Source organism: Malania oleifera, chromosome 11 (assembly GCF_029873635.1).
Source record: "Malania oleifera isolate guangnan ecotype guangnan chromosome 11, ASM2987363v1, whole genome shotgun sequence".
Lineage (NCBI taxonomy): Eukaryota > Viridiplantae > Streptophyta > Magnoliopsida > Santalales > Ximeniaceae > Malania > Malania oleifera.
The window spans coordinates 35967712-36111890 of record NC_080427.1 but is presented as its reverse complement, the minus strand read 5'-3'; the positions used below and the strand labels follow the sequence as shown (position 1 = coordinate 36111890).

The 144179-nt window shown below is 37.7% G+C and overlaps 1 protein-coding gene and 1 pseudogene across 2 annotated transcripts; one reads left to right on the top strand and one right to left on the bottom strand.

The window, feature by feature from the left end:
• Positions 1-27988: 27988 nt before the first annotated feature.
• Positions 27989-108528, top strand: LOC131167324 (thioredoxin reductase NTRC). Of its 2 annotated transcripts, XM_058126092.1 has the most exons (11): positions 28001-28297; positions 62852-63059; positions 63186-63291; positions 81101-81366; positions 88135-88414; positions 89557-89664; positions 93799-93885; positions 94019-94123; positions 107384-107514; positions 107871-107972; positions 108140-108528. In XM_058126092.1, exons 1-10 carry the CDS (start codon positions 28027-28029, stop codon positions 107929-107931), a joined length of 1623 nt encoding a protein of 540 aa, XP_057982075.1. In that variant the 5' UTR covers positions 28001-28026; the 3' UTR covers positions 107932-107972; positions 108140-108528. The 2 variants fall into 2 exon arrangements, with proteins under 2 accessions (XP_057982074.1, XP_057982075.1); XM_058126091.1 differs by lacking the exon at positions 108140-108528 and having other exon boundaries at positions 27989-28297; positions 107871-108123.
• A 514-nt stretch (positions 108529-109042) lies between these two features.
• On the bottom strand, positions 109043-110582 carry LOC131167472 (ABC transporter G family member 15-like; annotated as a pseudogene).
• Between the last annotated feature and the right edge of the window lie 33597 nt (positions 110583-144179).

Below are 144179 nucleotides of genomic sequence, written 5' to 3'. Positions count from 1 at the left end.
ACATCTAATGATTGCGTAACACACCCCAAGGACACAAACGAGTGTGTGGCACCAGAATCAAAAAGTGCAATAACTTTAAATGAAATTAAATAAATCATACATATCACCACGTCACCAGCTGTCTCAGCATCACTCGGCATCAAAGCAAAAACCCTAGCTGGGGCCATATTCCTCTGCTGGCCTTCACGTGGCGCCTGGTGGCCTCCTCGAGCAAGTCTAGGAGTAGGAACAGGACCAATCTGAGCCTTAGCAATCCCTCATCACATGCCCTAACTCCCCACATCGATAGCAAACACCTCGCCCGGCACGACACTCCCTCAGGTGTCTCTTCCCACAAGTTGGACAAACTAGAGGTGGTTGTACACCCCGAAAACCGCGATTCCCGATCTCCTGCCTCCGGTCTCTATAGTAGTCACCTCTCTTCCACGAACCACGTCCAATCCCCTGCTGGGAACCAGAAGGTATAGATCTCTTCTTCTGTCTCTGCTCCTCAACCTCCAACCGCTCTCCAATCTCTGCTATAGTGACCCTATCAACTAGCTCGGTAAAATCCTGCAACTTCAGAATCGACACTTGCTTATATATTTCTCTCCTCAGGCCTCTTTCAAACTGTCGTACCTTATTTACCTCATTTTAGTTTAAAAAAATGACCAGTGCACTAAATAGATAAACACATGTATGAAAACATTCTTATTTTACACTCACACACACAATTAGCCGAGGATAGGGAACATTACCCGCCCATACAAGTAGCTTCCCTCCGCTCTAGTACCATTACTGCTACCAAGGCACTCACCTTTCTCAGTAAGCCCTCGAAATTATCTTATTAATTAACCGTATTCACATAAATTAATAGATATGCATATAAGACACTTCTTGTGACAAACATGCCATTTACATCCCCATGGCACGGGTTGTGTGGCCCGAATGCTAAACTAAGCCTGGGTGATTAGCCCAAATAAAGTCAAAAACAACATCCTCTGCAAACACATCTGCAAGCATCTAAAGCAAAGTTGCAGGCCCGACGCCCTTACTTCAACCTCACGCAGGCAGTCGGCTGGACCCCCTACACTTTTATCCAGACAGTGTGGGTGCACGTGGTCTAACTAGTAACGATACCGCGCTCACAATACACTAGTCCTCAGGGTTCCTAAAGCATATTAGGCAATTTAGATAATAGAAATCACCATTTAAAATATTAATTCATATATATTTCATGTTATTCCAAACACCTGGCCCCCGGCCACAAAATATAACCCAGTATATAGCCATCAATTAAAACTCGGCCCTCGGCCATCAAATAATAATCCTGGCCCTTGACCAATCAAAAAACACCCAACCATTAGCCGTTAATTCAAACACCTGCATTTCATAAACATTTCCAATATTTTCACAAGCATTTTCAGTATTTCTCAACAATTCCAGTATTTCTTAAACAATTCAGTATTTCAAAATCTCAAATTCAGATATACAATAATCCATACAAGTTAAGTCATCTACCGCACAATTTTTCACATTTTAACATATCCACATAAATAAACAAACTTTTCACCGTTCATTTTATTCAAAAATACCATACCATATATTTTAGGTTTGTAAAATCCATTTCGAACGGTTGGTTTTCAAAATAGCCTTTAAATTCGCAAATGAATAAACAAATAATTAAATAAATAAACAAATATTTATATTTACATAAACATAATAATTTAATTGATTCAAATTTCATAAAATTACTGACTTAACTTAATCCCCTTACCTGATTCTTGAAAAAACCCGCTAACACCCCGGTCTACGCCCCAGGTGTTCAAAAACCCCTAAACCCTGAAATTCAAATTTCACCATATTATTCGTCATAATTCTTAGAGTAATTTTTCCTAAAATTTCCCTAAGTTTTGAATACCCTAAATAGCCTAATAAAAACCTAAATTATCAAACTTACCCCCAATTTAGGATTGGTACCTCGAAACTCCAACTTGAAAACTCGTTCCGGTTAGATTGCAAAAAATCTACCCACGAGTCTCCTGAAAATTTTCATTTGTTAATGGGGCTTATTGTTTAAGAGATATTAAGGCAAGTTTGAGATTTGACCTTATCCTAGGAGATATGCTTACGCTGCTCCCACGACATATCCGCTCAAGTAGAAATGTCGGTGGTGATGAGAAGAGCCCAACGGTATTTTTGGATTTTTGATCGGCCGAATAACGAAGATGAGATAGAGGAGAGTGGGAGAGAAGAGACGAGGGAGACGTTGAGACTGCGTAGACTGAGAAAGAAGAAGAAGAAGAAGAAGAAGAAGAAGAAGAAATAAAAAAAAAATTTATGTTTCCTGATCCTTCAGGAAACCTTAACTGATATATATATATATATATATATATATATATATATTATTTAATTAATAATATTAATTAATTAATTAATATTTTATTATTATTATTTTAAATTTTAAATTTTAATTCTAATTTAAATATATATTTTTTAATTAATTTAATTTTTTTTTTTAGGATTACTACATTCTCCTCTCCTTACAAAAATTTCATCATCAAAATTTATTAACTATTACCAATCACATTCTTAACTCACCACCCCTGTCTACAAAAGAGTCGGTAGCCACCCACATAGCGACCCTGTCCCACGTTTATTAACTACCCTCACTTATGGCGGAGGAATACTGTGGTTACAATGTTGCCTTTGGGAAATTACAATAACTATAACAAATTTTTCCAAAGACTATCCATAATTAAAACTATACAAAACTAGCCACACAACCTACTCTAATTCCTCTTTATACAACCACACCCTCACCCGTCTGGCACTAGTCCTCGTTGAACAGCTGCGGGTACTTTTGGCGTATCTCCGTTTCCAACTCCCAAGAAGCCTCATCAACTGCATGATTTTGCCACAATGCCTTCACTAACGGTAGATCTTTAGTACACAGTTCCTATGTTTTCCGATCCAAAATCTGAACCAGTACTTCCTCGCATGCCAGAGTATCCTCGATCTCCAAAAATTCATAACTGATCACATGCGAGGGGTCTGGAATGTACCTCCTCAACATGGACACGTGAAACACATCGTGTATCCTGGACATCGCTGGGGGTAGTGCTATCATGTACGCCGCCGAACCAATCCTCTTTAGAATCTCGAACGGTCCAATGTTTCTAGGGTTCAGCTTGCCCTTCTTTCCATACCTCATCACTTTCTTCATCGGAGCAATCCTCAAGAATATCATATCCCCTATTTCGAATTCTAGCTCCCGTCGGGGAGTATCCACATAACTCTTCTGCCGACTCTGGGCTACTTTAATCCTTTCCCTGATAAGTTCAACCTTTGAAAAGGTCTGCTAAACAAGTTCTGGTCCCAAAATCTGCCGCTCGCCTACTTCGTCCCAGTACAATGGAGATCTGCACCGGCGACCATACAAAACCTCATATGGTGTCATTCCAATGTTGGTCTAGTGATTATTATTGTATGCAAACTCAACCAATGGCAGATATTAGATCTAACTGCCCCCAAAATCTAACACACATGCCTGTAACATATCCTCGAGAATCTGAATGGTTCGTTTGGATTGTCCATCCGTCTAAGGGTGAAATGCAGTATTGAAAGTGAGTAGAGAACCCAACGCTCCCTGCAAACTCTTCTAGAAACAGGAAGTGAACCGCGGATCCCGATCTGAAACGATGGACACGGGCACTCCATGTATTCTAACTATCTCCTGAATATAAAGTTCTGCCAACTTATCCATGGAATAACTGGTTCTAACCGGAATGAAATGGGTAGTCTTCATCAATCTATCAACCATTACCCATATGACATTCTTCCCATGCAACGCTGAAGGCAATCCCGATACAAATTCCATCAAGATATGCTCCCACTTCCACGTAGGGATGTTCAGTGGTTGAAGTGGTCCCGCTGGCCTCTGGTGTTCTGCCTTCACATGCTGACACGTCAAGCACTAACCCATAAATTTAGCAATTTCCCTCTTCATATTACTCCACCAGAATGTTTCACACAAGTCTCTATACATCTTCGTATTACCTGGGTGAACAGTATAGAGAGAGCAGTGAGCTTCCCCTAAAATCGTCCTCTTTATCTCTGCATCATCTGGCACACATAATTGAGTGTGAAATCTAAGAGCACCATCCTCAACAACATTAAAGTCTATGTGCCACTCATCCTGTATCTTCTCTACAATCTCCATCAACTCTACATATTTTAACTGAGTTGTTCTAATTCTCTCCCGTAAAGTCGATTGAACCACCAGACTAGAAATGAACGCCTGACGTACCCCCAGATTTCCAGCTCAATTCATCGACTACCATGTTCGCTTTTCCTGGGTGATAGCTAATAGTGCAGTCGTAATCCTTTATCAACTCGAGCCATCTACGCTGCCTCATATTCAACTCTTTCTGGGTGAAGAAATACTTGAGACTCTTATGGTTAGTAAAGATCTCGTACCTTACACCATAAAGGTAGTGTCGCCAGATCTTCAACGCAAACACAACTGCTGTCAGCTCCCAAGTCGTGTGTAGGATAATTCTTTTTGGACTCTTTCAACTGACGAGACGCATACGCAATAACTTTCCCCTACTGCATTAGAACACAACCAAGTCCCTTTTGTGATGCGTCACTGTAAATTACAAATCCACCTTCACTTGATGGAAGGGCCAACACTGGGGCAGTGACTAGACGTTGCTTCAATTCCTAGAAGCTCTGCTCATATTCGTCGATCCAGTCAAACTTCACATTCTTCCTCGTGAGTCGTGTCAAAGACCCTAATAATCTTGAGAACCCCTCGACAAATCGGCAGTAGTATCCGGTAAGACCTATAAAACTTCTGACTTCATGCACATTCTTCAGCCTTGCCCAATCAACTACAGCCTCTACTTTGCTCGGATCTTCAATCCCTTCCTTGGATACCACATGACCCAGAAATGCAACTTGCTATAGTCAGAATTCACATTTCTTAAGTTTAGCTAATAACTTCTTTTCCCTAAGCACCTGAAGTACTAGTCTCAAATGAGCTTCATGCTCCTCAGGGCTCCTCAAATAGACCAAAATATCATCTATGAACATAATAACAAACTGGTCTAAGGACTCGTAGAATACCCTGTTCATCATATCTATAAATGCTGTTAGAGCATTCGTCAACTCGAACAACATAACCAAGAACTTATAAAGGCTGAACCGAGTCCAAAAAGTAGTCTTCGATACATCATTTGATCTAACCTTCACCTGATGATATTTTGATCACAGATCGATTTTAGAGAAAATCTACATACCATGAAGTTGATCAAACAGGCCGTCAATTCGGGGTAATGGATACTTGTTCTTCACTGTTACTTTATTAATTTCCTAGTAGTCGATGCACATCCTCATCGACCCATCCTTCTTCTTCACAAACAACACCGGTGCACCCCAGGGCGATACACTTGGTCTAATAAACCCCCCTATCCAGAAACTCCTGTAGTTGCTCCTTTAACTCCTTTAATTCAATTGGAGTCATTCTATATAGGGCTTTGGAGATTGGTGTTGTCCCTAAAATCAGATCAATTGCAAATTTCACCTCACAATCAGGAGGCAACTCTAGTAAATCCTTTGGAAAAACATCAGAGAACTCCCTTATCACTGGGATATTTTCCAACTTGAGTTCCTCCTTCGGCACTTCCTTTACCATTGTAAGGTAACCCTGGCATCCCCCCAAAAGTAACCTCTTTTCTTGGATAGCCGAAAGGATCCATGGTACCGAACGCACACATGACCCAAAAAATACAAACTCCTGCTCCCCAGGAGGTCTGAATACCACCTCCTTCCTGCAACAGTCAATGCTCGCGTAGCTAGACGCTAGCCAACCCATGTCCAGAATAATGTCAAAACTATGCATATCAAGGACTATCAAACTAGCAGGAAGTACTCTTCCTTGAATCTCAACTGCATAATCCTTGATCACCTTACTACGTACTAGCACTAACCCTGTCGATGTGCCCACTACTAACTCAGTCTCTAATAGTTGAGCCTCTAACCCACATAATTTAACAAATCCCTGAGACACAAACAAGTGCGTTGCACCTGAATCAAATAATACAACAACACTATCTGACAAAATGTAAATAGGATGTACCCCAACTTAGAAATTTCACCCTTAACATAATTAATACAAATATGGAATAATGGAATTGATATAATATATAGGTTCTAATTTAATAATACCTATTCCAATTCTATTACAAAACCATTAAGTTAAAAAAAAAAATCTCCATCCCAAAAATAACTTCACACATATACCCACACATCCTAATATTCCAACATAAATTTCCTGACTTCAAGTCCTTCAACCTAAAAACGAAATCATCAATGGAATTACTATGATTTTCTAAAACTTGAGACTGATTTAGAAAATTACAGAAGTCCGTTAATAGATTTCTACCTCCAAGCTTCCAGAAAAAAACCCATCATAACCTATTCACTCCTATCCCTATCTTATCTCAACCTATACTCTAGTAATTATCAATCCTCAAAGTCTACAGAACCTAACAAACCTAGGCTCTAATACCACCTGTAACGACCCCGACCCACCACATGGGCCCGAAGTGCTACTTTAGTGACATCAGTGTACCTGATACCTTATTCATCAAATATAAAACACACGCACGCAGCGAAAATAAAATATAAAATCCTCAAATTATATTACCAGAGTTCTAACTGTTAGAATTGGTGTATTCCCAAGAGGGGGGGTGAATTGGAATTTAAAATTTATCGCCTAGGTTAAACCAAATAAACAGCAGTATGTACACAACCTAGAGTCAATCTATGCAATTTCCAAATGCGTAGATAAATATAATGAGGAAATTAAGTCATACGCATCATTCACCCATAACATATATGTGCGGTAAATATAAAGTGCGGAAATGTAAGTGAACACACGATATGTTATCGGGGTTCGGCCAACTGTGCCTACGTCCCCGCCTCAAGCTCTCAAGCTAGAGGATTCCACTAATAGCTCACTTAAGGGTGGAGCGACACCGTTTACAACCAGGTCAAATTATCACAGGGCTGACCTCAACCTTAACCAGGTCAATTAGCGGGGCTGACCTCAACCTACACGCCTTAACAAGACGACGCACCTAGCTTTCCTAACCGGGTCTAAGCCAATCCGGGACTATTCCAGGGCTAGTCTCCCTCTTCAGGCACGTGCCTAGAAATACAATAGTATTTAAAATACAATCAAATGGTACAATGAATAAGCTTTCAAGTCAAGCAGATGTGTACCCAGATAGGCCAATATCACATACACCACAATATGATATAATATGTAAGCTCAATGTGGTCTAAGATGTCAACTCTCAAATAGATTTACTATCGTTGTAATGAGTGCGTGAGAGTGCAAACGTAAATGATCTTTGTATCATAGGATATTCAATCTAAGTGCTCAAACAAAGATATTATCCAAACTTCATATATTTCAATCAACAAGTTTTCTCAATATATATATATATATATGAAGCTCTAGCAATGTATAAGTTTGGTTTGCAAAAAGATATTCAATCTTTGTATTCAGCAAAGGATATATGAGTTAACGAGTATTGCAACAAAGATTTTATCACATAAGCAAATATCCCATCAAATATTTTCAAGATAAAAACACAGTAGATATTTGAGAATGTTTTTGCAACCAAAATACAAATACAAACTTCTTAAGACATTGCAATGAATATGCAATACTCAGAAGTTCTATATAAGTCTTCTTAGGAGAGACTTATTAATAAAGTCCCCTAAGAATACTTAAGGTTTAGCTCTCAAAAAATAAGTCAAACAATCCAAAGATAGGAGAGCAAACCAATCAATACGAACACTCAAAAATCAACTTACAAACGATGTAGGCAATATGGGAAGGTAAGATTGAGTGTGTGGAGCTTGGAAATTAGTATTATAGGGTTTTGATATTTCAAGGAATTTTCCCTAATCAAAGTGGCTAATCGCCCTTAATCTTTGCAAATGAACACATATATATAGGCAAGGGAGAAAATATGACCGTTGGGGACCTATTGGGTATTATTAGAAAAGTTTAATGATGTTTAAAGCATTTTAACCTTGTTTAAAAAATATTAACTACGGTAAAAAATCAGGGCAACCCGAGAGGTCCAGTCGACCAGAAAGGTTTCGGTCGACCAGGACACAAATGGTTCGGTCGACCAGGGGATTTTTTGAACTGAAGGATCGGTCAACCATATATATATATATGTGTCAAGGGCAGTTTTTCTAGGTTCGGTCCACCAGGGGAAAAATGAACTAAATGGTATGTCGACCGGGATAGGCGATTTTTCCAAACTCCGAGGTTCAGTCGACCAGGCCGTTTTGAACTGGCTGGTTCGGTTGACCAGACCGCTGGGAATTCTCCCGAGGACCCTCCGGTCGACCAGGTAGTTGGAGTACAAAAGTGGTCGGTCGACCGGGAGGTCAAAATGTTGACTCCCAGGTGGTTCGGTCGACCAGGGTCAAATGAACTATAGGGGCTCGGTCGACCAGGGCCTTGGTCAACAGTTGACCCGGACCGGTTTCGGTTGACCAGGCCAAAATGAACTGGCTTGGCTAGTTGACCGAAAGTGCATCATGTATGCATTTCGGTCCTATTTTGAAACAAACAAGCCCTATTCAAGTGCCTAACAATCATATGTGTGCATGTGTGTGTCCTAAGGTCACTTGAGTCCAATTTTGAATACACTGAAAAAGTTCGGTGTCGGGAAGGTCGACCGAAGGGTACACCCTAAGGTCATTCTAAGGTCATTTCTTATTTACGGTTTGTTTAAGCTTACGTATTAACAAGCAGGTGATGTGTGTGTGAGCTTATTACAAACCAGACCCCTAATTACTATTACAGACCCTTTACATCAAAGAAATACAACAATTAAATTATAACTAAGGTCTTCATTTTCGTCCAAGGGTCTCCGAGTGCCATCATATGATACCGCCAAGATAAACCTGCACATCAACTCAGCAGATATTACATGAGTATTTGTCATAATCAAAACAGGGATATGACCTATAAGGTCAACACTAACTATCTTTATACACGAATATATCTATTTCCACATAATTACATCCCATAAAACTAAACAAATATAAAATCTCTATCTACACACTACCTACATAAAATTTACCTCACTAGCACGGCTCCTCTAGCCTGCTACTAGCCCGGCTCCCGTAGCCTACTAGACTCGATCTCTAAGATTCCCTGAAAAGACAGTTTGTAAAGTAGGGGTGAGGCACAACTCAGTAAGGAAAAGACTAAGTTAATGTCAGTGTGTGGTCAGCATGTATTTAGTGTACAGAAAATAACCAGTTCACAAAAATGATAAATACATTTATGAAAACATTCTTATTTTTACACTCACACACACAATTAGCCGAGGATAAGGAACATTACCCGCCCATACAATTAACTTCCCTCTGCTCTAGTAGCATTACTGCTATTAGGGCACTCACCTTTCTTAGTAAGCCCTCGAAATTATCTTATTAATTAACTGTATTCACATAAATTAACAGATATGCATATAAGACACTTCCTATGACAAACACGCCATTTATATCCCTGTGGCACGAGTTGTGCGGCCCGAAGGCTGGACTAAGCCTGAGTGATCAACCAAAACAAATTCAAAAAAACATCCTCTGCAAACACATCTGTAGGCATCCACATCAAAGTTGCAGGTCCGACACCCTTACTTCAACCTCACGCAGGCAGTCGGCAGGACCCCCTACACTTCTATCCAGACAGTGTGGGTGCACATGGTCTAACTAGCAACGGTACCGTGCTCACAATACATTGGTCCCCAGGGTTCCTAAAGCATATCATGCAATTTAGATAATAGAAATCACCATTTAAAATATTAATTCATATATATTTCATGTTATTCCAAACACCTGGCCCCCGACCACAAAATATAACCCGGCATATAGCCATCAATTAAAACTCGGCCCTCGGCCATCAAATAATAATCCTGACCCTTGGCCAATCAAATAACACCCAGCCATTAGCTGTTAATTCAAAAATCTGCATTTCATAAACAATTCCAATATTTTTACAAGCATTTCCAATATTTCTCAACAATTCCAGTATTTCTCAAACAATTCAGTATTTCAAAATCTCAAATCCAGATATACAATAATCCATACAAGTTAAGTCATCCGCCACACAATTTTCCATATTTTAACATATCCATATAAATAAACAAACTTTTTACCGTTCATTTTATTTAAAAATACCATACCATATATTTTAGGTTTGTAAAATCCATTTCGAACGGTTGGTTTTCAAAATAGCCTTTAAATTCCCAAATGAATAAATAAAGAAATAAATATTTATATTTACATAAACATAACAATTTAATTGATTCAAATTTCATAAAATTACTGACTTAACTTAATCCCCTTACCTGATTCCTGAAAAAACCCGCTAACACCCCAGCCTAAGCTCTAGGTGTTCAAAAACCCCTAAACCCTGAAATTCAAATTTTACCATATTATTCGTCATAATTCCTAGAGTAACTTTCCCTAAAATTTTCCTAAGTTTTGAATACCCTAAATAGCCTAATAAAAGTCTAAATTATCAAACTTACCCCCGATTTAGGATTGGTACCCTGAAACTCTAATTTGAAAACTCATTCTGGCTAGATTGTATAGAATCTCCCCACGAGTCTCCTGAAAATTTCCGTTCGTTAATGGGGCTTATAGTTTAAGAGAAATTGAGGTAAGTTTGAGATTTGGCTTTACCTCAGGAGATATACCTACGTCGCTCCCACGATAGATCCACTCAAGTAGAAATGTCGGTGGCGACGAGTAGAGCCCAATGGTATTTTTGGATTTTCGATCAGTCAAATAATGGAGACGAGATAGAGGAGAGTGGGAGAGAAGAGACGAGGGAGACGTTGAGACTGCGTAGACTGAGAAAGAAGAAGAAGAAGAAATAAAAAAAAAATTTGTTTCTTGATCCTTCAAGAAACCTTAACTGATATATATATATTATATTATATTATATTATATTATTATATTATTTAATTAATAATAATTAATTAATTAATATATTTTTTAAAATTTTAAATTTAAATTTAAATTTAATTTTAATTTATATATATTTTAATTAATTTTAATTTTAATTTTTACTTTTTTTTTTAGGATTACTATAACCCGGATTTATTCTAAAATTGACTTGCGATCGGGTTACCATCAGGTGAAGGTTAGAGTAGAAGATATATCGAAGACTGCATTTTGTAACAGATATGGGCTTTACGAGTTCTTAGTGATGCCGTTTGGGTTGACTAACGCACCTACAATATTTATGGACTTAATGAATTGAGTGTTCCATCAATATTTGGACCAATTCATGGTTGCATTCATTGATGATATACTGGTCTATTCGAGGAGTTTTGAGGAGCATGAGCATCATTTGAGGCTGGTGTTGCAGATATTAAGGGAAAGAAAATTGTATGCAAAATTCAAGAAGTGTGAGTTTTGGTTAAGGCAGGTTACCTTTCTCGACTATGTGATCTCTGAAGTGGAAGTGTCAGTTGATCTGAGTAAAATAGAAGCAGTACTGAATTGGGAAAGGCCGAGAAGTGTTCAAGAAGTCAGAGGTTTTCTGGGATTGGCAGGCTATTACCGACACTTCGTGGATGGCTTCTCCAGGTTGTCTAGTCCGTTAACGTGACTTACGAGGAAAAATGTAAAGTTTGATTGGACCGATGACTATGAGCAGAGTTTTTAGGAGTTAAAGAGCGGTGGTTAGTTTCAACTCCTGTACTAGCTATTCCTTCAGGGGAGGACGAGTTTGTGATATACAATGATGCGTCCCTGAAGGGACTTGGGTGCGTATTGATGCGATACGGTAGAGTCATTGCGTATGCTTCTAGACAACTTAAAGAATATGAGAAGAATTATCCAGTCCATGATTTAGAATTAGCCGCAGTGGTGTACGCTCTCAAAATCTGGAGGCATTACCTATATGGTGGAAAGTGCGAGATTTTAACGGATCACAAGAGCCTGAAATATTTCTTCACCCAGAAAGAGCTAAATATGAGACAAAAAAGGTGGTTAAAGCTGATTAAAGATTATGATTACACAATTAGTTACCACCTAGGGAAGGAAAATATAGTAGCAAATGCTCTGAGTAGGAAATTAGTGGGACCCGTACTGACAGCTATGGAGATTCAGCACTCAATTCTTGTGGATTTGGAGTTGCTTAGTATAAAGTTAATACAGAAGAGTCCTCAGGCAGTCATTGCCAGTCTAGTGGTTCAGCCTGCGTTATACGAGAGGATTAAAGCAGCCCAGAGTGATGATGTAGAGTTGACAGAGGTAATGGCTAGGGTGCGAGATGGTCTGGGTAAGGAATTCAGCATATCAGATGACAGTGCTTTGTGATTTCGTACTAGGTTATGTGTTCCTGCAGATGCTGAGATCAAGAGAATTATATTGGAGGAGGCTCACAGATCACTGTACACGATTCATCCTGGCAATACTAAAATGTATCGAGATCTGCGAGAGTATTTCTGGTGGAGTGGAATGAAGAGGGAGATAGCCGAGTTTGTTTAGTAATGCTTGACATGCCAGCAGGTTAAAGTTAAGCACCAGAGACCAGCAGGGTAGTTGCAGCCATTGTTCATTCTAGAGTGGAAATGGGATCACGTTTCAATGGATTTACAAGATTACCACCAATACGACAGGGGTTGAATGCGATTTGGGTGGTTGTTGATCGTTTGATGAAGATCGCTCATTTCATTCCAATTAAAGTCAGTTATTCCATGGATAGATTGGTAGAAATATATATTCAGCAGATAGTTTGCATCCATGGTGTTCCAGTATCCATAGTCTCGGACCTAGATCCTCGATTTACTTCACAATTCTGAAAAAGTTTTTAGGAGACTATGGGTACACAGTTAGCACTTAGCACTGCTTTCCATCCCTAGACAAATGGTCAGACCGAGAGGACAATCCAAACTTTAAAAGATATGCTTCGTGCTTGCGTGCTAGATTTTGGGGGTAGCTGGACTCAATTTTTACCACTAGTTGAATTTGCCTATAATAACAACTACCAAGCTAGTATCGACATGGCTCCATACGAGGCACTGTATGACAAGAAATGTCGTTCTCCTCTCTTCTGGGATGAGGTAGGCAAGAGGAGTTTTAGGTCCAGAGATTATATAGCAGGCGTGTGATAAGGACTGACTAATTAAAGAAAGAATCAGCACCACGCAAAGTCGGCAGAAAAGTTATGCAGACACTCATCGCCGAAAACTAGAATTTGATATGGAAGATCGAGTATTTTTCAAAATAGCTCCTTTGAAAGGAGTTATGAGATTTGGGAAGAAGAGCAAGTTGAGCCCTAGGTATATTGACCCTTTTGAGATATTAGAAAGAATAGGGTCAATAGCCTATAGGCTTGCTTTGCTGCCATCTTTGGTTAGAATTCATGACATGTTTTATATAGCTATGTTAAGGAAATACGTCCCAAACCCGTCCCACATAATCAGCTATGCAGAGATAGATCTTAAAGAATCTTTAGCTTATGAAGAAATTCCAATTCAAATCTTAGATAATAAGACTCATAAATTGCTCACGAAAGAAATTCAGTTAGTAAAAGTTTTGTGGAAAAATCATGATATAGAGGAAGCTTCTTGGGAGCTCAAGGAGCAGATCAGACAGAGATACCCGCAGTTGTTCCAAGAGGTTTAGAGGTAATCAGGTAAAGTATAATAGTTAGATAGTGTTTCTTTTGCAGGTACATGTATGGATTTTAGATAATGGATAGTTTTTAGTTTTATATGTGTAATCTCCCAGAACATAGAATGTAACCACGGTATTCCTCCACCATAAGCGAGGGTAAGTAATAAAATAAGTAGACCCTTTACCTTTACAAGATGGTAGAGTGTATAATGGTGTTCAATCTAGATAGTAAATTTCAATGATGAAATTTTATAAGGAGGGGAGAATGTAATAACCAAAGGAATTTTTCAACATCTCGTCGATGAACACAGAAGATTTGTCGACAAGGATATAAGAGGAGCTCGTCGACAAGGACAAGTTTCGTCGATGAGAAAATACCAAGAGAGGTTTTTGGGGCTGTCTAAAAATCATTAACGAGGGAGAAAGTTCGTCGAAAAAATTCCTTAAAGACACGTCGACGAGATGACGTGTCTTTTCGACGAATTCGGATCTATAAATAGTGGAAACCCGAATTTTTCACGCGAAATTTGTGCAGGAAACTCTCTATTTCTCTCTCTACGCCCCTCTCCCCTTTTCTCTTTGATTTCGACCCCATTTCTTGTCAAATCAAAAATCCGAGGCCACCACGATGCTCCTGGTGAAGTTCTCTGCAAAACTGCTGGAACTGATCGTTGGTGGAATTGGTTTAGAATTCATCCCAAAATCAGGGTATGGTGTTTTATTTAGAATATGCTTTCCCTGCAGCTATAGGAAATGTTATATGTAAGAAAATACTGATGTTTTGTTCTGGGAGATGTCTTTTTCAGGGTGTTGAGTGGAGAACCCTGCGGGTGTAAGCCTAGAGTTCAATGAAGGCTTTTCAAAAATTAGGTAAGGGAAATATGCTATGCTAGGTAATTCTAGTAAGTTTTAAGCACAAATTATACGCTTTTACCAGATTATTATTTACAGCAGAAATTTTATGTATATATATATATATATATATATATATGCATGTATACTAGTTATTATACAGAATATGAGTTTTTAAAGTATGTGTGGCCTGAGTAGATATTATCTGATATGGATTTTTTATACAATTTTTCAGTATATCAAGTTATGCAGATATAGTTAGATATTTATAGATTTTATACAGACAAAATACGTATACATATACAGTTTTATTCAAATGATTACACAGACACACACACACACACACACACACACATATATATATATATATATATATATATATAGCAGTATACAAGTGTTTATTTAGATCAATATATATACTGAGTATATAGAAAGCTATGTTTTCCTAAATGCCATAACACTCAGATTATATAGATAGATTATACAGACAGATTATACAATTATTAGCATCAAGATGCTACAGATATTACAATATTTACAGTACAAATTAATAGTGTTATGGTTATTTTGGAAACATGATGAAAATAGTAAAAGAGTATATATGTATATATATATATATATAGTATCAGATCCCTGTGAAAAGATTATAGACAGATGCAAATACAGATATAGATACAAAATATAGAGCACGGTACCGTTGCTAATACAAATAAAGTGCAACCATATATCTCAGATAGTGTGTCGGTACCATCAACTGTGCTCGGAGAGTATGCAGCTCCCTAGTTTGCTGGGTTGAGGGGGCCAATTTGACGAGGTAGCAGTCAGTCCCGCGCCTATGAGAGTATGCAATTTGGTCGGGCTGAGGTAGTATGGAGTATAGTGACTTTCCTAGAGGGCCGACCAGGTTAAGTCCCGCCTACAGGCTGCACAACCCTATCATAAGGGGTCAAATCATGACATACAGAGTTTCAGGAATAAAAGCACATCTATGTATATGTATACAATATTACTGTATTGATAAATATAGTATGATACTAGCAGTATGAAAAGTAGAAAAAATTCAAATGATACAATTATGTTTTAAACTGCGAAAAATGTAAGATATGCTTTACAGACTTATCATTTTATTACGACTTAAATGTTATTTAAAGTATATGTATATAACTTAGTAGCCACACACTAGTAATAGCATATTTCCACTTACTGAGCGTCAACTCACCCTATTATTCGAACATTTTTCAGGTGAGCCAGTTAGGCGAGCAGATCATGCTCGCGGATAGAGATTTCTTGATTACTCTGGTTATAGGGTGAGTTTGTGACAGAGTTTTGTATTTTTGGGTTAGATGATACTAGAAGGAAATGTTTTATGGCTATAGTCTGTATGTACTGAATTTTGGTATTGTATAGTATATGTGGTTGTATGACTTATGTTTCTGCTGCATAGGTATGATTATATATATATATATATATATATATATATATATATATAAATGGTGAGAATTTTGAGGACGTTACATCAAATAACTGAGTCTGAGGAAACACGTATAAATAATACACAATATAGCTTATACCTATATTGCTTAACATAAACTATTTTTTTGAATATTCTATTCATAATACTTCTAATATTCATAGGTACGTCTACGGTTTCTGTATATATGGATCCATATATAATAACTGAGAAAATTCCCTAGATGGATAACTGAAAGTCATGATTTAACCCCTTATGACAGGGTTGTGCGGCCCGCAGACCGGACCTATCACTGGTTGGCCAACTAGGATAAGTCAACTGAACTCTGAAAGTCAAATTGGCCTCCTCAACCCTAGCTGACGGGGAGCATGTCCACAACATAGGCACGATCAACTGCTGAAAATTCACATACTATCTGAATTATGTGGTTGCATTCTGAACTGAAAATAGCTACGATACCGTGGTCTATTGGCTAATACTGATTGAATAGTTCATCAGGGTATGATACTATATAATACTAATATTTATAATTATCTTATTAGTTTGCCATGATTTTAGAATAACCATAACACTGTAAAATTGATCTGAATAATCTAAATATTTGAATAACTGATTGAATAACTAAATATCTGTATATCTGAATATCTATCTAATTATCTGAATATTCGAGTGTTATGGTTCTGAAATCATGGTATTCTAAAAATATTATAAATCATGTTTCTAAATATTCTGAAAAATGTCTATCTGTATGTAAACTAGAAATTCATAATTTTGCAAAACATGTACGTTTCATGATACTCTGGAAATTGTATAAATTTTGTAGTGAATAATCACAAATTGATGCCACACGCTAATTAAAAACACATATAATAAAATATGTATAAATCTATTTTCTTACATATTCAAAATCACACCCTGTACTCATATTCAAATATTATAACTGATACTGATAAAAATTCCTAATTTTGCTAGCATAGCATATTTCCATTACCTAACTAGCTGGGAGGCTTGCCTCTCACTTATCCTCATGCTCACGACGTATTGTTCCCTAAATCTTGAAATAATACATATTTCCAATAAATCAACTATAATTCCCCGAACCTACATACTCGTAATTTACTGAATTATAATTTACCTAGGCTCCTAGAAATATTCTCTGGGTCCTCACCCCATGCATGTAGGGTCTCAAAAACACCCTTACCCTGAAAACATTATACCCTAATTTTACTCCACAAAACACTAGTATGTTCTTATATAATACAAAATTTAGGCTCAAATAAACTTGGTAACACTAACAATACCCAAATAATCTACTTACCCTGATTTTGGGATGGTTCCCAAACTTCTTAAATCAATATTTTACTCCAACTATGTTGTAAAGAATCTTCCCAAGATCACCGTGGTAGCTTCTGATCGTCGAACCGAGGAGAGATGGAGCCGAAAACTTAGAAAGTGAGAGGAACCATGTAAAGAGAGAGAAATTGATAAAAAAATGAAATTCCTCGCTGAAAATCTGTTTTGGGGCTTTATATAGAGTGTTGTCCACGTAACCTCATCGATGAGCCACGATACCTCATCGATGAGTCCATGAAGGAGATTTGTCGATGAGCACTTAATCCTCATCGACGAGTTTCAAACCCCCAAAACAGGTCTCTCGGTAAATTCTTGTCGATGAGTCACGTGTCTCCGTCGACGAGCCCAAGAGCCCTGCTCATCGACGAGCACTTCTACACTCATCGACGAGACCCTACTGAACCCCTTTTTAAAAAAATTCATTTTCTCTCATTTATTTTATTATTTAATTACTATAATTCTTCAGGTCTCTACATCCAGGGTCTGAAACTCGTCGATGAGGGTTAAGTGCTCGTCGACGAACCTCCTTCATAGACTTGTCGACAAGGTGACGTGGCTCGTCGAGGAGGCCACGTGGACAAGCATTCTATATAATGCCAAAAATCATTTTCCTACGAGAGAATCACATGCAAAGATCTTTCTTTCTCTAGAATTCGTCCTCCTCCTCTTCTCTCTTCAATTTTTGTCCCGTTCTTCGCTGGTTTGACGATCAGAAGCTACTACTCCTAGAAAGTTTCTCTTCAAATCTGTTGGAGTAGTTTATTGGTTTGGCCAACTTGGGCACCATCCCAAATTCAGGGTAAGTAGAATATTTGGGTATTTTTAGTATTAGCAAACTTATCTGAGTTGAAATTTTGTATTCTATGAGAACATTCTGGAGTTTTATGAAATAAAATTAGGGTGTGATGTTTGCAGGGTTAGGGTGTTTTTGGGGCCTTGCAAGCATGGGCTGAGGACCCCAGAGAATATTTCCAGAAGCTCAGGCAAATTATAGTTCGGTAAATTATGAGTATGTAGGTTTGGGGAAATATACTTGATTTATTAGAAATATGTATTATTCTAAGATTTAGGGAATAGTACACCGTGAGCGTGAGGATGAGTTGGGCGAGCTTCCCAACTAGTTAGGTAAGGGAAATATGCTATGCTAGAAAATTTAGGAATTTTTATCAATATCGATTATAATATTTGAATATGGGTACAGGGTGTGATTTGAATATGTCAGAATATAGATTTATACAGATTTTAATCATGAGCTTTTATTTAGTTGTGTGGCATGAGTTAGATCGAATTAATACAGTATTCATACAGTCTCTAGATATCATGATTTACAGTGTCTTAGTAGAAAATATTGTTATACAGAATATATATGTATTTCAGAATATCATGATGTATGGCATTTATACATGTATAAATATCTACATATAGAAAGATATTTTCAAATTTTGCAGAGTCATAATTTATGAAATATATTCAGAAAAATATATAATACAACATTTTCAGTATACCATGATTTACAAATTTCAGAACCATAACATTTCAGATATTCAGTATTTAAATCTTCAGATATTCTGCAGATATACGGTTATTTAGATTATACAGCATATTCAGTTCAGTTATTTCATGTTATGGTTATTTCAGTTATATCAGAATCATGGTAAAACGATTGTCGCGACGTCCTAGCGCGCGTGTGCCCCAGGCGGCGAAATTAAAAATTAATTTTAAAAATTTTCAAGGAAAAACATGGAATGTCGGAGTCGCCACTAACCTTTTAGTATGGTTAGAACACATGATTACTACCCCGTTAGGGGTAGAATGGGCCTACGTTACCAGAGCTGAGGTCGGAAGTTCGGTTACGCAAGGGGAAGGTACGAGCACCCCCTACGCGCCTGTTCTTACGAACGGTACCTAATTAATTTAAAATTATCCCTAAGTTAATTTAAAAAATCTTTAAGTTACTCCTTTTATGAGTTTATAAATACACATGAAAAATAAATAAATAAATGTAATATATACATATATATTCCCTCAGAGCTTAAGGTACATGAAGCCCGAAAGCTCATACCCTAGCATTAAAATCATAGGGATAAAAATCGAAAATAAATAATAACATAAAATAAATATTGATATCGTAACACATGATACAAAATATAACTATACCCGAAAAACAAAAAAATACTAAGAATATTTAACATTAGTAATAAAAAAATAACTATAATAGTAACAATTATAAAAACAAATCACTATAATAGTAACCCTATACTAATAATATCGTGTCAATAATACAACGCTATGTAAAAATATCACAATGATACTACTTAAATAATTACAGTATATTGATTATACACTAGTAATAATAATACATGATCATAATAATACTCCCTCAGTATATATATATATATATATGGACATATGTATGTATGATTATAATAAATAACTGGTATGCTAATATACGTATGATAATAATAATATACATATGTATAAGTATATAATAATTATAGCAATCATTATATTAGTAATAAGAGGCCTACCTAAACACCGCAATACCTGCCTTAATCTTAACATGCAATTGATAATAACATACACAATATGGAAATAATTAATGAAGGAAACAAACCTAATTTAGAATTAAAATATGGAAAATAATAACAGAGTAAGTAAATAATAAAAATGGAAATAAGTTACTTCTACAATGTGCATGGTCACCAAAGTTAATATACAACCCTGAATATACAAATATTACATATAAAATGAGTGCAATAATAACCAAAATCCTAAATAGTGTAAAGAAACCTAGACATGCATAAAAACCTAAATAGTGATATGATGACAATAAAAACCTTACTTTGATAATACATTATAGACACAATTTAAATTTGAATATCTAATTATAAAACAAATACTATAACAATAAAAGAAAAAACCCTAAATACGAATATACTATTTATTAAATAAATATATGACAACGAAAACTTTAACAATAATATTCAATTAACCATAATACTACTTATTTAACATATATACAATTCAAAATTTAAAAATTGAAACTAGCTCTAACAAATAAAAAGGAAACCTACAAAAATAAGAGAAAACCAATTAGTATTTACAGTAATTATTACAAAAAATCTAAACAAATATCACAGCAATAAAATGAAACCTAAAACACAATATTTAAAATTTTAACGTATATACAATAAAAAGTATAGCTATGAACATTAACTACGTACTACGGCAAATAATATATTAATATAAGTACCTATACAATGAAGTCTTAAGCTTTAAATATTAAAACAAATCAAAATAAGAAAAGAAACAGAAAAATAAATAAGTAAACAAATAGCTAAATAAATAAACAAAAGGAAAATAAAATAAAATAAAATACACGTGCACGTGTGTGCTGTGTATGTATGTGTGTGTGGGTGTGTAGATATACAACAAAGGGACTTACAGAGGGGTTTATACAAAATTTGGAAACCTAGCTCCTCTCCTTTTCTTTTTTTTGATTTTTTTTATTTTATTTTTATTTTTATTTTTATTGTTTTTTCTTTATACCGTAATAAAATATATGGGAATAATGATAATACTAATATGGTAATAATAATAATATATTGAAAATAATGATAATACTAATAAAGATGGAAATAGTAAAAATAATTATAGTGAAGAAATAATAAGAATGATAAAAATAATGAAAATAGTAATAATAAAGTAACAATAATAAAATAATAATAATAACAATAATGATAATGAAAACACTAAAAATAATAATAATAATAATAATAATAATAATAATAATAATAATAATGGTGGTAATAATAAGAATAATAATGAAAATGATAATAGTAAAATAGTAATAATAATAATTATATTTTCAGTTAAAGATAATAATAATAATACTAATAATAATAATAATAATAATAATAATAATAAATACTAAAAATAATAGTGATAATAAAATAATAATAAAAATAAGAATAGATCTCTTGTTCTATCTAGTTAGGGCAAAAATAGGGTGTCTACAACGGTAATATAGAAATATCAGTTACCTATATACAGTATCAGACCTTGATGGACCAGTTCAGTTTCAGTGCACGATACCGTAACTATTTTTAGTTCACAGTGCAACCACATAACTCAGATAATATGTGGATTTTCAGTGGTCGATCGTGCCTATGTTGTGGACATGCTCCCCGTCAGTTAAGGTTGAGGAGGCCAATCTGACTTTTGAAGTTCAGTTGACTTATCCTGGTCAGCTAGAGAGTGATAGGACCCATTTGCGGATCGCACAACCCTGTCATGAGGGGTTAAATCATGACATATAATCATCCAGGGAAGTTTTCAGAGTTATGTATGTATTATAGCATTCACAGAAAACATAAATTATTTAATATAGATAGAATTATGATTGAATAGATAACTTGAAAAATAATGTTTTTTTAAATGACATAGATGTGGATTATTATATAGATACTTTTGACATGATATAATATTTACAATTTTAATTAAAAGTTAGGTTTTATGTACAAACTCATATGCCACATACTGTTAATAACATGTTTCTCCTTACTGAGAGATGTCTCACCCCAGCATTATAAATATTTTAGGTAACACCTTGCTGACAAAGGTACCGTGCTATCTACCCAATTCCAATCCATAATGAGTCTTATTTCCACTTTTCAATATTCACATTTTAGTATTCACATCATAATGTTCACATTTCAGTATGTTGGTATATTTCATCACATCAAAATATTCTCATCATTTTTTGTATCATTTTCATCATTTCAGTACACATTTCATCTAATATCAGTATAAAACTCAATTCAATATTTCTGTATAAAACATTTTTGTACCAACATATCTTTCTATCACATATATCATTCTTTCAATGAAAACACATATAACATATTTCATCATTTCCCAATAAAAATATATCTATGTTTCACATTTCATCAATTCTATATAAACCTTGTATCATCATACTTATATATATGCAAATATTACTAGGTTTTCATTCCCTCATATTTGTATAAAATATTTCGATATAATCATATCATAATCTCATTTCTCAGTACAATTCACATATTTCAATTTCAATCACATTCCTAGTATTAAACAATCATTTCATAATTACTCATGCCACATAATTTTTCACATGATATTCATAATATAATAACCACCGTGAACATATCATATTTTCATTTTCATATATTTACTCAACTAGTAATTTTCAAAAAATATTTGTTTTAATTTATTTTCCTCACCTTTCTTATTGAGAGGCCTGCTAAATCCCAAATCCTTCGTCTGTGGCGTTCGAAACTCAAAACCCTGAAATTCACATTTTCCCTAAATTTATCAACTCAAACTCTAGAATATTTCTCATTTAGCATTTCCTAAGCATCATATACTCCAAATTAACAATTAAATCCTAAAATACCTTACTTATCCTGATTTTGGAGTGGTGCCCTGAAACCCCAACTCAACGATCTGCTCCGATTAATTTGTAGAGAATCACCCCACGAACATTGTGGTAGCTTCTGATCGTCAAAACGAGTTTAAATGGAGCGAGAATCGAAGAGAGAAGAAAGAGAACTTCGTATGGTTAAGAGAGAGAGAGAGAGAGAGAGAAGGAATTTGATTTTTGTTTAACAAATGAAGCTCGTGGATGCCCTTTAAAATTAGCATTGCAGCCAAAACCGTCAACGGTTTTGTGCACCCCTCACAAAACCATCGATGATTTAGGTCTTTAACCCGCACTTTTTTACCGTTTTACCTGTAACTAGCCCACTATAAATATAAAGCCATCGACGGTTTTCTACGTCCCTCACCAAACCGTCAATGGTTTGGTCTTCACTAGACCTAATTTCCTCATTTTCCTTATTTTTCTTATTATTTAAATTTCCTAGATTTCTGCAATTAAAATGTTGGGAAAATATCTATTCATAACTTGTGATTTATTATGGTTCGCTTGGATTCATTAATATCTTTTTCAAATTTCTTTTTGACCATATGAATTCTAGACTTGTCAAATCATTGAGATGTTTGTTAGAAAATCTTTTTTTGTACCTCCAAAGATATTGTACCAAGAAAATAAGTAAAGTCATTAGTTTACTTGGTCAATTCATGAGACGTGGAGCTCCTATTGGAACTAATTCTTCTAACCATTCATTGGTTGAACTAAGATATCCTATATAAAAAATGACCCATGGAGCTTCAAATCAATTGTTTAGCCTTAGCGTTTGATAAATGGAGACCTGCCTCCCTATGAGAAACCATGTTCATCAATTTGGCTTTTGTTGGGTCACTAGGCATCCTATTGTTAATGCTCTGTTGGTTCATCCTACTCGTGAGGGTGTAGAATTCAAATCTTGAATTTGATTTTGTGTGAAATTGGGTAAAATTTAACATCATTTTGTATTGGAGTTTCTGGAAACCATCGAGAACTTCAAATTCTTGAGACTTGGAAAAAGAATCGACTTACCATCTCTCTTAAGAAACCTAAGGATTGCCTTGTGAAGGAGAGAAAACGATGCTCAATATACACCAAGGCAGAGTAAGGTCGGGCCTTCGAGTATTATAGTCACCTGAGCTGCTTTTGATAAGTTCATTCCGAACGCCACTCAAATACAAGTTTTCCCTTTCTTTTCAAGCATGAGTTAAAATCAAGAAAGACAAAAAAAAAAAAAAAAAAGTGACAAATAATCGAACATATAACAATTTTTGAAACATTAATGGTCTGTTTGGAGCTTGAAAAATATTGGAGAAAGGAAAGGAAAATAAGAAGGATTTTTTTTTTTCATGTTTAGTTATCAAGGAAAGGAAGAAAGAAAATAAAAAATTTATTAAATCAATTTACAAAATTTTAATTTTACACATCCTTAACATTTGGTTTTTTTTTTTTTTTTTATAAGTTTTAATCATATTAGAATAATTTTTTATTTTAAATGGTTTTTGATATAAAGAGAAAATATAGTGGAAAATGAATTTCTTTTTTATCTTTCTTTCCTTTCCTTTTCTCAAACAAAATACTTAATCCAAACTAGTCATAAATAAAATGATATTTTTAGCATATATGCCAAAAAATCAATACCCATTTCATTATTTTGTTTAACTCATACTTGCATTTTTTAATTTCAGCGGGTGCAGAGGTGACAGGGGATGGCTTTTGGCATCCCGGGTAGACTAAAGTATGCGCACCGTGGTCTTTGAGTTAATGTTAAATTAACGGAGTTTGGCTTGCAAAAATTACAAGATCAGTAATTAAAGTTTTTAATTTCTATATTGTAAGCTTTAGGTTTGAATTTATTGAAGGGTGAAAACTTAAGAATGTGAGACCGTTTTTATTAAAGTAAAAAATGCATGTTTTCAATTAGTTGCCTACAAAAATAAAAGGTTTGATTTTTCCTCTTCTTTCCTTTCTATTTTACACTTTAATTTTCTTAACAACCAAATGAATAAACCAAATGTAAGATGCAAAGAGTAGGAAGAAAAAGAAGGATGCTGCCATAGTTGGCTGGCCATGGTTATCTAATGGGAAGGCAACTCTAGGTTCTATGAATGTGGAAGGAGGATACTAGGGGTTCAAATAAATAGAGAGAAAAAGAAGTTAGGTATATTCGACAACTATGCGGAGAATTCGAATGGATAGAAGTTGAAATGAAAGGTTAGAATTAAGAAGGAATAATTAGAAAATATTTATGATTGAAATCAATGCAAAATAGATATTGAAATCAAGATAATAATCATGATCATAACCTAAAAAACTAAATCAAATATATTCACTAAAATAATTCATAATAAAATTTAGGAATATAAAACCGTAAAAAAAGTACAGCGCACAAAAGCAAAAGATCAACAAGAAGTGGTAAGAATATGGGTTTTGATACGGAAAAAAAAAAAAAGCATTTTATTTTGAATAATGAATATGAAGGGTAAGATTAGAATAAGAATAACCTTTGTTCTATGAAACTTTCATAATATTTTTTGTGGAGACAGTATTAGTACAATGCTTGCTGGGCTGGTGTTGGGTTGGCCCATCTTTGATCCATAAATTGGTCGTGGGCTTGGCCCGAGCTTCTCAAGAATGAGTAAACATGGATCCAAATTTTGGCAGAACTGTGGGCTTTTCAAAATGGACCAGGACTTGGGCCATAGAAATTGGATCCTGGTTCTTTCTATTAGAAACTGGACAGTATTAAACGATCATATGTCAACTACTCATTCATCAACATCATGCACAAATTAACAGTGAGAGATTGATAAGCATCGTAACTATGTATATCCTTCCTACAAATTCCACCAAAATGGAGGATGTGACACCATAATGGCCATGCACATGCTTAAATTTTGAATTTAGGTTTAGACAAATTTAGATAAATTTGAATACAATTTTATATTACATCTTATTTAAATTCAATACAAATCCAAATTTAAGATCTCTCTAAATGTACGATTAAGAATTTCAATTTTACGGTTGAGTTATTGTCTCAGTTAGGTCGTTTAGATGAGAAATCGAGTGTTGAAAAGGGCCTTAGCTATAATTTGTAGGTTACTTCCCAAAAAACTACGATGGATTCTACTTTGAATATGTAGGTAACTAAATCCATGCATACAAAATTTTAACCATATTAAATTAAAAAGTTTAACATTTTCTAATCCAATGAACGAAATAATCAGGGACAATATGATCTCAAAATTTTAGTTGTTATATTATATTGTTAAATAATAGTATTACTATCTTTTTCATTGATTTATATTTTTCTATTGTAGTAATTTATTACTTTAAACATAATATTAATCTTTAATAATTAATATTAGATTATGGAGCCTTCTTTAATGAAATTCTTCTTTTAATATAAAAAAATATAATATTGTCAAACCATTAATATTTAACTTTCCAAAATATTAAGTGTTGTTTATTCTGAGAAATGAGATTTCCATAAAAAATTACATATATAAGAGGATATGGATTTATACATTGTGAGAATTTTTTACTTTTGGAGACCGAATGATTACTACCATATTAAACTATTTCTCTGAAATAAATATAGATTGTAATGTGATATAATTGATATCACATTAATTTTCAGGAGTTTGAAAGATGTTGTGGATCAAATTAATTGTTGGGTTAAGTTTCCCTCTAAGTGATGATGGTCCAAACTTGCAGAGATCCATTTGGGAAAATAGGGTTAATAACTCTATCATTTATTGCTGCAAAGAGATGTGAACAATAAGAAAAATTAAAAAAGAAAAGAAGAGAGAGCTGTCACCTTATAAAGAGAGAAAGGAAAGAGAGTTTTCTAGAATTTTTTGTCCAACCTTGATTAGCTGCTCCAATCAACGAGTATTTGTGGTCCGATTGGGTTGAAATTTTACAGAGATGTTTATGGCACATGAATCTTCATTGTAACGGTGGAGATTGGATTGTAGCCTTTATTTTTGTGATATTTTTCTTTAATTCTTGTAAAAAGTTGATTTAAGTTCAGGAATTATATTTCTTGAAGATAGTTATTGATTGTATGTCTCTAGTTGAGGTTAGTTAGAGAAGACTCATGTATTCCCATAATTGTTGATAGTAAAATTATTTGAGTGGACTACGGTCCCATGATTTTTTCTTTCTCACACCGTTAAAATTTTCTAAGTAAAAATCATGTGTCTTGTACTTGTAGTATTTGGATATATATTTTCTGCATATATATATATATATATATATATATATATATATATTACTCTATTTTATAGTTTTTTGTAAATTTAAACAAAGAGAGAGTTTGAGTATTGTTGTTTCTCCCAACATTAATGTCCCCAAACATTGTATTTAGTTGTATTTGAAATTTCATACAATGAATTATGACTCTTTTGAAACTATACATATGACTTAAATTAGTTTAATTAAATTTAATACATGTGATATGACAAGGCTTTGCAAGCCTATCTTAGGTAACAAATTTAATTTCAAGCACAAACAAAAGATTACAAATATCGTATTTGAAATTTTACACAACATATTAATGACTTTTTTAGAAGGACATTTACGATTAGAGACAACATTACATTCCACTATCAATTATTGTAAAATAAATATAAATTAATTTTTGTATAGCATTCGTAACTATTAATTACAATCGAAACATCACAATTATTGCTAACAACTGTTATTTTTATAATTTTATATTTGTCAATAATTGTGGAAATAATAAATTTATCCTTTCTTATAAAAACGACTGCACTCTACAATTTTCTAAGTAATGTAAATTTATCTGTCAATATATTGAATAATTTGAATATTCATTGTTACAAAGCATTATTGACTCAAAATAAATTAAAAAACACTTCATTTGATTTTGAATAAGCATTTAACAAAAAAGGAAATATGTGTTATTGGTGATCTCAATGCTTTTAGTAAGGATAGAGTCGTCAAATGAATGGGCAATGTATAGTTGATCCAAATATTGTTCTCTTATTGAAAAAAAAAGAAAAGAGAATAAAGAAAGAAATTGTAAGGGCGCGAGTTGCTCGTTTATCTGTACTCGCGCGAGTACATACAAACCTTCTAAACTTTCCCCCGCGCGCGTACTAAACTCCAGCAAAAACAACACAAACAGAAGAGCTCAGCATATTTGTATGGTCCGAAACAAATGCCAGCGAAGGGGATAGTACTCGGACCGAAACTCGGAATCGGACTCGGACTCGGACTCGGACCTGGAGCTGTGACTCAGCGAGCAGCCATGGCTACTCTCTCCAACGCCCTTCCACCTCCCCAGAGCCTCGTCTTCCTGCGAAGCGGGTCGACTCGCCGGCGCGCCCTTCGCGCCAACTCGGCCGCTCGAACTCACTCCTCCCTCCTCACTTCCTCTGCTCTTACTCTCAGAGCCTCAGCTTCCACAGAGGACCTCCCAACCTCCTCAGGTAAAATGTTTATTTGCTTCTCTTTCTCTTCCTTTCATTTACTTTGCTTGTTTTCTTTATGGGTAATTTTGGTTGAATATTAAATCAGCAGAGATACGGTTGGCCGTTTAATCTCTGTGGGCTAATGGGCAATCTTGAAATCAATGAAGATACTGAGACATGGGACTAGCTTGTTTTGAAGTTTGAGCTTATAATGTGTTTTGGAGGGAAGAAAAAGTGGGAAAATGCAAAAGTGTTGGTGGAAAGAAAGTGCATTTTTTACTACTCATGCTGGGGGAAAAGTGAGGCAGATATCAATGGTGAAACATTGCGGAGGCCCAAAACTCAATTCATTCAATTTTTGTCTATTAGGACAGAGGCAAGGAGTGGGAGTGGAGTGGGATAAGTGATCTAATTTTTTTTGAGTAACCTTTTTCTTGATGTCCTCCTCTCCTCTTTCTCTCCTCTTCCCATTTACGAGGGATCTGGTGCTGGAATGTTATGGGTTTTATTTAAATTCCTCTTGTTTTTTCATCGTACTACACAAGAGAAAGACATCCTTTTTCGTTTTTAATAGCAAAAGAAGAAATTGGATTGATAGATTAAGAATACACAAAAAGGAGAACAAGACATCTCCCTATGGAAAACCTGGAACAAAGCAGAATGAAAATTCCAAAAACAGCAAAAGAAAGAACAAGAAAACAAAAAGAAAAAAGAAAAAAGAAAAAAGAAAAAAGAAAAAAAGAAAACCACATCTCCTGTAATCAAGCCATTAGATAATGCCCATCAACATCCAAAAAGCCGAATCCTTTGAAATGCCTATAACCAACACAATGATTGTTGAATAAATTAATAGCAGTAAATGTGTTTTATTTTTTGCCTAGTTTGTAGGAGTTAGTTAGCATGATGTTAGTGGTGCCTAGAAGTTGTTTAGCATGATGTTAGTGGTGTCTAAGAGTTGTTTAGCATGATGTTAGTAGTGCCTAAGAGTTGTTTAGCATGATGTTAATGGTGCCTATTTTTGTGCTTGTAACTGTTTGTTTTTAACCTATATAATGGCCGTTTCCTTATCAATGAAATAGTAGAATTTTTGAAAGAAGAAACGATTTGAAATAAATATTTCTTCTATATTTTTGTTCTTACGTACAAACCAATATATAATACAATTACCTATTCTAAACAAGGAAACAATTTCCTAGTGAATAATATCAAATCCCCTATAATTACCCACTTTCCTAATTTGTATTTTATTTACAAAGATATTCGGGGTTGACATTTTAACACTACCCCTCAAGTTGGATCATAAATATTAATCATCTCCAATTTGCTAATAAGATCATCAAAACTCTGTCGTCCCAAGCCTTTAGTGAGGATATCTGCAGTTTGTTCCTTGGTTGGTACATAAGTCATACATATAATTCCTTCTTCAATTTTTTCTTTGATGAAGTGTCTGTCTACCTCCACATGTTTAGTCTTGTCATGTTGGATTGGATTAAGAGAGATGCTAATAGCTGCCTTATTGTCACTGTAGAGTTTGATAGGAAGGTTCACCGGTACCTGTAATTCCTCCAATAGTTTTCGTAACCACAATCCTTCACAAATCCCTTGAGCGACTGCCCTGAATTCAGCTTCAGCACTACTACGAGCCACCACATTTTGTTTTTTGCTTCTCCAAGTCACAAGATTTCCCCAGACGAATGTACAATATCCTGTGGTGGACCTTCTATCTTCCACTGATCCTGCCCAATCTGAATCTGTAAAGATCTCTACTTCCTTGCTTTCACATTTCTTAAAGAAGAGTCCTCTTCCTGGGGATCCCTTGAGATATCTAAGGATCTTGTATACAGTATCGTAGTGAACTTCCTTTGGTGAATGCATGCGTTGATTTACTACACTAACTGCAAATGCAATATCTGGTCTAGCATGTGATAGTTAGATCAGTTTGCCAACCAATCTCTGATACCTCTCCTTTTCTACTGGTTTTCCACAATCTTCAACCCTCTTTACTGTTTCTATCGGGGTTTCGCTGGGTTTGCACCCTAGCATGCCAGTTTCAACTAGGAGGTCAGTAACATACTTTCGCTGAGAAACACTAATCCCCTTTTTTGTTCTTGCCACTTCCATGCCCACAAAATACCGCATCTGTCCCAAGTCTTTAACTTCAAATTCAGTAGCCAGAACCTTCTTCAATCTCTCCATTTCTATAGTATCATCAGCAGTAAGGATTATATCATCAACATACACTATTAGAATTGTTTTCTTACCTCCTTCAGACTATTGGAAGAATAGTGTATGGTCTGATTGCCCTTGTCGATACCCTTGATTCTTTAGTACCTTTGCGAATCTGTCGAACCACGCTCTCGGAGATTGTTTGAGGCCATATAACGATTTCTTTAGTTTACACACTTTGTTTTCTTCACCTGTTCTACTGAATCCTGGTGGTATAGTCATGTAAACTTCCTCTTCTAATTCTCCATTTAAGAAAGCATTTTTAATATCAAGTTGTTGTAGTGGCCAATCTAAATTGGCTGCCAGGGACAAGAGAACCCGAACTGTATTTAAGTTTGCCACTGGTGCAAATGTCTCAGTATAGTCAATGCCGTAGGTCTGTGTAAAGCTTTTTGCAACAAGTTTGACTTTATATCTTTCAACTGTTCCGTCAGATTTACATTTCACTGTGAAAACCCATTTACAACCTATTGGCTTCTTCCCTTTCGGTAGATCTATCAACTTCCAAGTTCCATTTTTTTCTAGGGCTTGCATTTCTTCCAAGACTGCCTCTCTCCATTCTGGTATTTCTAGAGCTTCCTGAATGTTTTTTGGTACTTTCATCTTGTCAAGATTAGAGACAAATGCACGATGTCCTGTAGACAAGCTTTTATAAGACATGTATTTCGACCAAGGATATTGAGTACATGACCTGGTTTGTTTTCTGATTGCAATACGTAGATTGATATCATCAGGTGCAGAATTATCAGAGGAAGACTCAATTACCAGATCAGGATAAGTCAAGAGCTCATGATTATTCGGAGCCATCACCGGTTCCAACGTTCTTGGTGCCTCAGGTATGAGATTCTCCCTCTCCTTTGTTTTTGGCTTTCTTGAGTAAACCAGAATGTCTGCGTTGTTTTGTTCTCCTGCATCTCCCCCTGAGGGTAAGTGTTCAGTTGTGTTTGGCAAGTCGGGAAGTAATGTAATGGAAGACTCAATAGATGGGTCAGGGAATGAAGTAACTGAGGTAACCGCAAATTCAGTAGTAAAAGGATCAAAGAACCGATCTTCACTCCTCCATTTCTCCCCCTGAAGAGAGGGCTTTGAGAAATAAGGAGTGGTTTCAAAAAAGGTGACATCAAGACTAACGAACAGTCATTTGGAGGCCGGATCATAGCATTTGTAGCCTTTTTGGGTAGGTGAATAACCTATGAAGACACATTTAATGGCACGAGGATCCAATTTATTGCGATGATGTGTATGGACATGAACAAAAGCAGTACAGCCAAAAATTTTCAGTGGGAGATTGGAAGGGAGTCGAGAGGTAGGAAAGTTTTCCTGAAATTTCTGAAGAGGAGTGACAAATGAGAGTGCTCGACTTGACATTTGATTAATGAGATATGTGGCTGTTAAGATGGCATCGCCTCAAAAATAATGTTTCATGTGGGTAGTAAACATTAAAGTCCGGGCTACTTCAGGTATATGTCTATTTTTTCGTTTAGCAACCCCATTTTGTTGAGGGGTATCCACACAAGAACTTTGATGAACAATCCCATGATCTTGAAGATAAGTTCCCAGGATGGTATTGAAATATTCCGTACCATTATCAGTATGTAGGATTTGAATATGAGTCTGAAACTGTGTATGAATCATGGTATGAAAGTTGATAAAAATGGAATGGACTTTAGTTTTGTCTTTCAGTAAGTAGACCCAGCAAAGATGAGTATGGTCATCGATAAAGGTCACAAACCATTTTGTATTGGTGCGATTTAGGGAATGTGAGGGACCCCATACATCATTGTGAAACATAGCAAATGGGCGAGATGGTTTGTATATGGATGATGGAAAAGAAGTACGACGATGTTTAGCAAGCTCACACACTTCACATTGAAACTCAGAAGCGATTTTATTTGAATAAAGAGAAGGAAACAAACGTTTTAAATATTGAAAGTTGGGATGACCCATCCGTGAATGCCATAACAAAAGTTCACTATTTCTAGAAGTAGATGCAGAATCACAAATTGCAGTATTACATAGTTTACTCAAACTTGCCTCCTCAAAGTAGTAGAGTCCCTCATACGCTTTAGCAGTGCCAATCGTCTTCCCCGATGATAGGTCCTGAAAAACACAATGGGAGGAAACAAATTTAGCGGAACAATTCAAATTTTTTGTTAACTGACTGATAGATAACAGATAGCACGATAACTTGGGGACATGTAAGACTGATTGTAAAGTTAAGGAATCAGATATGCGAATACTTCCTTTTCCAGCAACTGGTGAGAGAGATCCATCTGCAATTTTTACCTTCAAATTCCCGGCATATGGGGAGTAGGATGAAAAATATTGATATGACCCAGTCGTATGATTGGATGCACCCGAATCAATTATCCAAGGGCATTTGTAACAAGATGTGGTTTTTAAAGCTGACAGATGATTACCTCGATGAGCCAGAGAACCAGAGGAAGACTGACCGATGTTTGCATTGATGAAAACATCTTATATAACTGATCCAACTGTTCAGGACTGAAGACACTGCCGGACGGGTTATCATTGTTCTCTCCTTGTGATCTTTCAGTTGATCCGCCAGTGCTGGCCTGGTACCCACGATTTTTGTGGTATTGTCTCGGTTTCCAGTCTGCCGGTTTTCCATGAATCTCCCAGCAGGTATTTTTTGAATGACCTGTTTTTCGACAATGTTCACACCATATTTTTCCTCTTTGTGGTCGTTGGCTAGGTCCCCTTGGGCTTTTTAATGCAAGAGCTGAGGTGTCCGGCCTAGCGTGTAGCCCATCTAATTTTTGGGCGGATCCATGTACAACCGGGTCCAGCCCAGCGGATTCATTTTGGGGCCGCAACATTACCCGTCTCCTGTTCTCCTCCCTCCTGACCTTTGCGAAGACTTCTCGGTTTGAAGGGAGAGGTCGTCGGCCAAGGATCCGTCCCCTCACGTCGTCGAGCTCTTGATTTAGGCCGGCAAGAAACTCGAAGACCCTCTCGTTTTTGAGCCTCCTTCGGTATTGCGTGCTATTGCCGGAGCACTCCCACTCTTCGTCGATGCTCAGATCGAGCTCCTGCCAGAGATGACTCATCTCCATGAAATACTCGGTAACCCCTCTCTTGCCTTGCCTCAGTTGCCATAATCGGGTCTTGATGTCGAAGATTTGGGAGTAACTTTTGCCATTGGAGTACGTCTCACGTACGGCTTCCCAGACCTCCTTTGTTGTCGGCAAAAACAAATAAATTTTTCCGATTGATGGTTGCATCAAATTGACGAGCCAAGCTGTGACCATGGAATTTTCGGACCTCCATCTTTGCAAGGCTACAGCGTCGGAAGGATCTGGTTTCCTTCGCTCACCGGTAAGGTAACCAAGCTTTCCTTTTCCCTCAATCACCAGTTTCATGGACTGAGCCCATTCACGGAAATTTTTTCCGTTTAGTTTTTCCAATGAGAGTGGAAAGACTGTGTTATCATTCGTACTCCCATCGGACGTGACCTCTGAATCGCCGGTGATGTTCGCAGAGGAGGTAGAGTCTCTGCGGTCAGCCATTGTTTAGTTGGGTTTAAGAAACCCTAGCTCTGATACCATGAAAGAAGAAACGATTGGAAATAAATATTTCTTCTATATTTTTGTTCTTACGTATAAACCAATATATAATACAATTACCTATCCTAAACAAGGAAACAATTTCCTATTGAATAATATCAAATCCCCTATAATTACCCACTTTCCTAATTTGTATTTTATTTACAAAGATATTCGGGGTTGACATTTTAACAATTTTCAATCCAACTTTGTTTCCCTTTGTTTTTAAATTTATCGTTTTCTTCTTTTATTTTACATCAGTGGTATCAGAGCCAAGTTAGAGTTCCACAATGGCTTCTGAAACTTTTGTGCAGCCAGCCATTCTACACTTTGATGGTCACTATGACCATTGGAGCATGCTTATAGAAAATTTTTTGAGGTCCAAAGAATATTGGACAGTTGTTGTTTCTGGAGTAGCTGAACCAGCAGCAGGTGTTGTGCTGACAGATGCATAGAAGGTGGAGCTTGCAGGGCAGAAGTTGAAGGATCTCAAAGTAAAGAATTATTTCTTCCAGGCAATTGATCGTTCCATCGTGGAAACCATTCTTTGTAAAGAAACTTACAAGAAGATCTGGGACTCTATGAAGAAGAAGTATGAGGGGACAACAAAGGCAAAGAGGGCACAACTGCAAGCACTTCGAGGCGATTTCGAAACTTTACACATGAAGTCTGGAGAATCGGTGACAGATTACTTCTCTAGGATGATGGCAATTGCAAATAAGATGAGAATCCATGGCGACCAAATGACAAATGTCACTATCATTGAGAAGATTCTTTGTTCGTGACAACAAAATTCAACTTTGTTGTTTGTTCGATTGAGGAATCTAAAGACACTGACAGCATGTCCATTGATGAATTGTAGAGTTCTTTGTTGGTTCATGAGCAGAAAATGAATCGGCAAGAGAAGGAGGAGCAAGCGTTACAAGCCTTGGCATCAAAAGGAGGAGGTCATGGACGAGGAAGAGGCAGAGGTGGCAATGATGGTAGACACTCAAATTAGAAATCTGAAGATTCTGATTCTCAAGGGAGAGGAAAAGGCCATGACAACAACAACAATCATTCAACGCCTTCCAAGTCAAAGTCAGGAGACAAATCAAGAGTTGAATGCTACAGGTGTCACAAGTTTGGCCACTACAAGTCAGAGTGCCATACTAATCTAAGGAGAGATGGTGGAAAGCAGTCCAATTTTGCTCAGAAGGAAGAAGAAGTGTCTTTGTTGATGGCTTGTCAGGTGAAGGAGGAAACCCACAAGAAATTCTTGTGGTACTTAGACATTGATTGCAGCAACCATATGAGTGGAGAGAAGTCTGTATTCTCTGAATTTGATGAAGCTTTTCTTGATGTTGTGAAGTTCGGTGATGGCTCTACAGTCTCTGTTATGGGAAAGGGAAAGGTAGCAATTCAGACCGACAAAAATTCTATTCAAACTATTTCTAACGTTCTCTTTGTTTCAGATTTGAGAACAAACTTACTTAGTGTTGGTCAGCTACAAGAAAAGGGATATGGAATCTCTATCTAAAAACAAAGGTGTAGTCCCAAGAGGGGGGTGAATTGGGTTATTAAAATTCCTTATAAAACTTTTTATGAATCCTTTAACTTAATTTTAATTCTTTCAACGAATTCTTGATTTCTTGTTGATTTAGCAATCACACAATAAAAGTTTAATTCTTTTTATACAATCCACAACCACACAAAATAAAAACTCAATCAATTAAATCCACAAAATATTTAATCAAGATATACTATGCAATTCTTTTATCTTTTCCAAGAACTCAAGATGGTTAGTTTGTTTGCAGCCCTACGTATATGAATTTGTAAATCCTGTAGAGAATGTAATTTGTTTCTCAATTTGATATTCAACAAAACATATACACTCTTCCCAAAATTCAAAATTCAAATAAACTCTTAGTTAATTTATCTTTGGTTGTTAGCCAATCAACGTACTCCCTTTGAGGTTTCCGCAAAGTATTAATCAACTAATGTACTCCCTTTCGGTTTCCGCAATCCCAAATCAAAATTAAACTTCAAGTTTACTTAATTTCCAAATTTACGTAGTATATATGATTTAGGAATTTAAAACATCCACGTAGTTAATATATGTGCTAAAAATAAAGAGCAAAGGAAAGAGAGAGTGAGACCACGGTTTTTACGAGGTTTGGCTTATCCCCAGCCTACGTCCTCGCCTTTGGCAAACCACCAAAGGATTCCACTAAATCAGTTCTTTTGCCGGGTGGAACAACACCGTTACAACCACTCCTTCAGTAGGCTAGAGCCCGCCTCTCCAAGTGATATTCCCTTAGTCGGTCACTCCTTTAATTAGGCTAGAGCAGCACCTCTCTAAGCAATCCCCCCACGCTTAGCCAATGATCCAATAATCCTGAAATCGTCACAATCTACAAGAAACGCAACAAATAGATGTGTACAAAGAGTGCTCTCAAATAGAGCTGATTAGTACAATTGAAAAACTAATATACTTCAATTCAAAAATATCAAAGGAATGAAGCAAGAAGCTTAATATAAATATCCCCGATTTCTTTCTCTTGAATGTAACCAATAATTCTGTTTGTAAGCTTTAGAGAAGATGTGAAAAGCTCAGAGATTTCTCAAGAAATTCGCAGCAAGTCAGAGCTTAGAGCAGATAGCAAGATATCCTTGAGTGAGAGAACTTTTGAAAGATTGTTCATTGCTTTTTATTCTTTGTGAAGATCGTAAAACCATGTATTTATAGACTTGAAATCCTTCTTAAACGTGCTCCCCAAGTTTACTTGGAGTGCCCCCCAAGTTTCCAAAAAGAATAGGGCTCAAGTAAGTTAATTTTTGAAATCGGGAACTTTAAAAAATCTGCCTGTTGCTGAACTTCGGTTGCCTGAAGTGAAACTTCAGTCACCTGAAGTCCCTTCAGTAGCTTGAAGATATAGGGTCAGGCGCCTGAAGACATATTGCCTGTTTTAAATTTATTTAGAAAAACTTTGGTCGCCCGAGGTTTACACCTCGGTCGCTTGAAGTTACCTTTTTCTGATTTTTCATTTCTTTTTCAAAGTATTTGGCTTCCTTGCTTTCTTGCTTTTGAAAAATATTTTCTGAGGTTTTAAAATAAAGTCTTGAACACAAAACACATTAAACATTTTCCTTCATTTAATACCATCAAAACAAGAGGTGAAAGCCTTGTTAGGTTAACAATCTCCCCCTTTTTGATGATGACAAATAAGGAGCAAAAATTGAGAAAAACTTTTAGAACGCTCCCCCTTACAGTAAGCATAGTATTAAACAGATTCAAGTAATGTTTTTATAAAGGAGTCCAAAACTCAACAAGATATTTGCAAATCCTTATAACATATTATAATATTGTATATTTATCAAGGCATTTGCATAGTTCATATATTGCATAGAGTCAACATTCAAGTAATGTTTCATATTCAACATTCAACATTTTCCATCTCTCTAAACCATAGACATTTTTGCTCTCTAAACCATCTCTCCCCCTTTGACATCATCCAAAAAGGGATACAAAATTGTAATACAAAGAGCAAAGAAACATATAGATATGCATCAAAGTAGAAGAGTCATAAATAGTACAAACCAAAACATATCACTAAAATGTGACCTACACCAATACAATGCATCACAAAAATAATAAAGAGATGTGTTTAAGTTTACATCTTAAAAGCTAAGAAACTTAATCATCATGGCCTTCATCGTCAGCATCATCAGAGGCATCATTTGCATCATCTTCTTCCACTTCTTCTTCATCTTCATTCTTAGTTTCTTCGGTACCATCATCTTTAGTTTCTTCCTCCTTGTCATCTCCTTCCTTATCTCCTTCATTTTCCTCCTTATCTTCTTCTAAGGAGTCATTACTACGAGGTATGGAGCTGGTGTCCATAGCATCACCATGAGAAGAACTTGCTCGTGCCTGTTCAATTCGTGTGAGACGTTAGTCTAAGGAAGAGTAATTTGCCTGAAGAGACTGAAGATCATTACGCGTGTCATGAGTGAAGGATTGCAACTCAGAATAGAAAGACATGAACCAAGAAGGGGCTTCAGATGCAGTTGTTTGTGGCTGAGCCTGAGGTGGAGGAGGTGGTACAGCAGCTGCCCTTCGTTGACTACCTCTTTTGGAACACCAATTCTGATCCCGTTTTTCATACCCCATTTGTTTGAGGGCAGTAGAGGTAAAAAGTTCATACCTAGTCCTTTTAATGAACAAGTCTGTTGGTGAAGCAACACTTAGTTTTGCAAAAATAAGACTGAGAACTCCATCGTAAGGAAGAGTGATTCGAGATGCATCAAGCTTAGCCTACATTCATTTTATAATAAGGCTGGCTAAGTCAAGTTTCTTCTCCTTTAACAAACACCACATTACGAAACAATCGGCATATGAAATATGGTCATAGGATCCGGCTTGTGGTAAGATGTTATTGGTGATTATCTTTTGAAGAATTTGAGCTTTCAAGCTGAGTTATTTATATGGTGGAGGATGCCCAAAGTAAGTCGGCTAATGCTCCATGACTAATGGCAAAAATTCTTCCGGTGTAAAGTCTTGTTGGAGTATCCATGATTGTCCTAATGTAGGGCATTCAAAGTTTCTGGGAGTGATATTTAGGATGGGTGCTAAGGTTTGAGGCATAAGAACTATTTTCTTACCCTTTGCATCAGTTGATAAGGAGTTCTCCCCCTAGGTCATAATTGCATAGAATATTTTTATCAAGTTTGGAAAGATCCCTTTGGCTTGATACTCAATGAAATTCTTCCATCCGATGTTTTTAAACAAGGGTAGAATTTTAGGAAATTCGGTATTGAAGAACTGAATATCAAGTACTTTACCAAATATTGGTTCACTGGTGAGGAGTCAAGTCCTATAAAGATGCTTGGATTGAGACGATACTAGCCATTGCTCGATATTGGGATCATCTCTACCAGAGGACGAACCACGGTTTGCTGTCTGCTTGGTTCGAGGCATAGTGAGGATTTGGGGAGTGAACAAATATCGACTAGCAAACTATAGATTTCGTGGGGAAGATGAGTAATCGTGCAAAGGAGCTAGGATTTGTAGGTTTTGGAGCAAGGGATTGAGAGAAAAATGGTGAGGGAACTTCGGGTGATTGATGTACCAGAGTTCAGGAACCTAACGTTTTAGAAGAAATAGGGTTTTGCACTATAAATATAAAGGGGATCCGCGACTTCAGGCGCCTAAAGATTTAGTTCGGTTGCTTGAAGAATTTTTGGAATGAATTTTAGTAGGCAGAGGCACTTCGGTCGCCTGAGGGTTAGACTTCAGTAGCCTAAAGTACCTTTAGGAGCCTGAACTTGCAGTTCGGTTGACCAAAGTATCTAATTTTCTCAAGTCTCTTTGTCTTCTTAATTTGAATCCTTCCTAACTTGTTTCCCTACTGTGTAAAAGTCCAAGTTCTCTTTTTAGCATTGCCTTATGTAACTTTCTTTGTTCTCTAAAGGAGAATGGCTTAATATCTTTGACATCCTTGGTTAGGCATTTCATCTAGGTACCCATACTTTCTTGGGTCCGGATGGTTTGTTAAGACTTGATTTTTCTTTTATTCTCCATACTTGTTTAGTTCTTACATTTTTCCTCTTTAATGGACATTCGAACTTAATGTGTACTTTTTTCTTACATAGATAGCATATGGTGTGCATGTAAGCACTTGAAGAGCTGCTGGCATATTCTTTGGAGGCTCTTGTAAAGTACCCCATATAGAGGTTCTTCTTCCTTGTATTTTCAACTCCATTGAATCCTATGCCTTCTTTATTTAAGGTCATTCTTTGTGATCCTATCATTTTCTCAAGATTTTCTTTTCCTTTGTGAAATTGTAAATGATCTTTTCTTTATCTTCCATTTGACATTTGAGATCATCTCTCTCAATATCATTCTTGCTATCAATATTCTCTTGTGATTTCTCTAATTCTTGAGACATTTTTCTGATTTTATCCTCTAATTTAGAAATACATTCGTCTTTCTCATTTTCCATAGAAGTTTGGAATTTTAGATCTTCTATTTCTTTCATCATCTTTTCATTTTTGCATTCTAATTTCTTAATTTTCATATCTTTTTCCTTGTCAACAAGATTTTTAGCTTCTAACTCTTTTATCACAACTTCATTCTTATTTTCTATTTTCTTGATTTTTGAATCTTTTCACTTGTAGCAATCTTAATTGATTCTAGCTCTTTTATCACTCCATCATTCTTGTTTTTCAATGATGTGTATTGTTTATTTACTTTGACTAACATCTTATGTACTTTGAATAAATCATTTTGAAGTTCTTCATAAGATGACATGTTTTCATCATTGGATTCATTAGATGAATCACTACTATAACCATTAACCGATTTGGATGAGGAGCTTCCCTCATCGTCCCAAGCCTTAAAGCAATTATAAGCAACCTCTTGGTCACTTGATTCACATTCCGAACTACTTGTACTCAAATTATCCCAAGTAGTGGCTTTCATTGCCTTTTTATTTTTCTTTTAGGAATCCTTATTAAGTGGTGGACATTCTGGTTTTATATGTCCAGCTTTGTTGCAATTATAACATGTAGAAATTTTATTTCTTGATTTCTTTGTATTGGTTTCTTCTTTATCAGATTTGGAGTTTTGGATTCTTCTTTTGAATTTATTCTTCCTTCTTAGTATCTTTGCAAGTTTCTTAGATATGAAGATTAGTTCATCTTCATCCATCTCTTCTTCACTACTAGAGTTCTCTTTTGAAGCTTTGAAGGTTATAGATTCTTGGGCTTTAGTTTTTCCACTTCTTTCATTCATTGCCATTTCATATGTGAGGAGAGAACCTATAAGTTCATCTAAGGAGGTATTTTTCAAATTTCTTCCTTCGATTATTGCAGTAGTTTTTGGTTCCCATATAGGTGGCAGTCCTCTAAGTATTTTTCGGATCATTTCATAGGTGGTGTATGTTTTTCCTAATGCATTTAGGGAGTTTATTATGTGGTTGAACCTAGTGTACATACTAGTGATGGATTCATCCGGGTTCATCCTAAAAGCTTCATATTCACTAGTTAGCATGTCAATCCTATTGTCTCTAACATTGACCGTTCCTTCATAGGTTACCTCTAACTTATCCCATATTTTTTTTGCTGTTTTGTAGGCCATGACTCTATTGAATTCATTAATATATAGAGCACAATACAAAGCATTGATTGCACTTGAATTAATTTGCAGCATTTTGTAATCTATTTCAGTCATGTCCTTTTTCTCCTTAGGGACTTGTTTTCCATCTACTAGTTTGAAGGGAATTAGGTTACCATCCGTGACAACCTCCCAAGCTTTCCAATTCATAGTTTGAAGATAAATTCTCATCCTTTGTTTCCAAAATGTATAATTTAAACCACAAAGATTGGTGGTCGGGTTGAGGATTGACCCTCTCCGAAGGGAGCTACGCCTAAGTGTGCCATTTAGATCTTTGTATAACTACTAATTAAGATTTGCTATAACCCCGCTCTGATACCAATTGAAAACAAATGTGTAGTCCCAAAAAGAGTGGTGAATTGGGTTATTAAAATTCCTTATAAAATTCTTTATGAATTCTTTAACTTAATTTAATTCTTTCTACAAATTCTTGATTTCTTGTTGATTTAGCAATCACACAATAAAAGTTTAATTCTTTTTATACAATCCACAACCACACAAAATAAAAACTCAATCAATCAAATCCACAAAATATTTAATCAAGATATACTATGCAATTCTTTTATCTTTTCCAAGAACTCAAGATGGTTAGTTTGTTTGCAGCCCTGCGTATATGAATTTGTAAGTCCTGTAGAGAATGTAATTTGTTTCTCAATTTGATATTCAACAAAACATCCAAACTCTTCCCAAAATTCAAAATTCAAATAAACTCTTAGTTAATTTATCTTTGGGTGTTAACCAATCAACGTACTCCCTTTGGGATTTCCGCAAAGTATTAATCAACTAACGTACTCTCTTTCGGTTTCCGCAATCTCAAATCAAAATTAAACTTCAAGTTTACTTAATTTCCAAATTTACGTAGTATATATGATTTAGGAATTTAAAACATCCACGTAGTTAATATATGTGCTGAAAATAAAGAGCAAAGGAAAGAGAGAGTGAGACCACGGTTTTTACGAGGTTTGGCTTATCCCCAGCCTACGTCCTCGCCTTTGGCAAACCACCAAAGGATTCCACTAAATCACTTCTTTTGCCGGGTGGAACAACATCGTTACAACCACTCCTTCAGTAGGCTAGAGCCTGCCTCTCCAAGTGATATTCCCTTAGTCGGTCACTCCTTTAATTAGGCTAGAGCAGCACCTCTCTAAGCAATCCCCCCACGCTTAGCCAATGATCCAATAATCCTGAAATCGTCACAATCTACAAGAAACGCAACAAATAGATGTGTACAAAGAGTGCTCTCAAATAGAGCTGATTAGTACAATTGAAAAACTAATATACTTCAATTCAAAAATATCAAAGGAATGAAGCAAGAAGCTTAATATAAATATCCCCGATTTCTTTCTCTTGAATATAACCAATAATTCTGTTTGTAAGCTTTAGAGAAGATGTGAAAAGCTTAGAGATTTCTCAAGAAATTCGCAGCAAGTCAGAGCTTAGAGCAGATAGCAAGATATCTTTGAGTGAGAGAACTTTTGAAAGATTGTTCATTGCTTTTTATTCTTTGTGAAGATCGTAAAACCATGTATTTATAGACTTGAAATCCTTCTTAAACGTGCTCCCCAAGTTTACTTGGAGTGTCCCCCAAGTTTCCAAAAAGAATAGGGCTCAAGTAAGTTAATTTTTGAAATCAGGAACTTTAAAAAATCTGCCTGTTGCTGAACTTCGGTTGCCTGAAGTGAAACTTCAGTCACCTGAAGTCCCTTCAGTAGCTTGAAGATATAGGGTCAGGCGCCTGAAGACATATTGCCTGTTTTAAATTTATTTAGAAAAACTTTGGTCGCCCGAGGTTTACACCTCGGTCGCTTGAAGTTACCTTTTTCTGATTTTTCATTTCTTTTTCAAAGTATTTGGCTTCCTTGCTTTCTTGCTTTTGAAAAATATTTTCCGGGGTTTTAAAATGAAGTCTTAAGAGTCCATATCAATCCCCTAATGAGCTTCTTTTCATTTACAATGACATTTTTACCTTTGTACTTACATGAAGATTTCCTAAAAATATAAAAACTTCTTGTTATTTGAAAACTTCATTGTTGTCTTTGAGCTTTGAGTTCATTCTATATTTAGCTGTCTTTGAGCTTCCCTTTTTGATCACTTCATGACACATCATATACCTTTGAGCTGTTGGTGATCTTTTGATAGTTCCTTCGAAGCTTTGTTGGTTTTGGCTTTTTGAGTTTCCTGAAACATCATTCCTTGAACACACAACACATTAAACCTTTTTCTTCATTTGTTACCATCAAAACAAAAGGTGAAAGCCTTGATAGGCTAACACTTATCAAAAGTGGAGTCTGCAAAATTGAAGATGAGAAGTTGGGCTTGATTGCTAAAGTCAACTTGACAGTCAATCGAATGTTTCCATTGTATCTCCATGACACCGCTCACTCATGTCTTTCTGCAAGATTGGGAGAGAAGGAATGGCTATGGCATTTTCGCTATGGGCCTCTTACCTTTGGTGGGTTGAAGACTTTACAGCAGAAGAATATGGTGATAGGTCTTCCTTAAATTACAGCGCCTTTTGAAGTTTGTGAAGAATGCATTGTTAGCAAACAATACTGTAATCAATTCCCACAAGGGAAATCATAGAGGGCGAAGGCTGCACTGGAGCTTGTTCATTCCGACATTTGCGGGCCAATAACTCCATGCTCTAATGGAGGTAAGAGATATATACTTACTTTCATTGATGATTTTAGTCGTAAAAGTTGGGTTTATTTTTTGCAAGAGAAGTCTGAAGCCTTTCTAGCCTTTAAAAGCTATAAAGTGCTGGTTGAGAAAGAAGCTGCCAGTCCCATAAAAATTCTCCGCATAGATCGTGGTGGAGAATATAACTCACATGAATTTGCAAGTTTTTGTGAGACTAATGGAATCAAGAGGCAGCTTATAGCAGCTTATACGCCCCAACAAAATGGCGTTTGTGAAAGGAAGAATTGTACTATTCTAAATATGGTGCGAAGTCTTTTAATAAGGAGGTTAACTGGAGCATTCATGTTTTGAATAGAAGTCCCACACTCGCTGTTCAAAATAAGACACTAGAGGACGCATGGAGCGGACAGAAACCAGCTGTTGATCATTTCAGAATTTTTGGGTGTGTTGCATATGCCCATATTCCAGATTAGAAGAGGAAGAAGCTAGATGACAAGGGAGAAAAATGTATTTTTCTTGGTGTTAGTGATCAGTCAAAAGCTTATAAGCTTTACAATCCTAACACTAAGAAAATACTTATGAGTCGAGACATTGTTTTTGATGAAGATCAAATTTGGGAATGGAGCAAAAATGTAGTTGGAGAGCCAATTCCAACTAGTTTTGATGGAGAAGATGGCGATGAAGCAAACCAGCCGCAGCAACACCTTGCTCCAACAACAGATGCATTTGAGAATCCTTAAAATGAAACTCCTGCTGCCTTTGAAATCACTCCAACAACATTGGAAGTAGCAGCTGAATCGCGTTCTCATTGTGTTCGAAGGAGGCCAGCATGGATGTCAGATTATGAGGTAATCGGAGTTGATCAATCTGAAGACCAAATCACTCATTTTTGCTCTATTTTTAGATTGTGATCCTACCGTGTTTGAAAGTGCTGTCAAAGAATCAAAATGGCAGAAGGCTATGGATACTGAAATTGCAACCATAGAAAAGAATGACACTTGGGAGTTATCTGATCTTCCAGAAGGGCACAAAACAATTGGCGTGAAGTGGGTTTACAAGACAAAGCTGAAGGAGAATGGTGAAGTAGACAAGTACAAGACATGCTTGGGTTGGGAATAAAGAACAAATTCCCGAAACTTGTGAGAAACAAAATAGAGAAAAATAACGCCAAAAAAAAAAAAAAAACAATCACACGCACAAGACAATATTTACGTGGTTCGGCAATTTTGCCTACGTCCACGGAGTTGCAGGGATTTCAATATTATCAGGAAGAAAACACAGAGAGTGTGGCGATACAATGCTCTACCTCTCGCTCTCTCGCAGGTACAACCACCCGAACCGAAATCACCCGAAAGCAATCCTTTTCTATATGTTGCGCTTAGGGTTCCGTTCCGAATGGGCTCCAAAATTTTCCTGGGGGGAACCCCCACGAGTACAACTTCGCTCCATGGACTAAGCCTTAGGATAGAAATTTCTAATTAAATAGAGGTCGGGTCATCATCCAAATTAAAACACAACTAGGCTCCACAAAAGCCCAATATCTTGGTGGCCAAGGGCTATAAGCAAGAGTGCGGTGTTGATTATAAAGAAGTCTTTGCTCCAGTTGCAAGGCATGACACAATCAGATTGGTGATTGCATTAGCAGCTTAAAACCCATGGCCTATCTTTCAGCTGGACGTGAAATCGGCGTTCCTCTATGGAGATTTGAAGGAACTAGTATTTATCAATCAACCTCCTAGTTATGTGAAATCTAGAAATAAGCATAAAGTGTATAGGCTAAAGAAGGCTCTATATGGATTAAAACAAGCCCCATGGGCTTGGTATAATCGTATAGAAACTTATTTTTTGAAGGAAGGATTTCAAAAATGTCCTTATGAACATATACTTTTCATAAAAGTTGAGGATGGAGGGATAATGCTCATTGTTTGCTTATATGTAGATGATCTAATCTATACTGGAAGTAATACAACCATGTTTGGAAGCTTTAAGAAATCCATGATGGCTGAATTTGAAATGTCTAATCTTGGCATGATGCATTACTTTCTTGGCATAGAAGTGTTGCAGTCTTCTACCGGCATTCTTATTTCTCAAAAGAAATATGTGGGAGAAATCTTGGACATGTTTCAGATGAAGGATTGTAATCTTGGGAATACACCATCCAAGTTTGGTTTGAAGCTAAACAAAGATGATGGAGGGAAGAAGGTTAACAATATTCTTTACAACCAGATTGTGGGGAGCTTAATGTATTTGACTGCAACAAAGCTTGATATAATGCATGCTGTAAGTGTCATTAGTAGATACATGGAGTGTCCAACAGATATTCATCTTTTGGCTGCAAAAAAGAATTCTTGGGTACTTGCAAGGTACGAAGGAGTTTGGGCTGTTCTTTAACAAGGGAGAAAAGTCATATTTGTTTGGCTTCACAGATAGTGATTATGCAGGAAATTCTGATGATCGTAAAAGCACATCTGGGTATGTTTTCATGTTGGGAATAGAGCTGTTTCATGGTCATCAAAGAAGCAGCTAATCGTCACATTGTCAACCACTGAAGCTGAATTTGTTGTAGCAACAACTCGTGCTTGTCAAGCTATTTGGTTGAAGAAGATTCTTGAAGAGCTGTAGTTCAAAGAAGATAGGCCTACTCTCATTTACTGTGACAACAATTCAGCAATAAAACTCTCAAAGAATCCTGTTCTACATGGTCGAAGCAAGCATATAGATGTGAAGTATCATTTCTTGAGAAATCTCTCAAATGATGGAGTTATTAATCTAGTTTACTGCAGAAGTGAAGACCAGATTGCTGATATTCTAACAAAGCCTCTCAAATTTCTAGCATTTCAGAAGCTCAAGGAGTTACTTGATGTTTGTAGTTCAAAGGACTTTATCTGAGGGATGACACTTTAAAGTTTAAGTCTTATTAAGCTGATGTTAACATCAGTTTCAGGGAGGGTTTGTTGAATAAATTAATAGCAGCAAATGTGTTTTATTTTCTGCCTAGTTTGTAGGAGTTAGTTAGCATGATGTTAGTGGTGCCTAGAAGTTATTTAGCATGATGTTAGTGGTGCCTAAGAGTTGTTTAGCATGATGTTAATGGTAGCATGATGTTAGTGGTGCCTATTTTTGTGCTTGTGACCGTTTGTTTTTAGCCTATGTAATGGCCATTTCCTTATCAATGACGCAGTAGAGTTTTCAATCCAACTTTGTTTCCCTTTGTTTTTAAATTTATTGTTTTCTTCTTCCATTTTACATCAATGATGCCATGTGAGTGAATCTTTTTTCCCAAACCAGCAGATAGTTAAACTTCCCTGAAAATATACTTGCATTGCGCTCCAACCATAACCCCCGCAGCACTGCAAAAAAAGCCACATTTCCTAAGGCAGCCTAGCCCTTTGAAATAGCCAAAATGTCTTCCACTGATTATGGACAAACCAGAGTTACGTAGAACACGGAATGTTCCAGTTTATGGCAAAGGAACAGGAACAGGAATGGGATTGTGATATGACACATGCTCTAAAATGTAGAGCGTTAGAGGTATATATATATATTGGTGAACATATGTAATGACACTTGTATATTCTAGAAAGCATGTTTATGTGTTTCAAGATGTAAAGAGATTTTCTTTTGTGAAATAGATAAATAATGAATTAGGATGGAATTATAATGTGATAATTCTCCACTATAATTGATAATAATAATTTGTTATGTGAAAAATATTTAATTAAAACTTAGGATCATTAGATTGAGTGTTTTGGAATGAAAGCGTACCATGTTTTGGATCATTTGAACCAATTCGTTGTTTGCTAGGCTGTTGGCGTTTTCTAGTAACTATGGGACAAACCTTGTTTTCTCCTAAAACACCGAGTAACTTGTTCCACACTCTCCAAGCAAAAATCACAATGCGAAAAGAGATGAGATGCTGTTTTTGAATTATTATAGCAAAGCACATGGACACCTTGAGAAAGTGCCTTCAAGTCTCTTAATCTGCAATAAGTTAGTGGTGTTGATTCTATTAAGCACAACCAACCAAATAAAAGCCTTAATTTTTGTGGGGACTCTGGCCTTCCAAATAATTGAATAAAGAGGAAGAGAAGAATTAGAATGGGTCAATAACTCACAAAATGATTTACATGAATACACCCTTGAAGCATTCAAGACCAAGAAAGGGAATCCATTCAAAAAGAAATATGACAATTATTTAAAACAATCAACAAGAAGGACAACTCATCCAACTCCTTATCATTAAGAGATCTCCTAAAATGAAAATCTCAAGAAGCCAAAGTGATATGAACCAACAAGCTCTGATTGCACAAGATGATCTGCACATGCCAAGCGGACCCATCACAAGAGCTAGAGCCAAGAAGGTCAAGGAGGCTACGCAAGGACTAATTGAGAAGTTGCTTGAGCAAGAGCCAATGAGGGCCATGGACACTAAAGAAAAGGACTTTCTTGAAGAGCCTAAGATGATAAATTGTCTAAAGATGTGTGAAGTTGGAACCTTAAGCCAATAGGGGTTGTTTGGTGAATTTTTATTGTTTTAATTAAATTATGGGCTAAATAATGGGCCAATTGTGTCAATTAAGCATGACATGTGACTTGCACATGTTTCATTAAATGACATGACATGCTTAAGGTTATGTGGGACTATTTTATTGGCCAAATTGATGTCATAGCCTATTTTTATTGGCCGGGCTGATGTCATGGGTTTCTTTTATTTTCTGTAAGTAGCCAATTCTCTGTTGTATTAAAAAAATTAATATTTTGGCTGAATACAATTCCAAGTGAGGATTATTTCTCTTCAAGTTCTTCATTGAACTTTCACCGAACTTATCAAAGGTGCTACCTTTGTTGTGTTCATCCATTAATTTGATATTCTTGGTTTGTGCTTCACGTCAAGCAATAGGTCAAGGATCCACTACCATGTCGAATCTTATTTTGGGTTTGGGGTTTTTATAAATATGATTTGGGGTCTCCGGACGTTCATTCTTGGGGTTCCGCATAATTTGGTATCAGAGCCTTGGTTCAAATTAGGGACTTACCTTGAAAAAGCAGGGTCACCTTGCGTCCTTGAACCAATAACTGTCTTTCGGCTAACCTAACCTCCTCCGTCCCTCGGGACCAACAAGGGGTAGCACAGGAATATTCACCTGTTGTCCATCGACTACGCCTTTCGGCCTGATCTTAGGCCCTGACTTACCCTCTGTGGATGAACCTTGCGGAGGAACCCTTAGGTTTTCGGGGCATTGGATTCTCACCAATGTTCTATCTATCTTATTTTTCTTGTTTTCTTTTGAAAATTCTTTTATCTTATAATCATTTATCCTTATTTCATATTCTTCTATCATTCAATCTACCTATCTTGTTTTCTTGTTTCCGAAATTTTCCATCTCCTCTCTAATATCATCCATCATCAAGATTGAATCTTTTGTGGCTGGAAATTGCAAGAAACACAGCAAGGCTGATTAGAGCACGAAAAAAATAAAAAAAAGAGCCATTTTGTGCATTCGAAAAAAAAAAAAAAAGGAAAGAAAGAGAAAAGGCAGTATTTTGCATTCAAAAAGAAAAAAAAGAGGAGGCAGCAGCTTGAAGGTTTTTGCAATTTGTGGCTGCACTTAATTTGGATTCTCCTTTGGCTTTATCTTAGTCCATTCTAAAATCTATTCGATTTATTATTCTAATTTGTGTTTGAATATATCCTTGGTCGAGTTGGTTATTTTGTTCTATTGGATTTCTTCTTATTTCGTTTGCGTCATTATTATTTTCTTGACTTCTTTTTGTCTTTCCTTCGTTGTTTTGTGGCCTGATTTAGTTTTATTGTTATTTTCATTGATATCTTGTTTCTAATTTATTGATTCAATTGTTGCGTTTGGTTGAACTATTGGTTTGTTTGGGATTAGTTCATTAAAGAACTAAAAGAGAAATCCTAAGTGGTGAGAGGCACGAGTGTGTGAGCGTATCAGAGGGAAAAAGCAAAAAAAATAAAAATAAAAAATTGTGTCAAAACACGAGCGTTGAGTGTCATTGTTTGAGGGTAAACACGTAAGGGAGTGAGTGAGGAGTTTTTTCTATCTAAAATCCTTTTTGCAGGTTTCAAATCATGAGTAGAAAGACGGTTGGCGCTGATACTTCGAGCAAGGGTAGCAAGAATGAGAACCCTCCACAAGACTCATTCTTCACCTTGCAAGCCATTCAACAGTAGTTTGAAAGACTCAATACTGTTTTTGAGGAGTTCAGAGATAGATTAGATAGACAAGACGTTGCAATTGATGGACTGAGAAGAGAGCAATCCAATGAAAGGCGGAGAAGGCCGCATACTCCTCCCATTGCTGAATTTGAACATGATATAAGTAGCAATGAAGCAAGTGATGATGAATATGACGGTATGGGCAGATTTGCTTATTGAGGTGCTAGGCAAGAGCGACAACCTCGATGGGAGCCAAGGGGTCGAGATAACATCGATAGAAACATCGGAAGCATCAAAATGAAGATCCCTCCTTTTCAAGGGAAAAATAACCCGGATGTATACCTTGAATGGGAGAGGAAGGTTGAGCTCATTTTTGAGTGTCATAACTACTCCGAAGAAAAGAAAGTGAAATTGGCAGCTGTGGAGTTCACTGACTATGCATTGGTATGGTGAGATCAAATTCTTCTTAGTAGGCGTAGAAACATGGAAAGGCCTATTGAGACGTGGGTTGAAATGAAGGCGGTGATGAGAAAGCGATTTGTACCAAATCACTATTATCGAGACTTACACAAACGTCTTCAAAGCCTTACCCAAGGTACCAAAAATGTGGAAGACTACCACAAGGAGATGGAGATGGCTATGATTCGGGAAAATATTGAGGAAGATAGAGAAGCTACAATGACATGATTCTTATGTGGGTTGAGTCGGAAAATTGCTAACATAGTGGAGCTGCAGCACTATGTGGAGTTAGAGGACATGGCATATGGCAATGAAAGTGGAGAGGCAACTCAAACACAAGGGTGGAAACAAGCATGCTACAACAACTTCGGCTTCCCATTCCACATGGAAATCGAATTGGGGGAAATCAAAAGAAGAAATGGTTGTTTCCAAATCCAAGGAAGAGAAGGAGAAAGGCAAAGACAAAATGAGCAGCCATGAAAAAGGTACAACTTCTTCTCAACCTAATAGGTACAGAAATACCAAGTGTTTTAGGTGTTTGGGGACTGACCATATTGCATCACAATGCCCAAATAAAAGAGCAATGATTATGAGAGATGATGGTACTATTAAGACCGATGTTGAAGAGAGTGATCATGAGTCCATGCCTTCACTAGAAAAGTCTAGTGATGTTGAGTATGCTGTCCATGGCGAGGCATTAGTAACTAGGAGAGCTTTAAACATGCATGTGGTAAAAGATGAAAATGAGGAGCAACGTGAGAATATATTTCAAACTCGATGTTACATCCGTGATAAGGTGTATAGCATGATCATCGATGGAGGGAGTTGTACTAACGTAGCTAGTACCACATTAGTAGAGAAGTTGGGGTTGCAATGCATAAAACATCCTAGGCCTTACAAACTTCAATGGTTGAATGAGTGTGGGGAGGTTAGGGTGAATAAGCAAGTGCTGATTGTATTTTCAATTGGAAAATATTCTGATGAGATTCTATGTGATGTGGTCCCTATGCATGCTAGTCACATCTTATTGTGCAGGCCGTGGCAATATGATCGACGTGTCACTCATGATGGGTTCAAGAATAGGTATTCCTTTATAAAAGATGGGAGGAGTGTGACCCTTGTACCATTGACTCCTAAGTAAGTGTATGAAGATCAAGTGAGATTGAAAAGAGCAAATGATGAGAAAAACAAAAGAGAGGCTGAGAATAAAACAAAAGGAGAGGCAGAGAGCATTGAAAAAAAAGAGAGGAGAGAAAATGAGGGCAAGAGAGGAGTGAAAATTAGAAAAAAAGAGTGGTAAAAAAGAGGGAAAAATAGCGAGAGAGGAAAAAATGAGTTTTTATGCAAAAGAAAAAGAGTGTAAGAAAGCTTTTTATGCACAAAGACCTCTAGTTTTACTCATGTACATGGAGGCATATTTGAGCACTAACGAACTCACCTCTTCCTTGCCTAGTGCTGTTGTTTCTTTGCTGCAGGAATACGAGGATGTCTTTCCTGTAGACGTGTCCAATGGTTTGCCACCGATTAGAGGAATTGAGCATTAGATTGACTTATCCCCGGGGCTACGATTCCCAGCAGTTCGGCCTATAGGAGCAGCCCCGAGGAGACTAAAGAACTTCAAAGACAAGTTGAGGAGCTGATAGCCAAAGGGCATGTGAGGGAGAGCATGAGTCCGTGTGCGGGACTCGTGCTGTTGGTACTGAAGAAAGATGAATCATGGAGGATGTGTGTGGACTCTAGAACCATTAATAAAATCACTGTAAAGTATCGCCATCCTATCCCTAGTCTAGATGACGTGTTAGATGAACTGCATCACTCTTGCATCTTTTCTAAAATTGATTTAAAAAGTGGCTACCATCAAATAAGAATGAAACCGGATGATGAATGGACAACTGCATTTAAGACAAAGTACGGTTTGTATGAGTAGATGGTTATGCCATTTGGTCTCACCAATGCACCTAGTACTTTCATGTGCTTGATGAATCATGTGTTGCGTGCATTTATAGGTAGATTTGTTGTTGTCTACTTTGACGACATCCTAGTGTACAGTAAGAATCTTGATGATCACTTGGATCATTTGAAAAGTGTACTGGATGTTCTTAGAAAAGAAAAATTGTTTGCTAACCTAAAGAAATGTAATTTTTACATGAAAAAAGTTTTTTTCTTGGGTTATATGGTGAGTGCTAAGGGCGTAGAAGTGGATGAGGAAAAGGTGAAAACAATAAAAGATTGGCCAACACCTAAATCTGTAACTGATGTACGTAGTTTTCATGTGTTGGCTAGTTTTAGAGCTGGTTTGTGAGAGATTTTAGCACCATTGTTGCACCTTTTTTCTGAAGTGATAAAAAAAAATGTAGGGTTTAAATGGGGTAATGCACAAGGACATGCCTTTTAAAACGCTTAAGATAGGTTATGTTCAGCTCAATTGTTGCTTTTACCTGATTTCACTAAAACTTTTGAGATTGAATGTGATGCCTCCGGGATTGGTATGGGAGCTGTTTTGATGCAGGATAAGCGTCCCATTGCATATTTTAGTGAAAAGCTCAATGGGGCAGCATTGAACTACTCCACGTATGATAAAGAACTGTATGCCTTGGTGAGGGCATTGAAGACGTGGCAACACTACTTGTGGTCTAAAGAATTCGTGATCCACTCTGATCATGAATCATTAAAGCATTTGAAGGGGCAAGGTAAGCTAAATCGTTGCCATGCCAAATGGGTAGAGTTCATCGAAACCTTTTTATATGTCATTCAGTACAAGCGGGGGAAAGAGAATGTCGTGGCTGATGCGCTTTCTCGCAGGTATGCCTTAATTACTACACTTAGCACTAAGCTATTGGGTTTTGAGTACATAAAGGATTTATATGCTAAAGATTTTGATTTTGCTAATGTGTATGAGGCATGTGATAAATTTGTGTTTCATAAATTCTGTTAGCATGATGGATATTTGTTTAGGGAGAATAGACTTTGTGTGCCTAACTGCTCCTTAAGAGAATTGCTTGTGCGAGAGTCACATAGCGTTGGCTTGATGGGACATTTTGGGGTACAAAGGACTTTAGATATTCTGCATGAACACTTCTTTTGGCCATATATGTGTAGAGATGTAGAGAGAGTTGTTCTGGATGCATTTCATGTAAACAAGCTAAGTCTAAGGTCATACCTCATGGCCTTTATACTCCTTTCCTTGTACCTAGTGAACCTTGGGTAGACATTTCAATGGATTTCATATTAGGTTTGCCTAGGTCCAAAGGGGGTATGGACTCTATATTTGTGGTGGTTGATAGATTTTCTAAAATGGCACATTTTATTCCTTGCCATAAAACTGATGATGCCACAAATATAGCCAATTTATTCTTTAGGGACATTGTGCGATTGCATGGCATTCCTAGGACAATTGTGAGTGATAGGGATGTTAAATTCCTTAGCTACTTTTGGAAGGTTTTGTGGGGAAAGTTAGGAACTAAGCTATTGTTTGCTACTACTTGTCATCCTCAAACCAATGGTCAAATCGAAGTAGTTAATTGGACTTTAGCTACCTTATTGCGTGCGGTCATTCAAAGGAATTTAAAATCATGGGAAGAATGCAAACCACTTGTTGAGTTTGCTTATAATAGAACTGTGCATGCTTCTACTAATTTTTCTTCATTTGAAATTGTTTTTGGTTTTAATCCTTTCTCCATTGGATTTGATGCCGCTACCTGTGAATGAGATAGCTAGCTTAGACGGACGACACAAGGCTGACTTGGTGAAGAGGATCCATGAACAAGCACGACAGCACATCGAAAAGAATAACCGACAATATTCATCTCAAGCCAATAAGGGGCGCAAGTTCGTTACTTTTGAACCGGGAGATTAGGTATGGGTGCATATGAGAAAAGAGAGGTTTCCTACTAAAAGGAAAACAAAACTACACCTGAGGAGTGATGAACCTTTTCAAGTGCTAGAAAAGATCAATGACAATGCATACAAGTTGGATCTACCGGGTGAGTATAAGGTCAATGCAACTTTCAACGTTTCTGATTTATCCCCTTTTGATGTAGGTGATGATTTGAGGATGAATCCTTTTGAGGAGAGGGGGAATGATATGAACCAACAAGCTCCGATTGCACAGGATGATCTGCACATGCCAAGCAGACCCATCACAAGAGCTAGAGCCAAGAAGGTTAAGGAGGCTACGCAAAGACTAATTGAGAAGTTGCTTGAGCAAGAGTCAATGAGGGCCATGGACACTAAAGAAAGGGACTTTCTTGAAGAGCTGAGGATGATAAATTGTCTAAAGACGTGTAAAGCTGGAACCTTAAGCCAATAGGGGCTGTTTGGGAAATTTTTATTGTTTTAATTAAAGTATGGGCTAAATAGTGAGCCAATTGTGTCAATTAAGCATGACATGTGACTTGCACATGTCTCATTAAATGACATGGCACGTGGCATGTGACTTGCACATGTTTCATTAAATGACATGACATGCTTAAGGTTATGTGGGGCTATTTTATTGGCCAGATTGATGTCATAGCCTATTTTTATTGGTCGGGCTGATGTCATGGGTTTCTTTTATTTTCTATAAGTAGCCAACTCTTCGTTGTATTGAAAAAAGGAATATGTTGGCTGAATACAATTCCAAGTGAGGATTATTTCTCTTCAAGGTCTTTATTGAACTTTCACTGAACTTATCAAAGGTGCTACCTTTGTTGCGTTCATCCATTAATTTGATATTCTTGGTTTGTGCTTCACGTCAAGTAATAGGTCAAGGATCCACTACCATGTCGAATCTTATTTTGGGTTTGAAGTTTTGATAAATATGATTTGGGGTCTCCGAACGTTCATTCTTGGGGTTCCGCATCACAAAGGACATCCAAATCAACATCAAAATAAGAATAATGCTATTTTGACTTGAGTTCAAATGGAAGAGACGAGGAAAAGAGGTGGACAAAACAACATTCCCCAACCAAAGAACATCTAAAACTAAAATTGGCATCCCACCTATTCTCATTCAACCCAAATTTGCGTCGAATGATTCTATGCCAAAGGGAAGAATCCTATAGGGGAAACACCAAAGCTATTTAGCTAAGAGAGCAATGTTATTAGACACCAAATCTCCAAGATCCAACCCTCCCTTCAATTTTGATCTACACACAACATCCCAACTCACCAAATGATCCCTATGAACCCCAACTCTAGACCACAAAACATTCATCATAATTTTATCAATCTTACTAGCAATCCCATAGGAATCTTAAAAATTGACAAGTAATATAGTGGGATACCAAACAGACAAGCCTAAATAAAAGTGATTCTACCTCCAAGAGAGAAAATAGCCCCCTTCCAACCATCTAGACACTTTGCCACCCTTTCCAATACCAGATTCCAAAAATTTGCAGATTTGAGATTTCCTGCCAAAGGACCCCAAGGTTTGTAAAAAGCCAATCCAACAAACATCCACATTAGAGGATCACACCCCAGAATGCTCAATTGGCACCTTCATAGTAGATAAACCACTTTTCCCATGTTAATCTTAAGCACATACACCCTCTTAGAGAAAACCTAAAATAATCCTAAAAGGACTATGGTTATCTACAAGAAAATGGTGTCATTTGCAAACTAAAGGTGTGAGACCACCACACTTTCCTTCCCCACAACTAGACCTTTTACCAAACCCCTATCCCTACCCTACCAACCATCCTACTCAAAACATGAGCCACTAAGACAAACAAAATGAGGAAAGTGGGTCACCTTGTCTAATACCCCTCGAAGCACTAAACCAAGACTTAGGTTTACCATTTACTATGACCAAAAAAACACATTAGACATATAGCTTCTCATCCTCAGATGTTGTCTCTCACCAAACCCCTTCTCACAAAGATTTTATCCAAGAAACTCCATCTAACTTTATTAAAATCTTTCTCGAAGTCTAGTTTAAAAATGAAACCCTTCTTCTTTCTCCTTTGAATATCCTCTACCACCTCATTGGCCACCATACGACATCCACTATTTGTCTACCCCCACAATTGCACTTTGAGCCCTAGATATGGTCCTATCAAGCACCGCACTCGACTTTTTAGATAATACTTTTGTGAATAATCTTGTATACACTAGAAGCTTAGACTAATAGGTATGAAATTTGTAATCTTGATAGATCTACTCTTCTTCGAAACCAAAGTAATGAATCGGAGTTAATACTCTTGCTCAAAATCCCATTCCCATAGAATTCATTGAAGACTTTGAACAAATCTCCCTTAATCACATCCGGAAAATCTTGAAAAAAATGCAATATTAAAGCCATCCAGTCTCGGAGTCTTATCCCTCTCCATCCCAAATACAACACCCTCACTTCCTCCTCAAAAGATCTCTATAAATGGGATTCCATTTTAATCCTTCAATCATCAGTCTATAGGCATCCTCCATAGAATACATGTTAGAATAGAAGTTAGTAATCTCAGAGGCAATCTAGCTTGGATTACAAATAATCTTTCCCCTTCATCCAATTCCCTAATCAATTTTTTTCTTGTTTTCCCATTCGCTAGCCTATGGAAGAAACTAGAATTGCAATCACCTTCTTGAACCCATTTAAACTTAGGGGCCCTTTGGCTAAATTAATCATTAGGCACTGAACATTAAATTAGCCTTTGAATTTTGCATTCCAATTTAGAGGTTCATTGAACCCCTTAACTTTGAGAAGCATAACTTGTTTGGTGAACATTTGAACATATCATTCTTTTAAAAGGTTATAAATTATAAAATTCTAAGAACACAAATAAAATTAGAATTTTGGAGTCCAAGGAGTCTCTCTCTCTCTCTCTGGCTCACTCTGTCTCCCTCTCTCTCTCTCTCTCTCTCTCTCTCTCTCCCTCTCTCCTCTCTCTCTCTCTCTCTCTCTCTCTCAAGTTCCATGTTCCCACCTATAAGATCACTAGAAGTTTTAGAATCTTCAAGATTTCCAAGCTAATATTATTCCCAATTAGATCCTTTATAGATTGATACTTGGTGGGAATGTGGAGATTATAAATGTTGGGCTGTACATTGAGGTTGGTCTAACAAAGGTGTGATCCGCCATCAATGATTTTTGGGCGGTGTTCACCCACGCCAATTGGAGGGAGTAGCCATTCCCGATGGCCTCACCCTTTAGTGTTGCTACTTTTGCTCCATTTGCCGAAAGAACCAAGAATAGCGGAAAGAAGGGACAATAAAAAAAAAAAAATCGGCAAGGTTAGAGTTGCCGTGCACAAGAATGTAGGGGATTTGCAGAGAAAGCTATGAGGTTGTGTAGGCTCTTGCGTGAAGAGGAGAAAAGAGGGGAGTATTTGGGGGTTTTTGCATGCAATTGGACTTTTTGAAGGATGAATGTGTCAAAAAGAGTAGCCTTGAATCTGTCAAAAGAAATGGTCTATGATCAATAAATTGACAGAAAAGGATTCATATAGCCGAACCCACCTAGTGGGACTTAAGGCTTGGTTTTGTTGTTATTGTTGTTATGTTTCAAAAAGAGGGCATAAATTTGTTGCTGACCAAATCAGCAACGAGAAAGTTGTAATTTGGCCAAAACACATTTGTCATCCAGAAGTACCCATTCAGAGCCGATTCACTTAATATTAGACCATTAAGAGCGTAGCCTCTATTTAGAGGTTATTGAGTGCAAATAAACACCCCCTTAGTCTTTTAACTCTAGCTTCTCACTTCCTTAAAAATCATCTCTTCCAACTCACTCTTCAAAGAGACTCCTTTCCCCTCTTCACTATTCGAGAGATTAACATCCTCTTCTCTCCTATCCAACAATCCAACTCACCTAAAATGCTGATATTTCTAATCCTAATATCACCAAAAACCTCGCATTCCTTTCTTTCAAATTCTCCTTTAGTCACTTCAATTTCCTCATTAATCTAAACCCTTCCCACTTCTCTCCACTTCCTCTCCCCAAAAGCTCTTTTAGCATAATAGGAAAATTATCAAAGAAGTAGGCATAGGAAGAACAATTTGGGAGATATTAGAAATTCATCCTCCCGCTCTCTGCATATCAAAAACCTATCATGCCTATTAGTGACTACCCTAGCCCCTCCTATAGACCAAGTAAAAGGTTGCATTTCCCTACAGGAGATCTCTCAAACTGCACTCCCTAGTAGGTGAGTCAAAATGCTGCATGCTAGTTATTACTTTCTCACCCCCATTTTCTCCCCCCTAAAGCAAACTGTGTTAAGTCACCACCCACAATCCACTGAGGGGAACAAAAACTAAAAGCATATTAAAGCGCATCCAAAAAAGAACTCCTAAGAGTTGGTTTAGAAGGACCATACACAGTGGTAGATGTCATATTCTCGTCTTTATAAATTCTATAAATTCTTCACCTATTAATGAATTCTCTTCTTTTGCTATCCAAAGAAAAAAAAAAAAAAAAAAAGGAAAAAGAAAAAGAAAGAAGGACCATGCATAGAAGAGATCCACCACTGACCCCTCCCTTTCACTTCAACCAAAACAGAAAGGGAAATAACCCCACCAAACTATCCACTTTGGGAAAAATATTCTAATAAACCTCGAGAGACGAGAGAGTAAGAACCTATTACAATCGTCCCAAATGCTCCTAACAAACTCCCCCCTCCCCCTTAGCTCCAACTTTGCTTCCTGAATGAGAACGATATTAAGAAAGTGCCTTGGCAAAGCCTCTATGGTCAAGCTCCTTTTCCTTATAGCCCCTATACCTCTCACATTCCAACTAATAGTCTTCAAAACTTAACATGTTTTTATCACCTTTACCACTCTCATAATTAATAGGAGAAGCTAGATCTTTTAGTTCTTTTTGAACTTTTTTATTTTTCCTCTCATATGTTCTAGCCTTCTAGGACTTAAACCCACCCTCACCTCATTACCTTCAAGGTCTACTAATATCAAACCCAAGTCATTTGGGAGTTTTCACTGGACTTTATAGTCTCTCTCACCTCCCCCAAGCTAAACCCAGAGGCACCTCCCCTAGAGTAACCCTCTCTTTGGCATAGAATATAAGAAGAAAGAATAGATTGAACTAGAAAGGAAGAATACCTTTCTAGATTTTGAGGAACTTGGATCCTCCATTAGATCATATGTCTTCTCATTACTATCCTCCCAACAGAAGAAGGAATCGCCATGATGCCCTCTTGGTTGTTAATATGCTGAGGGTCAGGTGACAAAGACCCCTTACCAATTAAAGCCTTCATCTGGTCAGAGCTGTGATTGAGATCATCTTTACCTGCTTGTGCAGTTTCAGAGCTCAAATGTTGACAATCTTTCTCAAGCTTCTGTGCATTTTTTAAGAGCACCACATTCTGCCCCATTAACTCCTCACCCTTAGTTCTGGAATCCTTGTACGCTGCTGCAGCAAGCCATCCTCTCCGTCAAAGTCAAATATGGCTCTCAACTGATCGACCAACCGGCCCTTCTCAGAATACTGCAGGCTACTTAGATCATCTTCCAATTCGAAGGATGAATTGATGAATTGTCCTCTAACACCCCATCTGCCATACCCCTATATTTCTTCCTAAAATCAGAGTGTAAAGGAGAGAAAGGTTTATTAATGGGGAAATTGTTTTCCTCTGCTCTGTTGAAAAGAAGCTCTGTAGTGGAGTTTGGTTCTTCCTTCCTCTTCAGCAGTTCTGACTCCCATTCATCAGCTCCCTCTACATTCTGAAGGAAACCAGTCTGAATCCCCTTAATACCTCACCACCAGCACAGCCAAACCATCTTGATTGAAGAGGCCTTTCGCTGCTGTTTAGGGTGCGAATTCCAGACCCAGTAGATTATTTCCAGAAGGGCTTAGTGTTTCCTCCTGGAGTGGGCTGGACTTTTGACCTTTCAATACCTATTCACAGACTATCCTTCTCAGCACATTCTGAGAAGACCCATTTCTATCCAGTCCAAATAATTGTATCCTACTGGCCCATTATCAAGTTTAAATTTTGAAACCTCCCTGCCAGCAAGATGTGAAGGATCTGCACCTGAAAAAGGAAGCATATTCTTGTAACCTACTGGTAAACCTCCTAGATGCCGGGAATTTTCTGATGGTGTTGGTGAATGATCGCCCCTCTGAAAGCCTACAGAAGTCTCTCCCTTGCCCACTTTCACCTCAAACCAGTAGATGTAAGAAGCTCTACACGCTGCACACCTAGATTAGAGTTTTTTGTCAACACCTACTTCATATTCTATAAAAAGATCCAGTATCGCCGTGAGGAAACACCTCCAATATGCCCTCTGGCTGCCTTTCAGAATCCATAAATCTTTCTTGTTTGACCTCGGAAAGCCTTCTCTATACACAGGTATCTACTCCTCCCATTCGAATACAAGCTCATGTCAACACTCCTCCTTTGAAGTTTAGACACACCATTACCTAGCTCATTGAATTCTCGGCTTCTGTGTCCCACCGACTGCAAAACCCACAAGAATTCCTTGTTCTTTGGAAGGATATAATAGACAAACCTCCCTACAAATTTTGAGATGTGATACGCAAAAGAATTAATAGGACGATCCACGTTGAAGACCTTGCGATCAACCCTAAGTGTGGATTGCATCCCCATCTTGTTCCCATTGAATTGTAGCCGAAAGTTTTGGATTGAGGGAAGCTGATAACAGAACTTTGTTAGTAATCTCCAAATACATGCCCATGGTCGCGATGAAGAGACTAAAGAGAGGAGCAGTCCAAGAGGACCATTGGAAGGAGTAGTTGATTCTATTTTGGCATTGGAGCACTGTTCAGGTAGCGTTGGAGCAGCTCGATTGCATGTGGAAAGAAACAAAGAATGAATTAACACTCATTAGTGGGAGCATGATAATTTTTTTAATCAACTGGCAATAAATGCGGGCAATAAGACTAGAATTCAGGACAACCTGGCCACCTTGGCTCCAATACCATGTTAAATTATCACTTGACCTACAAGCTTTAGCTCTTAGGTTGTGGGCCAATAATGTATATAATCCTTAAAATAAATTTTATTACAAAAATACATAACACTCCAGCCTTGCACCTCATCATCACCATTTAATAATTACTTGGAGAACATGCTCTTCACCATTTAGCTATCCATTATATGAGATAGATTGAGAAGCATGTTGCCCAAGGAATTTTTAAATGGTGATGTTGAGGAGCATTTTTGGAGTGTTACATAACTATGGTTTTATAACCTGGACCAGTGACAACCAGTAAGGTCAGTTTTATGTTTTTATTAAACAAACTAACAGATGTAAAAAATGAAGAAGCATTTAAATATATTATATATTTTACTTATATAAGACAAGGTTGGCTCCTTGTTTAGATGCTCCTTCATCTCCCCTAGACCAGAGTTCAAACTCTCGCCCCTTTATATTTTGCATGCTATACTCATTTATTAACAGTCCCCTAACCAGGCCAACTTGCTTGACCCATTGGGTTTGACCGGTCCAGGTTGAGTCGCACTGAGTTGGCCGAGTTGATCCCGGTTCAACTCAAATCCGGTTTTGAGCTTCTACTGGTTTTGGTTGAACCCGGGTTTGACCAGCCAGTTTGGTTTGAGTTTGCAAACTGTGTTCAATCGGCTGGTATGGTCTGGTTTGCAGAGCATGTACATAACTGTAGGATATGTGCTATCCATGATGAATGACATGGCCACGAAGTGAAGTGAGCCCAACATAAACAGGGATGTGAGATGATCAAGTAAGGAAAAAATTATATTCATCATAATTGACTTTGGGTTGGGTGAGAAAATTTTAACTCAGATGATTTGGCATATTTTGGAATGACTTTATAGGTTATGGGACCTAACGGCCAAGCTCAAGTTGTTGGGTTAGAGCTTTGTGGAGCTGAATTAAGTTCTGTAGAAGGATGTCATATTTATGAAGTTTCCTGGTTGGACTTGAGCTATCACTTATTATTTGAAGTGTAATCTCTTGTAATGTCTTTAAGCTCATTTGCAAAAATTGTTGCTAACTTGCTATAATATTTGGAGTTAAGCACTACCACATACTAATTCATGGTCTGTTTTTATTATTTTATAGAACTACTGATTTTAACTATTAATGCACTTAATTTAGTTACTATATATTAGGATACTACTTTTCATTTTGTCAAAATCTGATATTGTATAGCCATATATTGTTGGCTTAATTTATCCTTTCAAGCTTCTTTTTGCCATGAAACAGATGGTATACTTGTTTTATTTAAAGGTTTTCCTTCTCGCTTTTTTTATTTTTATTTTTTCCGCCTCCCTAATGCAATAAATCATGTATGGAAGAAAAATTTTGCTTCTTTTGAGTTTAGGCATAGTGCAGAAAAGGGATGTTTTTGTTTGTGCTAACTACTCCAGCTTATGGAATTTGGCAATGTAAAAATAATTAACTTATATTCTTTCTTGCAGCTAAAGGAATTGAGAATGTGGTGATAATAGGTTCAGGTCCTGCTGGATACACAGCAGCAATTTATGCAGCTCGTGCCAATTTGAAGCCTGTAGTTTTTGAGGGGTATCAGGTAGGCGGTGTTCCAGGTGGACAGTTGATGACAACTACTGAAGTGGAGAACTTTCCGGGCTTTCCAGATGGAATAACTGGTCCAGATTTGATGGATCGGTAATAAAAAATGGAAATGAATTTCTTATGATCATGCCTTGTTCTTTTGTTTTCAGTTATAGAGGGTGACTGGCACTTCGAAAAAATTTTTTTTGGGTGAAATATTGACATGGTTTTGTTGACCAGGATGCGGAAGCAAGCAGAGCGATGGGGTGCAGAATTATTCCAAGAAGATGTGGAAATTATTGATGTGAAGAATAGCCCTTTTACTGTGCAAAGTAGTGAACGCAAGGTGATATGTTATCTTATGGCATGTTGATTCTATTTTGATTGTTCGCATAAGCTTTATTTATTATGGAAGTATTTGATCATTTTAAGCATGTTTACATTGACTTGAAAGGGGTTCATTGAATTTGAAGAAACAAATCTTCATTATTTATAACTACAGTATGGGACTATTACACATGGGACCTTATCATCGAAGCTTCATGAGGGTTATGGTGCTATTTATTGTAATTTTGGTTTGAATTTGTGCATAAGGCTTAGGCCCTGGACTCCTTAACTTAATACTCAAGGAGACACCTCAAGGTGCAGTCTTAAAGGCATGCCAATCATAAGTTCATAACTGATGTTTTCACGCATGTAACAGCCATGCTGCAGCTTGCCATCTCTAGTAGTAGCGTTTCTTGTGCCATTCATTCTTAGAAGCATGCTTTCTTGACAACATTGGTGTCATGCGGTGCTATAGCTATGCTGTGGTCTTCCACCTTTATCCTCCATCAGCAAGACTAGCATACGGATGAGATGAACGCCTATTAAACTCTGCTTTTGATGCCCTATTTTTGTCCAATGCACATCCTATGTCCCGTATGATAATTTCCCAATTTATAGCTTTATTCTGTTATAAAAGCTTTATCTTTTGTGCACTAGTATGACATTGAGTTTTTGAATCAAGTTAGGGAGTAAAACATGCTTGGTAACTTTGTGCTCGGTTGGATACTCAGTTGAATAGCTCGAGAGATTGTGATATGCGATTTCACCACTCTGGGGTTTTCTGAAATCATCATTGTCTTCACGTTATCTTTGGCTTATGCAGGTCACCAGTAGATATTGTGGTTCAATGTTTTGAACATTACAACCAAAACTATGCACTTTAGCATGTAGTGTAAGTTCAAGTTCTCGCAAATTGTGCCATGTAATTTGTGGGTTGGGCTTCTAATTGCATATCTAAGATTGGTAGGCATGATCAAAAGTGTCAAGTTAGTCCATTGGTTCTAACATAGTTAACCATGTGCTTGTAGCATTGTTCAAGGTCCATCTTATGTATTAGTGTGCATCAATTCTTTAAGTTACTTCCTAGTGATTTTTAAAAAAAAAAAAAGATGGAAAAAGAATCTATCATTTGGAAAGCATAATTGATACCTGTTTGCTTCACGAGCAAGGTTGTTAGAATTGGGATTTTAAGTGGGATTTTTGGAGGGGTCTGCTGGATTGAATTGTAGAATCGGATCAAGAATTGTAAGATTCTACTTTCAATGTAAAATAAATATTGAGAATTATATATGTGGAACTTTATGACTAGTCTTAAGACTAAAAACTTGGTTAGTAACTTGGTAAGTATTAGAAGTTAAAAATACAATAAAAAGTTCAAATAATAAAAAGAAGAAGAGCAAGAAAAGGAGAAGAAGGAGAAAAACAGTGCTCACAATTTTGTCTTTTCAAGAAGCAAAAAATGTGTTTCAAAGCATACCTCTGCAGCTCTGCTGCTGATCAAACAAGAACTCTGTGTTGAAGAGGACTGATGTTTTCTTGTCAAACACCAAAGAAGGAAGAGGACTGAGGACTGAGTTTTTGTTGAACCCCAGGAACTCTGGTTGTTGAATGCGAAAGAACTGTTGATCAAACAGTAAGACTGCTAGCTGCTGCTGATGAAACACCAGTAACCAGATGGAGCGCTCTCTGGTTGTCGAACATTAGAGAAATTCAGGTGCAGAGTTGCTGAATTTCAATGAGGAGTAAAGGACTGAGGTGTCGAACTCCAGGGAAATCAGGTGCAGATTCTGCTGAATCTGTTCACTGATGGGAGGCTGGGAGCCATTTTGCCCCAGTTTTAGAAGATTTTAGACCAAACATAAACCTTTTGGGACCTTTGGGTGAATAAAAACATGTATTGGGCCACATAATTGAAGCCCAAAAAGGAAAAAAAAATCCCAATCCAGGTAGCGGAGTAGGATCTGCACGGTTCTATGATTCCAATTCTACTGATTCTTTTACAATTCTACCACGATTCTACTTGATTCCGATATTTGTTGTGACTTGGATCGTTTGGGTGAATCTGGATCATAGAATCATGTGATCCTATGATCCAGATTGTGATTTTAATTACCATGTTCATGAGTCAATAACATGTAGGTAGCTCTTTCATGATAAGTCATTATGATGTTTGGGATCCTATTTGCCTTGCATCAAAGTTGGGTTTTTGATATTTTGTTACTTTAGTTGATGACTGGTCAACAATGCCTTGGCTTTATTCTAATGAAATATCATTTTGAGTTGTTAAATATCCTATGTGCCTTTTGTTATGAAATAAAGACTTAATTGGATTTATGTGTTAAGATGCTTCATAGTGAATTTATATTCATCGGTCATCTTGCGTCCACACTAACAAACAAACATAATTATACCTTTAAATTGATCTCAGTGAATTTTTGATCAACATATCTTGTGTCCACACTCCATAACAAACTTGAGTGGCAGAGAGGAAAGGTACTCTTACCTTTAAAGTCACTTATACCTTACTATATCATATGAATGTCCCATTGGTTTCTTTAGACACCAACTTATACCTAAGTTGCAAGTCTACAAATGATAGCGACTCAAGGGAGGAGACCCTCCTCAAGCTCCCGCTTTTATGCCTTTGGTTTCCTTGTCTGATTTTGGTCTTCCTATTGCTTTTTGGAAAGGTAAACTCACATGTACCCGTTATCTGATCGCTAATTTTATTTGCTATGACTTCTTGTTACCTTGTATTTCTATATTTTTAGTACTCTATTGACTCTCTTACTAAATTTGTATCTGAAGCCTTATTCCATTTCGAGGTGAGGACAGCAATGGTAGAGATGCGTACAATATGGGATAAAAACACTTGGAACTTGTACCTCTGAATATATTTGTGGTTGGCTGTCGCTGGGTGTACTTGTGAAGGTCAACCTTAATGGTTTTAGTTATCTAAAGTCCAAATCTTGTTGCCAAAGGATATAAGTTACCTGGGTTTTATTTTGATCTCTGTAGCCACCACTTTTCATTGGCCTTTGCATGAATTAGATGTGAAGAATGCTTTCCTACAGGGTTATGTTCAAGAGGGAGTCTTTTTGGAGCAATCACGTGGGTTTGTTAATTAGGGGGAGTCAGCATTGGTGTCTAAAGAAATTCTCATTTGGTCTAAAGCAATTTCTCAAGGCATGGTTTGGCTGGTTGAATGCGTCAGTGCTTGAGTTTGGAAAACTGTTGTTGTATTTCTGTTGGTAGGATTTTGTTGAATGTGTTTGTGGATGATATTGTGATCATCGATGATATGATCTGGCTAAAGGTTTTTTTTACACATAAATTTTCAAACTAAATATTTGGGCCGTTGAAATTCTTCTTGGGCACACAGAAGTATTCAGATCTCATACAGGACCATTTTGTCATGTAGGAAGTATGTTCTAAATCATTTAGAATAGATTAGGTTATTGGAATTCAAACCCATTGATACACCTATGGATCCTAACAGAAAATTATTGCTAGCTGTCTGTGATTGTTTGGCTGATCCTTGATGATTTTGGAGACTTGTTGGGAAGTCAATGACCTCATAGTTGCTCACCTGGACCCATCTTTCAAAAAGAGTGTTAGAGCCAGTTTTTGATTCTCCCTAAGCAAGTCACTGGGTTATTATCAATTGTATCTTGTAATGCTGCAAAGGTGTACTCTTATGAGGTCTCTTGTATCATGATGAGGTTTAGGGTTGTAGATATGTAGATTGGGTTGGGTTGCCCCTGTACAGATGATTGGGTACCACCGGTTTGTCAGTAGTAACTTAGTATCATAGAAGAGTGAGAAACAAATTATTATGGCCCGATCAAGTGCTGAGTCAGAATATAAGGGCCATGTGAACTATTTTGGTTGAAGAACATGTTGGAAGAATTTGATTTTTTGTAATCTCAGTTTGTGGAGTTGATGTGTGAAAATCAAGCTAATATTCATATTGCCTCCAAGCTAGTCTTCCATGAGCGGACGAAACACAATAAGTTTGATTGTCACTTTGTTCAGGATAAACTTGCGCACATGGTCTTAAATTTTATCTAAATTTCCATTGAAATTTCTGCTTTCCACCACCCTTGACATTGAACTTGTAGTCAATATTTTGGCTTGAAGAATTTCTGCTGAAATTTCCACAAATCATCTGAAACTTATCAAAATCTTGAAATTTCAATCAGATTTGTTAAAATTTTAACTATAAAATAAAATTTCCTTAAAAGTTAAAATTTGAGATTCAAAACACAAATTGAAATTTCTCTCGTAATTAATCCGATTTTTTTTTAATTGAAACTAAGGATTCTTGCAATATGGATATGAATGATAGCTTTCATATTTTTGAATTTGCATAAAAAATTAAAGTTATACATTAGCTACTACATTTTATTTGGTCATTATATCTAACTATTGGTACTTGTATATGTCAGGGGTTATTTAGTCATTTAGCATTATTATTATCATCATTATTATTATATGCTAGAGTTATGCTAATAAGTGAGAGTTATTAAGGGTATTATGGTCATTGGTATTGTACTTGACATATATTATAAATAAAGGGGGAATACCTATCATTGAGGTAAGGTCTTCCATTTTACCCAATTATTCAACATGGTATTTATTCAACATGGTATCAGAGCAAGATCCGACCTAAACCTAATTGCATAACCACCACTAAATCAAATCCTAAATATTGTAATACCACGCAACCTCCTGCAATATAAGGGTCATCAGCATCACCAAAGTCCAGGAACAGCTTCAATAGTTGCTGGAAAATACTGCAGTCACCGGAAAAATCCAGGATGCTGCTGCGTTCTTCAACACTTCAAGAAATTCCTCATATTTTGCAAAACTAACCACATAGCAAGCCACAGAACCTGCTGATCTTCCAGCCCTCAAAATCTCATAGCCAGAGGATCCCCCATGTGCCCCCAAACGCTGGCAGAAATCCGGCAGTGCCGACCCCCACTCACCGGCACGTGAGACTTTTTTTGAGCTGCCATTTGCTCTGATTTCCTCCCTCTAATGTATTGAGTCCTTCCTCACACCATAATGTCAAGTTGTTTGTCTTTTTTCGTCCAAAGGTATCACCTTTTTTAGTTGTTCATGTGTGGCATTCTGGAAATGTTTGCTTGCTAATGCCTGAAGCTGTTGTTCAGTAATTATAGAGTTCATTGAGGCCTGAAACAGTGATATTGCTGAGTTCTTGATTCGTTTTTAATCTTGTTAATTGTGTGTTTGTGGTTTACTCTGGTTGTTGAATGTTGTGTGTTGGTATGGTGTCCATGAATTCCAGGAGAATGTTGTTTGCTGTGTACTTCAAATGTTCTATTGTATAGAGGCTGTTTGGTACTTGAAGTAGGACGGTTCTAAGTAGCCCTAGTCCTACGGTTGACCCTCTTTGTAGCACACACACAATATCACAATCTATGATAAGAATTGAATTAACCAAGCATAAACATCACAAACATATTCTAATGACCACAAGTTGAGATTTTGAAAACATATATGATTTGGTTCAAAGCCCTTAGTTGACCATTTCATTCAAGTAATCAAGTTCACTTTAAAAATATTATATTAGAAGTCTTAGATCACAAGTCGTAGTGTACAAATCAAATATCCCTAAGCATAGTACTATCAAGCATGTTCATGTAGAAAATCTAGGAAGATTCAAAGAGAATGAACAAGGATATTCAATCAAGGCTTTAGGTAGAGTTTCAAGGCTTACAAGGTACTTTTAGGGGCTGTTTTAGATGGTCACAAACTAGGAATTGAAACGAGCTTACCAAAAGGTTCGGAATGTCAAACACCAAAACACATGAGTACTTGATCACACCATGAACAAGCTGATGATGACGTTGATGTTGTCGTGGTCTCTCACCACCCAATCTTCGGGGAGACGGAACGTAGCCTCACACTATCTCACAAGGAGAGGAACAAAATTCACAAGTTCAAGCAAAAGTTTCTTTTTTTAATTGATAATGCAAGATGCCTTTTACAATACAAGTGATGGCATATTTATAGCCTTATATGCACATGACTTGCACATGGCTTCTTAAAATATTAAAGAAAATACAAAAGTAAAATAAAACATTTAAAACATAGGTAATGAGGTTCCTAGGAAATAGTTTGTCATAGGAAATAGGTGCTTAGGAACTAGAATAATTATGATAGTGGAGTCTAGGAAAAAATGAAATAAATGCTTCTTGAAAACCCAAGAGTCTTTGACTTGCAAGCTGTCATCCTCTATCTAAGCTAGCTTCTAAGAGAAGTTTCAATTGCTGCAAATAAAGTTCACATTAATAGTGGAATTCGGGTGGCTGTCCACATGTCACAATATCCACGAAAGATACTCGAGGTGCATGTTGATCCCCATCAGTACTGCAGCTGCATGTTGGTTTTTTGGGGATGTGTTTAAGTCTCTTGGAGCGGGGGCAGCATTTATACATTGATTTTGTAGGGTTGTGGCAATGCTATGTTCAGTTGTTTAAGTCTCTTGGAGCAGTGGCAGCATTTATACATTGATTTTGTAGGGTTGTGGCAGTGCTATGTCCAGTTTTGGTGACTCGTTCGTGGTTGAATCAACAGTTGACTCATTTATGTTTGGTTCGGTTAGCTTGACAATTCACTTGTGGTTGTTTTGGTTGGTCTAGAAGTTCACTTTTGGAATCCCAAGAGCATTTTGTTCGCTGTGTATTTCTGAGTTGCTGCTGTATCGAGGTTGTGTGTGTGTTGGGATGGCATCCTCAATTCCCAAAAGTTTGTTTCCATCGTTAGGCATTTGTACAGGTGAACAACTTACTATAACTATCTTAGAGGAAGAGTATTCAAGGTTCCTACAGTATCAAAACATCCCAACAAGCATCTCATCACATTGCATCTTTTGCTCAGAAGGGTAATCCTACAGTTTGTATGTCTTTTGGTATCTCTCCCACTAGTCCGTGGATTATCGACTCTTGTTGCTACTAACCATCTGACAGGTGTAACCAACTTCTTTTCTACCCTTCAATAGTCTAAAAATCGACCTCAAGTTACCATTGTTGATGGGTCCACGACTACAGTGAAAGGGATAGGAATGGTAAATCCTACTCCCTTAATCTCTCTTTCTTTTATTTTATACACTCCTAAGTCCCTATTCAATATTATGTCAATTAGTAAGCTTACAAAGGCACTAAATTGCTTTGTAACATACTGTTTTGTTTTGTGATTATTTAGGATTTGAGGACGAGAAGACAATTGGTATCAGATGTGAGGCTCGTGGACTCTACTACTTTGAGTTTTTGTCTTCTCCCATTGCCTGCACAACTATTGCTACACTGCTTCAAGTCCATTGTCTCTTTGGCCATCCGTCCTTGGACAAATTAAAATAGCTAATTCCTACCTTGAGTTTTGTGTTTAGTCTTGAGTGCAAATCTTGTCAGTTGGCAAAGCATCATCATGTTCCCTTTGCTTACCGGTTCAACAAATGACCATATAGTCTTTTTAAGATCCTCCTTCTGATGTTTGGGGTCTGAGTCGGGTCACATCGAAAATGGGGCTTCCATACTTTGTTACATTTGTCGATGGCTGCCCTAGGATAACTTGGTTGTATTTAATGAAAGATTGTTCTGAGTTGTTTAATATCTTTTGTGCCTTCTGCTCTCAAAAAAAGATTCAGTTTGCTATGCCAGTCAAAATACTTAGTAGTGATAATGCTAAGGAGTACGTCAGTACCCAATTCAGTACCCGCATGACTAATTCTAGTATGATCCATCAATCTTATTGTGCCCGCACTCAACAACAAAATGGAGTTGCAGAATGGAAAAACAGATATGTTCTCGAAGTCACTTGTACCCTATTGTATCAAATGAATGTCCCTAAAGTGTTTTGGAGTGATGTCGTGCTCACTTCTTGCTCTATCGTTAATAAAATGCCATTTTTTTCCTTGGTGGTAAAATCCCATATTCAGTTATCTTCCCTAAGACTCCTATGTTCTCCCTTCCTCCTCGTATATTTAGTTGTATGTCTTTTGTCCATCAGTTAACTCCAGGAAAAGTTGGATCCTCGTGCTATCAAATGCATTTTTCTAGGGTATTCTTGGACTCAAAGGGATATCGATGTTATATCCCTACTTTACATCGATTCTTTTTCTTTGCTGATGTCATCTTTTTTGAATCTGCGCCACACTATTCTGATTCCTAGAGTACTGTTGACCTTAATAAGTCCCTTCCCCTACCTTGTATTCTAGATCCTAACCTAATATCTATGCCCAATACTCCAACATCTTCATCCAATTTGAGTCCTTCTTGTTGCTTGGATCAACCCAATTTGAAGGTATGCACACAGCGACTCAAGGGAGGAGAGCTTCCTCTAGCTTCCATTTCGACGCCTTTAGTTCCCTTGTCAGATGATCCTATTTCCCAATATGTTGATCCGCCCATTGTTGTTCGAAAAGGTAAACATAGTTGTACCCTACGTCCAATCTCAAATTTTGTTTGTTATGATTTATTGTGACCCTTATATTACTGTTTTGTCAGTACTTTGTGTTCTATTGGTGTACCATAATCTATTTCTGAAGCCTTGTCCCATTTTGGGTGGAGGAATGGAATGACAGAAGAGATGCGTGTTCTATAGAATAATGATACTTGGGACTTAGTACGTCTTCCTCCTGATAAATTTGTGGTTGGTTGTCGTTGGCTTGGACTACGCAAACATGTTCTCACTTGTAGCCAAACTCGCCTTAGTATGTTTGTTCGTATCCTTAACCACCACCTATTATTGGCCTTTACACCAATTAGACGTGAAGAATGTTTTCCTACATGGTGATCTTCAGGAGGAGGTTTATATGGAGTAACCACCTGGGTTTGTTGTTGGGGGAGTCAGGCTTAGTGTGTTGGCTTACGAAGTCACTATATGGTTTAAAACAGTCTCCATGGGCATGGTTTGGCCGCTTCAGTATTATAGCACTCGAGTTTGGCATTTAATGATGTGCAGTAGATCATTCTATATTTTGTTTATCGCTGCACTCCATTCAGAAGGATTCTGCTTATAGGGTATGTAGATGATATTGTGATTATTGGTGATGATGATCAAGGTATTCAAAGACTAAAACATTTATTGCAGACAAAGTTTTAGACAAAGGATTTGGGACCATTGAAGTACTTTGGTATAGAAGCTTAGAGATCTTGAACAGAAACTGTTTTGTCTCAGAGGAAGTAGTTCTTGATCTTTTAGATGAGACAAGCTGTTGGGATCCAAACCTGTTGATGCACCTATGGATCTCAATAATAAGTCACTGCCAGTCTGTCAGATATGGGTGATTTATTGCCTAATCTAGGACGGGACTGACTTGTTGGAAAGTTGAATTATCTAACAGTAACTCGACCAGATATATCCTTCGTAACTAGTGTTGTGAGTTAGTTTCTCGATTCCTTGAGAACAAGTCATTGGGATGCAGTAATTCGCATTTTTAGATATCTCAAAGGTGCACCGGGGAGATGTCTTTTATATCAGGATTGGGGCAACACTCATATTCAAGGATATACAAATGCAGATTGGGCTGGGTCGCCTTCCTATTGAAGATCCACAATTGGCTACTGTGTCTTTGTCGGTGGTAATTTGGTGTCTTGGAAAAGTAAGAAACAATCTGTGGTGGCTAGGTCAAGTGCTCAATCAAAGCATAGGGCTATGGTGCACACTACATATAAATGTATTTGGTTAAAGAATATGTTGAAAGAACTAGATTTCCACATTCTTAGCCTATGGAGTTAGTGTGTGATAATCGAGCTGCTATTCATATTGCCTCCAACCCAGTCTTCCATGAGTGGACAAAGCACATTGAAGTTGATTGCCACTTTATTTGGGAGAAACTTGTACAAAAGCTCATTACGACCACTTATGTGGAGTCTGAGTTTTAGTTTTCTTATTTATTCACTAAAGCCTTGGGAAAGGGGAGGTGCTCGTGTGAAATTCATTTGTAGCAAGTTAGGAGCATATGATATATATGCTCTAGCTTAAGGTGGGGTGTTAGTGGTTATTTAGTCATTTAGCATTATTATTATGTGTTAGTTATGTTAATAAGTGTGAGTTAGTAAGGGTATTATGTTCACTTGTATTGTACTTGAAATATACTATAAATAGAGGGAGAGACCTATCATTAAGTTAAGGTCTTCCATTTTACCCAATTATTCAACAATATAATAAATGATATTTAACTAATACATGAATTTCATTTACTTTAGTTGAGCATGATTAATATGATTATTGTATTAAATGTATTGCACCTATAAGCCAAATACGTGTCATTATTTTAATTTATTTATAATATTTTAGTTCAAATCTTGCATTATTATGTTTGTTGTCCCAATTTTTGTTTAACGTCGAAATCAAAATTGACATTGATATTGATATTTCCATTGAAATTTCTATAATTTTATTGACTCGATATTTCGCTCGAAATTGAAATTTAAGACCTTGAGTTGTCATAAGCTCATTACAACCTCTCATATGAAGTTTGAATATCAACTTGCTGATTGGTTTACTAAAGCTGTGGGCAGACTTGGCAAAGTAGATAAAAATCTATTAATTCAAACCAAATTCGACCCACTTAAACTGATTCATAACAAATCGACATTAAATGAATTGGATATGGTTTAAAAAAGTTTATCCACCCCTAAACAGGTCGGTTGGTGGATATTGGGTTTTATTTGATGGATATCCACCAACCCATTAACAACTAATGCCCAAACTTATAGATAATTCCATATGCCTATGTTTAGCAGACCAAACTAGCATAAGCCCAATTGGATAAGACCCAATCTTACACTCTCAACTCTCTTACTGCTGTTTGCGCCTCTGGATTTGCCCTATGCTACCATGCAAACTCAAGCCCAAATGCTTAATTCTTGAGATAAAAAAAAAAACCCTAAATTCTTGATTTGAAAAATAAAAATAAAAAATCATAATTTTGTGATTGGTTATTAAATGTTTAACAATATTCCATAGTTACGAGGTAATATAGGTCTCTACTTTTGTGATTGGTTATTAAATGTCTTATAATTTACCAAATCATAATTTTAAAAATAACTTTAGTCATTATATTACAAAATAAATTGTTCATTCGATGTCAAAAAAATTATATTTGGGATGGGGATGATGGATTATCTGATCTGAATTGCCATAAATCCACCACTTAATTGAATGTATATGGATTGTAATTTCCTCACACTATCTGTTTCTACCACGGATTATCTAACTTGACTCTCTTTGCTAGGTCTAGCTATGGGGTGTTAGGATTAAATCCTTCTGTAACAAGCTAGAGTATATGATATCTATTTCTAGCTTTTCTAGTTTGAGGGGAAGTGTTACTTGTTACTAGTTGCTAGTTATTGAGTATCAGTTATCTATGGTCATTGCGATGTTTGTGCCTTATATTATAAAGGGTAACAGACACTGACCTCCCCTAAGGTTTGGCAAACAGACGCTAACTTCCCCTAAGGTTTCAAGAATTTCAAAGACCTCCCATAAAATTTGCCAAGAAGACAAAAACCTTCCCTTGTATTTCATAGAAAGACAAGTCTTTTGAGGGGAGGTTTGTGGGGTTTTTGAAACCTTAGGGTAGGTCCCCGTATTTTGCCAAACCTTAGAAAGGTGAGTGTCTTTTGCCCTATTATAAATAGACGGGGAGACCTATGTTGTGATTAGGTTTTCCACTAAACTAAACATTCTGCAAAATATTGGAAGACTAGTGATTCAAATCCTTTTATAGTGAAATAAAATTTCACTTGGGTAAGTTCATTCATGTTTTAAGATATGATAATGCTCTTGAATATGAACACCATGATTTATCTTTGTTTTGTTTTGAGTGGGGTATACCTCATGGACAGGGTCTTAAATTTCACTCTTGACTAAAATTTGGAGGCTTCAAAAGCTAAAAAATTTTGATGGAAATTTATATATATGTCAATTTCAATTTCAAATTAAAAAAATGATGGAAATATGCAGTGAAGCATGGAATTCTTTTATGAAACTTCAGTGAATCTGTTATAATAATGCAAGATTTAGAACTAAAACATCAAGGACAGGTGTGTGGTGTATAAGGTGCAATAATTGTAATATAATAATGATATTAAACATATTCAAATAACATAAATGCAATTCACAAATCAGTTAACTATTATTTATTATGCATATACATGCATTTTTTAGATGTAAATGGTCAAATAAAATGTTGTAGCTAATATCTATGTTAATTTTTCATATATTATCAAAAGTTTGAAGGGAAGATTAGCTTGTTATCCCAAGAGTAACTTTTATCCGTTGAGCGACGACTCTTCCACTTGGCACCGTTGGATCACTAAGGCCAACTTTCATCCTTGCTCGACGGGTGGGTCTTGCAGTCAAGCTCCCTTCTACCTTTGCACTTGAGGGCCAATCTCCGTCCAGCCTGAGGAAACCTTTGTACGCTTCCGTTACCTTTTGGGAGGCTTATGCCCTATAAAAACTGTTTACCTGAGACTGTCCCTTGGCTCGTCGGCCCTTAGCTATTCATATTGTTCTTGTAAGAATCTTTATTATCAATAAGAAAATACGATTAATTAAGAGAGAAATTTCTATTTGGGTTTTGACTATAATAGAAATTTCCATTTTCTTCTACCCTTGAAATTGAAATGGTAGTCAGTAGGTTTTACAAATTTCAGTCAAAATTTCTATGAATCACCCAAAATTTATTGAAAGCTCAAAATTTCAGCAAAATATGTTGAAATTTATGACCATGCTCATCAAACATTATGTTCACATCCTCCATAGCAAAACATTGTGGTTGAGAGAAACAATGGGCATATCCTAGATATTGCCCGTACAACAAAGATACACATAGCTCTCCTTGAATGTTTTTATGTGTTGATGCTGCCCTTCTTCCATGTTACCTTGTTAACCACCTGCTTTATGCTGTTTTATATGGCACTAGACCTCACTAGTTCCCTTGTGCACATTTAGGTTTCTTCAGGGTTACATCTATCATCGTGAGCTACCAAGAATGCATTTTTGGGATATTCTTGTGCTTAAAAGGGGCAAAACACTAAGATCCTGCAACCACTAAGTACAGTCCGTGCAGATGTCATTTTTGTTGAAAACACACCATACTATTGTTTAGATGGATCAGCAGTTGAGTAATCATAATTTCTCCATGACTTTCAATTGCTACAGATAAAGGACAAAACATATTGAAGTAGAGTGATACAACAACAACAACAAAACCAAACCTTAGTCCCACTAAGTGGGGTCGGCTATATGAATCCTTTTCTGCCAATTTATGCGATCATGGACCATTTCTTTTGATAGATTCAAGGATATTAAATCTTTACTTACTATCTCCTCTCAAGTTATTTTAGGTCTACCCCTACCTCTTCTACTGCCCCCTACAGTAACTATATCACTCTTCCTCATAGGTGCACTATAAGGCCTACGTTGCAAGTGTCCATACCATCCAAGTCACCCCTCCCTTATTTTATCTTCTATAGGAGCTACACCTAACTTACCACGAATATATTCATTCCTTAATTTATATTTCAATGTTATACCACTCATCCATCTAAGCATTCTCATCTCGACAACTTTTACTTTTTGGATATTAAGTTTCTTCGTCGCCCAACATTCCGATCCATATAGCATAGCTAGTTTTATAGCTGTCCTATAAAACTTCCTTTTCAATTTTAAAGGTATTCTACGATTACATAGGACACTTGAAGCACTTCTCCATTTTACCCAACTTGCTTTAATTCTATGCATTACATCATCTTCAATATCTCCTTGAGCTTGCATAATAGATCCAAGGTATTGAAATCTACAAGTGCTATTTATTTTTTCATCATCAAGTTTAACTTTGTTTCCAATATTCCTCCTATCATTACTAAAATTACATTTCATATATTCTATTTTATTTCTACTTATCTTAAAGCCTCTAGATTCCAAAGTTTTTCTCCATAATTCTAACTCAGCCTCTACTCCGTCCCTAGTTTCGTTAATTAATACAATATCATCTGCAAACAACACACACCATAGAACCTACTTTTGAAGTAGAGTGATGTTGTGAAAAATGTCTCTCAAACAATGCACAATAGAATATTTATATTGTATAAAGGATCAAACATACACTTGCAACAATCTAAATGATGAAAAACAAAATACTTCCACAACCATCGCAATATAAAGAAAACAAAGATAAGAGCAACGACACTAGGAATTACGTGGTTCGGCAAAACCTACATCCACGAGAGCAATTTGTAAGAGTTTCACTATGAAGATCAAAGATACACAATACAATGGATTACAATGATCTTCTCTCCTTCTCTTACCCTCTCATTACACACAATATGCCCAGAATGACATATTTAACAACCCCTCGGAGGCTTCCCTCCAAATACCTAACCATTCCAACGTTCCAATTCAAAATTTGAAATTTTTCTCACAATCGTCGACCTGGTTGAGACTCTCAGGAATTCATGTCTGAGATTTTAGGGGACGGGTTAATCTGGTTGAGCTCCTGGTCGAGACTCTTAGGAATTCATGTCTGAGATTTTTATCTGCTCTCACTTGTCGATGAAAGAGATACTCGTCGACGAGTGCCTCCTGCACATCACACCCATATGTTTTTCTTCTTTTGTTTATGAATCCCACCAAGTATAAGAGCCACACAAACACAACAAGTGAGATTTCCCTGGACCCTGCATACACAGGAGCTTTGTGAGCCGGGCTGCCAAGTCGGAAGAGAAGATAGTTGATGTCTTTACGAAATCTTTTGGCATTTTTTCACGCATTGGGAGCAAGCTATGCATAGGAAACATATATTCCAGCTCGAAGGGGAGGTGTTAGGAGGTTATGTGTTTTGTTAATCAACTATTAATTAATAAAAGCAAGGGGTGGGGTTAAGTCAAGTTGTTATTCAAAAGGACATTTTTGTAAATTGTTAATGGTTATTTAGTCTTTTAGCAATTAGCACTACATGATAATGATACTTGGGATTTGGTATCTCTTCCTCCAGATAAGTTTGTGGTTAGTTGTCGCTGGGTGTACAATGTGAAGTCAATCCTCATGGTTCTGTGGCTTGTCTAAAGGCCCGCCTTATTGCTAAGGGGTATGCTCAAGTGTATGGTTTGGATTATTCAGACACATTCTCCTCGGTTGCTAAACTTGCCTCATTTCGTTTGTCTTTTCTTTAGCCACCACTTGTCGTTGGTCTCTACATCAGTTAGATGTGAAGAATGCTTTCCTACATGGTGATCTTCATGAGGAGGTATATATGGAGCAACCCCTTGGGTTTGTTGCTTAGGGGGAGTAAGGCTTAGTATGTCGGCTCTAGAAGTCATTGTGTGGATTAAAACAATCTCAGAGAGCATGGTTTGGCTGTTTTAGTGTTGTAGTACTTAAGTTTGGCCTTCTTCAGTGTGCAATAGATCACTCTGTATTTTATTGTCATACTTCATCGGGCAATTTTTTTCTTATTGTATTTTTTTATATGTGGATGACATTGTGATCATTGGTGATGATGATTGTGGCATCCAAGACCTAACGCTTTTTCTACATAGTAAGTTTCAAACCAAAGACTTAGGACCATTGAAGTACTTCTTGGTATAGAAGTATCAAGATCTTGTACGGGAACTATCTTGTCACAGAGGAAGTATGTTCTTGATCTTTTAGATGAGACGGGACTGTTAGGATCCAAACCTGTTGATACACCCATGAATCCCAATAGTAAGTTAATGCCAAGTGTGGGTGATTTGTTGCCTAACCCAAGCCGGTAACTAGAGACTTGTTGGAAAGTTGAATTATCTCACAGTCACTTGATCAAATATATCCTTCGCAATAAGTGTTGTGAGTCAGTTTCTCGATTCCTCGAGAAAAAGTCACTGGGATGCAGTAATTCACATTTTGAGATATCTCAAAGGTGTACTAGGGAGAGGTCACTTATATCAGGATCGGGGCACACTTATATTTAGGGATATACAGTTGCAGACTGGGCCAGATCACCTTTCGTTCGAAGATACACAAGGTATTGTATCTTTTTCGGTGGTAATTTGTGTCTTGGAAAAGTAAGAAACAAATTGTGGTTGCCAGGTCGAGTGCTAATTCAGAGTATAGGGCTATGACGCGCACTACATGTGAATTTGTTTGGCTGAAGAACATGTTGAAAGAACGAGGTTTTCCACATTCTCATCCTATGGAGTTGGTGTGTGATAATTGAGCTGCTATTCATATTGCCTCCAACCCTGTCTTCCATGAGCGGACAAAGCACATTGAAGTCGATTGCCACTTTATTCGAGAGAAACTTGTATAGAAGCTCATTAAAACCATCATGTGAAGTTTGAGTTTCAGCTTGCTGATTCGTTCAACTAAAGCCTTGGGAGGTGCTTGTGTGAAATTCATTTGTAACAAGCTAGGAGCATATGATATATATGATCCAACTTTGTGGGGGGGGGGGGGGGGGTTGGGGTTATTAATGGTTATTTAGTCTTTTAGCATTATTATTATGTGTTAGAGTTTTCTTAGTAATAAGTGTGAGTTTGTAAGGGTGTTATGGTATTTCCTATTGTACTTACATATATTGTAAATAGAGGGAGAGACCTATCATTGAGTTTAGGTCATCCATTTTGCCCAACTACTCAACATAAATGTAATAAGTATTTTCATATTGTTAAATTACCACTTCACCTAAAAGTTTATGCTGGTTGGTTGTGGGTCAACAATGTATATCAAGCCTTAACACCCCCCTGCACATGCAGCCCAAATGCACATGGAGAGATAGACGAATAATTAACAACACCCATTACAGGGAATAACATAACTCTTAACAAACAGTAAATGCTAGCAACAAGACTAGAACCCAGGAGCTCCTGACAACCATTGCTTTGATACTATGTTGAATTACCACTTTACTTAAAAGCTTAAGCTGTTAGTTTGTGGGCCAACAATGTATATCAAGCCTCGGCAAATATTATGAAAGCATTAGCTCTCCGTGAAGAGTATGCTGACCTTTTACCTTCTCTGTTCATTAACTTAGTTCCCTTCTCTTTTCCTTCTTCTTTCTACCCAAACTAATGCATGAATTACAAAAGCACATTTGTGTCTCTAGCATAGGTGCTTGAGCTAAGCTGTTATGGTGGAAGTCTTGTTATGGATTTAGATTCATGTTTTCCCTGGGTTTGATAATACCATTAAATGCTTGCTTCTACAGCAGAAAAACCCAAACTGATAAAAAAAAACAAATAAAAAAGTCACTCAAAAAGGAAATTTTACAAACTATAATAATTCTGTCGATTTTCCTTAAAAACAAATGTGAACCTGGAAAATAGAAGTATGGGGCTTCAGCACCATGCTTTGTGGACTACTTTGAATGCGGGACATATGAGGAAATTGAGATGACTTTGACAATTGTACATGTTAATTCTGAAAGGTCATGCAGTCATGGATATGTTGATGAGGCAACAATAAGTACATTCCTCTATGTACTTCAACAATATATTCATTCATGGGATATCATTATATACTAAGATACTAGGCCTTTATGTAGCATTGTATATTTGGTACATTTAGGACATTAATACCCAATGACACCTGAAGTTCCAACTTATCTGAATATTTGGATTCACCACACATTTGCTGAAATTATTTCCCTTCAGCATGTCTGTGCTGCGTATATTCTAGCTTAGGCCTATTGGCTGTAGTGTTATCAGTTATCGGTCTTTACAAAAGGCTACTCGATTCTTTTAGTTTGATTTTTGCACCGCTTGATTCTTTTAGTTGTATGATTTTGCTCACTTCGGTTCACATTTCAGGTCAAGTGCCACAGTGTCATTTTTGCCACAGGAGCTGCTGCACAAAGACTTGGATTACCACGTGAGGACGAATTCTGGAGTAGAGGAATCAGTGCTTGTGCAATTTGTGATGGAGCATCACCATTATTTAAGGGGCAAATCCTTGCTGTTGTTGGAGGAGGGGACACAGCTACAGAGGAAGCACTATACCTGACTAAATATGCTCGGCATGTTCATCTGCTTGTACGTAAGGACCAGCTAAAGGCATCTAAAGCAATGCAAGATAGGTGAGATAAGGTGAACCGTTCTGTGTTAATCTTTAACAATTTTTACAAGTTACAACAACATAAAACAACACACCTATGATCATCTTTGGCAATTGCTTACGTTTGTGTGTGAAGTTAGGTATTATTGTAATACATTTCCAAGGTTCAACTTTTGGTATTTTTCACTTATTAAATGTACTCTTTCATTTTGAAATGTTCCTTTATTATTTCATTTCCCATTTTTTACCGATTGGCCTGACTTAATTTTTTGGGGGTTTCTTTTTGAGTGAAAATTTCCTTTCACATTTTTTTTGTCAATTTAACTTTTTTGGGTTCTGTACCTTACTTTTTGATGCATTTGGCATGGGGAATGATTCTTTTATTTATCATTTTTTTTTTTCGGATTTTTTTTTTCTCTTTCTCCAAATTTTGGTAAGCATGCTTCCTTTGTATTCATTATATTTAGAGTTGAATTGGAATTATTTTGTGTATTGGACATTGGTCCTGCATCAAGTGGTATCAGATCGGTCTGATGTGATTGTTAGTGTTTTGTTAGGGTTCGCAAATTCAATTATAGTTAGCATGGTTGTTAGTGCTTGACAAGGTTCTTGTTGGTTTTGACTTTTAAACTTGTTGGGTTTGCAATTGAGCTGCCAGTCTGCTGCCTCAATCATCTCCACCTTCATCAAGCTGCCATTGACTTTCTCTCCAGTCAATTCAACACTTGCAACCACCTGAATTTATATAAAAAAAAAAGAAGAAGACAAAAATCCCTTCAAAGCCCAAATCCCTTTACCATGCTACCTTAACAAGCAATAAGAACCCAAAAAGAAATCTATACTGCTTAATTCCTTTCAAACCCCAGCTAGCCATAGCCATGCAATCCTCCAGTTTCCATGAGAATCCTGAGCTACTCATCTCTCTGCTCTTTTTGAAACCAGAGTGAGCAGGCCAATCGAATCCAGAAGTCACTGAAGAGAAAATCAGATGATCTGGTGAGTTACATACTGCTTCAAGTCTTCCTCTTTATATATTAATGAAAATCAGCAGTCCTATGTAACAAGGAGAAGCAGCAGTCCATGGTCCTGGTGAGTTACATAGTGCTTCAAGTCTGCCTCTTTATATATTAACAATTAAAAGATGTAAAGGAACAAATGCCCTCACTCAAACAGTCACACCACCAAATTACTAAAATAATACATTCCCTTCTAGCTCTTCCCCTCAGGTTGGAGGTGTATAAATATCGCTAAGCCCAACTTGTGGCAGCGATCAGACAAGTAGGGTTTAAATACAGTCTTTAAGGATCATTTATTAAAATGGTAAGGGGTGTGCAGGTATAAACGAGAGGCTGGTCTGGTTCTTGGAAATCTGGTGTCTAAAAACACAGCTCTGATGGTTAAATGGCTTTGGCGGTTTCAGCTAGAGAAATCTTCCTTGTGGCATAGAGTTGTAAAAAGTAAGGTTTAGACGAGATGGGTGGGATACTAATTTGGGATCTAGATGTTCTTCGAAGAGTTCGTGGAAAGCTATGTCTCATATTTATCTCCTTTTCATTTCCCATACTAAATTCTTGTTGGGTAGGGCCTTAGGGGTTGCAATAAATATCTGCTTTTGGAAGGATCTTCAGTTCAGGAATGTAGTTTTGTCCACCTCTTTTGCTGGAGCTCAGGGTATGATGATTCCATTTCTTCTTTTGTTGTTGATCCAGGTGGTCATTTACCTCCTTGGGATTTTCAATTTCGAAGGTTGTTTAATGATAGAGAGATGGTAGAGTTATGTTCTTTTCTAGTCTTATTGAATAATTGTCATGTTTCTTTGGAGGAGGATAATCAGTCTTGGTCATTGGATCCTTTAGGGGTTTATACTTGCAAATCTTTTTGTGAATTTCTGACCAGCTCTCATTCTTTTTTCCTCTTTATAAATCCATATGGAAGGCCAAAGTCGTCTCTAAAATCAAGACTTTTATTTGGTTGGTTGAGCTTGGTAGAATTAATACCAATAACTTATTGCAGATCAGGAGACCTTTGAAGGCTTTCTCCCTAGATTTTTGTGTACTTTGTTTTAAGTGTTCTGAATTTGCATCGCATCTTTTTATACATTGTGATTTTTCTTGGAGGGATGGAATAAGTTTTTTGCGTTTATTTTTGGTGTATGTTGGGTGTGTTCAGAGGCAGTGGAGGACTTTTTGGCTGTTTTGGCTGGAAAAAGGGAAAGGTGGTGCTGTGGAAATGTGATTTCTTTGCAGTATTTTGGGGGCTGTGGAGTGTGGATGGTGTGCAATGCATGTATTTTTCCTGGGAAGAAGCTGTCATACTTGTTGGTTAGGAGGAAGATCCGTTGTTTGGGTTCTCTTTGATGTGTGGGCCATGGGAATTTTTTGGGTGAGCTTTTCGGATATTCAGTGTGGCTGGTGTTACTTGTCGGATTGTAAGATTGTTTTTTTTTTTGTTTGCTTTTTTGGGCTTCTCTCTCTCTCTCTCTCTCTCTTCTGGATTTTTCCAGACTTTGCTAAGGAGATGTCTTGTTCTCCTGGTTGTAAATTCTTAATCTATTAATAAAATTCTTCTTTATCTATATATATATTATTGAAAAAAAACACAGCACCCATCATAAAATGTCAGTTAACTTCGATATGCGTTATCGTCTCATCAAATACTGGGTAGCTACCAATATTAGTTGCAGCTTAATCATTGGATATGTGCACTCCTTGTTTTGATAGTTCAGAATCTGCCTCTCATCTTTCTTGCATTGTTCTTTCTCTTGGAGGGTTGGAATAAGTTGTTTGGCCTTTCTGGAGAGAGCTGGGTTTGCCCGGAATCGGTGGAGGATTTGTTGGTGTTTTCCTTTACAGGATTTGCTAGGGGTAGAGATGAATCGGCTTTGTGGAGGTATGTGTATTTTTGCTGTTTTGTGAGGTATTTGGTTGGAGAGGAATGCTCATATCTTTATGGGGAAGAAGATAACTTGACACATTCTTTGGGATATGATTTAGCATATGGCTTCATTACGGGCTTTCTCAGTAGGTTGTTTTAAGGTGTGTTTTTCAGTTCTAGAGTGTGACTCGCTGGCTTTGTTATTTTGATTGTAATTTTTTATTTTTTTCTCCCCACTTTTAGGAGGATTTCTTATGCTCCTTTTGTACATTCTTTCTTCCTCAATGGTATCTCTTCTTTTTCTATAAGAAAATAATAAAATAAATGGCAGATTTTTTATCACTAAAAGTATATATGGGCTTCATTACCAAGAAGCCCATCTACGTAAGAGACTTCAACCATGCAAGCTCAACTAAGAGTATGCGCTATAGCTTGGTATTCTGCTTTTGCACTGGATCTTGCTATGGTAGTTTGTTTCTTGCTACACCATGCAACAAGATAACACTCAACGACCCAAATGTACAATATTCAATAGTAAACCTTAGATCTTCAATAGGGTCAGCCAATCTGCATCATGATCTCACAGTTCCTATGACATTAATAGATCAAATTTGTTAAGGGAACTCTTCCGATACTGAAGAATACTACAAGCAACATCCTAGCATGACTATTTCGGTTTATAGAGTTAAAAATAACATTCCTTTGTATAGTAGGAGGCTTTTTAAGGCTTTATCTCTGGATGCATGTTCTCAAGCTTGACAAAACAAAGAATCATTTCAAAGGAAGAAAGGAGTACAAGAGAAAAGAAAAAAACCAGGGAGAATAAGATATCCTCTCATTACAAAAGGAAAGCAGCTAAACGAAAAGAAAATAATAGAGTAAAATTCCGCTGCATGTCTTCCAAAGAAACCATTCGTCAAGCACCACAGGGATGCAAGGAAGACCACTCTGCTCCAAAGCATGCTATTGGAAGCGGCAACACCTTATTGATTCTAGCATTTCTTTCCAACCAAATGCACCAAATCACAGCTAGAGCAGTAAACTGGCGCAAAACTTCCCTCTCTTTCCTCCTACCAAAACCTTCAGACATAATAATAAAAAATGCTCCAAAGTACAGGCATACCCAGTTTTCACCAAATATCCCAAACAAATTATTTCAGAGATTCCAAGAGAAGGGACAATGAAAAACATGTGTCTCTCCCTTGTTCCTTCATTGTTCCTTTTCATGGAGACCATGTAATAATTTATTTGGTCTACTTGGAGAGAATTGGGCGTCTCTGTGGAGTCAGGGAAGGATTTTTTGGCTCTCAATTTTTAGTTTTTGGAAGTGGTAGAGAACTAGAGATGAGCCGGCATTGTGGAGGTGAGCACTTTTTGCTGTTTTGTGGGGGATTTGGTTGAGTAGAATACAAGTATCTTCACGAGAAAGAAGATGTCTTCACCAAAGAGCTTTTCCTCTCCTTTCCAAAAACCCTAAAATGAAGAACATGAAAGGCTATTGAGAGGACGAACCCAACACTTTTCAAAAACACCAAAAACAGATTATATACTCCATGAAGAAGGACAATGTCAGAACAAACTCTCTTCACTATTATAGCAAAGAATGCACCCATCTTGAGATAGGGACTTATTTAGCCTTTTTTGAAGCACATTTATCAATATTGATTTTTGTTAAAGCTTAATATACATTATTGGCCCACAGCCTAGCAACTTAGGGGCCATTTGGTATCACTGTCAAAAATTATAGAAACGAAAAACCAAAAACCCGAAACAAAAACTAAAAACCAAAAACCAATAACTTGTATGGTTAATAATTATAAAAATTGAATAAATTAAAAGAATAATTAAAAAATGCTCATTTTCATCTTTAAATCAAATAATACTATAAAAAACATGATTAAAACAATAAAATTGCAAAATAATACTCATTAATAAAATACTATAATAAAAGTAAAAATTATTATAATTATTTTATTTAATTGTTATACTTTCAAATTTTAATTTACAATAAAAAATTTATTGGGCATGAAAATTGGAAAAAAGTTAAAATATTTTGTAATTGGCTTTATTATTTTTATTTTTTTGAAATTATGTATATTTTTATTTCAATTATATTAAACCTCATATGATCATTTAATTTTAATTTTAATTTAAAAAGTGTATAAAATGAATGATTTAATCCAAAATAACTATTTTTGGTATTAAAATTTTTGGCAGCAAGTAGCCAAAACAACTGAAAATCATAAATCTGGTTTTTAGGTTTTTTGCAAATAGCAGAAAAACTACAATAGAAACATTAAATTGACAACATAAACAAACTTGTTTTTATAATATGTTTCTTCACTGTGCAGAAATAGAAAAAAAAAAACAGAAAACAACAACGACACCAAATAGACCTTTAAGCTTTTAGGTAAAGTAGTAATCTAACATGGTATTAGAGTTGGGTTCAAAGAGTTCCTGGGTTATAGTTTTGTTGTCTGCATTTATTTTGTGGTGTTTAAATATTCCCTGTAATGGGTGTGTCTATCATGTGTTTATCTCTCCACGTGCTATCGGGCTATACGTGCGAGGTAGTGTTAAATCTTAATATACATTGTTGGCCCACAACCTAACTACTTAAGCTTTTAGGTAAAGTGGTAATCTAATAATTTCATAGGAATGTGGTCCAAGTGAAAGCCTTAATATTTAAAGATCTTTAATTTTCTAAATAAAAGAGTGTAGGGGTGAAGGAATAGCACTAGGAACATGAGTCAAGTGAAGAAAGATTTGCAAGAGAAGTTCCTAAAAACATCCAAAGACCCGACTTCTTTTATCCCTACCCGAATATTTCATAAAGAACCAAACACATTCAACAGCAAGATTAAAACATTTGTTTCCTTCTCATTCAAATTTCTCACAGTATGGAAATTCCACGACTCCACACCCTGGTGAGTTGGGAACATAGAGATTGGAGCATCACGAAGGCTGGACAAATAGAAAAGATGGGGGAAAGCTCTAGTCAAAGGACAATTACTAAACCAATGATCCTCCTTAAAGTGGATTCTCTAACCATCCCTCCTTTTTAGACCTAACAATCTTCTAACTCGCCCGACAATTCCCTGTCCTATCCTGTATTCCCAACTATAAAAATCTCTCTTAAGTTTTCAGAGTTCTTTAGCAATCTGTTTGCTAAATTGTTTTATTACACTCATTGGTTTTGCCTCTGGCGGATGTGAGTTGAAGGTGTTTGTTGGTTTAATTCTCAACGTGTTCATTCACACTCTAATTTCTTTCGCTTTGGATTAATTGGGTTGTATGGAGGAATCTCCAGCATTCTTCTTCTTTCACCTACAATATTGCACAAACTTGAGTTTATTAATGGAAATGCCTAAATATGTGTTATTATGATAAAATACCTTATTGTAAAATGAGATGTAGAATTGTAAAATGAGGTACTGAAATGTGTTTTATCTCGAAAGTTGTTTGGTAAAACTCTCACAAGCCTATTTTGATGGTTTAAAGTGCTTATCTCCTTACAAAGTCTTGATTGTACTCTGAAGATGTCATCCATAAATGCTTTTTAATGATTAAGTCCATCCTAAGTCATTATGATAGAAAAAATGGGGAAGCAGGCAGGAGGCTCCTGCCATGTTTGACTGAGCACGCTTCATGGTGGTCTCTCTCTCTCTCTCTCTCTCTCTCTCTCGTGCACAGACAATCATGGCACACAAAAATATGCAGACTATTAATCTTTTATCAAGTAGGTGTTTATATGGTGGTTCAGTTGTGTCTTGAATGGGTGAATCTTATCTATTCTTTTTGTGGCTGCTTTTCTTCCCCAATTTTTAGATAAGTTGAATACTAATGAATTTTTTGTATGTTGAGTTTCAACTCCCTGAATGTTTGTTTAACAGGTTGATTATGGCGAATGTTTCAGAGTTTACAACAATCCAAATATCACCTTGCACTTCAATACAGAGGCTGTTGATGTTGTTAGCAATACGAAAGGCCAGATGTCTGGCATTTTAGTTAGAAAAGTTGATTCTGGAGAGAAATCTGTGCTTGAGGCAAAAGGGTTATTTTATGGTATAGGCCATTTGCCAAACAGCCAATTGTTGGAAGGCCAAGTTGAACTTGACAGCTCAGGCTATGTCTTAGTTCAGGAGGGCAGTGCAAAAACTTCTGTTGAAGGTTTATTTGCTGCTGGTGATGTACAGGTAATTCTCTTGAGAATATTTTCTTCAATCCTAGCTTGGTTTATATTGTTTTAAAACTTTTAAAAGTTTATTGAGCCTTCCTATACCTTTGGAATTTCATTGCCTCTTTTTAACACCTTACTCAACTAGGGATTCATGCAGCTCAATTGCTGGTCACTGATTGAGTTCATAACAAGAATATTGAAATTCAGGAATTATTTATTATTGAAACAAATGAATTATTTGTGAGTTGGGATTTATTTAGAAAACTATTGTGCGTTAATTGGGAAAAAAATTCTTGACTAATGAAAGTCGGGGATAGGAAGGCATATTAGCTGAAAAAGAAACCACAATTTTTAAAAAGAATCCAGTATATATTTAAACATTGCATAAAACTTGAAAACCAATGCAATTTTTTCTTTTTTAAAAGTAAAGCAAGGGTGATAATTGATGCATGCCTTTGAAAGAGAAACTTCATTGCCATAATCTCAGTGTAGATGATCTAAATTGACTTATCATAATATATATATATATATATATATATATATATATGTATGTATGTATGTATGTATGTAATGTATATGTATATCATAGTTATGGGAAATTCACATATGACTTGGAAATCATTTGCAATATTTGGAAATTATACATGTAATGAATTATTGAATTTTATGAAAATTCTTTTTTCTTTTAATTCTTTCCCAATGGTTTTACATAATTTTTCTTTTTCTTTCATCCTTTTTTTTTTATGGAAGAATTTTCAAATGATTTATCCTTAGAAGCATCTTATATATGGAAAAATTTCCATCCAATCACTAGTTTATTTCTTGAATGGTGGCCTAGTTAGTTTGCTGTTAATGATCTGATTTTCTGGTGATGCTTATTGTTTCAAGTTGGGGTTTAGGTTGGAGTTTCTGTTATTTGGATTGAAGACACCATGAGCCTATATAAAGAATAACATCTAAATAGCATTTTGTGCTGTCCCTTTTTAGTAGGCATTAATAACTAGTTTTCAATGGAGGGTCCTCTTTGCATGTTGTTGAAAGAATAATTTTATTCTTACAGCATAGCCAAGCCTCTGATTACGCTTTGTATTGAGGATATCTTGTAATCATTGTATAGTATCAGCTATCTTGTATTTTATATTTTTGTTCTTTGGATAGGACCATGAATGGAGGCAAGCGGTAACTGCAGCCGGATCTGGATGCATTGCTGCTTTATCTGTTGAGAGATATCTCGCAAGCAATAATCTGCTTGTTGAATTTCACCAGGTATTCAATGTCTAAAAGAGAGTAATTTCATCTGTTTTGCTTGTCCCTTGAGATAAATTACCTTACAAATTGCTGGACGACTGCTTTTCTCAATTTGTTGATTTGCATGAATTCTATTGGAGAAGGGCTACTTGTATTTGTTATGAGTACCTGGAAAGAGACAAGGTTTCAAGTGATGAAGTTTTACTAATTCAATGTGATGCAGCTGCATTTAGAATGGAGAAGAGTCTAGAAATATAATCTTGGGTCATTTATTTTTAGCTTGTTCCAATTTATAGCTTTTACTTTTAGTTCAATTGAGTGTTCGGCGGTGGAGAATTTTAAAAAGTTTGCTGATATACTATATAAGTGTTTTTCGTAGAGTTTGTAGCTTTATAATGGGTTGGGAATTGGTATGAATGGGTTTAAGAGAATCTGAATAAATTGCTCTATTTATGGGTTATTCATGAATTTATCAAATTTGAAGTTATTTTTAGGTCTACCAGAGTCTAATTTGCTGAAGTATATTAGAAATCTTTAAATAGCTTTGCGATTGACCTTCTAGAGGCTATCTTTGTTAATCGATTGACTCCTGATAAACTGTGCTGCTCTTCTATTGGTTGGCCATTGTAGGCTGTTAACATAGTTTGTAGTTTGCGTTCCCAGTGGCTTGGGTGAGTGATGGTTGGCTATTTTGGTATCTGTCCTTGTTTTCAACCTATAGTCCATCCAAAAAAATGAATGGGAGAGGGTGAAGCAGGTTGTAGATAATCTTAACCATCAGATTATGGATTTTATTGCATTTCGTGCTCCTGTACTTCACTTTTTATAGGCTATTAGATTATGGTTCTGATTGTGCATGGGGTCCTTGCACCTAGATTATACTGTGATGATTTGGGAATCTTTCTTCAAATTTCTTTCTTCTTTAGTCCATTTTGTGCATTTTTAATGTGCTTCAGTGCGTATACTTTTCATCACTTATTCAAAAAAATATGCATTGGAGAAGTTTGCTAGGATCATAACATGATAATTGCTTTTGTTCACACCGAGATGGTTGACAATAGAGATTCATTGAAAGCAAAATCTATTTTTTAAGAGTCTTGGGTAAATTAGAAGATTTAATCACAATGATAGGTCTCTCTCTACTTAAAATATATGCCAAGTACATTACAATGGCCATAGTACCCGTAGTAACTCACACACTAACTCCCGCTTGCTAACACAGCAATAGCTCCCAAAGATAATGATAAATATAACTTAAATAATTAACACTCCCTTTCAAGATGGAGCATAAATATCTTATGCTCAAGCTTGTTGTAACAAATGAATTTAACATCTAAGACCCCACGCTTTTTTGAATAAATCAGCAAATTGGGATTCAAACTTCACATGAATGGCACATGAATGGCTGTAATGAGCTTCTGCACTAGTTTCTCCCAATCAAAGTGATAATCTACTTTAATGTGTTCTTCTCATGGAAGACTGAATTGGAAGGAAAATGAATAGTATCTTGATTATCACACATCAACTCCATGGGCTGAGAATAAGGAAAACCTTGTTCTTCCAACATGTTCTTTAGCCAAGCAAGCTCCCATGAAGTGTGGGTAGTGTGTTTCTCACTCTTCCAGGATTCCGAATTATCAAAGAAAAAATCACTATATCCGGTTGTGGATCGTCTACCAGAATGTGACCTAACCCAATTTGCATATGTATATCCTTCAATGTGAGTGTGACCTTGATCCTGATATAAGGGACCTCTCCCATGCACTCCTTTGAGGTATCTCAAGTATTGTCCAGGGTCAGCCAACAAATCAAACTGACCTAGCACTGATTTGCTATTAGGATCCATGGGTACCCATGAAGTATTTCAACAGTCCTAAATCTTTGGTTGAAATTTAGAAAATGCTTCAGCTCTGGATACCTTGATCATCATTGTAAGAATACTAATTTACCTAAAAGCTTAAGCTGTTTAGGTTGTAGCCAACAATGTATATCAACCTTTAACACTCCCTCGCACGTGCAACCCAACAGCACATACAAAGATAAACAAACTATAAATAATGCCCATTATAGGGAATACAATAAGCTTTAAACACCACACAATAAACACTGGCAGCAACACTAGAACCTAGGAGGCTAGGACCTACTGGTAACCAGCTTTGATACCACTTCACCTAAAAGCTTAAGCTGTTAGGTTGTGGGGCAACAATGTATATCAAGCTTTAACAATAATCATGAGTAATCACAATATCATGCACATGTACAACTAGAAAAAGCGCACCAGAAGCTGTACGATGATAAAATATAAGGTGATCTACCTGACTACCTCACATTGAATCAACAAAAACATACTTTAGGAAATTGCATTAGACCATACAAGGTTTTTTTGAGCCGACACACTAGTCCTAATTCCTCTTGAGCAACAAACCCAAGTGGTTGCTCCATATAGTTCTCTTGAAGGTCATGCTGTAGGAAGGGATTCTTCACATCTAAGTGACGCAGAGGCCAATTATAGGCAGTGGGTAAGGAGATGAACAACAAACTGAGGCAAGTTTGTTGACCAGGGAGAATTTGTTAGAATAATCCAAACCATACACCTGGGTATATCCTTTAGGAGCAATGTGGGCCTTTGAACGAGCCGTATAACCATCTGATCTTCATGGTGTAAACTCAGCTATAGCCAACCTTCCTCTTGTCGCCAGTTGACATAGAAAAGTAGGTATTGTCATGCTTATCATGGACAGCAAGTTTGTCACTTTGCAAAGGATAACCTAGTAGAATATCCAATGTTTCCACTGGTGCTATGTCAAACCAAATGGATTCTGTATAAGGATTCCAATAGAAAATTGATCTTCACCTTGTTGCCACAAAAACTTTCTTCCCTTCACTGAGCCAAAGAACGCAATACGGCTGCGATTGTTCTACCACTTCAATATTTCCACTACTACTTCAGCCAGCATATGTTTTGCCACTGTTGTAATCAACTACTAAGTACTAGCTAACAGAGCTTCTTCCTGCTGTGCATCTTGTTCTAAAATAAGTCTTCTGCAGCCGATCATTCTTCATACGAATATTTTCACCATCTGCCTTTGCTCTTCTTTAGAGGTTACTACGGCCATATTACCCATTTTATCAACCAAGGTCTTCCTTCTAGTAGCAATTATCAAGGGTTACCTTGACATCTGGAATAACTCATCGTTGAAATATAAATGGGCAGTCATCAATCCAAGAAACAAAACCAATGGACTTGGTCAAAAACAGGAGAGGAATTACCAGAAAGGGAGATGTGAAGGGCAATAGAAATTTAACAATACCAAATGAAGCAGCAAACAGTTAGCAACTCAAATCAATGAAGGAAAGAACTACTTTGATACAAAATTGATGCAGTGTGCATGGAGGAAGACAATGCGGGATTAGGATAATTATGGGGAGACATATGGTAGCAAAAGAGAGATTATACCAATTTAATGTAGCTTGCGTGGAGGAAAGACAGTGTAGATTCTGTAAGATTAGAAATCTGACAGATTAGAATAATTACAGGGAGATGTAGTGGCAAAAGAGAAACCTCACGCAGAAATGCAGCATTGGAGGCTATGGAAGGAGACTGGGTGAAACCTCAACCCCTACTTCCAGATCTCAGGAAAACTCTGAGCAGATCAGAACTGATAGGCAGAATGGAAAGGGAAATTCTTTACTGTTTCTGCTTCTTCATTATCTGGACTAACATATATATCAGTACATGACATCCTTGCACATTAAATGGGTCTAGGGAAATGATTATTCCTGACTATCGATGTTTATAATTATCTGGACTGAAAAAGCCTCATTAATGAACTCCAAAAAAAGCTAGACTTAGGAAATTATACACTTTGACTGGACGGGTAGACCCTAGTAATGATGCTTGGATAACAACTAATAAATGTTAGAGCAACTAATAATGTTAAGTTTTCTTCCCCTGTTGCTCCAGCACTGCATATCTAACCAAAGGAAAGTTCAAAACCAATAGATTAATTTTTGTTATAAAAGGTTTAAATTTTGTATTGAATCATGTACTGGTGATCTGTAAGTAGGAAGTAAACCATGGAATTTTTGTGGTTTTAAGTCATGTGATTTTACTCTTTTTCAATGTTGTCATTCACTGATTTTTTTCAACAGCCCCTTACTGAGGAGGTTAAGAAGGAAATTTCGGATAGGGATGTGCAGGAGGGTTTTGACATTACATTGACAAAGCACAAGGGTCAGGTATATCTTCTTCCAGAAGATACTTGCATTAGTACTGTTGTATGCCTTCTCATTGATTAAATTATTATTGTTTGTGGTTGTTATTTTATCCTTAGCTTTAAGTGATGTTTATATTTTTTGTTTGTTCCTACAGTATGCTTTACGAAAATTGTACCATGAAAGTCCACGGCTTTTATGTGTATTATATACAGCACCAACATGTGGTCCATGTAGGACTTTGAAGCCAATTCTTACCAAGGTATCTTAGCCATATCTCATCTCAATACTGCAATGATAAGAAATGTGAGTGCAAGTGTGTATTGTCATGATTAATATGATTTTTAAAACATGGTTGGATGTTTAAAACCAGTGCATCTCCTACTTGATACACCATTTACATATTAAAATTAATTACTAGGAACACTTTTTTGGTTTGGAGGTTCCTAGAGTGTAAAATATATAATATAGCCTTTTAAAATAAATACTTGGGTGTAAGCAGAGCTATAGTTGCATTCATAAAGATATATGACAATCGTTAAAAACTAACAGTAGGTGACACTTTTGTTTTGAATAAGATGGGTCACGGGAGATGGCATTGTGGACGCATAGTTGTTTCTTATGTAAGATTACAAATCTAATAAGTGAAAAGCACATCATATTATCAACATTCCTGATTAGTTCTAATACCCCCAGAGTCATTGGTTTGACTCTTTGAGCAACTGAAGTGGCTTGAGGGTGTGCCTTGCATGCTTTGATGCTCATTCTTGCATAAGTCTCTTACAGGCAGTGCTGCTCCTGTTTCTGACAGGTGAAGCTTGCTTGTTTGTTGATGCAAACCTCTAACCTGGCTTAACTTTAGCTCAAAGGCAACCATCTCACTTGTTGAACAGAGGTTGATTTTCAACCACACACACACACAGTAGTGGTATCACGCATGCGGTGCACATGCACATAATTTTTTTCATAAATTGTAATTATATTTTTGCAAAAAAATAGGCTGCACAGTTATTTGAATTCATTTTGATCTAATCAGTAATTATGCTAGCTGAAATTAATACATTCAATTAAGAATAACATAATTTTTTTATATTTGGGGTTCATGTGTAAATTTGCCGTTCACTGGTTTAAGCATTGTCTCTGGACCTTCCTTCTGCCATGAATGGTCTTCCCAATCAAAAGTCTCAGTGAGAATCTAAATGTAGAAACGCATAATAAGTCAAATTCAGCAATCATACTTGGACAAAAATTGCAACCTCATATTTACATAAATCCAAAATAATAAAAATAAAAATCAGCTAAGACAATAGGACGCTGGAGTCCATGAGGGGTAGCGATTTGGTAGTTGACAGATTAGAGTCCAACTTTCATTTTCTGTCCTAAGATGCTTAAAAGAGGGGAATTTTTCTTTTGTGGGGGCGGAGAGGGGGTGGTAGGTGCATGTGTGTTTATGTGTCTATGTATGTTGGCTGTTTGTCCGCAAGCATAAGTTCAGTAACATGTATATGTGCAGAAGAGCAAGTCTATTAAGGTAGGAGAGAAAAATAATGCAAAGAAGACAAGTCATCCTGTTACTGAACAAAGAAAAGCTCAGACCAAGAAGCCAACCAATCCCCCTGGAAGTCTGAGAAAATTTGACAATTCATTTGAATGTTTTTCTAAATTAATAGTTTTCAGTGGGATCCTGGAATGACTAAAATGAAATAAAGAAGAAATTTCATTCACAAGTGCTGAAACAAAATCCATCAGTGCATGTACTTTAGCCACTGTTGTTGCTTGAGATGAGGCTAAAAAATTTGCCGTGTTATCAATAGTACAAGAAAAATATCGAGTTTGAGGCTCACTCTGTTCAAGTCAACAAAATTTAAAATGTAAAAGGAGCCAAGGAATCAGGTGCTTATGCACGTGATTTTCAAACCCCTCCCCCTCACCTAAAAAATATCTTTTTTGCATAAAAAAAAAACCATTCCGCAAAAAAGTTACAAAGTAGACGAAATAAATACTTGGTCTGAAGTTTGTTGAACTAATGTTCTTGTACAAGTTTCAACTTTGAATTAGAATAAACAAGAGGGACCAGAATTTGTACAATCTCAAGAGAGTTCATGCTCCAATCAGGTATCATATATCAATACAGATTAACTAATGGTTAAATGTGATTAATGGAGATTGTTCTCTAAATTTCAAACAAAATCTGAACTTTCCACTATTTTCTTCTTCTTCCAAACCTCACTTTGACGTATCCTTTGCCCAACCCAACACCATTTCAAACCCAGACCCCAAACACTCAAATACCGACCCTATCTCCATAGCCATCATAATCATCATTTTTTGTCTGTCAGTCTCACTAACACAACTCCCATTGCCAAGCTTCATCTCTATCACAACTGTTACTTGTTACTGTAGTTATTTAGTGTTCTGTGTGTTATTGGTCATTGTTGTGTGCAAGGTCTTAAATTTCGATTTCGACTCAAATTTCGAAGCTACAAAAGTACGGAAATTTCTATTTCGATTTGAAAAAATAATGTAGGAGAACATGGAATTCTTTTATGAAGCTTTAGAAATGATTAATAGACATAATAATGTAAGTTTTAGGACTAATATATTACAAATAAATACATCTATGCTGTGTATAAGGTGGAGAAGTTGTAATATAATATGTGCGTCGAATATATTTGTAAGATAATGTACATTAAACATATTTAGTGAATCAGTTAATACAAATGAAATTTATAAATCATTTAAATATTATTTATTATACAAATAATGATAATTTAGAAATGAATGGTTAAATAAAATGTTGTTGTAAGTTTATTTTTCATATAATTTCAAAAGCACTTGTAATAATCATTTGTTTCGATAAAAATAAATTTAAAGAGAAATTTCATTTTACTCCTAAATCCCTCATTTGAATTACGAGGAAATTTCATTGCATAGTTCAAATTTTGACAAGTTTCGCTAAAATTTTGAGATTTCGATAAATTTCGGATGATTTGTTGAGATTTTGACGGAAATTATGCAAGATGGAAATCGACAGCCATTTCGATTTCTAGGGTGATGGAAATTGGAAATTTTGACAATTTCGTGGAAATTTAAGACCATGGTTGTGTGCTCGGCATATGTTATCTATAGAGGGAGAGATCTATCACTGTGATCAGGTCTTCCAACTTACCCAATTCTTCAACATGGTAGCTTAGCATGGTTCTGAGACCTAAACCCTAATTGCCACAGCCACGTCAAACTGAAGCCTAAAACCCCAAATTTGCTGCATGTTCACTATCGTAGGAGAATTGCCAGCATCACCAAAGGCCTGAAAACCAGCCAGCAGCTGCTGGGAACTACAAAAGTTGCCAGAGCACTGCCAGTTTTTCTAACACAAAAACCCCTTTAGATTTTACAAAACCAACACCAAGCCACCCACAGACATTGCCAATTTGCTCACCACTGAAATCCTATAGCCAGAGCTGCTCCCACCGCCCTCACACGCTGTTTGAAGGCAGGCTAGGTCAACCCCAAGCGCCGGCTCATGAAGCTTTGTACAAGCATGTTTCTAGCCTGTGGTGCTCTTGGTCTGCTCGAGTCCCTCTATAAACATGTAATGGAATTTTTTGTCCAAAAATCTCACCTTTTTAGTTGCTCATGTGTGGCACTCCTGGAATGATTGTTTGATACAGCCAGAAGATGTTTTTCAGTGTTTATTGAGGTCATTGGGGCCTGAAGCAGTGGTATTTGTTGTGTTTGTGTTTCATCCAATTGTTTATCTTGTTCATCATGTGTTTGTGATCTGGTTGTCGAAGGTTTTGTGTTTGGATGGGGTCCATGAATCCAAAAAGTATGTTTGCTTTGTATTTCTGATTTGCTGCCATTTTGAAGTTGTGTGTGTTGGAATATGTCCTCAAATCGCAAACATATGCTCGCCTCATCTGTCACTTGTTCAGCCATTGGTGAACAATGTACTATAACTATCTTAGACGAGTAGCATTCAAGGTTCTTGCAGTATCAGACATCTGAACAAGCATCTCATCACATTGCATCTTTTGCTGGTAATCTTACAGTGTTCATGTCATCTGGTATCTCTCCACTAGTCCTTTAATTATCGATTTTGGCAGCACTGACCATGTTAAAGGTGTAATCAACTTCTTTTCTGCTGTCTAGTATTCTACAAATCTACCTAAGCCCTGACCTACCCTACGGGTACAGTTATAGTTAAGTGGATAGGAACAATAAATCATATGCCACTCTCTTTTTTCCATTTTTTGCATTCCTGATCCCCCTTCAATCTCATATATGTTAGAAATATTATGAAGTCATTAAATATTTAGTAAGATTACGAAGACGGTTGGAACGGGACTTGAGGCTGGTGGACTTTACAATTTTGAGTCGCTATCTCTCCCTATTGTTGGGAAAATATATATATGAACAAATCCCACAAGTAAATCAATGGAGTAGTGCAAATAATAAATAAAATGAGACACACAAAATTTAATGTAGTTCCCTCAAATGTTGAGGTACATCCACGGGGCACGGCGGTCCAAATCCACTATCACCAAATTAGTACAAAGTGGGTACAAAAGGTACAAGCCTTACAAATACACAAAAGTGTTTAACAAATACATCAAGATGAAAAGACCTCACCAAAAATATATTGTGAACAAAGCTCCAAAAAAGAACCAACCAAATGAGCACAACCAGAAGCTCCCAAAATGCTGATAATATAACACAACTGGAGTCACTGAAGTGAGGAGCAGCAGCAACCTACTGCTGCTGCAGAGAAGAACCGGCGCAGGCGTGAGAGGAGCTGGGTGAGGGTCTGTCAGTGGAAAAACAGAGAGTGGAGAGGGCTGCTTGCTGTACTGTACTCAAAATGCTTAGGTGGGGAGAAGGAAGATGAAGAGGCTGCCTCAGACGTGAGGCTTGGGCTGCTGCACGTGAGCTGATTGTTTTTGGAGTTTCAGAACACAGCTGCACTGGGAAGCCAACAATAAAGTAATAAAAGTGGAACAACATTCAAGTATTGGGCCCCACAAGGAGGGAAACCCAACAAATCTCCCCCTCCCGACTTATGGGGATATCTCCACCAATCCGGCCAAAATTCAATAGTTCACATGCTTGTCTCTAGACAATGCTTTTGTCATCATATCCGAACTATTATCATCGGTGTGAATTTTGTCAAGCTGCAACAGTTTCTTATTCAACACATCTAGAATCCAATGATATCTAACATCAATATGTTTTGACTTTGAATGGAAGATAGAATTCTTGTTCAAATGAATTGCACTTTGACTAGCACAATAAAGAACATACCTTTCTTGTTCCATGCCCAACTCTTTTAAGAATCTCTTCAAGCAAAACAATTCTTTGCAAGCTTCGGTAATGACAATAAACTCGGCTTCCATAGTAGATAGAGCAACGCATTTTTGTAATTTAGATTGTCATGCCATAGCTCCCCCTGCAAAATTCATCAAATAACCCGAAGTGGATTTTCTAGAATCAACATCACCAGCCATGTCGGCATCCGTGAATCCATAGAGCATAGATTTATCATCTCCAAAGCACAAACATACCTTCGAAGTGCTTCTAAGGTATCGAAGAATCCATTTTACTGCTAACCAATGCTCCTTTCCCGAATTAGAGAGAAACCGACTAACAACTCCAACAACTCCAACAACATGAGCTAAATCCGGTCTTATGCAAACCATTGCATACATTAGAGAACCAACGGCTGAAGCATGATGAATTTTCTTCATCTCTTCCTTGTCTTTCTTACTTGTTGGACTTTGTTTTGTACTAAGCTTGAAGTGACTAGCAAGTGGGCAACCAACGGGTTTTGCTTTATTCATATTGAACCTCTCAAACATTTTTTCAATGTACCTTTCTTGAGACAACCAAATTTGTCATTTTTCACGATCACGAATAATTCTCATGCCAAGAATTTGCTTTGCTGGTCCCAAGTCTTTCATAGCAAAAGACTTGCTCAACTCCAACTTCAATTTGTCAATCTTGGAGGAGTCTTGTCCTACAACAAGCATATCATCAACATAGAGGAAGAGAATTATATAAGTACCATTTGAAAACTTTTTCACAAACACGCAATCAAACGAAGAGGTTTTTGAGTAACCATGATCAATCATGAAAGAATCAAATTTCTTATACCATCTCCTTGGTGCTTGCTTCAACCCATACAAACTTTTCTTTAATTTGCACACTAAATTCTCTTTCCCTTTTTGTTTGAAGCCTTCTGGTTGTTCCATGTAAATTTCCTTTTCCAAGTCACCATGTAAGAAATCGATTTTCACATCTAGTTGCTCAACTTCTAAATTCAAATTTTCCGCCATGCCAAGAACAACCCGAAAGATGACATTTTGACAACCGGTGAGAATATCTCATCAAAGTCAATTCTCTTTTTCTGACCAAAGCCTTTTACCACAAGCCTAACCTTGTACTGAAGATTATTTCCATCATTTTTCAACCTAAACACCCATTTGTTTTTCAAAGCTTTCTTTCCAGGAGGAAGTTTAACCAAATCATAAGTATGATTGTCCACTATGGACTTCATTTCCTCTTGCATAGCCTCCATCCATTCAGCTTTATTTTCATGGTTCATGGCTTCTTGATAGCTTTCGGGCTCCCCTTGATAGAGTAACATAATCACTTGATGGATATTTAGTTGAAGGTCTTGGCTCTTTTGAAACTTTCTCAATGGAGCTTGCTCTTGAACTTGTTGCTCCCCCTCATTTTCATCTTCAATATCACTAGAAATTTCATCATTTCCAACATCTTCAAGAGGTGGAAGAACATCTTCCATATTTTCATCATGTGCCAAAGGTGGAGATGGTGACTCTAAGTCAACAAAATCATTCCCATTAGATTGTGGTTGCTCAACCATGCCAAAATCTTCAATTGTTTGATCTTCAAAAAATACAACATCCCAGCTTCTAACAACTTTCTTGTCAACTAGATCCCACAATTTATATCCAAATTCATCATGCCTATAGCCAAAAAAAATACATTGCATTGTCTTGTCATCAAGTTTGGATTTTTCATAAGTGACATCCTTACCTTTCCAAATTTTTTCGGGAACTTCACCAAGCAGAGGAGTTGAAGGAGACAAATTAATCAAGTCCACCGCCGTCCTCATTGCTTCACCCCAAAATGATTTTGGCAACTTTGCATATGAGAGCATACATCTCATTCTCTCCAGTATGGTGCAGTTCTTCCTTTCGGCAACTCCATTTTGTTGAGGGGTTTTCTTGACGATCGTTTGATGTCTAATGCCTTGGCTGTAATAATATGCATCAAATGGGCCAATGTACTCTCCATCATTGTGCGAGCGCACACATTTCACCTTCTTTCCAGTCTTTTTCAACTTTGACCTGAAAATGCTTAAACACATTTAAAACTTGATCTTTAGTCTTCAAAGTGTAAGCCCAAACTTTTCTTGAACAATCATCAATAAAAGTAACAAAATAAAGTGCACCACCATGAGATTTAACTTTCAAAGGATCACATATATCGGAATGTATCAAATCTAAATCATTAGATTTTTTAGTAACAAACTTTGTACGAAAAGGAGTTCTATGTTGCTTACCTTCCAAACAATGAACACAAGCTTTAAGAGGAGTACTTTCATCCTAGGTAGGAGCTTCTTTTTGAACAAAAATTGCATTCCTTTTTCACTCATGTGCCCAAGCCGCTTATGCCACAAATCGGTGGAAAAGTGACTCTCAATTGCATTCACAACACCATTACCAATTTTACCTTGCATCATGTATAGTGTACTAGTCGTCTTGCCTTTAGTCACCACCAAATTACCCTTTGTGACCTTCCATTTTCCATCACCAAAATGGTTATCAAACCCTTCATCATTAAGCTTTCCGATAGATATCAAATTTAGCCGAATGACGGGTACATGTCTCATATCTTTGAGCACCAACTTGCATCCTAGATGTATTTCCAAGCAAACATTTCCCATGCCAACAATTTTTGGCAAGCCTTCATTTCCCATCCAAACAACTCCATAACTTTCTTTGGAATAGGAAGTGAAGAAATCTTCCCGAGAAGTGACATGGAATGATGCACCGGAATCAATAACCCAATCAGTCTCTTGATTTGTTAAATTAATACAACTTTCATCACAAACAACCGTAAGATCACCATCAGATGCAAATGAAGTTGTGTCTTCATGCTTTTTCTCAAAATTTTTCTCTTTGTTTTGCCCCTTGAATTTCAATTTTTGACACTCCTGCTCATATGCCCTTTCTTATGACAATAGTGACAGTCAATATCTTTTTTTGAAACTGAGCTAGACCGGCCTCTTAATTTATCATTACAGTGAGAAGATCTACTCTTATTTCTACCTCTCTCCCGATTTTCTGTCACAAGTGCCTCTGAATGAGAAGACCCAATTGATTTTCTTCAAATTTCTTCATTCAACAAGCTGCTAGTTATTTAGTTCATAGTAACAATTCCATCAGGAGCCAAATTACTATCTATCACAACCAAAGTCTCCCAACTTTCTGGCAAAGAGCTAAGAAGCATTAGGGCCTGCAACTCATCATCAAAAACTATTTTCATAGTAGCAAGTTGATTGATAATATTTTTCATCTCATTCAAATGCTCGGTAATAAGACCGCCATCTTTATATTTCAAGTTCACCAATTTTCGAAAAAGAAAAGCTTTATTTGTAGCCGACTTTCTATCATAAAGACCCTCCAATTTTTTCCCAATTCAAGTGCCGAAGTTTCGGTAGAAACATGATGAAAAACACTACTATCAGTCCATGGCCGGATGACACCAACGGTTTTTTTATTAAGCCTATTCCACTCATCATTACTCATGTCTTTAGACTTTTGGCTATCACCTTCAATAGGTCCATCCAAATCTTTGCAAAATAAAAGGTCTTGCATTTTTGTTTTCCAAGTTACCCAATTGCTTCCATTGAAGCTAATCATACGACCAACATTACCATCCATGATTTACACAAACCTAATGAGTCCAAAGAACACGACTCTGATACTACTTGTTGGGAAAAAATATATATATGTATATATATATATGAACAAATCCCACAGGTAAATCAATGGAGTAATAAAAATAATAAATAAAATGAGACACATGAAATTTAACGTGGTTCCCTCAAATGTTGAGAGATGTTCACGGGGCACGGCGGTCCAAATCCACTATCACCAAATTAGTACAAAGTGGGTACAAAAGACACAAGCCTTACAAATACACAAAAGTGTATAACAAATACAGCAAGATGAAAAGACCTCACCAAAAATATATTGTGAGCAAAGCTCCAAAAACGAACCAACCAAATGAGCACAACTAGAAGCTCCCAAAATGCTGATAATATAACACAACTGGAGTCGCCAAAGTTAGGAGCAGCAGCAACCTACTGCCGCTGCAGAGAAGAACCAGCACAGGCATGAGAGGAGCTGGGTGAGGGTCTGTCAGTGGAAAAACAGAGAGTGGAGAGGGCTGCTTGCTGTACTGTACTCAAAATGCTTAGGTGGGGAGAAGGAAGATGAAGAGGCTGCCTCAGACGTGAGGCTTGGGCTGCTGCGCGTGAGCTGATTTTTTTTGGAGTTCCAGAACACAGCTGCAATGGGAAGCCAACAATAAAGTATTAAAAGTGGAACAGCATTCAAGTATTGGGCCCCACAAGGAGGGAAACCCAACACCTATTTCTGCAATGCTGCTGCTACACCACTTCAAATCATTTGTTTTGGTCATCCTTAGTTAAAACATATAGCTCCTACTTTGAGTTTTGTATCTAAACATGAGTGTCAGTCTTGTCATCGTGATCCCTTTTCTTCTTAAGTCAATAAATGGGTGATCAATCCTTTCATGTTATTCCAGAACAATGATTGGTCTTAGTGGTGTCATGTCAAAGTTGGGATTACAATACTTGGTTACATTTGTCAATGACTACCATAGGAAGACTTGGTTGTATGTAATTTAATGAAGGACCGTTTGAGTTGCTTAATATCTTTTGTGACGTAGTGTAATTATAATGCTAAGGAGTATTTCAAACCCAACTGACCACCTATATTATTAACTCTGCTATGATCCATCAATCATCTAGTGCCTGCATTGCACAACAAAATGGAGTCGCAGAATGGAAAAAACATACATATTCCTGAATCACTCGTATCCTATTGTACCAAATGAGTATCCCTAAGGTTTTTTGGAGTCATACTCAGTGCTTGCTCTCTCACCGATAAAACACCATCCTCTGTCCTTGGTGGTAAAATCTCATATTCAGTTATCTTCCGAAAGGCACCTCTGTTCTCAGTTCCTCTATATATTTGGCTGTCCTTTGTCCTCTGGGTATGTCTAAGAATTGATAGGTTGGATCCTTGTGCTATCAAATGTATTTTTTGGGGCTACTCTTATACTCAAAGGGGATCTCAATATGATGGCTCTACTTTAGATCAATTCTTTGTCTAATGTCACCTTCTTTGAATCAACACCATATTATTTTAATTCCTTAAGTTCTGTTGACCCTGACGAGTGCCTTTGTCTGCCTAGCCTTTTAGATCCTAACCTTTTATCTCTGCCCAATCCTCCTGCATCTTTGTCCAGTTTGAGTCATCGTCGCTTCGATCATCCCCATTGGTGTACACATGGTCAGTCAAGGGAGGAGAGCCTCCTCTAGGATCCAACTTCTACTTCTATGCCTCTACTTACTACCTAATGATCCTATTTACAAACATGTTGATCCTCAAAATGGAAACGCACTTGTACCCAACATCCAGTCTCTAATTTTGTTATGATTTCTTATCACCCCCATATTACTTTTTTTTAGTACTCTATCTTCTGATGCTTTCCCAAAATATATTCTTGAAGCTTTATCCCATTTTGGATGGAGCTTAAAGGGCTACAATGTTTGAAGAGATTCGTGTGTTAGATGATAATGATACTTAGGAACTAGTATCTTTTCCTTGCGATAAGTTTGTGGTTGGTTGTTGCTATATGCATACTAAACTTGACAAAATGGACAAAAATCAGTTAGTCTGAACCAAATTTGATGTGCATAAACTGACTCATATTTGATCTTCCTGTTAAATGAGTTGGATGTGATTGCAATTTGACTATCTGATTATCTACCTAATCTGCAATGGTTATCTTGATCTGCTTTGTCTTTGCCAAGTTTATGATTGATGTTAGGATTTGAGGAATCAAAACCTTACAATTGATTTTAGAGACTTTTATGATTTTAAGTTAATTGAGGAACACTCATTGGTCAGTTTGGTTAAGAAAAATTTTTAAAATTAGTTATGCTTTGTCAATTTTTGAGAATTAATTTTTAGGGATAGTTATGTTTTCTATTTGAATTTAGATGGTATTTACATTTATGATTTTAGTTTTAAGAATAGTTACCTATTTAGTAAATGTTTCACAATTTACTAAATTATTAGTTAAAACACAACTTTAATTGTTAATATTACGAATAAGTTATTGGCTCGAGAAAATTATTCTTGGGAAAGATGGATTATTCAGCAACTGCCACAGGTTATGTGGTTCAATCTGCCATTTAATTGAGTCGAATATAGATGGTAGTTTGCTCACCCAATAATCTGCCCGATTATTCGATCTGATCCACTTTTCCATGTCTAGTGTATACTGTGAAAGTTAATCTAGATGGTTTCATGGCCCATTTGGAGGCCCATCTTGTTGCAAAGAGATACACTCAGGTGTACTGACACATTCTACTCGGTTGCCAAAATCTTTTGTTCATTTTCTTGGCCACCATGTGTCATTGACCTCAAGATTAGTTAGATCATAGAGGTGAAGAATTTCTTTCTACTAGCGATCTTTAGGAGTTTATATGGAGCAACCTCCTGGGTTTGTTGTTCAAGGGGACCTACAATTAGTGTGCTGGCTCAATAATTCCTTGTATGGTCAAAGCAGTCTCACCAGGCATGGTTTGTTCGCCATAGCACTTGAGTTTGGTCTTCAACAATCCACAATAGATCACTGTGTATTGTCATACTGCTTCTAGTAGGATTTTTCTCATTGTGTATGTGGATGATTTTGTGATTATTGGTGATGATGATCAAGGTATCCAGTACCTAAAACATTTTCTACAAACTGAATTTCAAACCATGTATTTAGGGTCATTGAAATACTTCTGGAGTATAGAAGTATCCAAATCTCATATAGGGGCTTTCTTGTCACAAAAGAAGTATTGTAGACCTTTTAGATCAGACAAAGTTGTCTGGACCCAAGCTTGTTGATACGCCCATAGATCCTAACAAGTTGGTTCCAGATGTGGGAGAGTTGTTGGCTGACCTTGAAAGATACTGAAGACTTGCTTGAAAGTTGAATTATCTTAGTCACTTAACCCGATATATCTTTTGCAACAAGTGTTGTGAGTCAATTGCTTAATTCTCCAAGAACAAGTCTTTAGGATGCTGTTATTCGTATCTTGAGCTTGAGATACCTCAAAGGTGCACCTAGGAGACTCTTATATCAAAATCAAGGTCACACTTATGTTTCGGGACAAACACATTTAGATTAGGTTGAGTCACATTCCGATAGAAGATTGAGAACCAGGTATTGTGTTTTTGTTGGTGGTAACTTGGTATCCTAGCAAAGTAAAAAATTGTGGTGGCTGGTCGAGTGCTGAGTTAGAGTATTGGGCCATGGCCTACACTACATGTGAGATTATTTGGCCAAATAACATGTTAGAAGAACTTGGTTTTCCACATTCTCAGCCTATGGAGTTGATGCGTGATAATGAAGCTGCTATATTGCCTAACACAGTATTTGATGAGCAGATGAAACACATTGAAGTTGATTGTCACTTTGTTCAAGAGAAATTACAACACCTCGTGAAGTCTGAATTCCTACTTGCTGATTTGTTTGCTAAAGCCTTGGGAGGTGCTCAAGTCAAATCGAGTGTTATGCCCAAGTTACTGTAGTTATTTAGTGTTTCTGCTGTGTTATTGCTAAGCTAGCAAGCTTGAGATAGTTAGCATATATTATAAATAGAGGGGAAGACCTATCATTATGATTAGTCTTCCAATTTACCCAATTCTTCAACTGCAATCCAAAGATAAAAAATACAAATTAAAATCAATGTTATTTTGGAAAATTGGTCTTCAGTTACTGTCAAACTCGCCACCACAGAAACTTGTTCCTGTTCTTGGTTATCTGAAAGAAAAGGGAACAGCTGAGAGATCTAGGAGGGGCGATGGCTGACAGCACCACAAAAAGGAGGCATGAGCCATCGACATCAAGTCTTCAAGATCTTATGCAGGAGGGAGGGAGAGAGAGAGAGTGGCCAAAAAGAAAAAAAAAATTGTGCCCCCAATCAAAATTCAAGGTCGCATGGGCAGAGGACGACCAAAGTGGCACACATACCACACTTGTTTTATTTATTTATTTATTTTAATAATATACAAGCAGGATGCAAATAAAATTATATGTGTGCATGTACATCATTCAGGAAAATAGATTTAAAAAGTTTGACTGATGTTTCTTTTGTTCTTTTGTACTTTTGTATCTTTAATGGTAGGTCATAGATGAATTTGACCAAAATGTACACTTTGTTGAAATTGACATCGAGGAAGATCCAGAAATAGCAGAAGCAGCTGGAATTATGGGCACGCCATGTGTGCAGTTTTTCAAACACAGGGAAATGCTCAGGTTGGTTAAATTTTGTCCTTAGCTGGAGTCTTGCTGTCTGGTTATGCTTTTCCTTTTTTATGATGCAAGTCTCTTATACTTTGAGCTTGTAGTGTCATGATGCTAGATCAGTATTTGAATTTTCACATCACGACTTTTGATATTCTTTGTGTAAGAAGAACGTAAATTGCTGAGATAGGTTTGCGTTAAGACTGTTCACAACATAGAGAATAAGAAGTACCATTACCCCTTCTTTTTGGGGGCAGGGGTGGGGGTAAGGATAGTTCTAATGCCTTCCATCACCCACTCATCAATTTAGCTTAGTCATATCATTGCTGTTCTGCTGGCACCAATTGTTCTGTGCTTGATATATGCAGGAATGTATCAGGGGTCAAAATGAAGAAAGAGTACAGAGAATTTATTGAAGAACATACATGAGAGTATTTCAAATGTTTGCTTGGCTGATGCCCCACCATCATGTGATTCAATTTTGATCCTAAACAGTCTAGTTGAATAATGCCTTATATTTTTTTGCACTGATATCTTGTATTGAACAGATACATCCCAAATTACATTTGTAGAGTTGTCAGCAAAGCGTTATGACTCATGAAATGATTTATTTCTTGTTTTTGTTCTTGTGCCACAGAAAAAAAGGGGGCTAGGGGTTAAAACTTTACCTGAAGATACTCCACATGCAGGATATTGCCTCTCCCATCACTCACATCTGATGACATAAGATTACTGTCTAGAAAGTGCACGAATGAAACCTTGGACAGTTAATGAATGGAATGGATGCCTCTATGATAACTTACAACTGAATAATTCCTTCAACTGACAGAAGTATGGAAGCCTAATGCCTCTGCTTACTTTCATTGAATAATTCCTTCGACTCAAAGAAATGAGGAAGCCTAGTGCTTGTTGCTGAGGTTGGCCTAAATTGTCACACTATGTTATCACCAGTAAAATATAACAATCTTTTTGGTTAAATAATGAAATGAGATTGATAATGATAATGTGAAGGGGAAAGATGCAAAGTCATAGGCCTTCTATGTTTGATTCCAACCCCCATTCTATCATGTTCAATTCCCCAGGGATCTTTTCGTTTCTTCAAAGAAAGAAAGTAGCATTGAGATCATGCAACCAAAGGCACTTGAAAATCTACTGGAGCTTTTTATTAAACAGAATATACTGACTATTGAGAGGAACTATATTGGACCCCCTTTTTTCTATTATAAACCTCTACTTTCTCCTCTATTTATGTGGGATTGAAGCAAACCCAGCAACATTTCAGTCTAAACATTGAAACAGCGCATCTACACTCAAATTTCGGCAGATTTAGTTGGAATTAGGAAAGAATATGATGACCTCACATCCAAATTTTTATTTTTGACATTGCTTGTGTGCTTGTTGCTGTGTAGAAGTTACATGTTCTTTTCAATATTCTGAGTACTGCAGCTGTTATTCAGAAGTCAGACAGTAATGAATGGAGAGGGCGGTGTCTCTTGGAGACAATTAACCCTCCCCTCAACAATGATTTCTTATCTAGTCATTAGATAGCAGTTTTGGCATAGAATTTCAGCCACAGCGGTGATGCTCTCTGTATATCAACACCATGCAAAATAGTACTCTATATACTATCAATATGCTAATCACAGCCGCCAAGTCCCACTACTTGGAATGATCCAGCCGAACCCCTAAGACTCTCAATGGTCGTCTCTCTGTTCATCTTGGGTTCTCCGGACAGTCGAGGCTCGAAATCAACCCCAATCATGTCATTCTTGTAGTACCCCTGTATCGCATAATACCAGCGTAAAGTCATTACATTCTCAGAATTAGACGTTAGTGTTGTTCCATGTTAAGTTTTCCCTGCATCTGAATTGCAAGGGGAAGCACAGATGTTCTGTCACCAGCCAAATTGCTTTGAGGATTGGAACCATACCTGCAAGCCCCATGATGCGAAACTGATGTAGGACATTGGGTAGTGCCAAAAGAACTTTGGTAAATCAGGCAGTGGTCGGGAAACATTAGATGCCATCAGCAAAATGCCCTATATTGGTTCACATGCATGTTATAGATAAAAAATTGATGGGTAGTTGGCATTAATGTGTGTGTGTGTGTGTGTGTGGGGGGGGGGGGGGGGGGGGGGGGGTTGTTGTTGTTGTTGTTTAATGAGATATAATAATTCAATCCAAACTTGTAAAACACAAATCCTCAAGAAGCTTGGTGAGTATAGAGCTTGCTTACCACTACACCAGTTCCAGTTCCTATGCCCATTAGAAGATTGGGTGCCATTGATGAATGTGTGTGTGTGTGTGTGTGTGGTTGTTGTTGTTTAATGAGATATAATTCAATTCAAACTTGTAAAACACAAATCCTCAAGAAGCTTGGTGAGTGAGTATAGAGCTTGCTTACCACTACACCAGCTCCAGTTCTTATGCCCATTAGAAGATTGGGTGCCAGTGATGAAATGACCATCATTCAACCCTCCACCGACGCAATGCAGCTGAGGAGATTAATGCAGAAGAAGGCAAGGCGGGAGAACCCTGGATGAAATTTCACCAAGTAATGGATTATTGTTCCCGAAGTGAGCGAAATAATGAACAACAAAGGCAACGATGACAACATGTTTGACAGCACAAACACAGCCTCGCCATAGTGCCCATTGCACCTTTCACGTTGAGAAACCTGCAGGTTTTTATTTTGGAGGTGTGGGGGGTTTGGATTATCATGTTAAGCAGCTGAACCAAAGAAAGACTTTCAAATGAAATTACTTGTATTTTCCCCTTTCAGATACCTGCAGGTTTCTGAAACATAATGATCCTTAAAAGCATTCCATATGGACTTGTGTACAAATGCCTTCATTTCTTCAATGAAAGATGGTAAGCCTGATATGGAAAGCAAAGCATGAAGTCATAAATGAATCCATCAAGCATTGCTCGTCACAAAATCCCCATAAGCTCTTCCAGTGTTATAAAGGATCCGTAACCAGTAGTACCCTAAATCTCTTACATGTTTAATGAACATCTACGAATCAATGTGCAAAGCTGCTTCCACCGGCAGGTATCACTCTCATCATTCAATTTTATCATTTATTCTTGCAAAATGAACTTTTTAGAAAAAAAAATCGTGGAGCTCTTAAACATAATTAACTTGCATGCCCCAATCTAGCTTGCCTAGTTTTTCGAACTGCGTACTGCGGGTTTTGTTTCCTGTATCATTCTTACATTGATCGAATATTCAGGGCATTTATACTTCTGAACAAGCATCTCTTTGTTCTGTGTTGTGGTTACGTTCTTCAGTGGATCTCCAATACCCTTTAACGAATTTAAAAGTAACTCATTTGAAACTGATGAGAGATAGAGAGTATGCATGAGTATGCATGGAATCAACTTAAGCAGTTATTGGGCACTGACATACACAATTTGAGATTGCATTAGAGCTGCAATTAGAGCTACATTTATGGCGTCAAAATCTGAAGAAATGCAGCGTAGGAAGTGATCAGCAGGGTTTTTTTCTTGTGGGGCAAGGGAATCCTGCATCAGCGAAGAACTGTATCAGCACATAGAAAAATTAAGACTTTTATTTATTTAATAAACCTTTCCCCGGTATAAAAGGATGAAATTTGATCATTGAATTTAAGTGTTAATTTGAAAAAAGAACGCAACATAAATTTGTAACACAATTGTTAGATTACCACTTTACTTAAAAGCTTAAATTGTTAGGTTGTGGGCTAATAATGTATATCAAGCTAATACTCCCTCGCATGTGCGACAGCACGTGGAGAGACAAACAAATGATAAATAATACCACAAAACCTCCTGATAATCACAGCTTTGATATCGTGTTAGATTACCACTTTATCTAAAAGTTTAAGCTTTTAGATTGTGAGTCGACAATGTATATTAGGCTTTAACAATAATGTTAAATTGAAGACTTAAAATTCACTCTGAAATCTGATTGGAGTTTTCCCCAACATCTTTACCTTCAGAGCCATCTTAGCTTCTCCAAAATAAACAGCTTCCCCCCAGAGTGTAGGAGCAAATCATCGAATAGGTTGGACAGCTCACTACAGGGCTGGTGAATTGAGCAAACCACATGTTAGGGCGTGGCTCGTATTGGTTAGGTGGTCGCACCACTCAGTAGCTTATGTTGATTTTACTAAGAAGACCAGCAGCCTTCTACCAAACTCTGCCCACCATGTTTGAAATTGTAGCCACCTTCTGTGACTTTCCTCCTCTCATTTGTGTGTATATATATATATATATGTGATGTATGTGTGTGTGTAATTGATAGTGGCAAGGTTGTGAGTTGCGTGTTGTGGTGTGTGCAGAGAAAGGGAGTTGCAAAGTGCGGTGTGGTGGTGTGCAGAGTAGTGTGAGGTAGAGTTTATGTTGTAGAGATAGCGCGAGAGAGAGAGAGAGAGAGAGAGAGAGAGAGAGAGAGAGAGAGAGTGGAGTTGAGGGCAGTAGCCTCCTCCTCCTCCTCCTCCTTGTAATTCTCTCTGCTATAATGGATTGCGTGTGCTCCCGCGGACGTAGGTCAAAGTGGACCGAGCCACATAAATCTGGTGTTGTATTATGGTTGTGTATTTTGCTTGTGCGATTGTTGCTCGTAGATCCACACCCCAACACCACAATATTCCCATCACCAATAATGTTTTTCAAAGCTTTAATAACATAGAAGGCTGAAGCATTGTAGAGTGAACTGGTTGGCTCATCGAGAAACAGAACATGGGGAGCTGTTAGGATCTCAAAGCCAATGTTGATATCTTCTTTAGTCAATTTTGTGGGAAGGTGAAAATGAGCAAGGTGATTGTTTTTTTCGCTATGAGAGTTCCCAAGAACACATCCTCTTGAGTGACATACGATTGAAAATTTCAGTGGCACCAAGTCAGGATTAAGAAAGAATTTGCTCTTGTTTTCATTTTTTCTTTTGTCCCATTGACAGATTTACTAGACTATGCTGCATTAAGGTAGCACTCTTTCTCATGTCAAAATCATTGCCACCGCTTTCAAGAGCATGGAGCTTGGACATTAATTTGATATTGTGGTTCTTTTGAGTCTGCAAATTCAGACATTGAAACTCATATTTCTAAATACTATCTACATTTTATCTAATGTTTGAATTGAAAATATTTAGCATTGAGGCTCGATGAAAGTTTCGATGGTCAAATTCTTGGGAGTACAAATGAATTTGCATATAGATATGTTGTTTTGGGATATAGTCAATCTCCGAACTTAAGCTTCTATTTAGTCATGAAAATAGTTTATAAATGTTTGAATTGAGCAAAGAAATGTGATATTTTTTTTTTAGTAAAAGTAAAAATTATTTTAAAAAATTATAGAAATCCAATATGTGGTTTGACTCGAAAATTAGAGGCACTTGTAGTTTCATTATAACTGTCAAACCCACTTGTGCTTTGTAAAATAATATTAAATCAAAATCTCATTAAATTTTTATCAACAATACTCTAGAAACGATTAATTAATTGGATTATAATATTAATTAATTTAATTAATATTTGTACAAAATTTAAAGATTTTTCCTTCATTGCCTATTGCAAATACATCAAGTCAATGTTTTTCACATCCATCTGCGAGGTTCTCAGTGATGGCACTGTAAATAATGGTGGGCAAATCCATCAAAAAGATAGGGCAGCAATAAATAAATATTAATAGAATTATGAAAAATTAAAAGATCACCATGTCTAACCTAAGGTAATAAGGATGTGTTTGAAAGTGAATAAAGGTTAATTAAGCTATGAAATCTGTGTGATATCAATCCAATCAATTAATATTCCATACTAATTAATTGTGTTATATGGATATCAATTTTGATCTTTTCATAAACTCTTATTAACATAAAATAGCAAAGTTAATATTTTATATATTTTTGTATAGCAGAAAGAGGTTTGTTAAGTGTAATAAAACCAATAATACTTATCTTTGAATCAAATCGAGGCTTCTTTGACTTTCTCAAATCATTTTAAATGATTAAATACACTCTAATTTACTCTCTTGATTTATGGATCTTTGTCCTTAGTTGAAAAACATTAGAACAAAATTTTATTTTGTCCAATAACTATTTTATGATTTTAGAAGTTAATTGTATGTCGTGTCATTTGGCTTTCCAAAGAAAAAGAAGAAGGAAGAAAGAAAGAAGTTAATTGGATGTTTTTATAAAAATTCATTGATTTTTCTTTTGGTGGGGTTGATGACTTTAACGTTGCACGGTGGTGGGCATCACCACCGTGACATCTTCCCATACTATTGAGAATCCCTGTAAATCCTCTTCCATTGACCCACGAGATCCTCCTTAATTGTAGGAGATGTCACACAAATATGTTTTGATTATTTCCTTTTATTGTAGATATCATAGTCATGTAATCAGATTGGAACAATTGAACAATATTATAAATAGAAATACTCACTCATGTAAAATAGGGTGGTGATTTGCAAACCCTTTCATGGTATTAGATCCCTCACGGGTTCAACCTCCCACCGATCCCCATGGCTCCTGATTCCTCCAACTCTTTCCTTTCCTTCAACATCATGATTTATATGGTGACAATTAAACTTTCTTCCTCAAATTATTTTCTCTAGCGCAATCAGCTCATTCCGCGTCTTGAATGCCCGGGACTTCTTGGCTATGTCAATGGGTCCATCGTTGCTCCACCCAAAAACTCCACCTTTGCTACTGAGTCTTCTACAACAACCCAGAAATACACGAATTGGAAACTTTAAGATCAGTGCATCCTCAGCTTACTTCTCTCCTCCCTCACTGAAGAAGCTATGGCAGAAGTGCTCGGTCTCACCACTGCTAGAGACGTCTGGCTTGCCTTGGAAAACTCTTTCAACCATCATTCCAAAACACGTGAACTCCATCTCAAATATGAGTTGCAACTGATAAAATGAGGAAACCGCAGCGTCTCTGAATACTCTCGCACATTCAAGGCTTTATGTGATCTACTCTCAGCAATGGGTCGTACGATTGATGATATGGAAAAATCTAATTGGTTTCTTTGGGGGTTAGGTGCCGATTTCTCCACCTTTTTTAGTGCCCATATGTCGCTCACACCCCTTCCCTCCTTCACCGATCTAGTTTTTAAGGCTGAAAGATTTGCCATTTTCCAAAAATCTCTTCAGCAATCTCCTACTGCCCCTGCCACGTTCACCGCCACCCATGGTTCCTCTTCTAACTCTCGCGGTGGTGGTCATTTTAAACAGTTTCATGGTCATAAAGGACACTAGAGAAATGATGGACCTAGTCGTGGTCGTCATCATTACAATCCATGTTGCCAAATTTGCAAAACAAGGGTCATATTGCTGATCGTTGTCGAAATCGATATGATCGGGCTAATGCTCAGCTTGCTAAAGCATTCACTACTGTTTGCTCTATTTCAACTGAAGCCAAGTTTGATTGGCATATGGATACGGGCGCCTCAGCACATATGAACCCTCATTTGGGTAAACTAGACATATCATAATCATATTTTGGTAAGGACCATGTACTAGTAGGCAATGGAGCCTCTCTTCCAATTACCTACACTGGTAGTGTTAACCCCTCTCAAAATATTCAACTTTGAGATGTGCTTGTTGTCGCTCGCCTTACCAAAAATCTTTTATCCATTAGTAAATTAACTACTGATTTTCCATTCACTGTTTTATATACTAATGATCAATTAATAGGGAAGGCAGTGGCAACCAGTAAACGAGAAGGTGGTCTTTATGTGTTGGAACGTGGAAATCAGGGTTTTATTTCCTTTCTTGCTAAAAAATCTCCACATGCCTCATTTGATTTATGTCATAATAGACTTGGACATGTCAATCATTCTGTTATATCTTAATTGAATTAAAAAATATCATTTATCTCTTAACCTCTTTGCCTTCCCACTCCGCATATGTGCTCTACATGTCAGTAAGCAAAAAGTCATCAATTGCCTTTTTCTTCTAACAATAGTAGATCTAATTCTATGCTTGGCCTACTTCATTATGATATTTGGGGTCCATCCCCTATTAAATCAAATGCGGATTTTATCTATTATGTGTTATTTATAGATGACCACTCAAGTTTCACATGGCTTTATCCCATGAAGCTTAAGTCTGATTTCTTTGATATTTTCCTCCGCTTTCAATGATTGGTGGAAAATCAACTCTTGGAAAAAATAAAAATTTTTCAAAGTCATGGAGGAGCCGAATTCACCAGTATTTTATTTCAATCTCATCTTCAAGACAATGGTATTCATCATCAAAGATCATGTCCTTACACTCCTTCTCAGAATGGATGTGCAGAACACAACACCGTCATGTGACTGAAACCGGTCTTGTTATTCTCTTTCATTCCTATGTTTCCCCCGGCTTTTGGGTTGATGCTTTCAGCACTGCCACTTACATTAACAATCGGTTGCCTATGTCGATCCTTGGCGGTATTTCACCTTTTGAGGCTATGTATGTAAGTCTCCTAATTATGAGCATTTTCATCCCTTTGGCTGTCGGGTATATCCTTGTTTACAGGATTATGTTTCTAATAATTTCTCTCCGCGTAGTTTTCCTTGCATCTTTATTGGTCACAGTTCATCTCATAAGGGCTTCCATTGCCTGGACACCGCTACTTCTTGTATTTACATTACTTGGTATGCTCAATTTGATGAGTCTTTCTTTCCAATTTTAGACTCTTCACGTGCACATCCCCCTCTGGAGTTGATCATCTCTAATTTTTTAGAGCCATGTACTTCCATTCCTACCCCTTTGGCTCCATCGCTTGTGGCCACTATTACACTACCCCTTGCTAACCCTTGCACCATTTGTGATGATTTTCCTATTTTCTGAGTCCATGTAGGTTTCTAGCCCATCCTACTATGCTTTGGATCCTACTGCATGTGAGCCTTGTGATTCCTCAGGCTCTAGAGCTATTTCCATCAGATTTGGTCCATCCTCCTCAGTGTCTAATCCAGTTCCACCTGCTTGTCACTCTATGGTCACTCGAGCTTGAGCTGGGATCTTCAAGCCTAAGAATTCAACTTTTTTTAGCACTGTGCAACCTTTGACCCTTCTACATGTCTTTCTTAGTACTTCCAAGCCCAAATGATTTCTTTGTGTTGCTAAGGATCTTGCATGGCTTGTTGGTATGGATGCAGAAATTACAACATTGCTCAAGAATGATACTTGGGTTCTTGTTCCTCAGCTGCCTAATACAAATATTGTGAGCTCAAAATAGGTTTTCAACACCAAATATCATTATGATGGCTCCATTGATCGCTTCAAGGCTCGCTTAGTTGCCAAGGGTTACACACAACTTTCCGAACTTAACTACACCAACACCTTTAGTCCTGTGGTCAAAGCTTCCACCGTCAGGGCTGTTCTCTCTCTAGTCATTGTGGCCCTTACATCAAATTGATGTCAAGAACTCCTTTCTTAATGGTGTTCTTTGTGAAGATGTTTAAATGGAACAACCTCCCAACTATGTTGATCCTCGACATCCTCTTCATGTGTGTAAATTAAAAAGGCTCTCTATGGTTTGAAACAAGCTCCGCGGGCTTGGTTTTACCGTTTCAGTACATTTCTCTCACAACTTGGTTTCTTTTGCGGCTTTGCTGATACATCCCTCTTTTTCTTTAGTAGGAATCTTATCTACTTGTTGCTCTATGTTGATGACATCATTTTTACATAGAATAATTTAGCACTTCTCAACTGACTCATTTAGAAGTTGCACACGGAATTTGCCCTCACAGGCTTAGGCTCCTTGAGCTATTTTCTTAGCCTTGAGGTTTCCTCTCTTCTGGATGACTCTTTCTCAGTCAAACCAAGTATGCTCATGACATTCTTACTCATGCTTAATTACTTGATAGTAAGTCTGTTTCTACACCAATGGTTGTGTCTTAGTGCCTTTCCTCCGATGGTGCACCCTTCTCGGATCCTACTCTTTGTCACTCTTTGGTTGGCACCTTGCAGTATTTGACCATCATGCGCCCTGATCTTGCTCTATCTGTCAACTCCGTTAGTTAATTTCTTCATGCTCCAATTGAAGAACATTTCCAGGACATCAAGCGTATCCTGTGTTATGTCAAGGGCACTTTTCACTTTGGCTTAACCTTTTCTACATCACCATCTGCTGGTCTCTTGGCCTATTCTGATGCCGACTAGGCAGGGTGTCCTAATACTTGGCGTTCCACCTCTGGTTATTCCATTTATCTTGGGGATAATCTTGTTCTTGGAGTACCAAAAAGCAGCCCTAAGTTTCCTGCTCTTGTTGCCAATCCGAGTACTGTGCTCTCGCTTTTACCGTTGTTGAGGTTCTATGGCTTACTCATCTCCTACGTGATCTCAAGGTCACCCTCACACATCGGCCTTTGTTACTCTGTGACAACAAGCGCGCAATTATTTTAAGTTCAAATCCTGTTTCTCACAAGCATGCCAAACACATCAACCTTGACTACCATTTCTTACGAGAACATCTTGTCGTCCTCCATTGACCCACGAGATCCTCCTTGATTGTAGGAGATCTCACACAAATATGTTTTGATTATTTCCCTTTATTGTAAATACCATAGCTATGTAATCATATTGCACAATTGAATAACATTATAAATAGAAATACTTACCCACATAAAATAGTGTGGTGATTTGCAAACCCTTTCACACACCAAATACATACTACTACAGCACTGACCGCCACTACCTCCTCCTCCACCTCTTGCGTCGGTGGTCATAGCAGGCGCCACCCCCTCAACGTACTCCATTGATGAACATATATATATATATATATATATATATAGAGAGAGAGAGAGAGAGAGAGAGAGAGATAAAGAGAGATGATTGCATGTGCGTATGTATAACAGATAAGTACTAGACTACTAGTATTCTGCCAAATTTCTTCTTCTTCAACTACAGAAATAAGTTACCTAGCATGGATGGAGATCAAACAGCTAGGCATCCTCAGTACTTAGTGGGTAGGTATATACATCCATCTTAATTAATTAAGCTTAAGTATGTCCCCATCCCATGTGAGGACCTACCAGTCCATCTTCAAGCCCTTAACCGCTTATTCTGCAAATTAAATTTAGAGCAGAAGCTGTAATCTATAATTAATTGACAATACAAAATGCACCAGTCCATTTTAAAGTCACGTCTACCCATTAGCGCATACTATCAGCACTGCTCATAACATACCTGCACATCTCTGTAACAAACCAATATTCCCCTCTGTAACCGTAGGGGAACCTCTCTCGTTTTTGTCTTTATCCTTAACTGTGTAACAGCTTTTTGATTCCTCTTCTTGTATAAATACATTATATACATCAATACAAAAGTGTGAAAAAGTAAGTTCGAGCTATGCCTATTCTGACATGGTATCAGAGCTAGCGAATAGCAACCATCAAAATAGCCGACGCCTCTGCTGCTGCTTCTCCTTCTGCTTCCCCCTTCTCTATTGTGGCTGCTGCTACCCCCACATCATCCTTCTCCTATATTGTCACCAATAAACTCACTACAGAAAACTTCCCTCTCTAGAATGTAGACACCCCAATTTTAATCAGTCCTTTCTGAGGAGACCTCATGTCAAACCTTCCCACACTGTTTGTTGACCCCACACATCTTTGTAGGTCCCACACTATTTGTGGACCCTCACACATCTTGGTAGGTCCCATATCATGGACCCCACACATCTTTGTAGGTCCCACACTATTTGTGGACCCCGACATATCCTTGTAGGTCCCATGCTGCTTGTGGACTTCACACATCTTTGTAGGTCCCACGCTGCTTGTGGCCCCCCACACATCCTTGTAGGTCCCATGTTGCTTGTGGACCCTATACATCTTTGAAGGTCCCATACTACTTGCGGACCCCACATGTCTCCATCGGGCCCCATATCTCCTAGTATGCTAGTTCGGATTTCTACATCTGGTGCACGTTACCTTTTTTGGTATGCTAGTTTGGATTCCTACATTCGGTGCACATTACCCATCCTGGTACGCTAGCTCGGATTCCTACATCTGATGCACGTTATCTTTTTTGGCATGCTTGTGCTTGCTAGCTTGGGTTCCTATAACCCTCAAATGGCTCGTGGACCCCACATGGCTTGTGGGCCTCACATCTCCTGGTACGCTAGCTCGGATTCCTACATCCGGTGCACGTTACCCCCTTTGGTACGCTAGCTCGAATCCCTATATCCGGGGCATGCTAGCTTGGGTTCCTATAACCCTCAAACGGCTCGTGGACCCCACATGGCACGTGGGCCCCACACATCTTTGTTGGGCTCTGCACAGCTTCTAGGACCCTCATATTATTATTATTATTATTATTATTATTATTATTATTATTATTTATCTAATTTTTCAAATGCAAGCATGCTTTGTTTCCCCCATCATCACTCACCACATGCTTTGTTTCCTCTCCTTATCATTCATCCCATGCTATATTCCCTTCATCATTCTTCACCCCATGCTTTGCTCCCCCATCATCACTCACCACATGTCTTGTTTCCTCCCTTTATCATTCATCCCATGCTATATTCCCTTCATCATTCTTCACTCCATGCTTTGTTCCCCCATCATCATTCATCACATGCTTTGTTTCCTCTCTTTTTCATTCATCCCATGTTATATTCCCTTCGTCATTCTTCACCCCATACTTTGTTCCCCCCATCATCACTCATCACATGCTTTGTTCCTCTCTTTATCATTCATCCCATGCTATATTTCCTTCATCATTCTTCACCCTATACTTTGTTCCCCCATCATCACTCACCACATGCTTTGTTCCTCTCTTTATCATTCATCCCATGCTATATTCCCTTCATCATTCTTCACTCCATGCTTTGTTCCCCCCATAATTACTCCTCTATGTGTTCTTTTCCATGCTTGCCCCAAGCTAAGTCTATAAATAACCTTCTCATTCCAAGCACAAAGGGGGGGGGGGGAGGTTTTTCTTGATAGTAGGAGAAGATTTCGAATATTGAAGTCTTATATAGTGAGTTTGTGAAGTTTTGTTTTTCCTTTTTTGCGGATAAGGAGTGAGGTTACGTTTCATTCTCTTAGAAGATAAAGCGGACAACCGATCATGTTTCCTACCAGGTCGGGTCACCCTATCTGAAGAAAGCGCTCCGTAGTGCCTCGAGTTAGAACTCACGAACCACCTCGTGAAGACGCTGTAGACTAACCTCTGCAGATTCACAGACAGGAAATGAAGACCGGAGGAGAGGAAGACGAGAGGTAAAACTAATGGACTTTCTCTTCCTATGTTACATCTCCGCCCCCTTTCCTGAACCGGCTTCTGTCGGTTTATTTGATTTTATTTCTATTATTATTTTAAATAACTTCCTTTTAATCCATAAAAATACATAAAAAAAAAATCATAAAAGACACAAAAATTCAGAAAAATTCTTTAAAAAATTCAAAAATTTTTAAGGTTTTGAAACTTGTTTACATTTGAAAATTTTTGAAGAAAATCCAAGAAAGTTTCTAACGTGTTTTGCAAATGTTAGATTTGTTTCCTTACATTCAAAATTTTCAAAAATACGTTTTAAAGTCATATCTTTAAAACTATGACTTTCATGGTTGTTGCCTCAAATTCTGTTGTATTTGGAAGAACATTGAAAAACCTCGAAAAATCAATAGTCTTGACCAAGACCTTAAATTGGTTTTCCCCCAAATCGGTCAACATTTGACCGGTTCACCATTCCCAGACCCGTTCACCCCGGTTTTCTCCATTTCGTTTGCATACTATCATTATATCCAGAAATTCACGAAAATCACAAAATTTTCAAAAATTCCAAAAATATTTTCACATTTTGATTTCAACTGATTTTATTTGTGTTCTTTTGAAAGTTCGGAAAAAATCAAAAAAATCACAAAAATCATTTTCACACTTAGGAAAAATCACAAAAATATCTTTTTAGGCACAGAAAATCATTTCAATCCCGAACAAATTTCAAAAAACCACCCGGAATAGTATTTTTCCTACTTAGAAAAATGTATAGATTTCAAAACCCTCGGGAGCGTATTTTGTATCCTATTTTTGATTTTCTTTCCCGATGATTGCAACCAAGGGCATTGACTTTTCGAAGTATTTGATTGCCTCGATTATGAGGGAATACCTATGAGGTATTTTTATTCTTTTGATTTTTGAAAGGGAGTAGTTTTGTAAAGCTCATCAAGTTTATTTCAGGGATAATTTTTTATTAATTTGGTACCGTTCGTAAGAACGGGCACGTAAAGGGTGCTAATACCTTCCCCTCGCGTAATCGTACTCCTGAGCCTGACTCTGATGACGCAGACCGATTCTACCCCTAATAGGGTAGCAATCAAGTGTTCTAACCACACTTCAAAAGGTTCGTGGTGACTCCTTCACACATGTTTTCCACAGAAAATCACATTTTCAAAATACACATTCATTTTTCCCAGTTCGCAAGCCGAACCCATTTTTAACCAAAGATTGGTTCTCTGAGTCGGGTCCAGGACGTCGCGACAGCTTGGCGACTCCACTAGGGACACGACTTGAGAGTCGAGCCAGTGATTAATTGAGAATTATCCTGATCTCAAATTTAAATAAACCTCCCTGATTACTCCCTTTCATTTTTGTACAATTTGATAACTCAGTTGCATATGCATGAATAATTATGAATACCTCACTTGCTTTGGTACTTGAATGAGCATGTGATTAGTTCCTTTTGTTTTGGCTAAGCATGTGACCAGTTGTATTTTGAATAAGTATGTTGCTTTCTTTCCTTTGGTGTTTTGTTAAGTATGTGTTTAATTATGAATAATGGATGGATGAGGGGTAGAAGGTGTAGGTTGAAATTGTTAAACTCCCACACCTTCACAGCTCTATACCCAGGCTTTCCTTTTTTTGAAGATTTGAAAGGAGTGTAATAGTGCCTATTCCCATGTGGCATGGCCTATAGGGACCTGCGAACCACTCCACTCAGTGCGAGCTTCGTCCAGACCTCTGTGAGGGAGGATGAAGTTTCAATATGAGGACCTTTTTCAATAGGGGTCAAAGCTTAACCACACATGATTGACCATAGCTATAACGACCCAAAGAATAATGGTATTTAAATAATAAAGAAGGAGAGAAATGAAAATAGTAACAGAAGGAGGCAGTCGACTTCGTCGACAAATTGGGAAAAATACCCCAATAAATTTATCAGGGCCTCATCGACGAATACAGGGGATTCGTTGATGAGGGTACAACAGGACCTTGTCGACGAGGGCAAGCTTCGTCAACAAGAAAATACCGAGAGAAGAATTTGGCTACTCTGAATTTCGTCGACGAAGGATATGGTTCCTCGATGAAATTACTTAAGGACTCGTCGACGAGATGACGTCGCTCGTCAACGAATCCCGCAGTATAAATAGCCTTAAACTAATTTTTATCGTAGAAAATCATGCCGCTCTCTTCTCTCTCTCTCTCTCTCTCCCTCTCTCTCTCTCTCTCTCTCTCTCTCTCTCCTCTCTCTCTCTCTCTCCTACAGCCTCTCCCTCTTCTTCCTTCTATTTCAGCCCCGTCAGTCGCCAGATCGACGATCTGAGGCCACCACGACGCTCCTGGCAAAGTTTTCTACAAGTTTGCCTGAGCGAATCATTGGTGGGATCGAGTTGGATTTCATCCCAAATTCAGGGTAAGACCTTTTAGTCAATTTTTGGCCGTCTGAAAGTTGTGGGAAATGATGTAAGCAAAGAAATAGTGATATTTTGTTATGTGATTTATGGTTTTCAAGGTGTTGAGTGGAGAACCCTATGGGTGTAGGACCCGTTATAGTAGGAGGGTTTTGGCAGAAATCAGGTAAGGGAAATATGCTATGCTAGGCAAATTTCATTATATTTCAGTATAAACTATATGTTTTTATCAGATGATTATTTACGATAGCAATATATACAGATTATCATTTATATATATAATATGTTTAAAATCTCTGTGTGGCTTGAGGATATGGGCATAGTAAAGAAACATGTTTTACAGTATTTTTAGGATATGATTTACAGAATATATAGCCAGTGGTTATGTTTTATAGTGTTTACAGTACCATGATTATACAGTTTTCAGTACCATGATCATACAGTTATCAGTACCATGACTTACAGATTACAGTTCAGTTTAGTAATACAGATGATACCATTACAGTTCATTACAGTTTCGTTCATTGTCGTGGTTAATACAGATATTTCAAAATCATGGTAAATAAGATAGATGAATATATAGATGTATTATATAGTATCTGATCCTATTGGACCATACAGTTACAGAGTACGGTATCGTAGCTACATACAGTTTATAGAGTGCAACCACCTATTCAGATAATACGTAGTAGTAGGTTGATCATATAGTGCCCTAGATGTGGACAGGATCCCCATCAGATATGGGTTGAGGAGGGCATATTAGACTGAGGGAGTATAGTGGTTTACCCTGGTCAGCCAGTCAGGGTAGATCTCACCTACGAACTACACAACCTTGTTATAAGGGATTAAATCATGACGCACTATTATCCACAGGGAAGTTTTCAGTTATTATTATGTATATACAGATTTATAGAGACAGAGAGTATACCTATGTACATTAGAAGTATTTTAAGTAGTACCCTAAAATACTGATATGTTAAGTAACATGGATATGGTGGTGGTTTCTATTACTTGTACTGTATTTACAGATCCAGTTATACATGATTTTATAGAAACAGATTTGTATAATATTGTAACTCATTTTCCACATACTAGAAATAGCATATTTCTTCTTACTGAGCGTTGGCTCATCCCAATTACTTTAACATTTTTCAGGTGACCCAAGTAGGCGAGCAGACTAGGCTCGCAGATAGAAGGGTTGCAGTACTGCCTTGTCAGTAGATAGTGAGTATGTTTTTGGAGTATTTTTGTATAGCCCCAGCCAATTGAGGGTATTTTAAGGAACAAACGGACATGTATATTTTGGGAAACAATTTAGCACTCTGGTATTGTATATATTTACATATGGTTATGTTTATGTGATTTCTGCTTCTCGCTGCTTAGGTTGATGATTGGGTTTAACCGGTATAGTATCAGAGCATGTTAAATGTCTTAATATATAACCTATTTAAATAGCAAGTCCTTACAATAGCCCCTTGCCTAGGGTAAGGCCCCAGAAAACCCTTGTACATACTTACCCCGGGGTTGGGACAGAGGCTCCATCCTTCTCCTCATAATCTCATATGTATATGTTTGTGCCTTTAAATGTGTTGCATGTTTACTGACATTTTGCATTTCATATTAGGCATTCCCATCTGCTCGGTCGAGGTTCCGGTAAAAACCCGAATCATTTATGGAGAGTACAATAGTTCATCATGAAACCGAGTCAGCAGTACAACTATACTTAGAAAGTCAACAAAGAAAGTGGGGCGATAGTGCAGGCGAAGAATCGGTGGTTGAGGTACTAGATAGGGTCGACATCAATACCTAATCTAATTCTTTGAAGGAGCTAAGAGATATTTGGAAGGGATGGACGCCTCGAAGTTGTTTGACGTTTCTCAAATGTACGGACACATCGGCTTTCTTTCGTATGTTTCCGTAAACTCTCACATGATTGAAGCATTGGTGGAATTCTGGAATCCATCGTATTGTTGCTTTACTATGGGTGGGATGGATCTGGCTCCCACCGTAGAGGAATACATTTCATTGCTACATCTGGCTAAGCTGCCAAAGCGCTACAAAACGTATATGCCCGCTCGAACATCTATCACCAAGGATTTGTTTAAAGCCACTGAGGTGAAGGTACAGAAGCTGGAAGACTCAAAGGTCACTTGGGAACACCTGAAAGAGTTGGTGAAGAAGGAGGAAAAGGAAGAAGCCTAACTGCACCTGTTAGCACTAGCCATCTATGGCCTGCTTATATTTCCAAAGGAATTGGGAACCATCGATCATGCAACTGTTGCCTTCGTAGCCTAGGTGAAGAAAGGGGTTAACCCAGTCTACGGTATTTTGGCAGAAACATTCCGATCTCTTAACAGATGTCAGACCAGGAGGCATGCTAGGTTGAACTGTTGTGTGCCATTACTCTATGTTTGGATGATGAGTCATCTGTCGTGCATCCAGGGATGCTTTCAGGCTTCTTTATTAACGATCAGAATACCTTTGGTAGAATTTGAGAAAGCTTGCTTGGTGGAACACGCCAGCAGGACTAAATGGAAGGACAGACTGTAGAATCTAGTCCATAAGGGGATCGTATGGTAGGCGCCATGGGTCGACTAGTCTAAAGTAATATACAAATTTGGAAACCTTCCCTAGGTCCCACTGCTAGGCCCTTGGGGTGGGATATCCTATGCTCCACTTATGTTTCGAAGGCACGTAGGTGCAATGCAGTTCATACCCATGACTCACAGGTTGGCAGATGCTCAGTTCACATACGAGGTCGACGACAGCCCAAGGAAGATCCAAGAGTTTGTCGTGTCTTGGAGGCATGTGCACATGGTCGAATCCAACATCCAAAACTTGGGAGCCTTCGACAGTTATGAACTATGGAGGTGTAACAGAGTAAACCCGCGGTTCTGGAAGGAGACAAAAGCACCAACAGTGAAGGAACAACTGAGAGAAAGCATGCATCCATTTGAAAAGGAAGCCTTAAGGGCGCAGTCACCAGGACAAGGAAAGGAAGACTTAGCTGATCCTCAACACAAGCCAAACAAGCGACCAAAGATTAAGAGCTCGCAATCGGGGAAAGAATTGAAGATCTTGAGAATGGAAAAACAAAGACTCCAGATGGCACTTGGTCAAAGGATTCGACAGTTGAGAGAGTCCAAAGCAGCTAAAGAAAAATCTCAGTACCTACAGGAACTGGAGAAGCGGTATAACAAGCAGAGATACCATTATAACAAAGTGCTTGAAAAGCTGGAGCCGTGTGTTACAAAGGCTAATTATTGGGAAGCCCGGTACAAAGAACTAAAATAGGAGATGGAAAGTTCGGCACTTAAGAAGTCTGAACCAGCCCCAGAAGACTCGAGCTGCCATGATAGGAGTGAACTGAGGAATCATAATACAACATCCACTTAGACTATGCAGAAATCCTTTGTATTGTCTGTTAAAAGAAATGTAAAAGGATGTGAAATGATGATGTGGTTTTTTCTTTCGAAACCTTGGCTAAAGCGCATAGGACTACATGATTGTACCTTTTCACCTATAATTTCAAACATACTCATAAACATCCATTACATGCATTTGTCCTAAAAGATGCGGGTTTTTCATGAACAGGGGGTGGAAATAGGCCGAACGTGACTAAGGTTTGGAAAAATTGAGGCAAATAGGCACCCTTACAACACTCGCGGAAAAGATAAGGCCATGACAGAACAATTGGAGAGCCGTGTTCTAGGGATCGAGTAGGGGCAAGAAGAGCTGAGCAATCAGATGAAGAGGATACTGGACCTGCTGTCTAACAAGGGAAAAATGGTCCAAGATCAAGAAGAGGAGGCATATCCTAGCCATCCCACCAGGCTTTACACCGATTCATGGGTAGTCGTCCGGACCGCCACCGTTCGCCTCAGAGAGGCCGCCGCCTAGTGTGCCCCCGTTTGTACCGGCAGCAACAGGAATGGGGATGCCCTCATCAGTGATGCTGGGCGTAGGGACAAGCAAAACTATGACAGAATACCAATGTGATGAGCTGGAAGAACGGCTAAGGGCCATAGAAGAGACTCGGGCCTCCAATACCACCAGACCCTCGGATTACTGCCTAGTGCCTAATGTAGTCCTCCCTCCAAAATTTAAAATGCCATACTTTGAGAAGTTTGACGGGACTACTTGCCCTCGGACCCACCTCTGTATGTTTTGCCAGTCAATGGCCGCTTATGCCGACAATGAGAAGTTGATGATACACTGCTTCCGAAGTAGTCTCATAGGGATAGCGGCTAGATGGTATGCCCAGCAAAATAGGGCCCAAATCGGCACATAAGGAGATTTGGCAGATGCTTTCGAGGAACAATATCGCCATATTTTGGAAATGGCTCTTGATAGAATGTCTCTTTTTGAAATAGAGAAGAAATCGACCGAAACTTTCAGGGAATATGCGCACCATTGGAGGGACGCGACCACTCAAGTAGATCCTCCGATTAGCAATCATGAAGCAATATCGATGTTTGTAGGGACTTTGAAAGACCCTTATCTTTCACACTTAGTAGGATCCACCCCCCATAACTTCATGGACATTGTGGCAGCGGGGGCCAGAGTGGAGGCTGATGTTAAGGCTGGATGGATAAAGGTTAGCAGTGTTGATAGTGGCCTAAGCAAGAAGTGGGTCAAAGGTAGGAAGGAAGAAGAGACCCAAATGATACAGGGGTCCATCAGAAGCCAAAAGCAGAAAGGTCAAAGCCAACGACCTGGGGAAATTTTCTATGTGGAGCTCGTAGTGAAACAGACGCTACACATGGGCCCAAGGCCCCAATTCACGGCCCCCTGACCAAGGCCACTGCCGACAAACGATCATGCCTGGGAAGGGAATATGCCTAGGAACACCAGAAGGATTGACCCGATCCCAATGCCCTATGCGGTTTTGTTCCCCAAGTTACGTGAAAGGGGAATGGTGACGACCATATCGGTCATTCCCGTCACCAACCCACCCCCTCGATGGTTTGATCCCAACGCCCACTGTGCTTATCATGAGAACTCTCCCGGTCACTCCATCGACCAATTCTGGGCTTTCAAATATAAAGTCCAGTCATTAAAAGATGCGGGGTGCTTGGCCTTTGACGAAAAACCAGCAGGCATCCAAGGAAACCCCTTACCAAACCATGGAGGAGATAAGGTCAGGACGATCAAAGCAAGTCTCAGAGGGATACAGGAAGCCAACCTGGACTGCATGACTTTGGATTGGATATACGAAGAGCTCGGGGAGGCAGGCCTGATAGAATCAAAGGTCACTTGCCTCGAGGCTGCATGTTGTGAATGCCAGAATCCATTAAAAAGGACTGCTCAGGGCTGTAAAACCTTCAGGAGGTTCCTGTACAAGATGTTGGATGACAGAGTTATAGAAGTCGGCTCCAGTAAAAAAGATGGGGAAATTTCAACCATAGGAGACAAAGAGTAGGAGCACCCCTTATGCACATATCGACCCTTCATACCTTCAGCGAAGGTAACTAGCTATGACTCCGAGGTTCCAACTCGATTGGTTATTTCAGTACCCTGACCATTCTCGAATCGAGATAACAAGGCAGTATCCTGGAAGTATGACTACCAAGCCCAGGATATGGAAGATGCAGACAATGTCGCATGTATGACCCGTAGTGACAGAGTATACGTGCCAGCACAGTCTGGGAATCCGGATACATAACAAATTGGGGAATCAAGCAGGAACATTAAAAATACAGTTCAACCTCAGGAGGCTAAAGAATTTTTTAAGCTTATCAAACACAACGAGTACAACATAGTTGACCGGTTGAAAAAGATGCCAGCACATATATCTGTTCTATCTCTACTTCTAAACTCAGAGGTTCATAGAGAAGCATTGCTGAAACTACTTAATCAGGCGTATATACCTCAAAACATCAGTGTAGAAAAGTTCAACCATGTGATCGAAGGTTTGTCCGCAACCAACTACATTACCTTCAGTGATGATGAAATCCTATCGGAAGGAAGAGGGCATAACCAGGCACTGCACATATCAGTCAAATGCAAGGACCATATGATAGCTCGGGTGTTAGTCGATAACGAGTCGTCCCTCAACGTCTTGCCAATGACCACTCTTTAGAAATTGCTAGTAGACCCTTCGTATGTCAAGCAGAACAATCTGGTAGTGAGGGCTTTCGATGGAACGCGTAGGGAGTCTGTAGGGGCAGTTGAGATTCCCGTACTGATTGAGCCAGTCATCTTCGACATCACATTTCAGGTAATAGACATCACACCTTCCTACAACTGCTTATTGGGAAGGCCATGGATCCATAACACTGGGGCGGTCGCATCTTCCCAACACCAGAGGCTGAAGTTTGTAGTAGGGAACCAGTTGGTCTGTGTATATGGTGAAACCGACGTTATGATAACAAAGCCCACTTCCACTCCTTACGTGGAAGCTGCAGAAGAGGCGTTGGAGGACTCATTTTGAGCCTTCGAGATTGTAAATGTTGCAACCATAATAGAGGGATCTCCAATCCCACGCCCTTAGATCTCCACCGCAGTATATATGATGGCACCCGAAATGGTCAGGCGGGGGTACCATTTGGAAAAGGGGCTCGGAAAATACCTACAGGGAATCCGAAAGCCACTAATGCTTAAGGAAGTGAAAGACCGATATGGCCTTGGCTACATACCCACGGCGGCAGACTGGAGGAAGAAAGCTGAAGAGAAGAAGATGCGGAGGGTGGAAAGACTCATCGGTCAACAAGCTCCAAGGAAGGACTGTTTGTCTCGTCCATCAGCCAGACCTTCATGAAAAGCAGTCAATCCAACCTGGAGGTAGAATTGCGGCAACTGAGCATATCAGTGTTGGATGCTGAAGTCCCCTCAAGCACTTCTGTAGAGTGGATCCGTCATCTCCAACCGGGAGTACAGCTTCAATACTGGAGCTCTTTTGGTTTACCAGATATCATCATGTAATGATCTTTATTTAGAATTTGTTTAGTTCTGCTTTTCTTTTGTATTCCCCCAGCCACTGAAAAATCGGGGAAGCTCCTTAATGAAAATGAATTATGCATTCCTTGTCATTTATGTGCATCTTGGAAATCAACTGTCAAAATTTGATTGTTAATTTCATGCAGGAATAAAGAAAAAAACAACACAAGAATCCCACACCAAGTAATTGACATTAACTTTGAAAATCTAATCCATGAAATTGAAGTTGAAGATCAAGAAATAAACTTATCCTCTGAAATGTAAGAATGTTAAAATTCGATGAAACACCAACCTTGACCAGTAGCAATCCCACCGTCGTGATTAATCTTGGAACCGAGGAAGAACCCAAGCAGGTGAAAATCGGGGCATTGCTAAAGGGTGAAGAAAAGGACAAAATGATTGAATTACTAAGGGAATAACGAGACGTGTTTTCCTGGTCGTAACAAGACATGCCAGGTTTAGACACAGATTTAGTAACCCACAAGATCCCACTTCACCTGGATTCAAAGCCCGTAAAGCAAAAACTGAGGAGAATGTGGTCGGAGATGTTGCTCAAGATAAAGGAGGAGGTACAGAAACAGCTTGAAGCAGGATTCTTGGAGGTAGCCCAGTACCCTAAATGGATGACCAAGGTTGTCCCAATAATCAAGAAGAATGGTAAAGTACGAGTTATTCGACTACCGGGATTTAAATAAAGCAAGCCCTAAGGACAACTTCCCTCTCCCGCACATCGATGTGCTGGTGGACTGTAAAGACCCGAAAATTTAAAAAGGATTAAAATAATTTGGAAAAAAAATAATAAATAAAATAACAGATAAATAAATAAAAGGAATGGCGTGGGGAAAAAAATTAAAATTAAAGAAATTAAATTAAATTAAGATAAATTAAATAATTAAATAATTAGTTATTAAATTAAATATTTTTACATTGGATTTAAAAAAAAAACTAATTGAAATAAGAGAAATGTATATATGGTTAATATAATATATAAATATATATGTATATATGTATATATGTATATATATATATATATATATATATATATATATATATATATGATAAGTATAAGTTTAATATTTATATATATAAAGTACTGACAGAAGGATAAGTAAAGAAGAAGAACAAAGAAGAAGGAAGAAGAAAGAAGAAAGAGAATAGTCAGACGCCCCCCCCCCCCTTCTCTGCAATCTCCTACGTACTCCTGTATGCCTCTCCGTCTCCGTCTCTCTTCTTCTTTCAATTACTCAGCGAATTTGCGACGGATCAGGAAACGGAAGGTGCCGTTGGAATCCTGGTTCCGCTGCCGACATTTCTATTGGAGTAGATTTTTCATGGGAGTGGCTTAGGCACTGCTCCTGGGGAAAGGTAATTTTTCCCTATTTTCTCAATTTCCCCATTAATATGTGGTTAAATCGACGAACGGACACCACCACGGGATCCTAGTCGTCGTTATCGTTATTTTGACGTATGTAATTTTTCAATTGGAGTTTTTTAGAGTATACTCCAAAGCGAGAGTGGGATTTGGGAAATTTGGCAATTTGGCTAAATTTAAGGGTATTATTATTTATTTAGGAATTATGGCCCTAGAAAATATTTAAATAATATTTTATTCACGAATAATTTATCGGAACTAGGAATTTAATTTCAGGGTCTGGATGAGCACCGCAGGTATTTTTCGGAGTCCTTGTTGGCGTAGTTCAAGAAACCAGGTAAGAGGAAAAATATATATTAAATCATAATTTTTATGAATTTAATGGAAAAATATATTGTGTTATATGTACATGTATATGTTTCAGTATGGGTAAAATGCCAACTGTTTAAATTATATTTTTTTTCGAGCTTAGGGCTGTTTATTAGATATGTATATGTGAAAATGAATTGATGAAAGTGGAAAATATTTTTAGGATAATTAAATAAGAAATGAAAGGTATTTTCAGTATATAAACATTAAATATTGGTTGGCTTATTTTACAGGCAGTGTATGAATTTTACTATTAAATTGTGTGGCATGAGAATCTGTGCAAATATATGTTAAATGTGTGAGATGCAGGCTAAGTAAGTAAAACCATGAAAACAAAATATGATATGGACAATGTTGCCTGTGTGTGTTAATGCAACCATGTAAACAGCTGAAAGATGTTGGGTAAACAGCTGAAAGATGCTGGGTAAAACAGCTAAAAGTGGCTGGGTAAATGTGTCATAGCTAAAAGTGGCTGGGTAAATGTGTCACAGTTGAAAGTGGCTGGGTATATGTGTCGTAGCTGAAAGTGGCTGGGTAAATGTGAAACAGCTGAAAGTGGTTGGGTAAATGTATAACAGCTGAAAGATGCTGGGTATGAAATGAAATGAAATGAAAAGGGAAATGAATGAAATGGAAATGAAATGTGAAATGTGAACAATGTAAAATGGGAAAGTGTCACTTAAAGTGAAATACAATGCAATGTTAAGTCATGAATATGAATAGATGTGAATAATTAAATAATGATAGAAAGAATGATGTATTATGATATTAAAAGTATGTATGTACATAGAACATGTTACGATTGGGCAAGGCGTACCTTTCTCCTGAGGGCTTGCTGAGTAAGGCGAGTGCACTAGTAGCTACAGATGTAACGTACTAGGGCAGAGGGAACCTACTTGTATGGGCGGGTAGAATTCCCTATCCTTAGGGCCTTTGCTGATAAACTATTGTTGAATGCGTGAGTATAAGATTAATTTATCACTTAAGGGCTTACTAAGTAAGGTGAGTGTCCTGGTATGCTTAAATTGTGACCTTCGGGTTGCCAAATGTATCAGAGCAGAGGGGTGCTACTTGTATGGGCGGGTAATCACCCCTATCCTCGGGCAATCTCGTGGGTTAAACATTCGCATGTGTTTGATTAGGTTCAGAGAATGGTTTTAGAAAATTATGTTAATGATTTGTAAATACTATTAAATGATATGTATAATCTCATGTTGGCCACACACTGCTTTAATATATGGTTTCTTCCCTTACTGAGATGTGTCTCACCAGAATATGAATTCATTTTTTTCAGGATTTCTCAGGATCGAGCTTTGAGAGCTCGAGATTTTATAACATTTTTGGAAGATATAAGAAAAAGGGTATATTTTTATGTTAATTCTGATATATATATATTTTATGTTTTATATCTTAATGTTTTAACTCAGTTATGAAAGGATAGTTGTTAAACATACTGGTATTAGTGGATAATGTTTTGGAGACATGTATATAATTGAATACTGGTGGATGATTAATTTATTTTAGTTGGTAGTTAGAATTAGTAAACTCTGGTATTATGTTATATGGAGATTATGATCATGTTTTTCCGCTGCGTATGTTTTGGAATATGATTTATGAGGATATGATCAGGTATAACGCGTCGGACCCGGGACTAAGGGTTCGGGGCGTTTCATGGACAATACCGTAAGGCATGCTTTATTTTCATTCATGGACGGATTCTCGGGATACAACCAGATCAGAATGGCACCTGAGGACAAGGAAAAAACGACTTTCATCACATTATGGGGGACTTTCTACTATAGGGTCATGCCATTCGGACTAAAAAACACCGGAGCCACTTACTAGAGGGCTATGGTAACCCTCTTTCATGACTTAATGCACAAGGAGGTTGAGGTTTATGTCGACGACATGATCGTTAAGTTGCGAAATGAGAAAGACCATGCGTTAAACTTTAAAAAATTGTTTGAGAGGCTCCGGAAGTGCCAATTGAAGTTAAACCCTAAAAAATGTACCTTCGGTGCTACGTTCGGGAAGCTATTGGGGTTTATAGTAAGTGAGAAAGGGATTGAGGTAGACCCTGAAACGGTTAAGGCCATTTGAGAGATGCCTAGCCCAAAGTTCGAAAAGGAGGTGTGAAGCTTCTTGGGTAGGCTCAACTACATTGCTTGGTTCATATCTTAATTAACCGCCACCTACGAACCCATCTTCAAGTTGCTGAGAAAGAACAACCCAGAAAAGTGGAACGAAGAGTGCCAAGTGGCCTTTGAAAAAGTTAAGGAGTACCTCTTGAACCCCCCAATACTGGTGCCACCAGTACCCGGAAGGCCGTTAATCTTGTACCTGTCGATTTCAGAAAACTCCATAGGTTGCGTGTTGGGCCAGCATGATGAGACAGGGAGAGAAGAAAGGGCCATTTATTACCTTAGCAAGAAGTTCACAAATTATGAGTCTACGTACTTCGATCTGGAAAAAACATGTTGCACTTTGGTATGAACGGTCAGTAGGCTGAGGCAATACACATTGTATTACTCCACCTGGTTGATCTCCAAAATGGACCCAATCAAGTACGTGTTTGAAAAGCCCACAGTAACTGGACGAGTAGCACGATGGCAGATGTTGTTGACGGAGTATGATATTTCTTATGTCACCAGGAAAGTTATGCAGGGTAGTGTCATTGCGGAATACCTGGCTGAAAGGGTCGTGGAGGATTACCAACCTATGTAGTTCGAATTCCCAGACCAAGATATTGACTCCCTAACCCAAGGGGAAGAAGACCTCGAAGAATGGATGATGTTGTTCGATGGGGCAGTCAATGTTTGGGGACATGGAATAGGCGCAGTGCTCATATCACCAGATGGGAAACATTATCCGGTGGTAGCCAAGCTCATCTTCCCTTGTACTAGCAACATAGCCGAATACAAGGCGTGTATACTGGGTTTGTAGACCGCTTTGGATCGGGGTGTCAAGTGACTAACAGTAAGAGGAGACTCGGCCTTTGTCATCCACTAGCTAACTGGAGAATGGGAAACTCGGGATTCCAGGCTGGTATCGTATCGAGAGTACATTCAAAAGATGATAGAAGGGTTTGACAATATCATTTTCTCTCACACGCCAAGAGAGAACAACGTGATGCTTGATGCATTGGCCACACTGTAAGCTTTATTCAAGGTAGAAGAAGGGGTGAAGATCGAAACTATTCAGATAAGAGTACAACCCGAACCTGCCCACTGCACGGTGATAGAGGAGGCCGACGGAAAACTGTGATTTTATGATATCAAAACATACATCCAGAAAAATGAGTATCTCGAAGGGGCAGCCAGTAATGATCGAAGGACTATTAGAAGGTTGGTCATGGGTTTCTTCTCAGATGGCGAAGTTTTGTACAAAAAAAATCATGACATGACCCTCCTACGGTGTGTAAAGGCATAGGAGGCCCGACAAGTCATGTGTGAGGTTCACAAGGGAGTCTGCGGTACCCATGCTGGAGGCCACTCATTGGCATGAAAAATACTTAGGAGCGGGTATTATTGGATGACCATGGAGAAAGATTGTATTGACTACGCTCGAAAGTGCCATAAGTGCCAAGTTTATGGTGATTGGATCCAAGTCCCACCGGCCCCGCTTCATGTTCTCTCCGCACTTTGGCCTTTTTCAGCTTGGGGTATGGATGTGATCGGGACGATAAGACCAAAGGTTAGTAACGGACACCGTTTCATCTTTGTTGCAATCAATTATTTTACTAAATGGGTAAAAGCCACCTCGTACTCCAGTGTCACACAGAATGTGGTAAGTTGTTTCGTAAAAAGAGAGTTGATCTGTCGGTATGAAATCCCTAAAAGAATAATCATGGATAATGCCAAGAACTTGAACAACGTAGTAATGACCAAACTATGCAATCAGTTCAAGGTCAAACACCACAATTCAGCGTCGTATAGACCATACATGAATGGGGCGGTGGAAGCAGTCAACAAAAACATTAAGAACATTTTGGAGAAGATGACAGAAACTTACAGAGATTAGCATGACAAGCTTCCATTCGCCCTGATGGCTTACAGGCCTATAGCTAGAACCTCCACGGGCGCTACTCCCTTCTCTTTGGTATACGGGATGGAGGTAGTGGTCCCTGTAGAAGTTGAGATCCCATCTCCAAGAGTTCTGAAAGAAGTAGAGTTGGCTAAGGTAGAGTGGGTACAATCCCGGTATGACTAGTTAAACTTGATCGAGGAGAAAAGGATGGCCACTATGGCCCATGGATAATTGTACCAAAGAAGGATGATAAGAGCGTTCAACCGAAAAGTGCAGCCTCGACAGTTTCAGGAGGGGGACCTAGTACTGAAAAAGATTTTACCGATTCATATGGACCCTCGCGGCAAGTGGACACCAAACTATAAAGGGCCTTACGTGGTAAAGAAGGCATTCTCAAGAGGCGTCCTATTGTTGGCAAATATGGATGGAACTGACCTATTGCACCCTGTTAACTCTGATGCTGTAAAGAAATATTATGCCTGATGGTTGTATACATCTCCAAAGGAAATTAATGAAAGGATCACGGTGTTATTTCATGTGTTCTCTCTTTGCTCATTGCTTCGATTAAATGACGGATGACCATTTTTGGACCACCAGTTCTCCCTTAAAGAACCCAATGTTTTTAATCACTTGATGAACCTTTTCGAGCTTTAAAATCGAAGCCGTCTTCTTCAAAAACGTCATTTCCAAAAATCAAACCGGGTTGGGGTTTTCAAGGGTTTGGCAAATCATGTGAGACAACAATTGGTTACCAATGGGATGGCAAGCCATCTTTTTCACTACCTAAAAAGAAGATCGAAGAAACCCCTTTGCAAGCCCCTTTAAGCCTAAAAATTCACATTTCTTGACTAACCCGTCAAATGATCACACCTCATGTTAGGGCAGTTTTAAAAGAGAGTTGGTCCCCAAATGGAGTTCTAGCTGAAATAGAATTAAAGAGTCCCCCATAAAAGGGAAAGCAAAAAGAAGAAAATGCGGAAAAAGATAAAAAGAAAAAAGAAAGAAAGAAAAAGAGGACACGCTTGAGATGTGATCTTTGACCAAGGATGACCCCTTTAAGATCAAACAAAGTTTGAGCCTTGTTGTATCCTTTTCTTCTCAAACCAATACCTGAAGGCTACGCTACGGTCTAAATAAAAGTCTTGACCAGATTGGCATACATTGTTGTCTTAAATGATTTGTCAGACTCAATGTTGAGTCTGAACTACGTAATGACTTGATCCTGAAAAGGTACGTAGGCAGCTTGTTCAAAAGGACGAGTTCGGTCAAACTCTTGCAAAAATATCTCACCCAAAATTGGGGCAGAATTTGTTGCCATGGGATGGGTTTTTGAGCCTTGGTTTCCTTATTCTTATGAAAACCTAAATCCCCGAGCCTACGTTTTGTCCCGAGTCTTAAAGACCATCCAGAGATCGAAGCGTGAAGCAAAGCACCAAAATGAGCCTTGAGCAAACAATGGAACTAAGGGCACTATTCAACCTTATAGTACAAAAAGGGCCAGTCTCCTTCTAGTTGAAACTGGGGCAGTTTTTGCAAGAACAAGAGATTTAGTTTTCATAAATTAATGTCGATACCTTTACGAATAGGGAATGCTGTTGTGAAACTTATCTTTTTCCCAAATAAATTTTGAACGTAACAGAACAACTATTTCGCACAGCTTGACGTCTGGATTTAGCACATTAATGACATAAATGCATAATTATTCTCATTGTAAGGAATCCCCCATTTATTGAGGTCAAAAATCAGGAACCCAATACACCAGGAGGGTGTTCAGGCACCAATGGGGAACCTGAAGCATGTCAAACATCAGTAATGAAGGAATACCGGGTCAAATTCGGAGTACTCCTTCAAGTTTTGGGAATCACTGGAAGCGTTAGTGATCAACTATCGGGACAAATTTTGAACAATCCCTGAGTTTTGAAGATCATGGAAAGTACTAACAGCCAGACATTGGGACAGATTTCGAGACCCTTTTAGAATCTGAAATGCAGTAAAGATCAGTAGCCAATGAACGAAACCGGGGCAATTGTTGAGTTCCATTAGGGCGAAGTCGGGTACCTTCATGCCAGACTATAACTTAAAACTGGGGTCAAGATCCGAAATCGAGAAGAAAGGTCATGCATCCTCATACATTTCATGCATGCACTTCACGCATCCTCATGCATTTAGCGAAAGGCATTCCCATTATAGGTAGTGGCATACAGACATATCATGTAATGGGCATCATGTATATATAACAACATGCCCCTGCATTCAAGCATCACAATTTAGTAAATGCATACATATAGCAGTAGAGCACCATTCATTCATACTTTCCTGGTTGAATAAACTTTTGAATAAACCTTTCGCATCCTTGACTGAGCTATTTTTGTCTTGACATCTTTGAAAACTGGGGGCAGCTGACCCCAGGCACACAAAAAGTTACTTGGAAGTTGGGGCAGTTGACCCCTAACACTAGGATAGATTTTGAAACTGGGGTAGCTGACCCCATGCACAGATTGACATACTTTCAAATTGTGGCAGTTGACCCCAGGAATCAATTAAGGCATTGGTTATTGAGTCTCAAAGTGGTAATCTAAAGATAGCCAAGGAACCTAAAAATTTCGTTCCCGATTGATCATCCCTAGTGAAACAATTTTTTAGGACTTAGAACCCTGCATATGAGCTTATTCTTCAAAAAGGAATCTCAACATTTCTTTTCCTATTGATCATCCCCAGACGGACAACTATGTTTCAAAAATAAAAAAAATAAAAAAAAAGAAAAAGAAAAGAAGGGGTAGTCATTTTTCCAACAACGAGATTTCCTACCTAAAAGTTTTGGCTTGGGTCATCAAACCCACCTTGGCTTGGATTATCACATCCATAGCCAACCATCATAGAGGTTTGGGTCATTGTAACCCCATGGCCTAAATTTTTACATCCACATCAAGCCATTCGGAGGATATTATAATCTGGTTCGGTGTACCAGCAATACTCTTGTCCTCATTTAAAAAAAGAAAAAAAAACCACCCAAATTTTATTAATTACCCTCACTTATGGCAGAGGAATACCGTGGTTACAGTTACGGTTCTGGGAGATTACAATAACTAAACCAAAACTCTCCCAAAACCAAATCAAAACTTTTCCAAAAAAAAAAAAGGCGAGGGGGTGGGGGGTTGTACATTTACTCGCTTCGTATGGCAACATAAACACATAACATCACGACTCTTCATGCCTCTCCACTTCCCTTTTCAGGCTGAGAAACGAGAAGTCTGGCCTTTTCCATGCACTATGGTTTTGAGTCGTTTATGCTCCCGCTAGATGTCCTCCCAAATTTTCTCCAACTCAGCTATTTTGGACCCAAGGTCGTTGGAGTAAACAACCACCATTTTTCTCAAATCCTCGACCTCCCATTTCAGCATCTTATTTTCTTCCCTTAAGTACCTCATTTTTTGTTGTTCCTTGTGGTATTTCGTCCGTAAAAGGTAGGGTTCATTCCCGAGGAGGGTCACGGTTTCGTTCTGTTTCTGTAAACGATGGGTTAAGTGAGATGTTGAGGTCATTGCTTGGGCACTGTGATAGAGTGCCTAGTTGACTACGCCATCATCGGACATCGTGGCCAGTACTGTTTCATTCCTTAGCATTTCTTTTTGGAACTGAGGAGAAAGCTGGAAGGAGCCGAGAACATTAGAACAAGATGTTACCTCTGGTGCCACATTCAAATCAGGAACCTGTTTGGAAGATGAAGCCCCTGCCATGAGAAACGGTTCAGAGCTTTGAGAAATTTGAAATGGTTAAGGCGCAGTTGCCGTAACAGAGGGCGGCCAAAAATGGGTTGCAGTCACAAAGTGTGTGACTGATAGGAGGAAGAGAGAGTTGACGGGCATCGAGAAGCTCCCAAGGATTGTGAGCAAGGATAAGCTGTGGGAGTCGTGAAGTCCCCTCAGCTGTTAGTGGAGGATTATGTTCATGAGGCGACAAAAAAATCCCGAGACAGATTTTGAAAGACATGGAGTCGTCGTAATATCTAAACCCGAGAAAAAAGAAAAAAAAAAGAAAAAAGAAAAAAAAAAAAAGGGACGCATTTATTCCTGGGGCCCACTTTAAAAAAACCTAAGGCCAATTGTTTTGCACAAAGTCCAACCATTTAAATAAACCTGGGTCTTTTTAAAGAGAAAGTGGGTCGACCTATTTTAAAAATGACCTAGGGCCTATTTTTTTCTAAAGTGGGCCGGCCCGTTTTAAAACTTAATCCAAACCCAACCATATAAATAAACTCAAGCCTTTTTTTTTTTTAAGGGAAAGTGGGCCGGCCTATTTTAAAAATGACCTGGGCCCTATTTTTTTCATGTAGTGGGCCGGCCCGTTTTAAAACTCAATCCAAGCCCAACCATATAAATAAACCCGGGCCTTATTTTTTTAAAGGGAAAGTGGGCCGACCTATTTTTAAAAATGACCTGGGCCCTATTTTTTCCTGAAGCGGGCCGGCCTGTTTTAAAACTCAATCAAACCCATTTTTTGAAAACAAACTCAGGCCCGATTCACTCAAGCCCATTCTCATAAGTTCCAAAGTCCACGCGTGACCTAGACACATGATAGAGCCCATGTGGCTCGCTAAGGGTCCACTAAATTCACTTAACTCACTCAAGTTGAAGATGTGTTGACTCGTCCTCAACCTCACTAGCCAACTTGAAACCCTAATATCTGAAACCAGAGCCTAACATCAACACCCTTCAGATCATCACAAATATTGCTCGCACCTCCATTCGAATCACACACATACAAGATCTAAAAGGAGAAAATTAACAAAAAAAGAAAAAATCAAATAAAGGGGTAACATGGGGTACTTAGCTTTTTTTTGACTTCCTGGATCTTCTCAAGGGACTCATCGAAATGCCTTCGGCCAATCGGTTGTTCATCATCGTCCAAGCAAACCTTGCTCAGTTTCGAACACACTCGTGTGTTCAGTGGCCCATTGGACAGCCGAGGAATGAGGAGGATGAGAGCTTTACTAATACGAGAGGGAAAAATAGGTGATCTGAGAGTCGGGTTTCGAAGGGGCTCCGTTTGAGAGAGGGTGAGAGAAGAAAGGCTGAAAGAGAAGAACAAAAGAGACCAGGAGAAGAACAGAGAGGGTGAGAGAGGAGAGACTGAAAGAAAAGAACAGAGAGGGTGAGAGAAGAGAGAGAGAGGGCATTTAAGAGAATAAAGCATGGAAAAATGAACAGAACGTGAAAATTGGGTTTAAGTATCTAATGCCCCAGAGCCACAAGATTCAACCACGTGGCATTCCATCATCTGTTTGATCAAAGTAAACACGTGGCACCCTTGCATCCGTCCGTTTCTATTCTCCATCGACAGCCCAGATCTCACCATGTTAGTACTATGGATAGCCGACCGATCCTCGCGGATCAGCAATAGTCAAGATCACCTTGTTTAAAAGGCCATTATGAGTGTCTACACGTTTCTCCACTCGCCAGGTGACACGTGGCAAGTGTGTAGCCCATATCATTAATGCGCATAGAAGCCCGCGAGCCCTCTACACAAGCCGTCAGATTGTCCCTCCATTGGACGGATCAGATTATGCCACGTCAGCATCAAGAGTCCGCGCCCCCTCCTCAACCGCACGATCTGTGTTTTCTAGGAACAGCTTGGGTCGCTCCACGTTAGCAATCTGATTACCACATACTACTCACTGTCCGATGTGTGTTTTTTAGAGACGGTGAGGATCTCTCCACGTCAGTGATCCGAGTGTGCCTCACCTCCACTGTTGAATCCCTCTTTTCCAAGGATGACTTGGATTGAGCCACGTCATTAATCCACACCCGCATACACCCACCAATCGAGCCACCAACACATGGCTCATTTTCCCCAACACACGAAGAGTCCTGCGTGGCCACCCTGATCACTGTTGGTTTTGTGTTCTCCAAGGATGGTCAAGATTGTGCCACGCCTAGATCCGACACATTTGACCAACCACTCGACCACTGACACGTGGCACGCTCCTACACACGGTCATATGCTATGTAGTCTTTTATGAGCCATTCAATCTATTTTTCCCATAGATCATGCCACGTCTTCGATCTGGGTCACCCTCAATCTCCCTTTTTCTAGTCAGCACATAACCTTACTCAGAAGACGACACGTGGTCAGTTTGATGGACCTGGCCTAAATAGTGTCTTTATCTTTGTAGCTGCTTCCCTCAGATAAATAGGAGAGTTCCTACTTTTACCCCAAAACAACAAGATCTATAAAGAGGGGCAGCTGTAGACACCCCAATTTTAACCAGGCCTTTCCGAGGAGACCTTATGTCAAACCTTCCCACATTGTTTGTGGACCCTACACATTTTTGTAGGTCCCACACTACTTGTGGACCCCCACACATCTTTATAGGTCCCACACTGTTTGTGGACCCCCACACATCCTTGTAGGTCCCCCGCTGCTTGTGGACCCCACACATCTTTGTAGGTCCCACGCTGCTTGTGGACCCCCACGCATCTTTGTAGGTCCCACACTGCTTGTGGACCCCCACACACCCTTGTAGGTCCTACGCTGCTTGTGGACCCCATATGTCTCCATTGGGCCCCACATGATTTGTAGGCCCCGTATCTCCCGGTACGCTAGTTCAGATTCCTACATCTGGTGCACATTACCCCTTTTGGTATGCTAATTCGGATTCCTACATCCGATGCACGTTATCACTTTTGGTATGCTAGTTCGGATTCCTACATCCGGTGCACGTTACCCCCTCTGGTACACTAGCTCAGATTCCTACATCCGATGCACGTTACCTTTTTTGGCATGCTTGTGCGTGCTAGCTCGGATTCCTATAACCCTAAAATGGCTCTTGGACCCCACATGGCTTGTGGGCCCCACATATCTCCATTGGGCCACGTATCTCCAAGTACGCTAGCTCAGATTCCTACCTTCGATGTACGTTACCCCCTTTGGTACGCTAACTCGGATCCCTATATCCGGTGCATGCGAGCTCGAGTTCCTATAACCCTCAAACGGCTCGTGGACCCGACATGGCGTGTGGGCCCCACACATCTCCGTTAGGCTCCGTACAGCTTCTAGGACCCTCATATTATTATTATTATTATTATTATTATTATTATTATATATTTAATTTGTCAAATGCAAGCATGCTTTGTTTCCCCCATCATCACTCACCACATGCTTTGTTTCCTCTCATTATCATTCATCCCATGCTATGTTCCCTTCATCATTCTTCACCCCATGCTTTGTTCCCTCATCATCACTCACAACATGTCTTGTTTCCTTCCTTTATCATTCATCCCATGCTATATTCCCTTCATCATTTTTCACCCCAGGCTTTGTTCCCCCCATCATCATTCACCACATGCTTTGTTTCCTCTCTTTTTCATTAATCTCATGTTATATTCCCTTCGTCATTCTTCACCCCATACTTTGTTCCCCCCATCATCACTCATCACATGCTTTGTTCCTCTCATTATCATTTATCTCATGCTATATTTCCTTCATCATTCTTCACCCCATACTTAGTTCCCCCCATCATCACTCACCACATGCTTTGTTCCTCTCTTTATCATTCAACCCATGCTATATTCCCTTCATCATTTTTCACCCCATGCTTTGTTCCCCCCATAATTACTCCCCTATGTCTTCTTTCCCATGTTTGCCTCAAGTTAATTCTATAAATAGCATTCTCATTCCAAGCACAGGGGGGGGGGGGGGAGGTTTTTCTTGATGGTAGGATAAGATTTCGAATATTGAAGTCTTATATGGTGAGTTTGTGAAGTTTTATTTTTTCCTCTTTGTGGATAAGGAGTAAGGTTACGTTTCATTCTCTTAGAAGATCAAGCGGACAACCGATCCTGTTTCCTACTGGGTCGGGTCACCCTATCTGAAGAAAGCGCTCCATAGTGCCTCGAGTTAGAACTCACGAACCACCCTCGGGAAGACGCTGTAGGCTAACCCCTGCAGATTCACAGACAGGAAAGGAAGACCGAAGGAGAGGAAGACGAGAGGTAAAACTAATGGACTTTCTCTTCCTATGTTACATCTTCGCCCCCTTTCCCGAACCGGCTTCTGTCGGTTTATTTGATTTTATTTCGGTTTTTATTTTAAATAACTTTCTTTTAATTCATAAAAAACATTAAAAAAAAAAAAAATTTCATAAAAGACACAAAAATTCAAAACAATTCTAAAAAAAATTCAAAAATTTTTAAGGCTTTGAAACTTGTTTACATTTGAAAATTTTTGAAGAAAATCCAAGAAAGTTTTCAACGTGTTTTGCAAATGTTAGATTTGTTACCTTACATTCAAAATTTTCAAAAATACATTTTAAAGTCATATCTTTAAAACTATGACTTTCATGGTTGCTGCCTCAAATATTGTTGTATT

Excerpts from the sequence above, each read along its gene's own strand:
- LOC131167324 (XM_058126092.1), top strand. The coding sequence starts at position 28,027 with ATGCCAGCGAAGGGGATAGTACTCGGACCGAAACTCGGAATCGGACTC. Across the intron at positions 63,292-81,100 it reads TGCAAAGTAGTGAACGCAAG|GTCAAGTGCCACAGTGTCAT; the intron begins GTGATATGTTAT and ends TTCACATTTCAG. Across the intron at positions 81,367-88,134 it reads TCTAAAGCAATGCAAGATAG|AGTTTACAACAATCCAAATA; the intron begins GTGAGATAAGGT and ends CGAATGTTTCAG.